Source organism: Bacillus rossius, chromosome 3 (assembly GCF_032445375.1).
Source record: "Bacillus rossius redtenbacheri isolate Brsri chromosome 3, Brsri_v3, whole genome shotgun sequence".
NCBI classification, from domain to species: Eukaryota; Metazoa; Arthropoda; class Insecta; order Phasmatodea; family Bacillidae; genus Bacillus; species Bacillus rossius.
The window spans coordinates 57,875,645-57,985,207 of record NC_086332.1 but is presented as its reverse complement, the minus strand read 5'-3'; the positions used below and the strand labels follow the sequence as shown (position 1 = coordinate 57,985,207).

At 37.0% G+C, this 109,563-nt stretch overlaps 3 protein-coding genes across 14 annotated transcripts; all 3 read right to left on the bottom strand.

Moving 5' to 3' along the window:
• Positions 1-27,021: 27,021 nt before the first annotated feature.
• LOC134530750 (protein transport protein Sec23A) lies at positions 27,022-104,039 on the bottom strand. 12 transcript variants are annotated; one of them, XM_063365876.1, is made up of 18 exons: positions 103,645-103,785; positions 95,044-95,192; positions 92,827-92,957; positions 90,607-90,693; positions 87,124-87,470; positions 74,850-74,994; positions 69,357-69,398; positions 65,511-65,785; positions 64,306-64,448; positions 59,512-59,663; positions 57,065-57,171; positions 54,762-54,915; positions 52,489-52,640; positions 47,518-47,692; positions 45,656-45,811; positions 42,431-42,496; positions 32,372-32,392; positions 27,022-27,353 (listed from the first exon to the last, which is right to left on the bottom strand). In XM_063365876.1, the coding sequence occupies exons 2-18, from the start codon at positions 95,189-95,191 to the stop codon at positions 27,264-27,266; spliced, it is 2,391 nt and encodes a 796-aa protein (XP_063221946.1). In that variant the 5' UTR covers position 95,192; positions 103,645-103,785; the 3' UTR covers positions 27,022-27,263. The 12 variants fall into 12 exon arrangements, with proteins under 12 accessions (XP_063221946.1, XP_063221948.1, XP_063221947.1 ...); XM_063365878.1 differs by having other exon boundaries at positions 69,363-69,398; XM_063365877.1 differs by having other exon boundaries at positions 103,649-103,785.
• On the bottom strand, positions 76,418-87,035 carry LOC134530751 (zinc finger MYM-type protein 1-like). The gene is made up of 2 exons (XM_063365888.1): positions 79,898-87,035; positions 76,418-79,144 (listed from the first exon to the last, which is right to left on the bottom strand). The coding sequence occupies exon 2, from the start codon at positions 78,917-78,919 to the stop codon at positions 77,561-77,563; it is 1,359 nt and encodes a 452-aa protein (XP_063221958.1). The 5' UTR covers positions 78,920-79,144; positions 79,898-87,035; the 3' UTR covers positions 76,418-77,560.
• Positions 104,040-104,603: 564 nt separating the features above from the next.
• LOC134530748 (uncharacterized) lies at positions 104,604-108,308 on the bottom strand. The gene is made up of 2 exons (XM_063365874.1): positions 108,030-108,308; positions 104,604-105,584 (listed from the first exon to the last, which is right to left on the bottom strand). The coding sequence occupies exons 1-2, from the start codon at positions 108,202-108,204 to the stop codon at positions 104,812-104,814; spliced, it is 948 nt and encodes a 315-aa protein (XP_063221944.1). The 5' UTR covers positions 108,205-108,308; the 3' UTR covers positions 104,604-104,811.
• Between the last annotated feature and the right edge of the window lie 1,255 nt (positions 108,309-109,563).

Genomic DNA, 109,563 nt, shown 5'->3' with positions numbered 1-109,563 from the left:
CAGTCATACACCGTCGGCGCAAAAGGCCAACAAACAGGAATGTGGGGGAAAAGGCCGGATTACTCACCAAACAGGGTGTAGAGTTCGGAGCTCACTAGGTGTCTCGCGCCGACATCAGGATGCCGCGGACCGAGAAGACGCGGATGCGCGAACGAAATCGAAAATTTAGAAAAAAAAATTTAAAAAAATACTAAAACTTAAAAATTAGAGACATGACTTGAACTAATTACTACTACTGACCGAATACTGAACAAATGGGATCACATCCCATAGAGCAACTGACTACATCTCTTCTGCACCCGAATTCGCAATTCCCGCGAAAAACCTCCTAGCGCAGAGGACGTCGAGAAGACGTGGTCAGTAGCCGCGATCAAAGGACTGAGTGCCACAATGGCGGATAAAGCTCCTAATTAAATCGGGCAGTGAGGCCCCGGGTCAAAGGAGGGGGAAGGTTTGGTTCTAGGCCGAAAATTTTCGAAGGTGCCCAAGTGGTTGTACGCACGACTTCAGTAGTTCGCGCCAAAGGGCGACTGCTGCGGTCTCTACCGGCAGGACCGGAAGCAACAAACAATCGACTTCTACAGGTCGGGAGGAAGAAGCATAGGGCCATAAGGCATAGCGGTGCTGCACTCTGGCGGCGTAAAGGGTAACTAACGGAGGCGGTGAACTGACTCGCTGCCAGGTGTCACGAGCGTAGTCTCAGCTCGCTGGCCACCATGGGTGAAGTTGCTTTTTTCTGCCGCTAGGTTTCGTGGAGGTCTCTTTAGGTCTCGTGGCTAAGTTCATGTCAGGTCACTGCTCCTGGATTTTTCAGAACTAAGGGGGAAGGGGGGGGGGGGGAAACAAAAGGTGCAACGAAGCTGGGAACAACCGTCCATGGGATACGCGTTCGTGACAAGACTTACTACTCTCAGCAGCTCTCTGAGAAGTAGCAGCTTGCCGCCCAGAAGCTGCTCTATGCAGTTTTGGTCATGCAGGGAATTAAAATTACAAACTCGGGACGTGACTGCAGGCGAGAGAAATTTCAACCGGGCTGACCATGTCCACATTAGACAGCAAAATATCAGATTGGCCCCCCCTGGGAAGGGGCTTCGGTCCACTGGCACAAAGTTTAAATCCGTGGCGTACACCGGCCTAACAAAAGTAAATCACCCCGATTAACAACCAGATAAATTTAAAAAATAAGAAACCCCAAAAAATTTTTAAATTATAGAAAAAATTAAAAAAGGCGACGAAATGCCTAATTTCCGGCACACTAGAGACAAGATTTTATGGTTTCAATTTTTTAAAAGCACTTTTTTAATACATACTCCTCCAAAATAGTGGTAAAATTTATATGCTGCATTTTTATAAATTAAATTTGTAATAAATTTGTCTAAAACACACTTTCAGAACAATAAAAATAAATAGCGAGCATTTGTGGTTTAAAAGTGATTCAATAAGAGATGCAAAATAAAACACGTTAAATTAATTTTCCTGATCTGTGTGCACTTTGGTGTAATTTCTTGTCTGGGAAAGACATTCCTTGAATTTCAAACATTAAAATTTTTTTGTGATTTGAATTAAGTTTAGGTTAAATACTACTTAATTCCATGTTATAACTTGAATTTGGGTGCTATTTGGTGTATTAACTTGCATTTTGGTGTTATGCAATGTTTTTACATTCTTTTTGGTGTTATTTCGGTTTTATCACAATTTGAATTTACCATATAATCTTGTCCCTAGTCCTTGCATACGACTTGCTAGTTGCTATTACTAAACATACCATAATGATTTAGAATCAAAACTAGTATCAGCCTGGAGTATGGAAAATGCCATTTACATTGTACCATGTGTCCAGACTAGCATTCTTACCCCTCCCCTCCCCCCCCCCCCCCAAAAAAAAACAAAAAAAAAGCCACATCCAGAATTTTTGAACCTAACACCCCTCCAGTAATTAATGCAATTTGGAGCTGATATTCAATATAGTAAAGTGCAAAATAGAAGTGACATCGAGCCTTTGTTTGAAACTAAAATAGTCAAAAAGAATTTATCAAACATACTTCATAAATTTTTGAATGAAATACTGATATGTCAAAGACAAAGTACAGTAAACTCTCGATTATCCGTGTTAATTGGGACCTTCCGATGCCCGGATAATTGAATGCCCATGAGAAAACCCGGATAATCCGTTTCACCACTTAAAAATTGTGTATTTACTGGCAAAAGAGTATCTCTTCAGTAGAATTCTATGAGTACAAGCAAAGGCTTTGTATACCGTGTCCCAGCTTATTGGACCGTAAACAATACTGGCACTGTGTTGCCGCCATCCTTCTCCTGTCCCCTTTATTGCTACGGGAGGGAGAGCGGCGGCAGTCTCAACTCAGCATCTCCCTCCACCCTTTTAACGACCAGTGGCGTCTCGTCAGGGCAAGCAAGGCAAGCAGTGCTTGCCCAGGCAGTTTCCAGACATTGTATTTTTTAAATAAATATTTTATTCAGAATAGTATTTTACTTTGGCTCGTGCAGTTAGGTGTATGTATTTTTTACACTATCTTCTTGGGACCCAATACTGTGCGCTGTGCGCTATAAAAAAAAGACACAAAAACATGCTGTTTTAGAAGCGTTGCTAGGTTTAGAAGCGCTGGTAGGATCGCTTTCAGCAGGAAGGCTGCCGCAGTAGTTTCCTTTCGGAAGGGGGGTGGCATGGTACAAAGGTTCAGAGAGGGGATTGGCTGGAAATTTTTTTTTTTTTTTTTTTTTTCCCTAGCCTAAGTTAATTCTAAGTGTGTAGGGGAGGGTCCAGGTTAGGGGAGGACCTAAGTGTGTCTCAGGCCGAAGCCTATACACTCTACCATGCGGGTTTTTAACCATGCAGGACAAGGGCGCGTGCATCGTGTGCTATTGGGGTTTACTGGCCAGCCATGGCTGCAATTGGCGCCATGACTGACGCCCCATTGGTCGCCTAGCTTAAAAGCTAGCTAATGTGACCCAGGTAAAACCTGCATAGACACAGGGAAAACCCTGGGCCGGTTCATGCGGGGATCAATTAACATGCATTAAGCAAGCAGGTAACTACTGGACAAGAGGAAGAAGGGTCCAGGTAAGAAGAGTTGGAGGGGCTGAAAAATCAACCATGCTGGAGTTGGGTGCTTGGGCCTTGCGGCCCGCATTTAAAGGTTGGGAACTCCTGGGTTATTATTAACCAGGGGCGCAAGCGCCCCCGGGGGCGGGCGACTTCACTCGTCAGCCCAGCCACAGCTGCCCAGGCAGCCACAGTTAAAACAGAAGTGGGCAGACGAGCCAGTAAACCGGCTCGAACTGCTGGCTCTCGGAGCGAAAGGCAGCCTGACATTGCACCATCTTCATCTTCCTTCTTCCAGTCAACAGCCAACGACCTTTCAAGCCAGGGTGGGGGTAAGTCGTTCAGGCGAATGAAGTATCTTGCGAGTCGGACCCTCTTGCCCCCCAAATTCCCGGGTCGGTTGAAGGTCGCGCCGCCCAGGCTACCACTGGCTCCAACAGGGCCCCAACTTGAAGGCGCCGCCATCTCTTCCTTCAGAATTCCGATGCTGTTCAGTTCCGTTGCGCGCGCGGCAGTCCACAGCTCCGCAAGTTCCAGCCCGCAGTTCGTCTACACTTCGCATCCAGGGCACATCGAGCTCCCCTGCGGTGCCTTCGCCGACGAAGCTGCTTTCTGCCGCGCGCCGAGCTACATTCAGGCTACCTTTCTCCCCGACAGCCGTTATAACGACTCCACAGGCCGGCCATTGGTCCGCGGACTGCTATTGGTTATTCACAGCCACCCCAGCGAGATTGCAACTCTCGGGCTGGGCTCCCGTATCCGCCACCCGCGGGACGCGGTCGGTAGCAGTTGGCGCTGCTAGGCCGCCCCCAGCACGCACACAAAACCAACACGCACTGCCAGCCTTCGGTTACCCAATAGGGCGCAGGGAACTCCCAGCCAACAGCCCGCGAGAGAGATGCGCACGCCCCGAGAGACGACCACCGACTTGGCTGGAAAAATACGCGGTAGAAGCTACGAAGGTAACGCTTTCTTGCCGAACTGGAGCGAACATGGCCGAAGCAGACGGTGGAATTTTTCCGCCGACTGTTTCGGCTATGTCCGGTACAGTTCGGCACGGCAGGTGGCGATGTCGCGTTTCAGTCGGCGGTCGTCTCTCGAGGCGCGCGCATCTCTCCCGCGGGCTGTTGGCTGGCAGTGCGTGGGAGATTTGTGGGCGTACGATGATACTACACTCCCACTTAGTATATAAGTAATGTAGAGTAGGTATTTTACTATCAGAATAATGTAAGTCATCATTATTTTTCAAAAATAATGTATTTAAAAAAATGTCAATTTTTCTACCTGTGGAATAGTCAATGTTCAGTTAAGAAAACTACTTAAGTAGCACCATTTTGTACCTTGAAATCCATATTTTCCCGGTGGAAGGCCCCCAGACCCCCCCCCCCCCCCCCCAATCTCATCATGTTTTGGTGTGAACGGAGTTATTGCTTCCCCTCATGTAAACCTCACGCCTCGCCACTGTTAACGACGTATTATCCGGGGTCACTACAAAATAAGTGTCTCAACCACAGCACAATATTATACACCTTTTTTTCCCCCTTCCAGCTATTGCATTTTATTTTTCTACCTCGCGTGGCAAGATATTGTTTCTTGTTAATTCCGCCTATTAAAATTAGGATGCACTTTACAGTCATAACTACGAGTATGGGATACTACGAGACCTTCGAAGTTACGAGAGTTTTGAAATGCACCGTCAGTTTGACTACGTAAATAGTAATCCTCAACTAATCTGGTTATTACGAGTGCTTCCTTGTTGGCTGTTTCGTAAGAAAGAGTGATTTAAATGGCATCTTCAAACAAGGAAAAATACCGTTAGTTGGAAGGAAAAAAAGGTTCACGCAATAAACAAAGGCTACAAAGAAAGAGCTATTAGCCCAGGAAACAAAGGTTTCAACCTGTGAAAAATTTGTCCAAAGCTGAATTTTTGCACAGTGGTAGAGTCAACTATGCTTAATAACATACCGAAAGTTTACCGCTGTAGACCTTGTGCGTATCACTGAAAATTTGCAGTTAAGTCCTAGATGACAGCGACTTGCAGCAGTTCAATAAAATGCTTCCCATTTTCGCACTTTTTACCGTGGACTCTCGATAGCTATATGAAAATAATCTTAAAGCACTACTACTCACATATGTAATGAATAAAGTTCTAAAAGTTAACATTAAAGGTAAGAAAAAAAATGTTAAATTAATGAAATAAGTTTTTTTACATTAGTCAAGGCAATAAAAAGACAATTCACTTAAAAATAAAGGGTCTTACGCAAATATTTATTTAACAAAAGTTGTTGTATAGTTCTTAAGCTTTACAGGGACATATCTCTCAAAAGTCTAGCTTAGTTTATAGGATCACTAGAGACTCCCGAGCTTATTAATGTCGTCTACGCACTGCGACAGAGCCACAGCCGCAAGCGCTGTGGCCACTCTCACTCCCACGAAATCGAAGATTTTTAATCTTTGTAAAATTTACTCCTATCTGAAATTTAAAACAGTGGTAACATTCAAGTTTTCTAGCAACATTTGAAATGTTTACCTCCGCAAACCTTGCGCGGAACACCGAAAACGAGAAGTTAAGTCCTAAATAATACTTTATTGACCACTCAACAATATGGCACTATAACGTAATTACTATAGTATACTTTCAGAATAGCAAACCAAAACTTACACAAAACATTATTCTCAATGATTAAATTTAAAAATCTTTCACTACGTTTGACTAAATATGATATTTATTCAATAATATTAGAAGAGAGGTGTTCTGAAAAAAAAAGGGCAGAAATGAAAATACGTATTACAAAAACACGTAGAGCCCGACGTGAAAACATTAAATAAAAGTAGTTGCAAAGTTCTTAAACTTTAAATTAGTTTATTTGTTTAGAGCTTGGTACAATGTGTCTGACCGTAAAGCTATCCGAGCCGCGTAGTGTATACTACTGCGAGGTTGTCGAAGTAGGCTCGATCGGGACGAATTTCGCCGTAAAGAAACAAAGGTTTTTAATACATGGAAAATTATCCCAAAGAAGAAACTTTGTACAGTTGTAGAGTGAACGTTTCTTAGTAACATATCAAAAGTTTACCGATGCAAACCTTGTGCGTCACGCAAAAAAGAGTAGTTAAGCCCAAAATGTAAATTTTTTGCAACGATCCACAATAATGGATATTGCAAATGCAGTTTATTGAGTAGACTGACAGTATGGAACCCAAAATTATCTAGAAACATTGCCCTATCTGAGGATAGTGATAAAAAGTACCAAGTTTAAACATCTTTCTATAAAATAGACAATTTAAATTATTAAAGTTAACGAATTCCCTTTCATTCAACTTTTAGGAAATATAAATACATTTTACATAAACTTAAAGAGCCCAACATGGAAATTGCTTAGAGTAAACGTTGTTGCATATTTATTTATCTTTAAATTGGTATATTTTTTAAGTGTCTCATACAATTAGTCTGACCGCAGAAGCGATCCGAGCCGCGTAGTGTATACTAATGCGATGTTGTCGAAGTAGGCTCGGGTCGGGACGAATTTCGCTGTAAAGAAACAAAGGTTTTTAATACATGGAAAATTATCCCAAAGAAGAAACTTTGTACAGTTGTAGAGTGAACGTTTCTTAGTAACATATCAAAAGTTTACCGATGCAAACCTTGTGCGTCACGCAAAAAAGAGTAGTTAAGCCCAAAATGTAAATTTTTTGCAACGATCCACAATAATGGATATTGCAAATGCAGTTTATTGAGTAGACTGACAGTATGGAACCCAAAATTATCTAGAAACATTGCCCTATCTGAGGATAGTGATAAAAAGTACCAAGTTTAAACATCTTTCTATAAAATAGACAATTTAAATTATTAAAGTTAACGAATTCCCTTTCATTCAACTTTTAGGAAATATAAATACATTTTACATAAACTTAAAGAGCCCAACATGGAAATTGCTTAGAGTGAACGTTGTTGCATATTTATTTATCTTTAAATTGGTATATTTTTTAAGTGTCTCATACAATTAGTCTGACCGCTGAAGCGATCCGAGCCGCGTAGTGTATATGCTACTACTGCGATGTTGTCGAAGTAGGCTCGGGTCGGGACGAATTTCGCTGTAAAGAAACAAAGGTTTTTAATACATGGAAAATTATCCCCAAGAAGAAACTTTGTACAGTTGTAGAAAGAAAGTTTCTTAGTAACATATCAAAAGTTTACCTTTGCGAACCTTGTGCGTCACGCAAAAAACGAGCAGTTAAGACCAAAATGACAATTTTTTGCAACGATCCACAATAATGGATATTGCAAATGCAGTTTATGGAGTAGACTGACAGTATGGAACCCAAAATTATCTAGAAACATTGCCCTATCTGAGGATAGTGATAAAAAGTACCAAGTTTAAACATCTTTCTATAAAATAGACAATTTAAATTATTAAAGTTAACGAATTCCCTTTCATTCAATTTTTAGGAAATATAAATACATTTTACATAAACTTAAAGAGCCCAACATGGAAATTGCTTAGAGTAAACGTTGTTGCATATTTATTTGTCTTTAAATTGGTATATTTTTAAAGTGTCTCATACAATTTGTCTGATCGCTGAAGCGATCCGAGCCGCGTAGTGTATACTAATGCGATGTTGTCGAAGTAGGCTCGGGTCGGGACGAATTTCGCTGTAAAGAAACAAAGGTTTTTAATACATGGAAAATTATCCCAAAGAAGAAACTTTGTACAGTTGTAGAGTGAACGTTTCTTAGTAACATATCAAAAGTTTACCGATGCAAACCTTGTGCGTCACGCAAAAAAGAGCAGTTAAGCCCAAAATGTAAATTTTTTGCAACGATCCACAATAATGGATATTGCAAATGCAGTTTATGGAGTAGACTGACAGTATGGAACCCAAAATAATCTAGAAACATTGTCCTATCTGAGAATGGTAATAAAAAGTACACAGTTTGAAGCGCCCGCCGCGCTTCTGTGACGTCATCTCCGTGCCGCAGCCTTCCTTTCCTTCTCCCCTCTTAACCCCTCTCCGCCTCAAGGTGCCAATTTCCCCTTCCCTTTCTTTCCCCCTAGCCTCTCCTCATTTGTAGCGACTGCAACGCCATCTAGCGAATAGTATAAATGAGCGCGTATAACTTTTAATTGTCTTTTTCGTGGGTCTCTCTTGGTGGAAGCAGGTCGTCTCTGGCCCGGTCGAGGGGCAGCTCGTCTAGGTAAAATTCTTCAGGAGACGGAGTTAGTGTGTGCACACGATGGCCGTGCGAGTAACGTAACTATTAAATATGCTTGCCAGCCTTGATTTTCATGTAGCCATCCCTTTTGACTTTGACCTTCACTTAATTTATTTTTTTTTGTGCTGGAAGCATTTGCTTACTCCCTCCTGCATGTGGTTTTGATTTTAGTTGCTGCGCGACTTGCATTGTCGGCAGTGGACTCTTAACTTATTTCAACGGCATCCAGACCACGCTTTGATTGCTTTTGGTTTAGAAGTAAGCACGTTAAGTGCCCGATGCCGCCCTGGTATTTGTTTTTTCATAAGAGCCTTCAGCTCCGTATGACGTAATTTTACGCATCGTTTCGCCTCGATTTTGCCCTCTTTCTTTTCCTCCCAGCTGTACCCCCGACCGGAGCCATTTGGTTAAGGCATACCCCCCGTGATCTAGCATATTTTGTTTGAGCACTTCTCTGTATTACGCTTACCTAGCCTTGGCAGTGAATGTCATCATGACGAGACCCACTGAAAATTGTAGCTGTAACAAACCATGTAACCGATCCCTCGCTTCTCTCTTGGGCTTGCATTTCTGTCCGCGGGACTACGCTCTTTATGAGTAATAGATATTTAATATGTTTTTTTCGAGGAGTGCACAATTAACGTTATATTAGGTGGTGGTTTATTTTGTAGTACATAATTCCTTGCCCCTACACGTGTTTGGACCGCTCGTATAGTCTGTATGTATATTGAGTCAGTTCCTAAAGTTGTTAACAGCAACGTACGTCTTGTGAATCACGTGTGTAATGACATAATGTTCACTATGATTTTGGTCTTCGCTCGCCTCCGGGCCGTAACGTAATGCGTACGCACGTATACTTGAATATTGGTTTCTCTCCTCTCTTATAGTGTGTGGTAACTGAGTCATAATTTCGCACAGAAAATGAGAAAATGTCTATCCCCATTGTCAGAGGCGACTGTTTTATACTGCATGATCCAGGGCATGCCTAGGAAATTCTACTTGTAACGGAGAGAGAGAAAGAATATTAACTTGTTGCTTGTTGCTTGTTGTTTCGTACGACTGTAAGAGATACGCAGTAGTAGTTTGTTTGTTGAATCAGAGTACCTTGGGCACAAGGTTCACCCTAGTTTTTTCCATAAGTAAGGACTCAGTAAAGACATAAGGAGTGAAAATCATTGTGAAGGGAATAAACTTCATTAAATGTATGCTAATTTGTATTTGCTACGCACATGCCTCTAGCTGGCATCGAATCCGTGGACAGTGTATGTATATGTGTTAAGTTTGCGAAATTATAACGTTGTTAAGTGCGACTCATGTTCTTTATTTGTATTTATGATTTATCACTTTCTGCTTAACTGTCTTTTCTAGCAAAGACCCCACACACGATTTTCTTGTGCCCCCATACACTTCGCTTGCATGAGTAGGATAATCAGTAGGAGTGTTTGGTGGCGCATGGATGCACCCTGGTGGTATGCTTAACTGGATACCCCCACGCTGCAAAACTGTGCTACTCTGCTTTTTAGGCAGATTATAGTGATAAATCCGTTTGTATTGTTTGTTTCGGTGCACCATGGCCGTCTCCGTGAGCTGGGTTTACCAGTTGCACAAGACCGATTTGGCGCTGCATCTCGAGGAAAATGGTCTGCCCTTGGCGGACACCGATACCGTCGCCGAGATGAGGGCGCGTTTGGTTGACTACCTGCGTAAATCCGCAGGAGCCGCATCTGAAGTCACGACCAGGCAGCCCCCAGCTGATGTGAGTCCTTCCTCGTCCTCATTTAACGTAAAACTTTTTTTTGCCGCCCTTAAAACCATCCCGTTCCTGGGTGGAAGTGATCCCAGGCAGATCTTAGATTTTGTGATTAAGGCTGAGAGCCTGCATAAATTAAATTTAGTTCCACTTGAGGCTTTTTTGAAAGCACTCTTAAGTAAAGTTACGGACATCCATGTACCTCTGTTAAATGAGGCCATTGCTCAGGGTACGAGCTTTGATAAGTTTAAAAAATCACTGGTATGTTCAGTGTGTCCGCCTAGGGTTCTAGATGCCTGTAAGAGGGAGCTAGTGTGGCGCTTCCAAAACCCAGATGAAACCATTATGGAATATGTCACGTCGGTTACCGCGTACGCGGGAGCCTTAGAGCTGGGTACCCCGGAAGAGGAGTTTGTCCAACTTATTTTGGGTAATTTGGCCCCCGTGGTGTGGCAGAACTGCTCGATGCTCGCTCCTCCCACCTCGCTCGCAAGCCTACGGACTTGGGCGGGCGAAGTGGAAAGTCGCCTTGTTTCTCTTGCTAAGTATCAAGCTGAGTTCCCGGCAAAGCGCCCCAGCTCGGTGAAAAATGACTCTCGTTTTGACGGACGTATTTTTACGTCGCAGTCCGCCCCCCCCGTTCTCACTCCCCGTAGCCCGAAACTCCGTGACGTGGCAGACACCTCCACGCCTCGTGCGTTTGACAGCCTGCCTCGCGGCGAGCGTTCTGCCCATTTCACGCCTGGGCCCGAGGCGCGGGCCGCAGCTCGCGCGGCCATGAGTTTACCGCCTGAGGTAACCGCGCCCGTGGGCTCGCGGTCCGCAACCTTGACCCAGTCACGGCAGCTAGTGACCTTGGACACCCGCCGCGGAGCCGGCAGGTGTGCCAATTGTAGCGCCTTTGGACACGTCACGTATGAGTGTACTGTTCCGCGGTTGGAAATAAATCAACGTAGATGTTTTCGGTGTAAGGCAGTGGGACATTATAGGAGCGACTGCATGGGAACTGAGAGACAGCCTCGTGCGGAAAACTAATCTGGACGGGACGGAAAAGAGGTCGTATCCGTCGGCTACTCAAAAAATCCTCTGAACCCACTCATTTACATTTCCTCCCAATTAAAATTCAGAAACATTTATTTCCAGCCTTAGTCGATACCGGTGCTACCCGGTCTGTTATTAGTGAAAAATGTTTCATCACATTAGTGCAGTTGTACCCTCAACTTTCACAACGAGTTGTATCGGATGATTCCGTAAGGAATATCGTTGTCGCTAACGGGCAAGGCATACGCACATGTAAATCTATTATAATTCATTTTAAAATCCATGGATTTTCCTGGAGTTGGCCGTTTGTCGTTGTCCCCGGGATTTTGCCGAATCTAATCCTTGGCTTAGATTTTTTGGGCAAATCACGCTGTCGACTCAGTCCCGCCAACCATGAATTGCAATTTGATTTCGCTCCTGCTGTAAAAATTCGTTTGCGTCATGAGGTCCGCGAACCCATAGTTATGAGTTGCAATGATTCCGATAACGCGATGCGCGATCAAGCCATCGCCGCTCTCGTGCGGGAGTTTCCTGACGTGATAACACGTAAGATCGGCAGATGTGACATCTTGCCTTTTCGTTTTCATGTTACCGACGAAGTGCCCGTTTTTGCCAAATATTTGAAGGTTTCTCCCCCTAAGCTGCAGGCCATGCGCGCCATTATCGACAGATTACTCGCTGCCGGCGTCGTTACCCCTTCGACATCCGAGTTTTGCACCCCTACTTTTTTGGTTGCTAAGAAGGGGGGCTCTGAGTGGCGCCTTGTGCATAACTTTAAACCTCTCAACAAGAAGGTAATTCATCCAGTTTGGCCAATACCGACGGTAGAGAGCGCCTTACAACACTTGGGTAAAGCAAAAATATTTTCCATCATCGACCTCAACGACAGTTACCATCAATGCTTGCTTGATCCCGCCTGTAGAAAATACACTGCCTTTTCAACCCCTTTTGGCCACTACGAATTCAACAGAATTCCGATGGGTGTAAGTTTCGGGAGCGAAGCCATGAGCCGTGTTCTGGACCATGTGCTAAGCGACCTTAAATACAAATTTGTTTTTAACTATATCGACGACATAATTGTATATAGTAATTCACTTTCAGAACATCTTGATCACCTTAAGCAAGTCTTGGCACGTCTGAGAAACGCGCATCTTACTGTTAATCCACATAAAATTTCCTTGGCACAAGACTCAGTAAAATTTTTAGGCTATGTAATTTCAGAAGGGAAACTTCACATGGATCCGGATAAGGTCGCCCCCGTGGCTACTTTTCCGCGTCCAAAGACTTTGAAGGGAATTCAAAAATTTCTCGGCATGCTGGGGTATTATGCGCGTTTTATCCCAGATTTTGCCACGATTTGCGTGCCGTTGAATCGGTTGCGAAAGAAAAACGCTGCTTTTGTTTGGGGTGAGGAACAGGAAACGGCCTTTCAATCTCTAAGAAAATGTTTGTGTTCCGCCCCCGTGTTAATTCTCCCCGACTTCAATAAACGTTTTGCCCTGCAGGTTGATGCTTCCTCAGTAGCCCTTGGAGCCGTCCTCGGACACATGGAGAACGGAAAATTGAGACCAATTGCTTTCGCAAGTCGAACCCTCTCAGAGTCAGAGCGCCGCTTGGGCACCTATGAGAAGGAGGCCCTTGCGTGCCTTTTCGGACTCGAAAAATTCGAGTGTTACTTGGATTGTAGAGAGTTCGACCTGTATACAGACAACCAGGCCTTAAGTTGGCTGTGCAATCATCCCTCGCAGCTCGGGAAGCTTGGGCGTTGGATACTGCGGTTGTCAAAATTCCGATTTGTAATCCATCACCTAAGAGGTGCGGAGAACGTTGTGGCCGACAGTTTATCTAGAATGTTCAACCCGGATGATTTTGAAATTGATAACCCTTCCCCCCCGGATGCGGTTGAGTTTATTTCGGTGTGCAAAATCTTCCCCGAATCCTTCATAAACCTGAAAGCCTGCCAGCAGGATGATCCTGCATGTATTCGAATCCGGAACGATTTGCAATGTGGAATGGCCTTACCCTTTGCCGAGAAGGATGGGTTGTTAGTGTATGCTGGCCCGTCAGGACGAGCTCAGAAAGTTGTCGTCCCTGAAAAACTTAAGGGTATGATTATCACATATTTCCATGCCTCACTTGTGGGTGGGCACATGGGAATAGATAAAACATACCGTAAAATTGCCCAACATTTTTTCTGGCCAGAAATGCGTCAAGACGCGCGCGATTTTGTACGCGCCTGTATTGACTGTCAGCTATCAAAGCCCCCACACAATGCTAAGGTAGGGCTTTACTGTGCCGACGCTCCCGTCGCCCCTTGGCAGGTTCTGCATATTGATATTTTCGGACCGCTGACGCGATCAAAAAAGGGCAACGTATGCTTATTAGTAATTCTAGATATTTTTACTAAATTTGTTGTTATAACCCCCCTTAAAAACATGAAGGCGTCGTCCATAGTAAAAGTTCTTAAGGAACAGGTGTTTAAAATCTTAGGCCCGCCGTGTATTGTAGTATCAGACAACGCTAAATACTTTCAGTCGAACTTATACAAAAATTTCTTGTTTGAATTTTCTGTAAAGCCGGTGTACAGTTCACCGTATTTTCCACAGGGAAATATGAGTGAGAGAACCAATAAGGTTCTCAAGGGAATTTTCACTTCGTTCTACCGCGCCGACCAGACTCTCTGGGACGCCGATCTTGAACTTTTAAATATTGGTTTGAACGCAGCTCATCACAGTTCTACAGGGCATCCCCCCTCCGTGCCTTTCCTGGGGAGGGAACTTACCTTACCCTTGCTCAACCAGTGGGGGTTGCCACCTGTCGACTCTAGTTTGTCAAGTGTAGAGTTAGATCGTGTCTTGGAAGACGTTACTAAGAATTTAGCTAAGGCTAGGGAAAACGTGGCACAAAATTATGATGCACAAAGGGCAGCCCATTCATTCGCTGTTGGCGACGTTGTGCTCTGCCGCTCTTACGTTTTGCCCTCATTAGCGGCTAGCCTAAACGTCAAACTTTTGCCGCCCTATGACGGGCCGTTTTTGATTACTAAGTTTTTAGCAGCTAACACTGTTCAGTTACAGCTAATGAGCAATAAACGTAAGTGGCGTAAGGCACACGTAACACAGCTAAAGCGTTTCATTCAGTGATTTAATGCAACGTTTTGGCGGCTAGTGGAAGCCTTAAGATACTTAAGTTTTTTTTTTTTTTTTGGTGTGTGTATTACTACTTTAGGTATGTTTTCTAATTAGATTGTAGAATTGTTAGTAACAGGATACAGTGTTCAGTCGCAGTTCAGTTGATGATTACAGTTTCCTTCAAGCGCGCGCGCCTCCTTTCTACCCCTCCCTTGGGCTGTGCGCGGACAACTCTACGAGAAGCCTGCTACGTCTCTGCTTTGCCGCTGCCCCTCCGCCCCCTACGCCGCCAGCCCTTGACTGCTGCGGGGTGAGGAGACTGTTGGACGGCGTGGAGATCTGGTGACAGACTCTCCGCTGTTCGGACGCCACCGCCGCCGCGGTTCAGCTCTAGAGGTATTCTCGGCCCGCCAGAAGACGTCGGCGGGAAGGATGCTGCAGAGTTCCGATGTCCGCCACTTAGCGCTGAGTGGCTGAGACGAGGAAAAGCGCCGAGCGCTGCCTGAACCCCTTGCAACCTTGTACCGCCAGAATAGGTCACCTGATACGGCGCTTATCGTTTCTCTCTTTCACTTCAGAAAAAATGGAGGGGGACCTGTCAGCGACACGTCGGACGCGAGTCGCCTGTATTCTACTTGTGCAGCACCAAGGAGATCGCGGTCCCCTGTTGGAGCTGCCACCCGTCGCACCGCTGAAACGAACACGTTGCTGCCCCCCTCCAGCGGCACGATCCGGCTAGTTTCAAGTCATTTCTACATCGTCTGAATCAAGGCGTTCGCAAGATATAAGAAGTTGGCTCATGTCACAAACACTGAACTTCAACACGACTTTAAGCTCGGGCTCACAGGGCAGAAGACTTCGTAAGGGGTGGGGGTTGAAGCGCCCGCCGCGCTTCTGTGACGTCATCTCCGTGCCGCAGCCTTCCTTTCCTTCTCCCCTCTTAACCCCTCTCCGCCTCAAGGTGCCAATTTCCCCTTCCCTTTCTTTCCCCCTAGCCTCTCCTCATTTGTAGCGACTGCAACGCCATCTAGCGAATAGTATAAATGAGCGCGTATAACTTTTAATTGTCTTTTTCGTGGGTCTCTCTTGGTGGAAGCAGGTCGTCTCTGGCCCGGTCGAGGGGCAGCTCGTCTAGGTAAAATTCTTCAGGAGACGGAGTTAGTGTGTGCACACGATGGCCGTGCGAGTAACGTAACTATTAAATATGCTTGCCAGCCTTGATTTTCATGTAGCCATCCCTTTTGACTTTGACCTTCACTTAATTTATTTTTCTTTGTGCTGGAAGCATTTGCTTACTCCCTCCTGCATGTGGTTTTGATTTTAGTTGCTGCGCGACTTGCATTGTCGGCAGTGGACTCTTAACTTATTTCAACGGCATCCAGACCACGCTTTGATTGCTTTTGGTTTAGAAGTAAGCACGTTAAGTGCCCGATGCCGCCCTGGTATTTGTTTTTTCATAAGAGCCTTCAGCTCCGTATGACGTAATTTTACGCATCGTTTCGCCTCGATTTTGCCCTCTTTCTTTTCCTCCCAGCTGTACCCCCGACCGGAGCCATTTGGTTAAGGCATACCCCCCGTGATCTAGCATATTTTGTTTGAGCACTTCTCTGTATTACGCTTACCTAGCCTTGGCAGTGAATGTCATCATGACGAGACCCACTGAAAATTGTAGCTGTAACAAACCATGTAACCGATCCCTCGCTTCTCTCTTGGGCTTGCATTTCTGTCCGCGGGACTACGCTCTTTATGAGTAATAGATATTTAATATGTTTTTTTCGAGGAGTGCACAATTAACGTTATATTAGGTGGTGGTTTATTTTGTAGTACATAATTCCTTGCCCCTACACGTGTTTGGACCGCTCGTATAGTCTGTATGTATATTGAGTCAGTTCCTAAAGTTGTTAACAGCAACGTACGTCTTGTGAATCACGTGTGTAATGACATAATGTTCACTATGATTTTGGTCTTCGCTCGCCTCCGGGCCGTAACGTAATGCGTACGCACGTATACTTGAATATTGGTTTCTCTCCTCTCTTATAGTGTGTGGTAACTGAGTCATAATTTCGCACAGAAAATGAGAAAATGTCTATCCCCATTGTCAGAGGCGACTGTTTTATACTGCATGATCCAGGGCATGCCTAGGAAATTCTACTTGTAACGGAGAGAGAGAAAGAATATTAACTTGTTGCTTGTTGCTTGTTGTTTCGTACGACTGTAAGAGATACGCAGTAGTAGTTTGTTTGTTGAATCAGAGTACCTTGGGCACAAGGTTCACCCTAGTTTTTTCCATAAGTAAGGACTCAGTAAAGACATAAGGAGTGAAAATCATTGTGAAGGGAATAAACTTCATTAAATGTATGCTAATTTGTATTTGCTACGCACATGCCTCTAGCTGGCATCGAATCCGTGGACAGTGTATGTATATGTGTTAAGTTTGCGAAATTATAACGTTGTTAAGTGCGACTCATGTTCTTTATTTGTATTTATGATTTATCACTTTCTGCTTAACTGTCTTTTCTAGCAAAGACCCCACACACGATTTTCTTGTGCCCCCATACACTTCGCTTGCATGAGTAGGATAATCAGTAGGAGTGTTTGGTGGCGCATGGATGCACCCTGGTGGTATGCTTAACTGGATACCCCCACGCTGCAAGTTTTAACATCTTTATATAAAATAGACAATTTAAATCATTAAAGTTGAGAAATTCATTTTCATTCAATTTTACGGAAAAGTTAATACACCTTACATAAATATAAAGAGCCCTACGTGAAAATAGCTTTTAATAAACGTTGTTCCATATTTATTCTTCTTTAAATGGGTATATTCGTTAAGGGTCTCATACAATTTGTTTGACCCCTGAAGCTATCCGAGCCGTGTAGTGTGTACTACTGTGAGGTTGCCGAAGTCGGCTTGGGGTCGGGACGAATTTCGCTGTTAAGAAACATGGAAAATTATCCCAAAGCAGAAACTTTGTACAGTTGTAGAATAAACGTTTCTTAGTAACGTGTCAAAAGTTTACCGATGATCCCTTGTGATCACACCAATAACGAGCTGTTAAGTCCTAAATGATAATTTCCCAAACGATCCACAAAATTGTGTTTCGTAAATAATTTAATAACTCTATAAATACTTGTTTTAAGTAGGCACCCAGTATACAGCAAACTTGGTTTGTCCTCAAACGCCATACTACTACGGTAATAGGAATATGAAATCACTACTGACAAGATTTTGTTCCGTTTACTATGGTGAAACGAGAGCTAACCGAGAAATGACCGAACGTCCCGGAAAGTTGTGATATTTGACGATATTGCGCGAGTAGCACACCCGTACGTGACTACAGAGAATTGATAGTTTCCTTACAGGATTTCTGGTACGAACACCCTCTCACAGCTAGGGTCATAAAATACGGTCAAACTCTTGCAAAAACATCCACCACCGCTCTTTGCCACTAGCAATCCAACGACGTCAGCTAGGCGCAGCACTCAAATACATTAACTTATTTAAAAAAAAACTGAATAAGTAATGCTACCTATACTTTTTACAACACAACTCGTGTTTTATTTATTTTCTGGGAAAAAAACCTATTATTATAGGAATTATGTTGTAAAAGTGAAAAAAAAAACTCAGAGTACATTTACGATGTATCGTTTTATTCAATTTTTATGTAGTAAACTGATTTTAAAGAAGTAAATATATAATTTTTCATTTTTTCAAATACAGGCTACATTAAAATTTTGCATTGTTCTGATCGAAAATAAAACGATGTATCAGAAATAAAAAAAATTGTTGCTAAAAAAATAACTTTTAATAATAAAATTTTTGAAACAGAATAAATTCATGCAGATATAAAACCAGAGGTCCTCTAGAGTTTTTCATTTACAAGTTCCAAGCAGAAATCGTTTATTGTTAATTTTATTGTATCAAAAAACATTCATATAAGAAAAAAAAAATGCATATCTCATTACATGTAACATACACCCTCTCATATGAATTAGCTATGTTTTAAGTAATCCCTAAATAAGACCCAGTTGAATGAGTGTCGCAGTACGCAGTGTGTCGCAATGCCGCGCTGGAACGGCGGTGGCCGTGAGAGATCAGTACGGCCGCAGTACACTGCAACGCTCGGGCCGCTTTAATGAGCCAACTAATTACGTTAGACTCTTTATAAATATACTGTCTTAAAGCTAAAGGTATAACCAAAAACATTTATTTGGACATTTTTCGCATTGGACTCTTCAAATTGGTGTAAATAGTATTTTTATGAGAGTGGCAAAGATAAAAAATAATATGTCATGAATTAATCGCTTAATATCAAATCTTTAATATTAAACATTTATGCTTTTTACAACATATATGGCTGTATTAGAGTCTCAAGATTATTTTGGTAGTTTTATGGACAGTCTAAATTAAAAACTGTACAAATGGGTAGCATTTTAATGGACTGATGTAAGTCGCTGTCATCTAGGACTTAAATGCAAATTTTCGGTGATACGCACAAGGTCTACAGCGGTAAACTTTCGGTATGTTATTAAGCATAGTCAAATCTACAACTGTGCAAAAATTCAGCTTTGGACAAATTTTTCACAGGTTTGTGCCTTTTTAAGTCTTGGTTTCCTGGACTATATCCTGGCGCTGGGGCTGTGGACCATGACTCGCACCTAGCTGTCCAGAAAGAATGATGGCTGTTGTTGGGTGGGGGTTTTTGGGAGAGGAAGGGGTGTCTGGTGGCGAACAACATGCTCCCTTTCTCTCTCTGTCTCTCTCTCGCTCGGCGTTTTCAAGAAGCCCTCCCCCTCCCATTGTGTTACTGGCTGCTTCGGCCCGTAGAGGGGAAATTCCTAAACCACCCCCCCCAAACCCCCCCCCCCCCCCCGGTGTGTGTACGTGTGTACGAGAGCCTTGTTCCTTTTGTGCGTGTGTGAGACCTCGTTGCGTGCGTGTGCGTGGGTAGATGTTTTCATGCTTTTACGTTTAGAAGGCCCTGCCACACTGTCTGATCTACTAGCAAACTGCAAAAGTTTTTCTTCACTTTTATTAATGTCTCGCACGGTTTGGATTACAATTTCATATTCCTGTGCTAATTTCGCGGCAGTTTCTCCTTTTCTTAACCTGTCCACAACTTCCAACTTCTCTGCTATTGTCAGCACTTTACGTTTCCTTTTACCAGACATGATTACAAAAACAAATGTGCCTGGGAGAACTGATGTAAATAACTGCGTGAAAAATGCCTCTTCCAGCCGTCAGGAGTGTGGGAAGGTAAAAGAGGTAGAGGAACCTTTTTTTTTTTTTTTTTTTAGCGTGGCGGGGCGCTTTGAAAAGAAAGCTTGAAAAGAAAATTTAAAAAAAAGGGGGGGGGGGGGGAGTTGAGCCGGAAGCAACAGTCAAGGCATTCCTTTTTGGTTTTAAGTGTGACAAATTGGCGGGTGAAGGTGGCGGGGGAACGAGGGTCTGAAGGGTCAGCAGTAAAAAAAAAAAAAAAAAAAACCCTCAGCGCAGTCGCGGCATAGCTACTCCCCGTCATTTTTTTTACAAATTCATAAAAAAAATCAAGCACGGATAACCCGAAAACCGGATAATCCAGGCCCGGATAATCGAGAGTTTACTGTACATTCAATTTGATTTGAATAATTACTTTTACATCAAACATACTAAAACAACTTTTTTCCTTATTCACGGATTCAAAATGACTTTATAAAGCTAAAATTATACTAGTGTCGCACGACTAAGGATTTTTTTTTAAATTTCAACTCTGAAATTGTTTAAATTGGGTAGGCCTAAAGCGATAAATATAAAAATCTCTGATTTTCTAATTTTTTGGGTAAACTGATTAATGTAATCTTTCAAATAGTATGGTTTCAGATCATTTGAACAATGACACATTCCTAATGGTCTAATTATATACGCTAATCACAAAAGCTAAAATTCACTCATTCACTTCATAATATGAGTTCATAGGTTAATATTAGATAATAGAGCAGCACTAAGAAAGGATATTTTGGTAGCCCTTCATCTATACAAACCCTCACTATTCCATGTGAATAATGCATATACTCTGTTTAAATAATAAAAGTCTGACAACTGCAAAATTCTTTACAGATGTTTGTCACATCATTTGTTAAAATTGTGAGAATTTATTTGTAGAATATTTCACTTTTATATTTTATTCCTTTCTTTAATGCAGTCTTGTGAGAGTTAACTATTTCAGTTTTTATCAAAGTTCATAATAAATTAATTGACATTTTAATACTTCCTTTGTGTTGTTATGGGTTTACCTATAATAATAGTGTTTGTTCCTGTGTCTGTCTGCCCGTCTGTATAATGAACAATGCAAGTGTTTTATGCCTGTAGACTTCTGTATTGAAGCAAGGGTAAGTCATTTAAATGAGAATATCAACATTTCTCAAGATAAATAAGTAAAATAAACCTTTGAAATTAAGTTACAGGTTGTCTTAAAGAGTTAAATTTTCAAATTTATTTTTTCTCTGGAAGTGATTCTATATCCATCAGGCTCACCCGATTTGACGTACTTCCAAAATATTAGGGTCCTGCAAAGTCTAGGCCCGCCACATGTTGCAGCATAACCTATATATATTCCAATTCCTGAAGATTGGGGGGACTCTCCAATTGTATTGGTATGCCAAAAAAAATTATAGTAGCAAAACTATTCTCTAATATATTTGTTAACTTAAATAGTCATAGCCAGGAGTACAACTTAAAAAATAAGTTTGAAATCTGGCATTATTATATTCATTACACACAATTGCATTGTATCTAACAGTGAGCTTCTATTGCGCAGTTGCAAATTATGCACATCCTAATCAAAAATAGTACTTTCTGATTTGGTTCTAATCCCATCACTGGGAAAAACCTTTTACATTTTTTCTTATATAAATGAATATTGCACTATACAAATTGTACTTAAAGAAAAGTTGTTTTATTAATTTTTTTGTGTATAATTGCCGTAAATACTTCTAAGGTATAGCTCAGTCTAGTCTGTTTAGTTATTTCATACTATGTAGTCTTAGTTTCTTAAAGTAAAAATCAATAATATGAACACAATAACCATTAACAAAAAAATAAACTATAACTGAACACGCCTATGTTGTATTCCATGTATGTATTATTTTTGGCTAAACACCCCTGCTAAATGGAAAAGCTAGCTGGTTTTATTTCACTAAGAAATTAAGAATGATGGGCATTACTGTTATGTTAAAATATGCTTAACCATTGTCTTGGTATTTTTTTTTTTTACAATTTCTCAAACTAGTTTAAACAGTAACTAATAAAAACACGGGTAGGGATGTGCAGCAGGCCTAATCGCAACCCCTTGTGTGTGTGTGTGTGTGTGTGTGTGTGTGTGCGTGCGTGTGTGCGTGCGTGCGTGCGTGGGGGCTTCGGTATCAATTGCAAAATTTATTTAAATGCACATATTCTGTAAACTGTACTTATGAAGTATGTTGGTATTTTTTTTACTGTACAAATGTTACTTTGTGTAATTAATTTTTGCATATGTGGGATAGGACGGAAGAATTAAGAATTAAATTGTGAAATAAGAAATCAATTAGTTTACATTTCAAAATATTTTTTTTTTGTAATGATCTTAAAACCATGAAGACATCGCTGTTGAAGTGTCCACTGTAATATTTCATTGATGATGGTCCATGTATATACCGTGTTTTATCGCATAATCGTTGCACCGTTATTTTAGGACATCAAAATTTGGAGAAAAAAAATTTCTCACATAAACGTTGCATGATTATTTACATTCTGAGCACTTTGTGTAGGTAGTTTTCCCCGTATAAAACAATGTATTATAAAGTTGAAATCTAATATTCATTCAGATATTGCCGCTTAATTACACAAGTCTACAACAAAAAATTTGATTTGATAAAAGTGGCTAATCTTTTATGTTTTTTGGTATGCTGAAACCGAAAATGATGTCCGTTTTTCTCCATCTCGTAGTTTTTTTTTCAAACCCATATAACATAGTAGCAGGTGTGTAGCATACCTATATCTATATGTATATAATAGACGTGGAAAGTGTAGTGTTTGTTATCCCTTGAACATTTGGTAAGATTTTAAACAAAAATACAATAACATAAAATACAATACAAATACAATATAAACTATACTAAAATAAACCATAACCATAAGTAATAAATTCTAATATCACTCACCCTCAGAAGGTTTTGTAGGCATTAAGCTCCAGGCACAATGTGTACAGACAGGAACTACGATAAAAGGACACTATCTGCTGACAGTTTTTAGGTTTTTCCATGTTGAACAATACCAAATATATAAGTCCATACACATATCAGAGTGGCTGAGTACACAATAATCATTTCACTAAAATAGTTTTCTTTTTTCTTGGAAAGTTCTGCGTGTGCACCTCTGTGTATAGGACACTTCAGATGATTAACGATGTAGCATCCAACAATAGTCTGCTAGCATATTCACGTTCCACCTACCTTGATATCTATGGTCCATCTCCTTGATGTCTTGGTGGAACCGTTGGTCTTGTTCTTCACTGACGTTCCCCAAGTTTTCCAGAAAATAGTTCACATGCGAGTGTAAGAAGTGAACCTTTAGACTCATCCTGCAACCTTGTTGTTCAAACGCATGCAACATGCGTTCCACGATACTTCTGTAGTTCGGATCCTTCACGTTACCGAGGAACTTCTCTACAACCTCCTTGACACAATTCCAGGCTTCCTTCTCCTTCTCATCCATGGTCAGAACAAATTGTGCATCTGCGAAAAGTTTTCTGATGTATGGATCTACAAAGATCCCTTTTTCAGCTTGGAGTCACTTAAACCAGGAAACACAGTGCATAAGTACTTGAAACATGCATCTATTTGATTGAGGGACTTAACAAATTGTTTCATCAACCCGAGCTCTATGTGTAGAGGAGGTAGCAGGATTTTGTCAGAAGGAACCAAACTGTCACTAATAACATTCTTTTCGCTTCATGGCCATTCTCTTTTTTTTTCCAGTGGGAATTTCTGTCAGCTATCCCATAAGCACAAAAACCAAGGAAACTTTGTGTACCCAGATAGATTGTTGACCTAACAGCATGGTGATTACTTTAAGTTTTCACAAATCAACCACTTATGCTCATTATAACGAATTCTGTCGAGAAGTAATGTAAAATTTTGTATGTTTCTTTTAAATGTACCGAATGGCCAACCGGCACTGAGGCATATGTATTGCCACTGGGTAATAAAACGGCCTTCAGACTTATTTTAAAAGAGTCAATGAATAAATGCCATTTATTTGAGTCATATTGTACACCAAATTGGCCCATCAGTCCAGGAATGTCTTTACAGTACACAAGATTCTCATCCTGTGCAAAGTAAGGTACAAAAACTGTTTCACGATGTTGATACCATGAAAAATATGTGCCTGGTTGTAATAAATTTTTGTTTTTTAAGGTGAAAGCCAAGTAACTGAGTAGCATCTTTCTAAAATCCAAAATCACGCACTACGTCATTCCACTCCTGTTGTGAAAAAAGCTGCGGTTCGTTATCTGAACTGTCTGGTTCGAAATCACTGTTTGATTCATACTTTTCTACGTTGGAAGCTTTCCCCTCTATTTCCCAATCAAGGTTGTCCAAGTCATCAGGAGGCTGAGGAACTGGAAATCCCGGACCGTGTGGTACCGGACGACTAGCATATTCTAGTTTAGGGTAGTTAATGAGCTTCCGGTTTTTGGAATTATAACCTTGAACATCACAGATACAAAAGTAACAGTCTTCCCCGTGGTTTTTTTGCTCCCTCCACATCATTGGGATAGCAAATCTAAAAGATTTTGCTTCCCGTTTGTATCAAGTTTTTCTATGCAGCATTGACATACTTTGTGAGGAGCCCACACTTTATCTTGATCACCTATTCTTAACCCAAAATATGCATAATACACCTTCTTGACGAAATTGTTTATATTTCGTTGGTATTTCTTGATTGCATACTCCAGAGATAAAAAAGTAGTAGTCTGGACTGGTAACACGACGACGATGAGACATCTTTGACAATTCCAGTTCTTAAACGCACAAACTTTTGTACCCGCTTGCACGCAACTATGTGTATTCACTTCACTAACACAACTCGACTGGCTGACTGTGAGAATGAGCAGCCACATGGGCTCTAAATGTCCATATATAACAAGTTTATACTGGTTTAGCTTCCAACACTTACTAATGGGACAGACAAGTAGTACGTTCCTGTCTGTACAGGTTGTGCCTGGAGCTTTATGCCTGCACCACCCACTGCGAGAGAGTAATGCAATATAGAAAACGTTTAATGAAAAACAAACACTAGCAGTTACAAGTGAAATAACTACAAATTTTTTTATGCTTTTTAATATATATATTTTTTTTGATTTTAACTAGCAGCATTTACGGAAAAACATATAATACTCGTTACAAGTCAACGAAATACACCATATTTTGTTTTATTTAATTAATTAGAATAATAAACAAACACAATCTGTTACAAGTGTAATTTATTCATGGATGGATGGATGCATGCATGCTACACACCTGCTATTATGTTATATGGTTTTGAATAAAACTGTACGTGATGGAGAAAAAATGACTTTATTTCGGTTTCAATTTCAACAAACCCAAAAACAAAGATGCCACTTTCATGAAATCAAAATTCAAAAAATTATTTTTGTGTAAATTTTCTGATGTTTTCAAATGTTATAACCTTTGTCCTTTTCCTATTCGTCACCACTGTGTACCGCTTATAAAAATGTAGCCAGCACTAGTTGGCATCATTCAAGTTTAGTTAGAGCGCACGCATGTAGTCTTATATCATAAGAGATATATCATCGATTGCATGCTACGTGCACGTTCTGTCTAGTGCCGAGTAAACTACATTTGATAGCTCACGCTTTCTCGTTGTGTGTACTACGATAGTTATGCGATCCGACTCAAATTCACGTCACAGTTTTGGTTTTTCTATTTAAAGTTGAACAAAATGTTTTTGTTGAATGATTTATTAATTAAATTGTTTGGCGTGCTTTTTTATACTCTACTTTTTAAATGAATGTACTTTCCTTGAATAGGTTTTTTTTATGAATACCTTTACCTAACAAAAATGCTTTTTTCACATAAATGTCACACCCCTATGTTTCAAACTTGATTTTAGTATAAAATGTGCGACGATAATGCGATAAAACAGGGTAGCTTCACAAGGATGAAGCTTGTTAACACTTGTTTTATATAAAATCAAATCTCACTTTTCACACAGCAATAATTATTTTACTTACACAAGCAAGTTAATATGTGGCCAAAGCAAGAAAACATTGTTTAATGTTAAAAATAATTATTTCCCCCCTTGGTAAATTTGATGATGTATACCGCTTTTATCTTGGTGGAAATAAAAATGCTACTTCCAATTAAACCAAATACTGAAAATACACAAAAAAAGATGTCTGCCATTAATTCTGAAAGAATGCTACCTGCAGAACTGATTTTTTAAAATTGTCCAACTTTCGACTAAATGATATGAAGTTTTCCTAGATGAGCCGATTTAGAAATGTAGTCATACAATATTATTTAAACAAGTATATTAGCATTTAATTTAACTAAGGATACTTGTGATATATATGTAATCATAAAATAACATGCATTTAATTCATCAAGATAGTCCAAAGTAGTAAATGTGTTCATCTTAATAGTACAAATTTCCAATAAGTCTTGCCTAGGTACATACAGTGTTTTATCGCATAATCATCACACATTTTATACTAAAATCAAGTTTGAAAAGTAGGGGAGAGATTTTTATGTGCAAAAAGCATTTTTTTGTTAGGTAAAGTTATTCATAAAAACAAATTTATTCATGGAAACTACGTTAATTTAAAAAGTAGAGTAAACAAAAGCACGCCAAACAATTTAAATTAATAAGTCATGCAATTAAAACATTTTGTTAAACTTTAAATAGAAAAATGAAAATCATGACCCGAACATGAGCAGGAACTAATGCATAAATATTGTAGTACACACCACGAAAAAGAGCAGGATATCAAATGTATTTAACTCTGCACTAGATGGAGTGCGTGCGTTGTATGCAATCGGCAGGCTATCAATATCTGACTACATGTATGCGCTCTATATGGGAATCAACATAACCAAAAATGAATGATACCATCTAGTGCTGGCTACATTTTTATAAGCGATATACATTGGTGGTGAAGAACAGACAAAGGATATATTGAAAATGTCATTAAAAGAAAATGTACAAATCGGGCAACATCACATTTATGTTAATTAAATAAGCGATAATATACGAATGAATATTAGATTTCAACTTAAAAATACATTGTTTTATACAGGAAAACTACTTACACAAATTGCTTGGAATCTAACAGCTAGTTTAATCACATATTCTTAAAGTTGTGATTATTTCATATCAAAATTATTTAAGTTTACAAAACATATAAATAATAAAATTAATTCCTATGAAGTTTCACTATGTCAAAGTTTCATTTGACACACCAATATTTTTGGTACATTTCCTAATGTCCACCTGCCCGTGTTTTTGAAATTTGAGAATATTGATATTGGTGGAAGGCAGGCAGTTGTGAGCGGAAGTTATGACAAGACAAGGCTTGTGCAGTTGAGAAAAGCCCCCCTGATTGCAAATGATGCTGGATAATTATGTAGGTACCTGTAATTTTAATTATACTATTTATACAGAAGAATTTAACACAACCAACTCTAGCAAAAATACAATCAGTTTAATTAAAAACATGAGAGATAAATTTAAGGGCAAACAATTACTCCAATTTCTTTGGATTGTAGAAAATAAAATCAAACACAATTTTACAATTGAAAATATATTTCTTTGTGTGTAAAGCTGCAAAAAGATAAAAACTTTACACAGCAATATAATTTCTACAAGACAAAACACTTTTCTCTTCACATGACTTTATTAAAGAAAAATTCTATGAACCACTATGGTGTACCATGTTATACTTAGTGTACTGAGCAGACAGCCCCGAGTGTCTCCGTTATATCAGCTGTGATCACTTTCTCTTGTGTCCTGGAGTTGCAGATGATTTATTATGCAGTTGAAGAAACTGCAAGCTTCTTGAGATGGTCCATGAAAACTTGCAGGCTGACATCATCTGTCAGAACAGGCGCTCCGCTCTCCTACAAAAAAAATTAGGTATGTTCAGATTGATGCTGCTGGACAACTGCATAATTTGTTCATGATCTCCATTACGTTATATCTTGGAACTTATTTTATGTTACTGACCATATTAATTAAAAATAACATGTCTTTGTTACGAATGTTCTTTAATGTATTTTAGAATATAAACAGGCAGCCAATCTAACATTAGGTTTAAAAAGTAAAAATTTTTGAATCACAAAAACATTTCTCTTTTTGTAATAAGATGATCACAAATTTAGCCTACAGCAAGGCCAAAATATAAAAACTGCAGTGTATCAATGGTTACCATGATAAAGATCAGTTTTACCACCTCCAATTAAATTCAGAAATGCTAACATCCAGCCACATTGACAGTGTTTTGCTTTTATTTGGAATCAACATAATTGCAGCTCATTGTGTGGATTTTGTTGACAAACATACTAAAATGATCACAATTTCCTATTGATTTGATTGTTACTGTTTACACAAAAAATACGACTAGATTTGTATCTAAATTTATAGACCGATGTGCGACTGACTGAATAATTGACGACTGACTCATCTTAACAAATTCTAACCCATTGTTCATTATATAGACAGGCAGACAGACACAGGTACAAATTTTGGATAGCTAGAAACTCTAAATTTGGCAGCAGGTAGATATTGGCCCATAACCAATGGGAAAACTCTGAAAAAATTGAAACCTGTAATTTTGAAACTCATAAAAAAAATCTTTGAAAAATCTACTAAGCCAAGCCATCGTAGCATTGCTATAGAATGACACCACCATTGTTAGAGATGATGAAAAATAGTTTAAACAATATAGCAATGAATAATTGCTGTAAACACATTTATTGATGAAAAAACACCACGAGGTTTGTCTGGAAAGTTCATATAAAAGTGGGGGGGAAAAAATATATTCTACTATTAATCAGGTAATTGAATATTGTCTCCAAAATACTCCCCCTGGGACACAATACACTTGCTCCATCTCCGTTTCCATTGCTGGAAGGTTCCTTGGAAATCCTCTGTTTTGAGGTTCTTCAGCTGCCTCATAATTTCTGTTTTGATGGCCTCCATGTCACCAAAATGCCATCCCCGAAGCACCATTTTTCATTTGGGAAACAAGAAAAAGTCACATGGTGCAAATCAGGTAAATAAGTCTTCCATCACAGTAATGGAGTTTGAGGCCAAAAACTCACGCACAACTAGCGAAGTGTGTGCAGGGGCATTGTAAAAAAAATCAGCATTGTCTTGGCATTCAAACTTGATTTCCTTGATTTTTTTGTCCTTGGCTTCCCCGCTTGTTTCCATTCCCTACTTTGGGATTGGAGTTCCACATCAAATTAGTAGAACCAAGACTCATCTCCTGTGATGATCCTGTTGAGAAAGTCACCACCCTCTTCATCTCCCAACCAGTCCTCACAGCATACCACTCTCCAAGCTTTTTGTTCTGGAGAAAAAAGCTTTGGAACGATTTTGGCACACATCATCTTCATTTTTAATTTTTCTGTTAAAATTCCATGAACATTTGTTTTGCTCAATGAAAGCTCTTCAGCGATCATTCTGACTGCTAAACGATGGTCCCGTAGGACACATGCATGAATTCTTTCCACATTTTCATCACAAACAGAAGTGGAAAGGCGTCCTGAATGAGTCTTCTTTGAAAGCTTCTAGGCCCTCCCGAAACTTGGCTCAAAGCCTCAAAAATTTCACTGCCATTCTTATCTAGATTCGCAAGAAATTTTATGTTGATTCGCTGCTCTTCAACAAGAGAAAGTTCCAAGCCGATGGCACGTGAAAAACAAGCAAGTATGACAACCCAAGTGACTTAGAGTGGCCGGGCTCAGGCTGAGTGTGGTGCAGATGGCCTTGAGTGGAAAGACCAATCTGATGCCCCTCCCCATCATCCTCAGGAATTTATAGGAATTATTAATACGAACTTTCCGGACAAACCTAGTATAAGATCACTAATAAAGAATTTTCACTACACCATTTTTCATGCTTGTTTTCATGATCGAACCAATTTTTGTTTATTTGTAAGCCATCGCTATTGACTACAATAACATGTGAACATAGTAAAAATGATGGTTACTTCTGTGAACAATATTTTGATTGCTGCAGAAAGATGAGGGTGTAAAAAAAAACATGGTATTGTCATTGATTAAATGTGGTCCAATTACATTTTATCATAACTCCACCTGTAAGAACTTATATATACAACCCCATGTAAGGGTTTGTGGGTGAAGTCCCCAATAAGTGCAAGCAAGTTTAGTAACTATCTGATGGAAACTTTTTTTTATACCAAAGAAGCTACACATAATTAGAAGCTAATAAATAACAAAGAATCTACACAGGATTAGAAGCTACACATTTAAAATGAATTTCGAACTGACATACTAATTTTATATCCTAGAAAATCACTGGGAAATTTGTTGTTTACATTTTCTAAACAGATAGCACATGTGCACTACCCAAAAAGCATGTACAAAAGAGTGCATTATTATTTCATGACAGAAAAGTTTTCTTACTATTTTTATAATTGGTAGACAAAAAATTCAGTATATATGACACTTGTTGCACAATCAGTAATATTTCTAATACACCTGTCAAAGCAGTACTTAAATATAAACTGGATGAAATAAAATCAATTATTTGTCCCTTTACTTTCTAGTCTGCACCATCTGTTTCTTGACTGCAAAAATGTATCATGCTACAGATAGCAGCACTCGCCCTTTCCTAAACAGATACTACTCAAAAAATGGCAATGCAGGTTCTCCTAAATAATGCTGCTACATTAATACTATAATTTTCAACGTTATATTAAAATGCAGCACACCATATGTATTTTATTAATCCTCATCAAATGAACATGCTCACAGAAGGTTTACAGTAAATATTTTTGTAGAGATAATCTTAATACAATGTGAGTTCTGAAGTATGATTCCATGTTTTTTCCTAAAATTCCTGTTACTGAATTAGCAGCTGAATGATTCACTGTGTACAATGTTATTTCCAGGTGTTCTGCGCTGCCAACATTTTTAGTTATTTCAGAGTTTATAGTTACTGCTGGTTTTCATTTAGATTCAGTGTTTCCTGTTTTCTCACGGGTTACATTTTACATTTGGCATTCCCATTAAAACTACATTGACTTTCAATAATCTAACAGGATTGTTAATCCAGCACGGCTGTGGTGCCAAAAACTATGGATTAAAACTACCTGTTATGAGATGCCACAAGTTGGTGGAACAAATTTCAGTTCTTCTCTGAGGTTAGTTTTTACCAGCAGGTATAACTGAAAGTTGTGAAACCAGCATCTAATTAAGTTTCTTTTAAACTTTATATTGGCTGTATATTGTTACATGCATGCAAACAAAAATATGAAATAAAACAGGACAATTGTAAGTAAGTTAAGTGTATAAATTATTTACAACAGAACTTGTTTAATGGGTCCAGATGGCCAAACGAATAAGTTCTTTGAAACAGATGAGAAAAATTACCAGTTAGACCAACTGAGTCATCCTGTTAAATGCATCATAAATGGAATGGAGGAAATTGGCGAAAACATTTATATTTTGTTTTAAAAAAGTTGCAACAAATTCTTCAGTTGACTGTTTAAATTGTAATAATCTCTAGTAAATGTTATTTTATATTTTTTAAATTATACTTAACAGATTTGGCAAGAATAATACAAATTAGATGGGTTTTGATGGTTGACATTTGGCCATCTTACGAATGTATCCACTTGCAAAACCTGCAAAATTTATATTTTCACAGTAATTAAAACCTAAAGCTTGTATTTTCTCAAAAGTTAATAAAGATGATTATGTGTGTTAGTTTCGAATCTAAGAGGATGGTATAAATAGAATAATTTACTACCTATGACAACAATTTATTGTAGTTTTTTTAACTCTACAAAAAGCACCTACATTTAAGTTGCTGCTCTAAATTTTTTGATACTGCATTCTTCACAGCTAGTTCTCATTGTAATTACTTTTTACCATACCATATTATGAAGTACAATTCCTTAAAATAATAATCAAAACACGACAAACAAGAATGTAAGCAACAAGGTGTCAGATAAAAAGATATACATAAGCCGCAATAATGTGAAAACATATGTGGAAAAGGCAAAAAGGCAACAGAAAGTACAGCAAAGCTTTTACATGAGAGACATCACTGACATGTGGAGCACATTCCATTTAAAGCTTTTAGTAACCATTCTGACAGTGAACTGCTCATTAGCAGCTCTACACAATGTAATCCCAACTATCCCTTTTTAGTATGTGTGCGAGCTTCATGACTCATCTTGCTAACCATCCACCGCCTCAAACTCACTCATTGTATGTAGAATATTAAATAGAGAATATAAACCATTTTTCTTTACCCAGAATACCATTACAAAACAGTTCAGAGAGTATGTTGTTAATGGTGAATAAAAACAATGAAGCCAGTGTAAATACAGTAAAACCCTCTGAAGAAAGTTTCCTGCATAATAAGTTTATAAAATGTTACCACATGGCCTTTAAAGTTTAGATACATTAACATTCTATTATAAATTTTATCTGTTAATAAAAAGTCTAAATTTCTCAGAACATTAAAAAAAAAAAAATTCTTAACAGGGGTTTAACTGTACAAATCCTTTCAATGAATTTTTTATATGTACTCAACAAAAGTAGAACTTTCCATTGTTTATAAAGAAGATATATCTGCCGTTTTTAAGTCCAAATCTCATTAACACAAACTGCTGAAATTGTGATCCCTTCAGACTCATACCGAATGAGGTTTCGGAGTAACTGTATTTCTCAATGAGCTAACATCCACTTGCCAAAATAGCAGCCAAGAAATATGAGCAAAGAGCAACTTCCAAAACTAAGCCAAAAGATGCAATTATAAAGCAAAAAGTGCAATATGAGAAATCTGAGCTACTATAGAGGAAAAAAAACCCCACAGAAATAAGCACCAGCATGACATGCCCACAACCAGAAAATAAATATAATTGATAAAATGACTCTACCGCATTGGGAATCGGCATCATCTGTTGGGAAAAAAAAATAAAAAAACTAGAGTTAGAAAACACAAACATAATAAATCTAATGCAAGCCATACACAAACATTAACAAACTTACTGATACACACATAACATGTTATAAAAAATGCTCTACCTATATAAAACTAAAATATCTTTATATCTTTTAACATTCACTCCAAAATTTTAATTTTTTTTAATTTTACATTTTATTTTGCTATTGCATCAGCTGTAAAAACTATATTCTATTAACTACTAAGCAAAATTTAGAACAAAGCAAAGGTGCTTAAATAAAAAAAAACTATTCACCACACATTTGCATCTACAGTGCATTCATGAGCATGCCACACACCCTTTACAAGCATTAAGAAATATTTAAAAAAAAAAAAAAGATTATTTTTATTCACACAAGTTTGCTAGTTTTCTGATGGTGCATTTTCAGTGAACTAAATAAGTTACGTTAATTTCATAAAAAGAAAAACTTTGTAGTAGAAATACTAACAGTATATATATTCAAAATATTCATTGTTACGACCTATTGTGGGGAGAACTGGGTTGGTAAAGGATAGCCCAATTAAGTTTTATTAGTTACTAATATTTACTAATAAATAATTGTACTTAAAAAAATAGACCAATCACTGGCACTTAAAAATATTTATTCGCAAGTCACTCAATGTCAGTCAAGTTCACCCTGTTCACTGATGTCGCACTTCCCTTCACTTGCAGAACTCTCGGAACTGTCATGGAACTCCCGCGAAAGCCAGTGTCGCTGCTTAAGTACCTGTGGCACCCTTCTCGAACCAACCAGAGCGGCTGTGATGTGTCACGCTATCCCGGGCTGACCCGACGCCCGAAACATCGAGAATCCCAACACTTATTCACGCCACTCCTTGCGGCGGCCTCTGTAAGCCCGGGATTCCCAGGCCGCTAAAGGTGATGATAGCCCGAGGCGGAATGATGCACGGGGAGCGGAAGGGGTAGTGAGGATCCTTGTAATCCTGCCATGCACGCATGGCATGTCTTACGTCAATGGACGGCGCATGACATCAGAGGTCGCCAGCCCGCTCCGAACCCAGCGTGCATCACGATCCCGTCTCTCACGTTCGTAACTATATATTTTAAGTGAACATTTAAATAATTTAAAATATAAAATACCATAAAATGATAAAAAAAGTTATGAAACGAAAAGGCTCGAAGATGACTCAGCCTCTTCAACAATAATGCAGTTGTCCATTTCGTGCTATGTCTTATGAACTTTCAACACACTGTAGAAAATTTCAGAGCATCTTTCTTGTGTGAGTCAAGCTACTTTCTTCTTGGTTTCTGATTGTTTCTTATGCTGCGTCGTGTTCTTTGTCTTCCTTCTACCGGCCAGTTAGTTTTAACTGTCGTGTATGTGCACAAGTTGAACTGCCCAGTTTTAGAGGTCTCTCTGAGTTTGTGCCCTTTCTCTTTTCATTTTGGTTTTCTTTTGAGTTCACTTGTCAGTGCAGTGTGTAGGTTGGAATGAGTGAGTTGTATTTGTGTGTTGCCACGAAAGTGAGTCTTTAACTCCTCCTTAAATGCATAATTGTTATTTTTCCCATCATTAAATTATATTTGGATTTGAAAGTAAATGTTAGTAAATTTTTAATGAGTTTGTTTCCCTCTTGTTTATCACTTTGATCGCCCTTGGTATATAGCACGACCGTGTACTCAGCATGATTTTAATTCCAAGTATATTTTGGCGCTTCATATTTTTTTTCTTATACTTTGGCATTTTAGTGTATTGCTTGTTCACGTTTCCATCCTGGTTGCCTTAACATTTCATTTATACAAAGTTTGCATTTATTATAAACCTCAAACAGTTCAGTGAACAGGATAAGAGTGAAACAAATGTTGTGTACATTGTTTGATGTAAGTGTAGCTGGTAAAATTAATCTAAGATCCGAACTAGAAACGACCTTCACCCATTTGTTTAATGGATGAAAAGTATTTTATATCAAATTTAATATATTAGAAAAGATATCTCGAGTGGGTTGTCTAAAAAAATTCCTGGCCAGACCCTAATTAATTAAAAATTGAAAAATGACTTTATTAAATATTGCACTGATAAGTTTAACAAATAAATGTAATACCAACTGAAAGTATGAAGCCTATAGAATATACAAATGTTGGGTTGTCTATTTTTTCCTGGCCTAACTACTGGGTTGGCAGGTATAAACAGGTAAATAGATAGTAGTTATTTTTATCAATCTGTTTAATAAATAAATCTTACATCAAAATGAGCGCTATTTAATTGTGAATACAATGATATAGGGTTGCCTGTAAAAAGTCTGGCCTAATGACGGTTGTCGAGTTTTGAAAGGTGAAATTTTTATGCGTGTGGAAACTTGTGACAAAGAGGTCCGAGCCAAATATCCCGTGCGATAGAAGAGGACACTACATTACAGCTGCGTGCTACGAGACAGCTGAATGAAAGAGAGCGCGTATGCTATTTATTCGTGCAACAGAGAAGGATAACGATACATTAGTAAATACTGAGCATTATTTTGGAGTAGTTACATAATAACCTAAAATATTGTGAACATGTGTTACTGCGTATAGTTATTTATTGACAATATATTGTGTTAAAAAATACCTTAAATGTGTTTTTTGTGCGACTTGGACGATTCTTGATTGAGTTTAGTTATGAAACTTTTAAAAATTGTGTTGTGGATGTTGTTGATCCTCTCCTCTCTTCTCGCACCGAGCCCTCTTGACAGAGAGCCAGCAGGGGTGGAGGAGGTCGAACTGCTGGTCTGGCCCCACGTTGGGCGCCAACTTATTGTTGTGTTGTCCTCTTCGCACTGATGTCTCTCTTGGGTGAGAGCCAGGTACCGGGTGGAGAAGGAGGTCCAGGCTGCTGGTCTTGCGGCAGGATTCGCAGTTGGCTGGTGAAGGCGAATAGCTAGTGGGGGTGAGGGATAGGGGCTAAGCTATTCATTGGAAATAATGTCGGTATTTTACACGGAACTTTTATTGACCTGAATTGTCCAAACAGTTCAATTGGTCGCCTGCGTCGGCTTTCACAACATACACTGGATTGATACACGGTACACCCTATCGTCAAGAAAAGGGGGGGGGGGGGGGGAAGGGAGACAAATTCCCTAGGCCGAGATAGGTCCTCGGCTGGCCTAACTCGCGAAGGAGGGGTGCGAGCAGCAGAAAAACGGATAGCCAGTCGTTCTGCTGCTCCCCCTATGATCGTCCTATGGCCAGTGGGCGGAATCCAGCCTCACTGGCCGTCGGGCCGATCAACTGACTCTCAGGTGGATGACCTCGCCTTTATATAGGGAGAAATGCGCGGGAACGAAGAAATGAAGGGAGGGGCGAACTAACTCCTCTTTGGAAGGGATGAGATGCGTGCGCATGAATCTCGCCGAAATTTCCTTCCCTGGTGGTGGAAGTATAAACTAGATATTAATAATTAAAAAGAAAAGATAAACTTGACATAAATAATTATATGTTCCTACATTAATATTCAATCCTATGTATTAAAAAGTATTTAAACTTTCTTTCACAACTTAATTAGTTAAATTTATACTTTTATAAAATATAAATACAGTTGGTAGATCGCCGTTCACAAGATGGCGTCACAATGTACATGTTCAGCTGTGGCAAGAGAAAAATATACATTTGTATACATAACTCGTTCATATTTACTATTATATTCTGAAGTGCATTAATATGTGTGGTTATAGCGACGTAAAAAAATAAAGGGCGAAGTAGGTTGGTTGCTTTAATGAATTATTCTATTGTTCGTCGCTTTGTTTATAACCTACGACGTCGCACAGATTCGTCGCCACATATTACATGTGTAGGCCTATTGCCGAAACATTTTTCCCTGAATTGCTTCTGAACTTATTTAAACTCGTTTTGAGTTTAATTATAACGTAAAGTAACGTGATATTTAATATAGGAAGGGCGGGCACGCGTCAATTGTTTATTGAAGTTAGCTTTTTGCAAAAAAAAAAAAAAATAATAATAATAATTTTAAATACAACGAAGTTGAGCTAACTGAAGCATCACTGGATTTTGTTGGTTACCATATCACATGTTATAAGAAGGTGACTGTTTTGGGAAATAAATATAATGAAGAATTTAGAATTTTTAGCACAGAGAATACAGTCATATATATGATTCTTCAAAATGATTATATAATATTAAATATTTCTTCTATATTTACTTTATAATGAAATAATAGAACAATGGAAAATGTGATATTTTTACGCTGATTAAATTACATTCAATTAAAGTAATTATTACCAAAATAATTATTTCTGCACCTACGGTTTGTTTAAATTTTCAGATTTTTTAATTTTTTTATAATTTCTTCAAAGAACTTTTGGTTATCAAATAAGGCACAGAAATTATAATTTTTGCGACTTTCTGGAACAGTATTAAAGACAATAATTTCATTTAACATTGTAAATGAAACATCTCATAAAAATTATGTCTTAAACATGTTTAATTCATAATAAAAAATTACTTCTAGGAGCACATCAAAACTTCTGTCGCTGATGAAGGAACAAAATGTCTAGAGTCTAGTATCCGTTCCCGTACAACAGTTATTGATAAGGGTGAACAAATTAATGTCAATGTCATTTCTCACACGTTTACGGATTTTGACTTCTGATGAATCATATACGAAATAATAATTATTGATTGTAACTATTTTCAATAATAAAATTGTTGTATTAATTGTTTACAATATTTTAGGTTATTAACTACTCCAAAATAATGCTCAGTATTTACTAATGTATCATTATCCTTCTCTGTTGCACGAATAAATAGCATACGCGCTCTCTTTCATTCAGCTGTCTCGTAGCACGCAGCTGTAATGTAGTGTCCTCTTCTATCGCACGGGATATTTGGCTCGGACCTCTTTGTCACAAGTTTCCACACGCATAAAAATTTCACCTTTCAAAACTCGACAACCGTCATTCAGGCCAGAATTTTTACAGGCAACCCTATATCATTGTATTCACAATTAAATAGCGCTCATTTTGATATAAGATTTATTTATTAAACAGATTGGTGAAAATAGCTATTATAGATTTACCTGTTTATACCTGCCAATCCAGTAGTTAAGCCAGGAAAAAAATAGACTACCCAACGTTTGTATATTCTATAGGCTTCATACTTTTGGTTGGTATTAAATTTATTCATTAAACTTATCAGTGCAATATTTAATAAAAAGTCATTTTTCAATTTTTAACTAATCATGGTCTGGCCAGGAATTTTTTAGACTTCCCACTCGAAATATATTTTCTAATACATATATTAAATTTGATATAAAAATACTTTTCATCCATTAAACAGATGGGTGAAGGTCGTTTCTAGTTCGGATCCTCTACTATATTAAGAAACTAAGATTTTGACATGTCTTTACAATTTGTGTGATGTCATTGTAATTGTAGATATACTCTTTAATTCTATTCAAATTTGGTAATTTATTATAATTAAACTTACGATAAAAGAAAAATTTTCAAAAGCATAATTTTTTACAAAAAAGTGGTATTTTCAATGTTTAACTATAAGTATTCTTGTAATCTCTATCAGCTCTCCATATTTTATTATGTAGCAGTAGCTCATCTGTATTAACCAACAGGTAGGTGCCCACTGCTAACCTAACCTCTAATGTGTGATATAAGATTTGTCAAATTTTTTACTTGGAAATGAAAACCAGCATAATAATTAATTTGTTTTGAAAAAAAATATAGAAAAGGCAGCCATGGGGACTGTTGACAGAAGTGAAAACTTAAAACTTTGTTTTTAAATGTGCAATATGACATATCTACGTCAAATGTACGTAAGAAAAGTAAATTGGCATTACATCAGAATTACGTCAGCATGATATCATTTATCCTTACATCATTTTTTATAGTCACAACAGATGTCAGTGGTATGTCAAAGTTACATAAAAATTCATTACCTAGCTATGACTTACCCGTGATGTCAGACCTAGGTCATGTGTTCACTGGGCAATGCACAGTATACACAAATTAAACTTTTCTCGTGGTCAATTTAACTTCACTTACTACTACTACTACAGCATGTCGGTGATGCAAACTCAATAAATTTTACCCATCCAAAAAGAGTCCAGCACGCACATGATACAGTCGAGTATATACAGCGTATTAGTGTATATAGCTGCGTATACATGTACGCAGGCCGCTGCGCATCGCCAGTCTGGCGCAACAAGTCACTAGCATGTCGGTGACACGAACCAATAAGTTTTGCCCCTACCAAAAATCGCTCAATGCGGCTAAAAATGTTTTCACTTCAAAACTAGTTAAAAATTTGTTTTTTCCTCACAAGTCATGTGATTTCCCAAACCTAATGTACGTTTTACAGTGAAAGCTCTTTCATCTGGCATTCTATAGTCCAGCACACACTGTTATAAAGCACCGTCTGTTTTCATCTCAGTACAGCATTTCCTGTTTTCATCTCAGTAAAGCATTTCCTGTTTTGTAGCCGGTTTTATTGCATGGGTACTTTTCCATTACAATTATTTGAAGAAGGGAATTGAATCACGGACGCAACGTTACAACAGACATTTTTCAACAGTAGTGATATCTGTATTTTTTATTTCTATAGAGTAGGTTCTTGTTTTAAATACAGTTAATCAGTTTCACAGTAAGGGCCACCCTATAATTTGGGTCGCACCATATATTTGTCTTCAGTAGAATTCTGAGCACAAGTGTAGTCTGTGTGTACTATGTCTGTGCTTAATAGAACACTTAAACAATATGGCACAGATGCTGTCTTTCTCCATCTGCTAGAGAGGCGGCAGTCACCCACTTTAGTATTTAATATTTCTACCCCTTGGCAGTAAGTTATTCTTTCTTATCAGTTCCTAGTCCTTTCATAAAACTAACACACAGAGGAAATTGTGCCATGATGGAGGAATATATAAGTAGCACTTCAATACACCAATTCTCTGAGGCGTGCTTTTCACAGACTTAACACAGGAAAGTTTCAATAAATCAAAGATGGATGCAGCAATACGTACGCATCTTGCGGAGCCATTGCTGCAGTGCTTACCATGAAATGTTGCAGTTACAAGCATAGGAAATAAATAGCACGAGGAAACAATATTGTTGGCATCATGAAAACCTGTCGTAATAGACGTGAAGATTGCCTTCACGTATGTATGTTGCTAGTTCTCAATCATTTATAATGGCTGAAGAAGACACGTTAACTCAAAACTGCTCAGGATAACATCACACATTCTGTGCACACACAAATTCTAGCTAGTTTTTTCCTCTAGATTTTTCCGGTGTCTCAAATGCCAGCCTGTCACGTCACTCACCGGGTGCCTGTTGGACCGATGGACGGGCAAAATGTGGCATAATGGCATGTAAAACAAACAAGACACAGAATGGAGACAAAGAGCAGTCAGGGCATCCCCCGCTGGTTTAAAGAGTGACAAGTGTGACAGCAGAGGGGGGAGGGCGACACAAAGAATCGGACCAAACAGCTTTCTGAAAATGTAACAGAATGATTAAAACTATATAACGACCAAGCGAAGGAATGCGTCGGAGCGATGTCATAGTATTTTTACAGTTTCAGAATGTAACAAACTAATATTTAAACTAAATTTAATCAAGGATATCCTGAAAACAGGCTAATCCAGGCCTGGATAATTGAAAGTTTACTGCACATTGTATAGTATATTCATTCTTCTTGATATTCACAATAAAACTATTGATGTTCAATATTCTGTCAAAATCGTTAATCCGGCATGGCCATGCTCCTGAATGTGCCGGGTTAAATGAAAATTTGGCACTATAGAATAAATATATATAGCACCAGTTTCAAAATTTATAGACAATACCTTATTTATGACATAGACAATAAAATTATTTTGTGGCAAAATGCATCATTAAAACTGCAAAGGTCCTTAAAATAAAACAGTGTTACGAACATCACAAAGCAAACCAGAACGAAAAATATTGTCATGCAGGTTGAAGGTCCAAGAAACTCACAAAATTTAACATTCCACTAGTAGGAGTTATATTTTACTTTAGATTTATCAATTGCTGTGTTATTTACTAAGGGCCGGTTTTATGACCTCCGGCTAAAGTTCCGGCTAAAATTTAACCGCAGGCTAGCTCTTATTTCGGTTTTATGACTTCCTGTTAACGTCTACCTTCCAGCTAAAGTTCCGGCTAACCTAGCGGGTGGATGAACCGGCCGCTAGCTGCTTAACCGGAGGCTAAGCAACAGAAAATAAAATGGCGATGTATCAGGCGAGGTTAGTTGTTGATAGTGATGATGACTATTTGAGGAATTCTATTGAATATTTACAGGATGCGATGGAATAATTTATTACTAAATGTAAAATGCTTCGCCGTATTCGTCAAAGTTTTATTAAAAATTACATGGCATGAAAGTGTAGTCACGCTTTTCTATTTTCGTCGAGTCGTGTATTATTATTTGACTTTAATTGATCACGAAGTACATAAACGTATGCTATGTATATAAACTTAAATGTTCCTGCTTAAGAATATGTGTAAATAAGTGAATTTTATAATTGCAAAACGAGGGTTATTATTACCTATAAAATGCGTGTTTTCGTGGAAGTTGTATCTGTGAATTTTTATTCGTAATACAGTGGACATATGCCGGGAATGAAATGCACTTCATACGACTTCAGACGTGGTTCTAATTCAATGAATACAATTGAATGTGAAAATAAATGTTACCCAATTATCCCTTCCCTATCTTACAAACCATTAGGTACTTATTATCTACCTGCCACGCAAGTGCAAAACGAAAACAGCACTGGAATTATTCTGTTTACCGTATCCAAGTTTATCCCTTGATCCTATCGGCATGACCCTTTATATGTTGGTCTTGTTTTACATTATACTTGCTGTTTTAATTTAGAATGTTGAAAAATCCTGTACATAACACAAAATACCTAACATATCACGATGCAAACAAATTATGTCAGGTCTTGTAAAAATATATTTCATTCGTATACATTTTACAATCATAATTATTTCCCCAGTGAATATATCTAGGATCTCTTGACCTACTAAATTAAAACAGCAAGCATCCTATACCACAAACTAATTCCATCAGGATCGGATTAATTTGGATATGTGATACGAAACTATTAGTACAAAAATGAAACCTACACCAGTGAAATGAAAATCGACAAGTATTTTCCCGAAACGGGGTCTATATTATTTGATTATGAAATAAATTTATGAAAGAAATAAGTGTTCTCTAGCAAAAATGTCATCCATATTTATTTGTTGGTATAGAATTACTTCGTTAGTTTTGGCTTAATATATAACCTAACAAAATCATGTGTTTCAATACAAGAGTAAAGTTGAAAACACACGGTTTTGAATCGTAAATTGTAATTTTATGGTTTAATACAAAGCAGGTTTGACGTCAAAGTAATTTTTGGTTAATTTAATTATATCTGTTGCAAGATAAAGTTCGCGGCATATTTCTTTACTGCAGCTGTAAACATTCCGAATCACAATACAAACAAACAGCTGACTAACATTCTACCAGAAAAAATAACTGTCTTGCAACAAAAGTTACCAAATTCTGTTTTATTTCATTACCAACACAACCATTATTACACCACACGCTTCGTCAGGTTCCGGTTAGCCAACCGCAGGCTAAGTATGGGTCATAATACACACCTCGTTCGTTAACCGGAGGCTAGCCTTACCTGGAGGCTAGCTAACCTGAGGATTTAGCCGGAGGTCATAATATCGGCCCTAAATGGTGTGCAATACATCACAAGTGTGACAAAAAAATCTAATGATGTGGAGCTTATTTTCTATACCACTAGTTCATATGGTTTGATATTGAAACCAAAAGTTAAAAAAAAAACTTAAAATAAATTGTACAATCAATGCTTTGCACATGTCTAATTGAATGTTGTAGTTACAAATGTGTGGTACTTTCAAATACATGCTTAGTTAACACACATTCAACCTCCACTGTTAAACACAGAGCAAAAGCATACAACCAATAGAAACATGACTCGCTTACCCCTGCATATGCATACATGTTGTTGTGTGTCTGTGAAGGATTGACTTTTGACAGCAAAAATCGGGCCTGTTAAAAAAAAAAAACATGAGCATAAACTTAATATCAAAAAATGTCACAAATACTAATTTAGAAACAATACCACTAATGTCCTCTTCCTTAAACTTTAACAAAACAAAATGAAAAATCTTTGTTAATGTACAACTCTAAATGAAATTTTTTTCATAATCGTGAATGGGCATTATTTTTGTATGGAATATGAATTAAAGTGTATAAGATAATGTAGTTTGACAAAAAAAAAGTTCAATACAAAATTAAATTTCACAAGATTGACATATTTGAGATACTCCTTTAATTCCCAATCAGTATCACAGTTTATGTTTTAAATTTCAGATTGAGATGATATATGAGTAACCTTACATACAAGGTCAACTAATACATTTAGGTTGTGTAACATTTGAAATTTGAAATTGTCTTAATTTTGAGGTCTAATACATTCGAGGTTGTGTTACATTCATTATCTTACATTTTAAATCACTAATAATAGAAAATGAAATTTTTCATGGTCGTCATATACCGTGTTTTCTTGCATAATTGTCGCCCATTTTATTCTAAAATCAAGTTTGAAAAGTAGGGGTGTGACGATTATGCGGAAAAAAATTTTTTTGTTAGGTAAAGTTATTCATAAAAAAACCCGTTCATGGAAAGTACGTTTATTTAAAAAAAAAAAAAAAAGGTGGAGTATACAAGAGCACGCCAAACAATTTATATTAATAATTCATTAAATTAAAACCTTTCTTCAACTTTAAATAGAAAACCCAAACTGTAACGCGAACGCAAGCCACTTGAATCTGCGACGTGAACTAACGTGTAACTATTGCCTTAGTACACATTTTCCATGAAAGAATGCGGGCCATCTAATGTAGTTAAATCGGCACTCGACAGAGAGCGAGCGCGCTGCATGCAATCGGCGAGATATCGATATTCGACTATGTGCACGTGCTCTATACGGGAAGCAACATAACCAAACATGAATGATGCCAACTCGCGCTGGCTACATGTTCATAAGCGGTACACCGCGGCGATGCTGACGATCAGATAAAGATAATAACGTTTAAAAACGTCTTTAAAAGAAAATTTACACGTCAGACAACTTCGTATTTCCGTTAATTAAAAAAGTAAGTGGTAATTTCGGAATAAATATTAGATTTATACTTTAAAATACATTGTTTTATATGGAAAAGATACCTATACAAAGCGCTCGGCATCTAATAGCGGGACCAAAAACATCATTCAACGTTTAAGTGAGAAGTTTTTTTTTTATCCCAATTTTGACGGCAAAAAATATAGGTGCGACGATTACGCACGTGCGACGATTACGCACGTGCGACGATTATGCGATAAAAGAGAGTATTAAAGATCATATTATAATTGAAGTCATATTATATTCAATGTCATCTTACATTTATTTATACAGTCCGAAAACTGACGAGTAATGATGCTAACATGGAAATTTTTTTATTTGAAGTGTAAACAATCATTTGCCGCTAAAATATTAATATAACATTTTTCCCCCATTGTTTCATGAAAAGAATTTCATTCTTTTATATATACTATATAATTACACTGCCAAATATTATTAACTAGTTCATAGTAGATATAAGACGAGACTTTAAACCTCAAGCCGAGTTAGCAAGTAGCTTAGTACAACACTACAGTTGAGTACATTGTACTTGACAGGATGAGTCTCGAAAATCTTTTGTTTATAACTCGATATATATGTGACATCTCGTACCATTATTTTACAAACACTTCACAGTTTAATCTCATGATTACATTGACCCAGTTTTCTTAAAGTACAGTTAATTTTACACAATTACACTGCCTGAAAAATGTAAAACGGTTATTCTGCTATTGAAGTTTCAGAACACTGAAAAATATGACATTTTGGAATATATTTTTAACATATAAAATAAATACTAAAAGAAAATACTGTCTGAAATAAATGTTTTTCTTCCCTAATACAAGGGCAATCCATAGATCACTGCTCGGCACGAACATGAAAGTGTTGTACTGTTTTATCTTCCTATCTTTGACTCTGTTAAAAATGATGGACCGCTTTATTTCTGCCTGTAACAGGAATTAATATTTCTTATACAGGTTAACGCAAAGTTTGAAAATGCCCAAGTACATATTGCCATTTTTGAAGTCAGGACTTTTCATACCAACAAGAAAATGGCAGAAGATAATAAAACTAATACTGGGTTAATTTTCTTTACTGGAATTAAAAAAAATGACAGGAACAGACAGACAGACAGATTTTTCAAGGGAAAAGTATTTTTTAAAATTCTGAAAAGTGTATTTTTGAGTATGTACTCCACTTAATACAAGTAGTTTACCATTTAAATAACTGGTTAGGCTCGGTACATAAAATTAACATTAAATTGTGTTAGGAACTACAATTTTAAAAGGTACCTATTTTACCCTGAACAACCATCCTTATAATTTTGTAGTATCTTATATATAAAAACGAATGTTTGAATGTTCGTCTTCCTAGTGTTCGCACATGGTTCATCCGATCTCAATGAATTTTTGCACGTTTGACCTTGAAACATGAGGAAGGTCACTGTATGGGTAAGACTTTGATAAAACTAACCTTTAAAACAGAATTTATGGTGGCCCGTGAGTTATATCTGATATCTACCAGTAAGTATTTCATGATTGTTCCTCTTTTCTATAATCCAAACAATAATTGAAAACAATTTAAAGATGTAAGCAAAATAAATATTTACCAGAAAGTATTTTATGACAGCGTCTTAGTATTTAGTACTCTTGACACAATTAACTAAACAAAACATTCAGGTTATGAACAAATGCCAGACACAGATATCAGATAATGTGAAGCATTTACCTATTTCGCAACAAAATTTGGAATAAAACATGATTATCAATATTATCTAGTATTGAAATGAATTCAGAAATTTCCCAAAAAAAAAAAAAAAAAAAAAAAAAAAAAAAAGTGAGTCCAATCCTAAAAAGTTGTGAAAGTGAGACTTCAACTGCTCTCAATACATTTATACAACAATTTTAAACAACAAAAAAAAAGTTTAACTCACTATAATCTGCTAAAAATTTAGCATATAAAAACCCATAAATTCCAACAAGAAAAAAACTATGACTGCTCCAAGACAAACAAGCATCGCTCGGCACGGCCCAAGGGCGACTGACCTGGGAGCCTCCCTGTTCCGTGTCGATGTAGCGCGGCATCGGGAACCTGGTCTGCAGTATCTCCTGCGCATCGTCCACGGGAGCCTGCAGCAGCTGCCGGAAGTTCTCGTACTCAGGCATGTCCTGGTACTTCTGGGCCCTCCACTGAGCTATCGTCTGCAACAGCCCAGCCCACTTATCAAGGCTGCGAAGAACAGCACACTACCATGCAGTTGTTTCTTTTTTTTTTCAAGTGTACATACTAACAAACCATATGTAGCACGCCTTAAGACATAGGAGGAATATAATGAAATAGATTAATTTACTAAACCGGCTATAATCTCAAACAATAATTGGAAGAATACTATGAAATAGTAGATTAAAAACTTACTCTAATGACAATTTATAACAAGAATAATGATAATTTAATATTATATATCATGCTAAATACAAACATACATTGCAGACATGTCATTTTTGAAGTGGAACTTCTTTGCTGCGGAGGCTACAATTTTTGAGCGTTACGACAATTCCAATCGCATGAGGGGAATAGTTAGGTACTTGCGGGGAATCCGGGGGAGGAGGGGAATAGTTAGGTACGTGGTGAGGGAACCAGTAGAGGAGGAGAGTGCCTCAGCAGCGACGACACCCCAACCAATGCATTAGTGATCGAATGGGAGGACAGCAAGAGGTGGGAGGGATAGGTATATAGCGGAGCATTCTATGTTTAAATTGTAACAACTGGAAGGGTAGATGGCAGGGGAGAAGTAGAAATGACACAGCAGTGCTGCTACTGAATTCTCGTAATGCTGCTTGTGTTTGTATACTTCTCAGTTTTTGTAATGGCTAACGATTGATGCTACCATATTTATTTTATTTAAAAAATCTACAATTTATTGATTCATATGGAAAAAGTTATTAATTTGTGCAATTAATTTTATAAGTATCATTAATTTTTATGTAAACAGTGTGACTGAAAATGTAAAAAAAGACGTATTGACTTAAGAGGTAGGTTAGCTTTAGAAGTGTAATTTATTTTTGATATGTGAACACCGATTTGAAATGTCAAAAGGTCTTATATAAGGGTAATTTATATTCAACTGGAGTGTTTTTTTTTTGTTCTTTCATTATTTTCAGTTGGATAGCATGATTTAACATCATGCCTAAAAATAATAAAAAGACAGAAGCAGATAAGAGGTATTATTAAAATATTTATATATATATATATATATATATATATATATATATATATATATATATATATAATAACATAAAAAACAGATTAACTGCAGCTGCTCACCCGCTATATATACTTTTAGTAACCTCACAGCATGTAAAGTGCATTCCAGTGAATATGAACACAATTCAATCTCTGCTAAATTTTATTCTTTCAAGAAATTAAAAGTTAAAATATAAAACTGCCTGTGCAATTATGCTTCCAGTTTGAATATGTGAAAGACTATGTTTTAAGTTAAATTTAGTGCATTTGTCGGATGATACATGTATGTTTGAACTCGGGTCCTCTAGATTGTCAAAGTTGCTAGAACATATTAGAATAAAAGAATCCTTATTTAAAACCACATTACTAATCAAATTTACAAATCTTTAAATAATTAAAACACTTTTTAAAGATTTCAAAAACCGGCAAGGACTAAATTAATTCATTCCCAGCAACCAAATTCTAGCAGTATAATAATTGAAAATACACATTTTCAGTAAAAATATTGAATCACTTTCCACAATGCAAAACAAAATAAACTGACCTTGAACTATTTAAGCAAAATCAGTTTTAATTTTTTGGCATTAAATTTATGCTAAAACTGTTTTACTCATGAGAATTCAGATGGAGTAATTATAATCCAAAGCAATGAACAGTGCTGTACCTCGCCATGGAAAATGAGAATCTGAAAGAAAGTATCCATGAGCAGTATACGGTCTGGCTGGATGCTGCTGGTGTCCAATAGCACAGGCTCTGGCGGGCCATTGAAGCTGTAGCTGTACAGGATTGGCTGGATCATGATGAGCGACTGAGTCAGGTCCTCCCTCATGAGCATGTGCCTGTGGCAAAAGAACATTACACACTTTTGACAAACATGTCAAATTCCCGAAACACATACATGTACTTTTTACTCCTACAAAATTAAATGTGCCCTAAATCAAGTACTCATAGAGAGATATTGAGGAATTAGCTTCTCCAAGACATCCACACATGCATCTTGAATTTGTGTTCACATAATATTTGAAAATTAATGTTGTCATAAAAACTTGTTAACTTAATTAATCATTAACTGGAAGGATGGGTAACTTAAGTGGGGGAGGTGGGAGAAGAAGTAAGAAAATGGCTAACTACTTCATTTAACTCCTGGCTTAGTACACATTGTTAGTTGTGACACTTCTTTAGAGTTTTATTTACCTGTATAGGTTGAACTGTCAAATACAGAGTTGTGCAGAGGATTTAAACTACAAGCATTGATTCAACACTGAATAGGATAAAATCAGCCCTAATATCAGACTAAATATCATGCATGAATGGATCCAACGAGGGGGTGAAAAGAGGAAATTTCCCTCCCCTCTCCAAACCAAATAATTTTTAAATTTATGGTAATCAGTCTGCACACTGTTAGTACAAATCTAATAGTAATGTGTTATTAAGTTATTATTGAATTGTTGATTATTTTACTGCCAATAAATGATTAAAACAAAAATAGTTAAGGCATAACAGCTTTAAATCTTATTTTATAAAGTTTACAAACAAATTATTTAATGTGAATGGAAATAAGGAACATTTAAACATTAAATAAATGTACTGTATTTACCAGCACATGGGTCATATTTTACGTAGATTTTTAGTTTCAAAAATGTAATGCGATCCTCATGCAAGTTTTCCACTTTGGGTGAAAAAAAAAAAAAATGTTGATAATTGCAGCGTGTCGATGAGTATGTGCGAAAATAACTCTCCTGTGTTGACTTTTAATATATATCTAAAATAAAATATACATATAAAAAAAAGGGGACTGTCTGTAAAGTCGGTTTACGGACGATAATTTTACGTGATAACGTCATAAGAAAACATTTATGAAAAATTGCATAGTTTTTAATTTTCAAATATTATTTACAGTTTTTCCAAATTTAATTTAAATAATTTGTTTAAATATATTCACAAACAATTAGTTATAGAAATAAACTGAAATCAAATCAATGTCAATAAATTGTTAATTTGAAATGACGAAATTGGACAAATAAATCAAATTTTTTAAATTGCTGCTTTTAAAAAGCCCGCCTTAACCTGTTTGATATTATAGAAGATTTTCTTGCACGGTGGTTGGCCAGTTCAACTTGTCATTGCCTCTATATTGCTTGTTCCGCGCTCTCGCTTGCACGCTCGGCTCAGGCGGAATGTGACAATGAGTTATCCTTTTTCGTGCATGCAACCTGCGTTCATCGATTTATAAGACGTTATCACATCAATATATATAAAATTATAAATATATATTAAAAATCAACACAGGAGTTATTTATGCACATACTCATGGACATATACATACATACATAAACTACACACACACACACACACACACACAGAGATATATATATATATATATATATAACATCACGAGTAGGGATGTACATGTTAATTCTTCAGTGCTTCGATTCAAAGGATTCTATCTGGAATCAAAACTGAAGATTCACAAGCTGTACGGAATCGTACCATATAAGGAATCGTATCATATTTAGAATGGTAGGTGGTAAGAACTGTCAATAATTTGGTTGTAAAATAGTCACGTAAATTAATTAATTCTAGTCACAATTGCCGTATTTTCCAGCCAGTAAGATGAAAATGTTTGTACAACTCACCTGCACTAATATACAAAAGACGTGGTACATTAATTGAAGGTTCGATCACAACCACAATTACGAATAATCCGTAACACTGTACTAACCAGTTAGATTTCTGTACTTGCAGGGAAAATACTGTAATCTCAATTCAATATAATAACTTTATTTCATAAATACAACATTAACCTAACTTTTCTCTTCACTCATAAACATATCTTAAACCTCCAATGTTGACAAGCAATCATGACACCATGTTGAAATAAATAATTTATAGCAGGCTAGCCAACTGTGTTGTTCATAAACATTTTAGTTTTATATTTTCCTAGTCATTCATATACTAAAGAAAATTCTAGTTATATTTTCGATACTTTTACAAAACATTTTTTTGCTTAAAAGAAGTTAATTTAAAATTGGATTTATACTTATATAAAGTCATTAAATTAAATACCTAAGATTTATTGTTTGCGCGTAACATGTTGCTTTTTGTACAATGCACTTTTGTTTTACCTTCGCATTGATGTTTCATTTTCAGTGACCCCGATTGCTAGCATTATTAAACCTATTGTGAATTTGAATCACGATAAACAGAAAATATCTCATGATCAGTTAAAGTTTTTCACGGACATAAATCAAGTGAAACAGAACAAACTGGACTTTTAGAATGTGAAAAACACTATGAATGGCACCATTGTGCAACACCTGACCAGCCGGTGCGGCACAGGAAAGTGATGTGACTTGCTAGGCTAGTATTAAACAGAAGGGGGAAATCTAAAAAAAACACCAGCAAGAGTTTGTATGTGTACATTCTGTGTGGTTGTAGCCATGTAATGGTGTTGATGGTTTACACTCCCTCCCTCCCTCCATTGTAAATGTAAGTGAACTGGCACTGTACACAATCTCCATGTGTCTTATTTCGACAGGTTTTTAAGTGCAACTGTGGCCCACATTGTTTTTTTTTGCGTTAGATTTCCCTGTTTTCAAATGCAATATTACATGAAAGAAATGCAGTCATCATTGATGCTTATTACACTTCACTTAATGAAATAAAAAGATTTTCTTTTTCATTTGAGAGTTTTTATTGTCTGAAAGACGAAACAACCGAATACAATCACTTTCATTATTTTTCGCACGTGTTCAACTCGTACATCCAAATGTCGATAATTGCTTTTTGCTCGGGCAATGAAAATTAAGCAGAAAAAAAAAGCGTAGATTAAGTCCTTCAGTAAAAAGTTACTTGAAGTACACAACTAGTGAGGCCCCAAACCTGGCTGCACCTGGCGAAACACAGTCGCCACGAGCCAAAATGCCGACGAAGATGGTCACAATTTCTAATTAAATGGCAGAATGAAAATAAAAATGTTAGGTTAACTTAAAAATCTGCATGGCTCTGACCACCAACGTTAAATTTTCTATTCCACAATTCTCCTACATATTTGGCGAGAAGCCACCGAACGCGCCCACGTTGTGCAGCGATCGACAGACGACTGACGAGATCATGGCACTGGTTCCTCCACGCAGGAAGGGCAGTCACATGACCTCATCGACCAATCACATACACTCTTCATTCACACTAACAATTACAAGCCAATCAGAACACAGAACATATACACTGAAAACCATTTTCACATATAGAAACAGGGGATTCACTTTCTTCTTCTCTCTCTAACACCGTGGGAGAGTAGATATCGTTACAGTCTCTCTCTTACTGGAGAATCACTGTTTCGTTCTCACTCGCACTTACAGGCCTCTTATGCCTCTCTCTTTCTACACATCACCCCAGACACAGTCCCTTGTTCTAGAACCATTATGCAACATCTGCATTCTAATAAAAACGTAATATATAATTATAATACAATATTAAAATTTAAATAAATAATAGAAAAAACTCATTACACATAATATTACGTAAATATAACTAGCAAAACAAAGTTGAAAGAATGACAGAAGAAACATGATTATTAAATAATTATAAATTCAGAATAAAATATACTGGCAACCTAGCCTGTTCTTAGTAACAATTTTATTAGTAGAAAAGGCATGTATACTGCAATGCTACATGCTTTGAAAGCCACACTTCAAAGCACCACATTTTACATTTCTCCAGCACTTTACCCCCCTCCTGCATAAATCTCTCTCTGACTGTAATGTGTGTGCTAGTTTTTATAAGAGGAACTGACAAGAAAAGGTAGCTTGTTACCTTTTTAATATTCGGGAAGAGGAGTAGTAAAAATAAAATACAATAGGCGGGGAAGGGATACACTGACATAAAAAAGTGTAGCCTTCTTGTTGATCTTTTTGTTTGTAGGAGGGGTCGTAAAGAAGTAAAATGAGAGGGAGAGGAGTGAGAGAGGGGCGGGCGCAAGAATGTCACCTCACCACCTACGGTAATAACCTAATAATGTAGCACGGAAAGCGACACGAAACAAAATCTTCACGTGTGTGCATGGAATTCTATTGACAGATATACGGTGCTACCCGTATTCGACGGCACCCTTACAGTGAAAATGTTGGATTTAACTACCCAATAGGTGCGATCCAATCTCAAGAGTGATCCTTCAGACAGTACTTCATACTGATCCTTTTAATAACATCTCAGTGGTTTCTTGATGCACCCCTGATATCATGTCAACTGAAGCTGTTCACTAATATGTTTGCACTAGACAGCCAGTTAACTTGTAAAAACCCTCTAAAACATATTGGTGTGCTCTGTACACATTTGGAACTCATCTGGTGATTCTAGTGACACTTATTTTTACCTACAGACTTTCTTGTTTCTGACTTAATTGGTATTGGTATTTTTTTTTTGTTGAACAAGAAAAATTAGTGCTTATGGTTATGGAGAAAATGCTAAAATATTTTTAAAAACAAAGATAAAGATTATCTTCTTTAGTCTCAACCAATATTTTATGGTGGGTTCTCGGTTTGCAATGATGTAAGCATACTGAAAATTAGTTTTCACATTAAAAAACTAACTTCATAATTTCTTATACCTAAAACATACAAAGTGCATGTCTTACCTGTAAAATGATGTTTCATCTGGGCTGTTGTTAAAAACCTGTAGGAACTGCGAGCGTCTCAGGTGGTACATAAACTGTGGGTAGAGGCTAAAGTTTTCTGGAAGTCGGAAGCTATTTGGGTCATCTTTTCCATACTCTCCAAACTTCTGACACTATAATGACAGAAAATATACATATATTTGAATACTGCACATGATATTAAGAACACATTAAAATTTTACTAACAATACTTAAGCATAAATTATTACAATAATCATACAAGGACTAAAATTACAGCTGCATTAACACTAAAAATATAACGGTTCGTTATATACAAAATAAACAGATGTTCAACGCTGATTGTAATTTTGTTTTTATTTTTTCAAACAGAATGCCCCGACGAATCCAAACACTTCCAATGGTTCATTCACTCGTTTCATTCATACATCTGCCCGTCGAAAAACTGCTGGTAGCTCGCATGATGAGAAATTACCGAAAAATAATAGCGTAGATTAAGTCCTTCATTAATGTTTTGCTGCAAACACATGAAGTCAGTGCGGCCTCAAACGTGGCCGCACCCAGCGAAACCGAATTTCGCCCCGAGCCAAAACGCCTACGAAGGTGGCCGTAATTTCTAATTATTGTCCGAAAGAAAATAAAACAAATTAGGTTGACTTAATATTCGGCCTGGCTCTGACCACCAACGTGAAATTATCCATTAGTAAATTACATTATAATTTAGCGAGAAGCCACCGAACGCGACCTACTCGTCCAGCGTTTGACAGACGACTGGTGAAATCCTGCCACAGTCTCCTCCACGCAGGGAGTAGACGTCACATGACCTCACCGACCAATCACACGCACGCTTCATTCACGCTTACAGATACAAGCCAATCACAGAACAAGTTACACTACATGAAAAAACATTGTACATACAGAACTCTGGGCTTCCCCTGATCAGTCTCTTTTCAATTTTACATCGAAATCGGGGACTTCCATTCTCGTTCTCTCTCCCACACCGTGAGAGAGCAGTTATCACTCAGTTCCCATGCAGGGGAGGAATTACCGTCTTTATCTCGGTTGGCGGGGAAGCACTGTTCCTTTCTCACTCCCACTTGCAGGCCTCTCATGCCTCTCTTTCTAACCATAACACCAGCCCAGACACAGTACCGTGTTCTAGAATCATCCAACACGTTAATGCACATTATAAACAGCAATTATAATACAAATTACTTTACCAAATTAAAATCATTTCGAAATAACCTGAAAAATTAGGCCTAAACAGGCAAAAATCTAGAACAGCGGCTTCTTTGTGAATAATTACATAAAAATTACTAATGATAGAAAATGTCTGTTAAAATACAAGGTACATTCTTAAAACACATAGCAAGTGAAAATAACATATATTAATAGCCATAACATCTGATTATACTGTCTTATAATATACACACCACTCTAAAAACATTGACTTATTTATATTTACCTATACAAAAAGAAGTTTAAAAGAAAATTATTTAATTAGGAGGGCAGGGTTCTGCAACATTACAAAATGTACACTAAAATTCCAATTTTACGAAGCCAGATTTAACGAAGCAACAATTTTACAAATACATTCTCAGGAACCAGCTAAATATAGGAAATTTGTCACCAAAATATACATAATCAGTAAAAATACTTATAAAAATGCTATTATTTAACACACAGAATATATTTTGTGTGGGTTAATATTCTAATTATTATGTTCTTATAAGAACAAAAAAAAAATTGGACAATCCATTTAAAAATACAGCGACTGTAGCTTCTGCAAAGTAAGTGGGTGCGAGCAAAACTCGTCTAGTGGCTAGTGTATGCTGGCAGCAGTAGCGGCATCATGACATCGTATGGCTTACCCCTCCCTCCCGATTTTAATTCTTCAAGGCTAAAGTTAATCCTGTATAAGTTATTACGGCATCAAACATTAAATTAAATAAAATAATAATCAGTGGACTAAGTACACTTTATTAGTCACACAGTAGTATTTCTGCAGGAAAATCACAAACTTTGAAATTTCTTGGATGGAAAAATTTAGCAGGCCCGTTTCCCCCACCAAGTGCATTTTGCCACTGCTATATCTCACCTCATCCATGACTGTCTATGCCCACAATAAGTTAAAACAATCAATTCATAGCAACCATATTATAATTAAAAATATACATATTAGTGAATACCATGCCATACAACCCGTTGGGTGATAGGAAAATTGATAACTACCAAATAAATTCACTGTCTGCACAGGAAAATCACGGGACACTTACTAATCTGATGAGCATACGATCGACCCATCGCAGAACGTCCGGGCCATCATCGGTCTCGGCGCGGAACACAGCCGTGCGAGCCATCAGCACGGCCGCTGCCTCCTGGTCGAAACCTGCGCTGATGTGGTGCAGGTTCGCCGACGCGTCAGCCCAACTGCAAGGAAGAGTGTCGGGGCGTTCAACCAGCCAACTCCCGAGCTGCAGGACCCACAGCTGGCTCACGGCCTGGCGCTAGTCCTTGTCACTGGGGATCCTGGTTCCATGCAAGGCTCAATTTCTCAAGTGTCCATCACCAGGTATTGTAGCACACCTCGTTCAGACTGAAGGCCAAACTTTTCAAACAAACTGATTCGAAACATGTTTAAAAAACATTTTCAATTTAAATTCACGTAACTGATTCCATTAACAATAAGATACTGCAACTACTTTAACATGCATTAGTCCAATGATTCAGCTGTCCAAGCTGTAGCATCGCATTACAAGTCGTTTTGCTGTATCCACACGTCCTTCCTTCTGCCAAGTGTTGCACTGCTTCACCAGTATATGAGGGGTGGGGGGGACTAGAGTTGTATGAAGGTGCGCATCCATACCAGTCACAAGGATTATGGGTGAAAAACAGATGACACTTCATTAGCCAAGTGTACACACCTGTCTAGTTTGTCAATCTGTTGCATTGAATGTAACTAACTTCAAGGTTGGTAAGAGTACAGAAAACATTAATCAAGTTAAATTCCATTTACTAAGTGAAAATAATAACTTTTTACAAGTAATACTCCTGAAATAAGTAATCAGTAAAATTACAAATGTAATTCTTTGCATTAAATACTAAGTTGGTAAATTTTTTTTTAATTTTGCAAATACATATAAGGAAAAACTTGTTTGTCATCATTAAAAAATGTCGTGTGTAGCCTGACATAGTCATTAGTAGAGACAAGATTTTATGGTTTTATTTTTAGGACAATTTAGTTTTTATAACGGTAGATTTCAGTATTATTGTTTTTATTTTTTATTATTATAAATGGTGGTTTTCTTTCCATAAAAATAGTGTATTATTCAGCAAATTTGACACTAAAATATTTCTTAATACTTATTTCACAAAAATGGTCTCATTTTGACTGATACTTAATTCACTTATACAATAAAATCATTAATAATAGGCATACCTAAAACATTACTCAGAAAAATTAAAATAAACAGAAATTTTTTGTGTGTATGAAACTGTGCAAATGTCATTAATGTAAAAATGTGTACTAATAAGAGATGCAAGACCAAACAATGTAATATTAATACACTTTTGTATCAATTTAAGATTAATTAATAACATTCAATGAATTTATGATATTAAAAGATAACCTTTTTGTAATTTTAGTTAAAATTTTGTACAATTCCTGAGTAATATAATGTTTTAAGTTACATTTTAAGTTGCATTTACGTGTAATATATACGTATATATATTGTATTGACATACGTTACAGTGTTATTACCATTTAATCGCAATTCACCTTATAATCATGTCCCTAGTCATTAGTATTTTTTTTTATTTTTTTATTTTTATTTTTTTTGCTAACCACAGTCAGATCGTAATGGCCATTTATTTGCACCCAATGGTCAATTAAAGGTTTTTCTTTAATAATAATTAAGCTTGAATCCAGTGTATTAAACTCTGCAGATTCATCATTAAAAAGCTCATAAGCACATGAGAATTTATATCACAAGCTATGTTCTTACACTACAATAGTGAAATAATTCAAAAGCTTGTTCATACGTAAAGCTACTTTAGCTTGAAAGAAATGATCATCTTGGCGGAGTATATAAAATTTTGCTGGAAGAAAGAACTGATTTACTTAATACCCTGGGCTCTATGTGACGGTGATTGCAAATGCATTACACTCATGTGGCAAGGGTCGTGGGTACAATCCAAACACTTCAGTACAACGCCAAGTGGTTGCACTGATGCCCGTATTGAGTGCACGCACGTAATCGAATATTGATATCTCGCATGCATTGCATGCAACGCGCACGCTCTGTCTATTGCCAAGTAAACTATATTTTATAGCCCACACTTTTTGTGGTTAGTATGTACTACAATAGTTATGCGTTAGTTCTGGTTCACGTTCAGGTCATGGTTTTCGTTTTTACGTTCAAAATTGAACAAAATACGTTTTTGAAGTTATTTGTTCACTCATTTGTCAATATTTTTTTAATCTTTTTTCTATAGTTGCTACCAATTACATAAGCAAAATACATAAAATAATTTAAGAAATATTTAACAAAGGTGAGTACAATACCAATGATGTACTTACTTCCTAGCAATTGTGGTGACTCGTATTCTCTTTTGTCCAGATGAATGTTGGTATTGAGTGATGAACTGAACACAACCTCTGCCGCCTTGAGGAATTGGAGCTGAATGCTGAAACCATCCATTGTATTACTAAACAAGTGTGAGATAAAAAACACACAAAACACACAAGATTTAATGATAATGTATGCCAAAGAACTACAAATTACAGTCATGGCTACTTAATGATATCTAGTACATCCTAAAACAAAATACTGTTGGCACACAATAAATTTTTTTTGCAACATTAACTAAATAAATTTAGATGATTGTCAACTAGTTAATTAATTAATTCAGAATTTAAACTCTTAGTGCAGGAGAAAAAATTGTAGGTAAAGAGATTTTCTCAATGGTTTCAAACACAAAGTGATTGTCATTATTGTACATAATGAACGAGACACAGTGGATCCAACCTTTAACATTTAAAAACAACCAAAAAAAGTATTTAAGAAATTTTGAAAATTTTTAAATATAAAAATTATATGTAAGTTCAGTGGGTGGCAGGGTCAACGCACATCAAGATTTAAACTTAGCACCAAGCCTCAAGGAGCTCGCCTGACGGACAGGACTTCCCCTTCCTTTCCTCTTTCCCTTACCGATGTGCATCTTTCACGATAAGATGAGTGCTTCCCCTTTCGTGCATGCACAAAATTGGTAGGCAAGTTATGCTTAGAACAACAGCTAGCATTGGTGACACTCTTCATCAAGGCTTTGGCAGCTGAGGCTTATGGGTGAACATCACTCTTAATACTTGTGGCATCATGTAAGTTTGAAAAGACATTGGAACATGATGCAAAGAGCGTAGGGCCTTGGAAGCAATTTAACGCAAATGTTACATTGTTGCCCTGTGAGCCGATGCCTAGGGAACTGGGGATGTTATCAAGAGGCATTCAAAAAAGTCAGTTTTTATGTTTAGTTCTGGCGGAATATTACATGCGGGACTGCTAAGCTCTTATTTCTGTTATGGGTATGGTACCACCTTAATGGTACATCATGAGCTGCGAACATTTCCGGAGCTGTGGGAATGCAAAAGTGTATGTCATGTTAGTTCTCAGTAAAGGTGCTATAGAGTGGTGTAGGGTCATTTGGCTATGCTCTTCTTACATGGTGGAATTGTGTGAATACACCTTAGTGAAGTTTGTGCACAGTAGGGGTGTGGTCAGTTTCTTTTGCTTTTTTTGTGAGACCACCTATGCACCTGCACACGCTGGATTGAGGGTGAAGGATATGTTACACAACATGGATGCTAGTTTTTAGAGTTGGGAGATAGGCTTCATGATTTGTAAATGCATTTACTGTTTATGTAATAAGATTGCCATGCATGACATACTGAAAGTTAAAGAACGATATGATTACTGGCAAGCCACAAAAGTTGGTGTAGTTTTTTTCATGTCTTGATATTACGTGGGTGCTTACTCTTATGTCTGTTGTGTAGCTATTCAGAATTGTGCCTATGCTTAACAGACAATATCTGAATAATTTGGCTCGCAGTTCATTTGTGCATCTGCACACGTAATTAAGTGAAACTGTTGGTGCACAAAGTTCGAAGTTTGCAAAGGAAGGCTTGCATGCATGTAGTAACAATAGTCAGAGCCTATGACTACGGACTTGATAGATAGATATTTTGTAACGGACTTTGTGTTTCTTTAACATGGTAAAACTTAAGTTTATCTTGTTGCGTGATGTACAATATCTGTTTAGTATTTCATGTAAGTGTGCATACGTGCAGAAAACTTAAAATAATGTTTGATATCTGTTAATAAATTTTTTATATGTCACCATCTTTAATTGGAGTTCACCCTGCCTCACGTAACATTTTGAGGTTTATAAATTATAATATAACTTATTAATTGATGTAAATTAATTTTTGGTGTCTGTTTGTAAGTTTAATACAACACAAGCTTTGATAGGAGTCTAACTTGCCTTCTGTATGTTGGTATCGATTTATGTAATGAAATTATATGTGATTGTAAGTTCTGAAGGATCTGGCCTTGATAATTGTAACGGATTCTTTGCCCGAGTTAATTGAAATGATTAAACATATTATCATTCCAGATTTAATGCTTTATGTTAAGAGGGTTCTTCCTCTCAACTTGCAACTGTAAGATGCACACAACTTGGAACATGCACTCAGGCCTACTAGAAGGATTGCCCTTGTGTCTTGAAAGAAATGCGTAGGGGATGTGGATAGTGACCATGGCTGGTAGGTTCAGTGTCAATATTAAAAAGTGCTTGTCAGCAAAGTATTAGGTAAGATAATTTCAGATGGATAGCTCAAGGACAAATTATCACTGGAAAGTTCTGAGCTAAGTCCAAATATTGCATGATAAACTCATTCTATAAACGAAAGTTGTATAGTTAAGTTATGATATTAACATTTTTAATGAGGGAAGTTTATATAATATACAATACCTGACTGACAACTTCAAAAAACATAGCACACGTTGTGTGTGGATTAAATCCACAGAACTTCCACTGGCAAGTTCCACCCATTCCAATTTCCACATCCGACACACTTGCGGCTTTCACATTCAGAGACACGCACGGTCCAATGGCACCAGACACTGTAAAATTTTTTTACAAAATTAAAATCTGTAAATACAGTACAATTAGTACAAGGTTATACATGATATTAATTCTAAAACTAAAACACAAGTAAAATGTGGGGGAGAACTGGGTTTGTAAGGGATAGCCCAATTAAGTTTTATTAGTCTTATTAATTACTAATATTTACAATACTAATAAATAATTGTACTTGAAAATGTCCACTCACAAATCACTGGCAGTTAAAAATGTTTATTTGCAAGTCATTCCTTGTTTGTCAAGTTCCACAGTTTTCACTCCTCACTGGAGCTACACTCAACAGTGGTTTGCCCCTTACCTCACGCTTGTCCACACAAACAGTCTCATGCCACTCAGTCACACTCTCTCAATCCCGTCGCTCCACATCACACCATTCTCGAGGGGGTCTCGCACCCTCTTCACCAATGTCGCACTTCCCATCACTTGAGGAACTCTACAAACTCTCGGAACTTCCGCAAAGGTCAGCATTGCTGGTTATATACCAGTGGCGCACTTCTCAAACTGACAAGGGGAGCTGTGACTAGTCGCATCATCCCGGGCCGACCTGACGCCCGAAAAGTTCAGAAAGGCAAGGCTTATTCATGTCACTTCTCGCAGCGGCCTCTGTAAGACTGCAATTCCCAGGCAGCTACAGCCCGTGGTGAAATGATGCGCGGGGAGCGGAGGGGGGGTGGGTAGCGAGGACCTTTATTATCCAGCCAGGCATACGTGGCATGCCTTACGTCAATGGACGGCGCGTGACGTCAGTGGCAGTGCAGGGCTGCCAGCCAGCTGCAAACTTGGCACGTCACGGATCTGTCTGCGTTTGTAACATTATAATATACGTAATGCTGAATTAAAGACCTTTTACAGTATTTATGAAAGGCACAAACGATGAGTTGTGCACAGTAACACACAACTTTTTGTATTTATATATAAAATTAACCTAATTTTAGTTAGACATGAGACATAAAAAAAATTTTTTTTAGTGGAAAAAAACTTTGCTTCCCAGAAAAAAAAAAGAAAAAAGAAAATAAAATAATGAATTGTATCATCTCATTTGTTTACATTTTTAGTTGTTTTATAATTGAGGACAAGACGTAACTGTTCATTGTTTGAAAATATGTCTTAGAATGTGTTTTATAGTTTTTTCATCCTTTCCCTTTGTTCACATTTAATATAGTTGATTTTATAACATCTAAAAATGTACAGATTGTGTGTTTCTGCCCTGTTTATACCAGATTATAGAATTTGGCATACTGCTTTATTTAGTACTTAACCATGAGTCTGCATGATTTAACAGTAACTTATCTTTAATTTGTTGGTTGAATTTTTGAAGGTTATAGATGTCACCTATACATGTAAACCTAATGTTTTCAAGAGATATCGGGTATAGTTTCAGTTACTTAACGCTGTTATTCCAAAATAAAATATTCTTAATTTTAAACGCATATGTAGGGTCATGATTACATGGTGTATTGCGATAAAACTTTGTCTTTGTCTTACATATTCAACACTGTTTATGGTAAGTTTTAGTTACCATTTTTCGGGTCCATATATATTTACAATTCACATCTGCACACATCATTTTACCAGAACATTCATATCTGTTTAAATATAAAGGTTTTATTTATACATATAAATATCTTATTTCATGGTAATTTAAAAAAAAAGTGTTGTCAATGCAAGTTAGGCCCAAATTCACAATACAGTTTTTTTCCCTGATTTTTATTCACTTACTGGAAGTATTATCTGAACAGTTAGAGATCATTTTGCCACAAACAAATAAACCTATAATACATATAAGTATTTAATTAAAAAAAATTTCCTTCCCCAGATGTGTAGACGTCACACTATTTTCAGCACCATTCTCGAAAGGGATCGTCCATTAATCACGTGAGGCTCGAAAAGGGGAGGAGGGGGGGGTCGGGAATAATCACGAAATATCACAAGGGGGAGGGGGGTGTAGAGAGATATCACATGTATTTATTTTTTCGCGCGATTTCTACTAAACCGAAAAGCGACGCGTGACCTAGACTCGCCGTAGCTAGGCAACAACATCCCCGCCCGCCGCAACATGAACCACCCGGCTCGGCTTGCCAGTCGCCAGTAAGACTGATTTTGGCGCCGAATACATGCGTAAATCACATATAAGCCTTTCCTTTATTATTTTTATGCCCGTGAGAATAAACCTGCAACCTTAATGTGTGTCTGGACATTTTTATCACTGTGCTTAATTTTCCAGAATTACATTTAGGGATGTGCGAAAGTGACTTTATCCACACGAAATGAAAGTGAAAGAAAATTTATCAAGTTTCGCGAAAGTGAAACGAAAATGAATTTTTCTATGAGATAAATATATTCTTAACGAAAGTTAAGCGAAATTTTTTAATTAACAAAGAAAAAAAGTGCCCCAAAATTTGCTCTTCAGTAATAAATTCTATTACATAAATCATTTTGGTACCTTTTGATGTATATATAAATATTACTATTTAATAAAATCAACATCCGCCCTAGACCACACAACACAGCCCCATGTCACTCGTAAATTTCAAGAATCAATCCAGATCTTTCAGCGCACAGACTATTTCCTTTACAGTCGTAATGTCGCAGTCTATGATAATATATTTATCACGTGCATGGTACTGATGAAAAAATACGTGAATACTGCGGAACGGCCGCCATCTTGCACCACTGTCACACATGGCTAGCTCAGGAAGCTGTAAACTAGGCAATGGACATGGTCAAAACAAAACATAACAAATGGTTGCTGCCAAGTGGTCATTACATGCAGTGACTTGTTGACCTTTTTGTCTAATTGGCTGTATATTATGAGGATTTTATATGCCAGTCAGAGTATGTAAAATTTAAATAAAGCAGACGACAATGTTTTTGTTTGGCTGTGCGCGAATAAAAGTAGTTACGTTCTTTGTTTATGTGTATACGGTAAATACTAAATAGTGTACTAACAGTTCTGGAATGTATGTTTTACGAATATAGTACCTACACTACTGTTTGAAAGCAAATGAATCAGGTAATTTTTCAAATATTGCATGATTTTGTTTTGATACCTAGGCCTACTGTAATCACGGTTGAATTTTGTTTACTTTATCTGCCATGTTTGTTCAAATTATGATTTTACCGTATTTTCATTAACGTGAGTTTTTTTCATCACCACGTAAATTAATCTTAATGGAAATCTTTTTTCTAATTAATGTCTTTATATGATTTGCATATGTTATTACATTATTAGTAATAACAAGCAAATCATATAAAGACATTACAGTAGAATCTCAGTGCTAAGTACTTACAGGTACCTCAAGTTTTTGTACTTAGCACTGAAACATGCATACATATCTTTACAAAGAGAAAAAAATATATAAAAAAATAGCTACAGGAGAGCCGCAATGCCATATGTATTCGCAACTGCGACTTGCTTTTTTCCCCGTGTCTAGTTCTCTGAGTATATCCACTTTTTCCTTAAGCGTGAATTGCTTTCGTTTCTTTTTATCTCCAGGATCATTCATATTGTAGCACAAATACAATGCGGTGTTTAAATAACGTAACCTGAAAATAAACTCAACAATAACAATAAACAATCCCGGCACAGACATCAAACAGTATTTTTAGCGTAGCGTAACACTTTTGTCTAAATAATTAATACTTCTCTCAAACCTCCGTCTTTCGATGTATCGAATGGTGTTGTGTTGCTCACGTCGCATACTACGTACGGTATAATCTATGGTTGTGCGCGCAACTGTTTGTTAACTTTGTTTTGAGAATTTAGAGGTTAGAAAATACGTTGCGTTGGTATTTGTGTATCTTTGTTCTACTACATTAATCATTTAGCTGGAAATTTATTTACCAGTTTAAGTAAATTTTGGTGAAGTAATGCCACGCTACTAGTAGAATTTATACGTTATAGTGAAAATGATACTTTAAACTGAAACCATTTTGCATGGCGAAGATACGATTTTTGGCGGGGACTTAAAAAAAATTTGTTAAGTGAAATATACTTTATAATAAGGAACGTTATTGTACCGGTATTATACTGTACATTTTTATTAAATTACGATTTCTTTTTCAACTAGAACAAACGAACTTCGGTAAGCTATTGAACTTTCGTTTGGCTCGAAATATTTCGCTAAAAACGAACTTCGACAGATGAAATTCTTACTGAAATCGAAAATGAAAGTAGCAAAATTTCGATTTCGGTATCGGTATACCGAACATTCGCACAACCCTAATTACATTAGATTATACCTATATTTAAAGATAATATTCTGAAAATTTTAAAAATATTTTGTTCCAAAATAATACACGTGATTTATTGGGGAGGGAGGGGGGGGGGGGGGGGGAAAGTCTAAAACCTCACCACAAATCACTAGTGTGAAGAAGGGTTAAAAATTTGCTAAAAAAACATCACGTGATTAGTGGACGACCCCAAAACCAGATTATTAAGATGAATACAAACAACAACAATTCATAAAGTTGGCAAAGGTTTCAACAATGGCTTGTGGTAAGGGGGACCATCTCAACACTTGCCTTAATGATTTCGAGAAAATATGGGCTACTTATATTAATCAAAAGTTTTAACACTGGAATACCTTCTTTGGCAACATGACTAAGTGTTGCAACACAAACCTTTTAATTCTCGGGAGAGTTTCACTTCCATAGTTCCATTAAAAGCCATCTTGAATTCTCCTTTCTGATCTCGTGAGAAAACTCTTTGGAATGTTTGCTTGAAAAGAGAAGAGTTGAAGGAGTCTCCCATGACCATATGACCCCTAAAAAGTGACATAAAATAGTTCATATTTGAAAAAGTAGTACTCAAAATAAAAGATAAATGGAAAATAAACACTGTACATACAATTTATTACATTATCAATTATCTTATCATTATCATTACCATTATAACATAAAGCTATAAATTCCAAATCCAATATGCAGAATACGGAAGTAATATGTTATAGTGTTATAGTACACACATAACTAAAACAAAGTAAATGACAATCTCTCCAATAAAGTATATTTGTACAACACTACAGATGCTAACGACAAAACATTTGAACGTTGCAGTTCTACAGTTGGATTTGTGGACTGTCAGTGGTCTGCAAATTTTTCAGGCTCTATAGTAGTGTTTCCTTTCTACTGCCAAACCATTACAAATTTATGTCACTGCATTCATTCTGGCAAATGTTAAGAGATGACAAGTCTGTATGTCTCCCTCCCATTGTATCAACTTTCTCATCTCATCCATTATTATTTTTAAATCAATTTTTGAAAATATCTTATGAATAATAAATAAATATGAATAAATTGACACACAACCAGTTTAAGTGTGGTGCATTCAGAAGCTCGTGAAAAGAGGAAGGGCTCAGCCTGTCAGACAGAACTGACATGTGGGGGATAGCCGATCCGTCGGCCGGTTTTTTATTTAGTTTACATATGTGCCAAGAAAGACATAGTCATAATGTGGACTGATGATCATGAACTGACAGTCCGAACTGTAGGTGTGTGGGGAGAAGCCAGGAAAGGTGGAACTGTATCAGTTCAGCCTGTCAGTCCGAAATAAAGACCAAACTGTGCGTTATGGGGCCCCTCAGTTAATACACTGTAGGTGACGAACACACGCTATCTATACTGTATTTCAGCTGTTCCCAATTTTTTTTTTGGCCAGGGTACTCTATGATTGACTTTTCTTTTGGCGAAACCCCAACTCTTTGAAAGAAAGTTATTTTACAATAACTGTGCCTGCTTTATATGACATTCGTCCTGACTCACGGAACCCCAAGGTTCTGCGGAACACCTTTTAGGAACCGCTACTGCAGTTGATTCATGCACTGTACCCAGTAGAGTTGCAGCACTGCTTCATCTCCATGAGTCCCGTTTGGTCCAGGGCGCACGAGTAGATGTCGATGGCGTGTCCGTTCGTGGCCGCGCGGAACGCGAGCGCCTCGTAGTGCTTGATGGCCTTCTTCATGTACTTGGCGTTGTCCTTGTGGATGTCGTGGTGGGACCTGATTGGCTCGCGCAGGTCGTCATTCACCACCTGGCCTGGGCCCTGGGAGCACGGCCCTCCCACGAACAGCATGATGCGCGCACCTGTGTTCGGGTAGGCAGACTGCCCGAGCAAAGCAGAACACCTATCATCAGGTCAAAATGCTTTCCATCCTAAAAAGGTGTGTTCAATTTACAGTGCCGACATTACAATACTATTAACACAGTTACAATACACCCATGTTTTCAACATTATATTTCAAAAAATTTAATTGGTAACTGTAATAGTAGACGCTAGCAATAAACACGTGTATTCACTCGAAAGAAATATTCAACACCCAAGTATTTCACTTTAGCCAATTGAAGAAACAGGTATACGACCGTTGCCACGTGGACAATAGAGTAAGCAGATGTTGCTCAAGGCCATGCGGGCAGAAGGGACTGGCTAAGGGACAGTTTCTTTTGAGTGTATATTCTCAGAATTGTATATTTTATACATATAAGAGACACAAATAGGCATTTTTACTTATATTAAGTGCCTAACTACGTATTTACGTGGCATTTGTGTGCATATCATGTAGAATCTAACTCCTTCAACTTTTAGAATGGCAATATCTTAGGAATGGTGATTCTTAGGAAAAAAAAGTATTCGGGCAAATTTTGTAGATAATTCTATAATCTACAATTTTTGTCTGGGCTATATTTTTGATAAAACTTAGTTTTTGAGGCAAATCCAAAAAAAAAAAAACAGAAATTTTTGACCTTTGACCTTAAATAACTTTTTTAGCACACATGGGATCTATGGGAACTTTTGGCACTTTATTTATAATGGTGTACCCAATGTCTTTACCAAAATTCAGCTCTGTCGGAATTTTTGTTATTTGATCACTATTTTTATGTCTATTTTGACCGGACTAATATGTACCCACTGCCTGGTGCAGAAGTTCGACTGCCAGCAATTCAGGGGAAAAAACTTGTAAGACCAAATATCACAAAAAGTGCTATATTTTAACTAACAGCCTATTAAATTTATTTAGTTTAGCTTTTCAACATGCTCGGAGCATGCTTACAAGTTACAGGCCCAAAGCCACATTATTTTTACATAACTGAGATACTTAAAGCAAAACTTAGCCAGGGCTCCTAAAAATGTTTTTTTAATGTGAACCAACTATACAGATATTCATTAAAACGTAACACTAATTCTGACACATCAAAATAACAGTACCATATTATCAGTGCATACTTAATTAAAAATTTTAAAAATGTAAAAACAATTGTCTCAACACATTTTGACATAATATGTAGTACGACTGCTAGGCCTGCAATAAATTTTAAAATAACTGTAAATGAGCTGCAGCAATTTATTGTTTGGCATATTTATTTGTTACTGATTTGCAAATTTTTATTATTTCTACTTATACTCAACAAAATAATAGGAAAGAAAATTCCACTAACAGTAAAAAAATTACAATTTAGCAGAAAATTAAAAAATATATATTAAAACATGTATAAAAATATATAACTAAGCACACAAAAGCACAACACAAGAAGCACACCAAGCAGACACTTAAAAAATAAATGTGCAAGTGATCACATCAAAACATGAAAGCCACAAAGTAAGGCACAGCAGGACACCACATAAACACTACACACATGAGCACAGAACAGCACATCCTGTAACCCCAAGTCTGCATTGATGTTAGTGTGTTGGCACTTTGTCACTGGGAGGTGGTGATCTAATTCCTTAAGGGGCCCGCCTACCTGGTCACACACACGGTGTGCAGAGCTTCAGGAAAAACAACGCGATTTCAAAACTACTCAAGATATCCGAGTGGGGTGTGTTTACGAAAAGCATTTAAGTATTCGCTGAGGCCCGAAAAGTACTTTTAATTTTGGATCATGTTTTTAAACTGTATTTCTAGAAGAGTTAAAATGGCTGAAACGCATGTTTTCAGAGTAATTTTTAGGTGTAAAACAAGTGGTACAGATTCTTGAAAGCACTTAAGGGGCTTGCATTACATCTTTATCTTCATTTCCCCGTAATATAAAAATACGGTCACCGCACAAATTTCACAGTTATCAATTGACGACGAGAAGACTGCGCGCCAGTTCAGAGCCTTGAGCTTAGAGGCGATACCGCGCTAGAAATACCATCGAGCGTCGCGCTTATCATTCCGCCTCACTAACACACATACACCCCTGACGAGGCGGGCCCCTTAAGGGTTTCCGCCTACCGGGCACACATACGGTGCGCAGAGCTTCAGGAAAAAGAATGCGATTTCAAAACTACTCAAGATATCCGAGTGGGATCTGCTTACGAAAAGCATTTAAGAGTTCGCTGAGGGCCAAAAAGTACATACTTTTGATTTCGGATTAAGTTTTTAAACTGTACTTTTAGAAGAGTTAAAATGGCTAGCTAAAACGCATGTTTTCAGAGTAATCTTTAGGCGTAAAACAACCGGCACAGATACTTGAAAGCACTAATTTTCAAGTTACATCATACTCAAAATATGTCGAATCTATTGCATCAAGTCGAATTGAATTGTGAATATTGTTCTCAGCAAGGTTGTACTACAATTATTTTGTAAATACTGGATTGAAGTAAAAAAATTATATCTTAACATTTGAAATGTTGAACTTAATAAGTGATTAACCAATTTTGCCCTATATATAACACCATTCAATAAAATTCCTAAACAAGCCATACATAATATTAATATTGAGCATTCACAAAAGCTAACCTGATTGTCACATTTGATTTTTTTTTAAGTAACCAACTTTATTCGTGTAAAACACATACAATCTTTGACTTACATGTTTTAAAGACTCACAACAAATGCCCAGCTTCACATCAGATGCAAAGCTTTGCATCACAACCTAAGCTTTAAATAAAACAAATAGCAAATTTCCTGGCAAAGTCAAACAGAATATTAAAAAGAATTTCAATGCATTCACTGAGTCGAAGCTTCGCACAGGCCTAATACCTATGCTGCTTACAACATATTTGTGTTTTATTGAAAATTTTGTTACCTCATTATCTACTTTTTTTTAAGTTATAAAATAATTTGTAACTAAAATTTTTTGTTTGACTAATTTTATTATAGTAATCACTTGTATGTTAAATTTCTGTGTTACACAACTGGGTAATGGATAGGACTAATTTCTATTGTCTCTTGTTGGGACGTTACTACACATAAACCTGGCCAGTTAGGTCTTAAAAACTAGTCATGCATTGCAAACCAACAAACATACATGAAAAGTCATGCAGCTTTCAAAATATTTTAGTTCTTAGTTCACACAAAAATTCCAATTTTGTCTCTATCCGTACATAAATATAATCTCACATTCATCTTAACTTTCCTCTAGTTCACCTAACTGCTACAATATCAAAAGCCTTTTCCTACATTTTTACTGCTTAATTATTTAAGGAGGTTGTACACCATTTAAAGAGTAAAGTTTTTTTCTTTCAAAATATAATAACAAAGAATTACTTGCAGACGTGCAATTGAAATTTTAAAAAAAAAATTGTAGCTTTAATGATTCTACAAGATGATGTTAGTGTATTAACATGTAGTAGGAAACACTGTACTGTAAATGTGTTGTGTATGCAGAGCACACAGTACTGAACAGAACTGGTACAGGGCCAACCCACGCCCACACCAGCAATCCCACACACAAAGTTACTGATCATTTACCCTTACTGCACTGTCTTTTGAAGAAACCAAGCCGAGAGAAACCTATATCAAAGAAATACAAGTTATACAACACACAAGAAATTAACACTGAGATTCTAAATACAAGCCAGAAGTAAATTACATACACGAAACTACGAATGCATGCAATCAGTTAAAACATAACTACCAAATTATAAAATGTTTACAGACGTATTAACAGAAATCACATACGTGCAATATTGAATAACTTCCAACACAAAAAGTTAACTAGAAATAATTTTTTTTTTCTTCAAAAATCATGAAATTTTTTCACACACAAATTTGATTTCAGTTGTGCAAAACTATATATATAAAAAAATCATACAGCTATTGTGAAAACTATGCAAATAATAATATTTGTAAATGAAAACATGAGAAAATTAAATTTTTATTTACTCAGCTGAGGCAACATTTTAAGAGATAGTAGTAAATATGCAATGCATTCAGTGGACAAAATTATTGTTTCAAGTGTTTGCACAAGGTGAACGTTCCTTCAATCAGCAGGAAGTGGACATCTCAATGATTAGTACAAGGTGGATATTATAGAGCTGGAAGAAAATGAACATTTTCAAATTCATTACAGTCATTAACTTTTCATGTCTGTGTTTTTTCTGGCTTTTATAAATATAAAGATAATTTTTAATGCCCTGTTATAGAGCTGATCACTGATATTCCCGTCCATCTTATATGATGACAACAGGTATCCCTTACAAAAATGTGAGTGGAATTGGAGAGTCAACAAGTTTGTGAAGAAAACAATGCCACAGGAAACATTTCTACCACTAAATTTTTTTAATTACTTGCATGTTTTTTTTTTTTTTTTTTTGTTCTGTAACTGAATCCTTTAACTGAATACTTCTGAACTGGATACTTCAAATTTAATTGATAAATGTGACAGTGTAGTTTTGCACAAAAATATCTATTAAGTCTACATATCATATTACACTATACCTGCTGCTGTACTTGTTTAAGTGTTAAGCCATCAGCTCTAAAAATATCTGCAATTTGGGCCGCTATACCAGCTGGTAGTGAATATTTATATTGTCGCGGTTCGAAATTTTGCAGGGTTGTTGAAATCAAATTTAGGGACTTTACTGACGGGACTCTGGGCTGGCTGCTCTGTTCACTCGTCAGCGCAAGTGGCGTGACCATGTAATTGGGGCACGGGGCCGGCGCGGCGCGCTGCGGGCTTGCAGATTTTTGTTTGTTGTTCGGCCGCGCCTGGCACAGCCACGGGCCGCAGTTACTGGGGCGCGCTGTCGAAACAAGCCGCGCGGTGTGGCCTGCACGTCGGGGTAGAGGGGGGTAGCCTTCCCAGATGTTCTAGTTAGTTGTTTAGTAAATTTGGCTTCAATAACAAGCGTTTGTTATTGCTAGGTGCGGCAGGGCGCACAAATTTAAGCGCAAGTGAGTGGTAGCTCGGGGCTCACTCAGGCGGAGGCTATGCGTCTCACCTGTGGCAACGAGTTGTTTAGTTAGTTCGTTCGTAATGTAGGAATTCAGGCTCACTCAGGCGGAGGCTATGGTCGTCGTCTGTGGAAACGAGTCGTTTAGTTCGTAATGTAGTTTAAGTTTAGATCGTCATGTAATCGTCTTCAAGCACTTGGGCGGAGGCTATGGCCCTCGTCACTAGTCGTTTAGTTCTAGTTTTTAAAATGTAATGTTCGTTCGGGATTTCAAGGGCAGGAGAGGCCCCTACGTTAGTCAATCAAGAGGTGCTTATTGGAAAATGTGAGTATTGCTTGATCTTTGTTTTAATTTTAAGTATAAATTATGATTTGATGTATTCGGAAGGATTAGGGAAGAGTTTAGTGAAGTTCTCTCTTTCTCTCTTGTAAGGTCGTTCAATAGTTAAGGAAGTAATGAAGAGATTGTTGTTGTAAATTGTGATCCCGCTATTTAAATGTTCTTTAAAATTATGCTGATTATTTGACTTTAAGAATAAAATCATTTTAATTTAGTATTATGTTATTTTGCAAAATCTCCTTAGTTCAGCTCTCACCAGACATCCTGTACGGGATGACGAACCTATTAACTTTGATCCTAGGTACAGTAAAGTATTTTATGAAGTTAAGACTAGTTGATGCCAAGCGAGTGACTTAAGAGTTACGATTCTCTCTCCCCCCGTAACATTTGGATGTTTACGACATTTTTGTACTTACGACTTTCTATCTTTTTTTTGTCCCCCCCAACATATGGTGGTGGCACCGGCTAGGTGCGCCGTTACAATATTACATGATACTAGCTGGGGTACCAGCACTATCAATGCAATGGGAAAACAGTAAATATCTAAATATGAGCCCTTCTTGCCAAAAGTATTTCAGGCTAGGGAAAGTTTATCGAAAAATATCTGGGCACACATACAGTGAGCAGAGCTTCAGAAGACTCTACGCGATTTGAAAACTTCTCAAAATATCCAAGTGATGCCTGTTCACAAAAAGCATTTAAGAATGTGCAGAGGGCGGATGGGTTGTTCTGTTTCCATATTTTGTTTTTAAACTGTACTTTTAGGAGAGTGAAAAGGGCTAAATGCATGTTTTCAGAATAATTTTTTTCAGAATAATTTTTAGATATGAAACTCCCAGTAAAAATTCTTGAAAGCACCCAAAGGCCTTCCATTACATCTTAATATTCATTTCTCTGCCATCTAATGATATTGTTACTGCTCAAATTTTATAGGCATGACAAGATGAGTGCACGCCAGTTCAGAGCCTTGCACTTAGAGAAGATACTGTGGGAGAAACACATTTTGTTGTATTAATGAATCAAAAAATTTGTATTTCAACAAGTGCAAGACACTACGGTAAAAATTAAAAGCATTTTAAATATATGGTTAGAATAAAAATTTTGGCACAAGTTTTGCTGAAATAATTATGATGTTTGGTATTGTAATATTATGTTCTAATTTTCTAACAATATGACATGCCTGTGAGTTAAAGCTTTCACTTGCCATTTCCACATAGCAAAACAAATATTTATTAACAGTAGTGCAGTTTCTCTAGATTCCGCAAAGAACGCCCCATGTTCTGAAACTACAATATGATTAGTCAGGTATGAAAGCTACTACAGAAAAACCTATCTACATACTAGAACAATGTTTGGGCTAGCAAATGAACCACTGACTAAAATTAGCAAGACTATTCCCTATCTCGGCACAGAGCTGCCATTTACCACAACTAACATCATGTTGTATGAGATGATGTGTCTGTTCACAGTATTGGCTGAACTTGACTGGTGGCCCTGCAGCATCACTGAGCCGCTGCCTAATAGACACCTCATTACACAAGACCAAATCCCGTAACCTACAGATTTGTGATAATTAGGATCAAACTAAATAACAAAGTTTACACTAAGATGATGCCTTCTAAACATTCAAATCCTCAGAGCACAAAAGCGAGAGCTGTGTGATTGGGGAAAGAATAAGAGAGATCTTAACTGCCGAAAACCCTGTAAAATGGCATTTTTGCATCAATACTGCAGATTTATTTTTACACATTATATCTTACCCCTTGGAATTATGGGTTTGAAACTATATAAATCACTAAGTGCTATAATTTCTGCAACATATGATGCAATTTCATTTGCTAAAATCAACTTCTATCAGTAAAATACAAATGTGTACATTCCAACATCGTAGTGAAGACAATTATAATACCGAAACGCACATGCATATATACAACATAAGTGCATCATTATCCAGGTGGAAAACCAAATACAATGTGTGTAGCACTGGTGTTTGTGTTCTAATTAAATATAAAACTACAGCTTGCCAGTTCAATGCAGGATAGTAGGAAAACACTCATATAACACATTTTATATTTTATATTTGGTAACAATACACGATTAAAGTAAATTCACTACCAGTATGGTAGAATGAAAGTATGTATGGTCTTGAGAACTGGGCCCTACAGTTCTATGAACAAGAATTGCTCAGGACAGACAGGCATACCTGAGAAATATACGGTTAGAGCACAGTAACCAATCAACTATTCTATGAACATTTACCATCATAATAACAGTATTGCATGCATAAAAAATATTATATTATAGTCAAGAGAGTTTCAACAAGTTCCAATAACATTAATGTTCTAATAATTTGACACATGCAACTCCCCTTGGTTTAAGCAACGCCACCGTTTTGATAAAAGGTTCTCAAACCATTAGTTGGCAAATAACCATGTACAATAAATAAATCATACTATTCTTCATTGTGGTACTCCGTGCATCCTCTACGTAAACTTTCATCCTCAGATCTTGTATTGCAAACGCATTGGTGTGAACTTTATTTCAGAATGCAGAATGCTTGATTCAAGCCAGCTAACACTTGTAATTTCTCTCAAACCCATCACTACAATTTATGCATGGTATAGATGGCTTCTTATGTGCACAATTACGTAATTACACATCTAATTGGAAATGAAAATCTACATGTAGTTTCCCGCCTGAGGCAGGGTCTTCAGGGATGGAATGGCGCTGGCACACACAGGAGCCGGCTGCCCCACCCCAAGGAAAAGACCTGTTGCTCCGGCCAGCATGGAGAATAAGTGAGGTGAGTTGAAATGGGGTGGAGCAACGACAGAATGAATTGGTAAGGGAAATGCGGAGTACCTCGAGAAACTCGCAGGCCTTGGCAATGTCATCCACATTTTCTGCATGCAAAATATCGTGAGTCGAACCCCAATCGCCTTGGTGGGAGACAAGTGCTCTAACCACTAAACCACCGCACCTCTTCATAATTATCTAATTAATGTTTAAAATTTGAATGCTGCTGGTTTTTAATTCTAATTGGAACCAAGCATAGATAAAGGAGATATACTATATCCGAAGTTGGTTTAATTAATTCCTAACAACCAGATTTTTAGCCCATATGAATAATCCGATCCCCCTGTAAGAAAGCCATTTCTTGAACCATTATGTACTTGCACTAAAAAATGTATTTCCCTTTCTTTCATTATTTCTGTACCTCATCCTATATTGCTTTTTCTATGCTTGTGCTCGGCTCCACTTCAGTTATGCACTAACAGTCAAAATCTTTACCACTGATGTGCAGTCCCTACTTTCCTTATTGTTCCACTAACCCCTCATGCTCTTCAACCCTACGTTAACAGCTAGTACGACAAACGAAACTTCATTTTTTTTTCTGATCACTGAATAAAACATGCTATGAAATTTTTTTTATTGGTTTAGGTTTAGAGTCTACGTATTAAGATGGGTACTTATGAAGCTTGGTGGCATAATTTTTTTAAAATTAATAAGTAACTGCTGAAGTCACTAGAACTACTAAACAATACTTTAAAAAAAAATCGGAAATTGTATAAAATGAAAGACAGTTTATGAACTGAAAATGTTGATCACATGATCAAGACCACGTGGTAGCATCAGGTTACAGTAACAGTCCCACCACTGTGCAATGTTAAATTACATCAAACAAAAAGAGAACAGCGACGAGTGTGTGAGGTGTCGACAGTAGCGCACCTCGAGCAGCCCCACGGCGATGGAGAGGGCGACTCCTGTGGACCGCAGGGAGCGCTTGCCCTGCGCCACGGGCCACGGGTCCCGTTGCAGCTCCCCCAGCAAGTCTGTCAGGCTCATGTCGCACTTGTGGACCGGCTGCAGGAACCTGCTCTCAGCATCATGCGCACTTAACCATAGCACATCTCCTCCACAGTCTGCAGTGAGCACTTACTCTTTCTTTCCAAAGGATCATTTCTGCCATTAGCAATAATGATTAATTAATAAAAAATATAAAACAATGTTGAAATACTCACACCATAAAAAAAAACTGCACATTACTGTTTCTTCAAACAATTCAGCCATTTAGATCCCTCCAAATCTCTGAACAAAATATGAAATTCATAACACGTTGCGCTATCTATGCAGGAAATGCAGGGACGGTCTCAACAGCTCTCTCTACGCTTCTGGTTAAACAAGGAGGAACGTGAGCGCGATGGTAGCAAATATAAAATTCAAGGCACTCACAGCTGACTGTATAGGATACCTTAATTGATTTTCTGAAACAAGCAAATACATACTCTCTCTGTCTTATTCTTTCTTTCATCCATCTCTCTGGATTTTTTTTTTTTTTGGATTGAAGATAAATCATTGCACAAAGAGGAGAACGAAAATGAGCCCAGCAATGTATATAGCATAGGGCTCTCTTTATATATCTCTATGGCCAAGTACCTTTTCTCTGTATTTTTCACATCAGAAACGTTTCAAAACATCATTTCACGAAAACATTGCATTAAAATTCAGCCTGAAAATTTACTTTCATCCTGCCCAAAGAAGTTTCACTTCAAAAAATTAAAAACTTTAACACCAATATCTCCTGTTCTTAAAACAAAATAGGCCTAAAAACCATATCTTGTCTCTAAAAATGACACAAAGAAGAAACTAACATAAATATAATGTCACTTTATTTATTTCATACCATTATAATCAATCGCTAGACGACAAAGAATTTTTTTTTAAATTATATTCTTGGTAAATTTTTAAGGATGGAACAAATCTATGATAACAAAAGAACATTTTTTTTGAATATCTTAGTTTTTAAAAATTTGAATTATGTAAAATTTTCTATTTAATATTTTAGTGATCTTTGCTTATAATCACCTCGAAATTAAAATATTTGGGTCATCAAGTATACCTCTATTGCATGAGCAAAATTTAGTCTGTTCCATATTTCTAACAATTCTTTTTTTTTTTTTGTGAATTTTAAACTATTATTAAAAACCTTCCTTCCTTACCATTTGCTTCTAAATTACAGTGCAAATGGATATCTTACAATCAAAAATCTTGAAACTTTCGTAGAATACATATGTGCCATTTGGCCTTTGTTTAAAATAAATTACGTCAAAAAATGTTTAACCAATAAATTTTTGAATGATAAGCTAAGTTTTGTCAACACAGTACATTCAATGTACTTTTGATTAATCTTTTTTTTTAATTCACACTTTCCAGGTTCAAAAGAGCTAAAGAGCTTAAATTTTGTGACAAGTTTATCTTAAACTAAGAAAAATTTTTTTTTAATTTCAGTTCTTAAATTGTTTAGTTGTTATTAAAACCAAAATATCATAATCTATGATTTTCAACCTTTTTTACTAATCTCATAGGTGGAATCTGGTATAGAAATGTAATTAGGATCAAATTAATCATAAAAAACATATTCTTAACAAAAATATGGCAGAAGGTCTACTTAGTATAAAGGGTATAAGGCTATGAGTCAGTGGCGTAGCGTGCCATCTCGGCGCCTGGGGCGGGAGACCCATTTTGCCGCCCCCATTCTATAGGTGCTTAATTAAAATTAAATTTCACATGCAATGAGATACCTTTTATTGAAGTTAAAATAGGATGAGCGGTTTTACAAGCGGATTCTACGGGCCTTATGAGCAGCGAAGTCAGAAATAACTTTGTCAAAATCAATATTAGCAGCCAATTCTTGTTCAATCGACAATATAGCCAAGTTTGATAGTCTAACGGAGCTCATAGAAGACCTGAGGTAATTTTTTATTAGCTTCAACTTCGAAAAACTTCTCTCACAACTTGCAACACTAATCGCCAAAGTCAAATATATACGAATCAAGATGACTATATTTGGAACCGAAATTCCGAGATTCAGTTTTTGAATGAACTGGAGGAGCTCCAGTGGTCCTTTACCACTTATATCTTCCTCTGATTCAGAACAGGCAACAACAACAAACTGCTGAAGACGCTTCCGCTCCATCTGAAACTCGTCCTTGTCGATGTCTTCTAATACATGGGAAAGATCACACTTGAACTTGCTGTCCAAAAGTTTCGCTGGCTGACTTGTCCGATATTTCTTGAATTTGCTGGAATCGAGTCGTCATTTCTTGAATGATCTTGTCGAATGATGCGATAATCTCTCGACGGATTTCCTGTTTGTGAGACAAAGCTGCATCTTCAGAAGATTCATCGCCATGCATGCGTTTTTTCCTGCGAATTCTTCTCGTTTTGAGTTCGATTCCGAGTTTTTCGCAGAGAGTCTTAGCAAAGTCAATTGCTTCTTGCACGAAACGATCTCTACTTTCCACTAAGAGGGTTTTCAAAGCGCAGAGTTTCTGAGCACACTTATCCACACTTAGTCCTCGTTGCTGCAGGTAAATCTGTGCGTCATTTACTTCAGGTAGCACTGCAGCCCAAAAGCCAAGAAAAGTTAGGAAGTTAAATTACTGCATGGCTGTCAGGAGAAGACTGGCTCCCGATCTTGTTTCGGAAGTTTGAGATGAATCTGTTAATTGTTCCAGTACCTCAAGAACTACCTCAAACTTATTTTTAAGCATCTTGACAGCTACATGTCTAGCGCTCCAGTGCGTTTCAGTGACTCGTTTTACTGCTTGACCTGTGACGGCAACCAAAGCGTTCCATCGAACAGTTGATGCGGAAAAGAAGGCAAACAGCTTCTCCAGAGGTCCAAAAAATGTCACGGAATCCACTGATTCAGAAGCAGCGTGTACCCCAGCCAATTTTAGTGAGTGGTTTGTGCATGCAACGAATATAGCTTTCGGATTCAGTGCTTTAATCCGGGCTTGAACTCCATTGTGGATCCCTGAAATTGTGTCAGCATTGTCATAAGCCTGTCCTCTCAGATTCTGTATGTCCAGTCCGTCTGATGTTATCTTCGCGATTATATCGTTGCTGAGATCTTCTGCATTTTTTCCTTTTGGTTCGAAGAAGTCAATGAAAGATTCTACCACGGCGACTTTTTCTCCTTCGATATGTATGTATCGCAGAACTTGGCTCATTTGGTCATTGTGGGAGATGTCTGGTGTACTGTCGAAGATTACGTAATAATATTTAGCTTCTTGAATACGACGGATGATGGTGGATCGAACTTGCTGTCCCAGTAAGTTTATAAATTCATTCTGGGTTTCTGGAGATAGATACGAAACTGAGACTCTTGCTCCCAGCTTTATCTTTGTCAGGTGTTCCATTAGAAGAGGGTCGTATTTAGCTAGGAGGTGCACTAACTCCAGAAAGTTCCCGCGATTGCCACTATCATCTCCTCGAATGTCTTCTCGATGTCCTCTGAAGGCCATATTCTGTTTGGCTAAGAACTGGATAATATTCAGCAACCTGTACAGTACATCCCTCCACTTCTTCTCCTCACTTTCGAAAACTTCTTGTTGTTTCTGATCGATGGTTGCTTTACAGTTCAGGTGAACTTCCAACTCCTTCCATTTCAAGAAGCTCTGTTCATGGCCCAGGCTATTTTCATGGTCTCCTATTCTAAGATTTAGCTTCCACCATTTGTTGAATCCTTCTTCAGATGCGAAGTTAGAGCCGGAATTGCCAAACAGCTTGCAAGAAAAACAATACAAGGATTGCTTCAAAGGCGAGTACACCATCCATGTTCGGAGAACCTTTTCACCGTTATATAATGGTTTGTAGAACCACTCTTTGGTTAGTTTTCGGGTACCGCCTTTCGTTGAAGTCCCTGAGCGAACAACATCGGCAAATTTGGAATCAATGTGCTGTACTGAGTCAGATCCGCGACGTACTAGAAGCGTTCTTACTTCGTCGGTCATAGGAGAAGGCCAGCAACCTACATCGTCGAGATTCACATCTTTGATTTCGGCAGGAGCAGAAGGCACGATTTCAATTATGTCTTCTTTGGCAACATTCACTTTTTCTGCAGGCTTATGACTAGATGCTTGAGGTACTTTTGATGAGTCGACTTGGTCTTGACCCTGCTCTGTGGTGGGACCAGAACTACTTCCAACTGCGACGGCAGGTACGTCTTCTTCTTGTACCTGTAAAATAAGTTATGTATTCCCATGAATATTGGCCGGAGGACACGTTCGAATTTCAAATAAGTATTTTATCTATCACAAAACAAAAGTGGTTTTGGTGACGGCGCGGTTTGCCGGGCTTATAGGAAAATTTACAAACAAAATTGATTTTGTATGGCAGCAACCTTTTTTAGAGTTTCCCGGTAAAAACTGACTGAGTAAGCCATGTTATAGATGTTATTAAAATATAAAATGACGAGAAATTTGAGAAAAATCGTTGGTGCCATTTTTGAGCTAAATGAAAAATTATGTTTTCTTTGTATGACAGGTACCATAAATAATCAAGTTATCCAAAAACAAAAAAAAAATATATATATATATATATATATATATATATATATATATATTCCTAGACTACTACTAGATTTATAAAACATCTCCTATTGAAGTTTTAAATTCAAGTAGCAGGACAAAATTCAGTCGTAAACTTAAAAAGATGTACCTTAACTCAATGTAATTTATGTTAATATACTCCATACTTTTTAAACAATAATCAATGTTCAAACAGCTATTAGAGCAATTTTAAGTGAATAAGATTTAATGAACGAGTGTGACTCCGTACTCGCAGACAAACCTAGGTGAATAGGTTTTGCGAGACTAATGTAAGAAATTTTTGTAACTTTTTGTAAACAATAAATAAATAATAATAATAAATAACTGGGGTAATTCTAGGCCATGCATGATTCTAGATGGAGGAATCATATACCTACTTACACTGGAATCACTTCCGCTGCTGCAGGATGCCACCGAAGACGTTAACGTGGCTTTCGAACCAGAACTGGAACTAAAATATTTCAGTAATGCACCTTGAGACTTCTTCGCATCTGCTTCTTTCTTAGCCTTTTTTTTTTTTTTTTGCGGAATTCCGCACCGCTTTCTTTGACTCTTTTCATTTTCAAAAACTAGTTCAAAGATTGGGTAAAGTTCTAAATGTTTAGTTTTAGCAGATTCAACAGTATTTAAAAGATCGAAACACAATCAAAATGACTTTCGTTCCGTATCCGAAACCCTCGCGAAACAAACATACGAGTAAAGCGTGATTGCGTAACGGTACTTCACGATGCACTAAAACAAACAAAGATCAGTACTGTAGCATGTGTGCTACAGCTGCTACCTTTGATAATGTTTATGTTGGCAGAAATGGTTAACGTATTTTATTAATCTTTCGGATGCCCTGGTAATACGAGAAATTTTGGATTTAAGTTTGTTATATGTTGTTTTAAAAAAGAAATTTGTAATTCTTGTTTAGTCTTATTATTTTAAAGTTTAAGATTTTAAGTTATTAAATTGGTCTGGAAAGTTCGAGGACAATACCGAATATGTTGGTAATCGCTGCGCTAGACGGCGCGCGAGCAGAACAGCTGATTGTGTGACGTCAGGTGAGACGGGCGAGCGGAGTCGCCTGGTAGGCCCAGGCGGGCGCGCACGTGAAGTAAAATGCGGGTTGGCCATGGTGATGGTTCCACATCGAAGTAACTGTATACGTGTGTTCCTTTTTGAATATGAACGGGGTTTATTTATATAATTTAGAACGCTTTGGTATGGTACGATGAACGCGAGTGGTTGGTGAGGCGTGTGTGAATATCGCGAGGATTTTCCAAGGATGAATTATGTGCGCCGAAATAAACTCCAAGATGGTATGGCGAAGAATTCGTCATATCCGTACAATTACCTGCAGCTACGGTAACGTATAATGGCAAGGGTTTGCCATTAAAAACACTCGTGAGCAAACTTGTGTATTTGGTGACCAGACATCACGACGTCAAAAAGCAAGTAAGTGCCAGCCGTGCCACTGCCCCGTTGACCCCTTTGACCCCTGGTGCGAAACTATAATTTGTGGATTTTTGGGATTTAAATTAACGGACTAATAAAACTGAAACTGGGATTTTACGTTCAGCGTGTTTCACCCAATCCCTGCCAGACCTAGAAGAAAAAAGGCGTCGACCGTTAGAAAATGACTTAACTGAGAAGGGCTTGTAAACCCATAATTTGTAATTTGCTAAATTTTTGGTATATTTATTTGCATGTTAAGGTGTGTCAATTTTTTGCTAGATTTCGCCTATGTTAATTGGTATTTACAGCGGTGATACGCCCGGTGCGTATCTATATTTGTATTTGTATTTGTATTAATATGTTCTTATATATTTTTAATGCCTTTTTATTATTATATAGCTATTTTTTTATAAGTAGTAATAGGGTATGTATTTTATGATGGATGCGCCGATTTGTGATGAAACGATTTTATTATATATATATATATATATATATATATATATTAAATGTTGTCATATAAATTTTGCGTCTTTTTAACTTGCTGCCTCCTCTCACTGTTCGCAAACTTATTAGTATTTTTTAAGCGTGCTATTAGTTTGGGTTTTAATATTTTTTTGGGTTTACCTGCGCTCGCGGTACGGGGCAATATAGGAGTTTTACTGTGTCCCGGTTTGCGGAAGTTGTTGGTTTGCCCTGGGTTAAGGTCAAACTTTACAGTACAATGCGTAGTACTAAATTCAATGAGTGCGAAAGAGAGGCATCGACACGGGCCGACGCGTGAAACAAAAGATTTTGTATGAGTAATGAACATAATAAGGAGTGCCGCTCAACTCGGCTCGCGCGCGCCGGGCGGCGCGGCGTGATGCGATGTTGCTGTTCGTATGTAAACAAACAAACGTTATAAAGAGCTCTGTCAGTGATTTCGCAGTTTTTCTTTTAAATAAATATTAAAAAATAGTTGGTGCGCAAAATTTTAGATAAAAATGGAACATTATAGTGTGTCTGACACATGTAATGAATGAATCATAGATCAGATCTCAACCCGCTTCACCGGCGACCCGCCCCCGCGGGCTGCCGTCCGGGGCGGGCCGCCCCCTCCGCCCCACCCACGCTACGCCACTGCTATGAGTCACATGTTTGTAGTATTTTTTATTATCTATGTGATAGCTTCACAGTTTTACTTCAAAATGTGCTAAGGTTTAACATGAAATTCTCTTTTACAATTGTAATTTATTTTCTTTGATTTGGTGAATAAACATTACATATATTATTTGCATTAAAAAATTTTTATTTTAACCTGGAGACCAATCAGATGTATGTATGTTTCAGTTTTTAATAGCTTTTTTTTTTTTTTTTTTTTTGTTATTTCAGTGGGAAACTGCTCAAAAATTTGTCTGCTAATTATATAAACATTAAACAATTAATAGAAGCTACACAAGATTTTAAAAATAAAAATGTGTTTTTATTTTTTATGTACCACTGCTTCCATTAAGCATTTTTAAAGGAAGTTAAGAATAATTTGGTTAAAAACTAATTACTAGAGACCTGAAACTGGCAGTGTTATTTTTGGCCAAAAGCGGTATTATTTTTGCCAAAAAGCGGTGTTATTTTTTTATCTGGATAATTAAATTAAATAGTTGTAACTGTATAGCCTTAATATTTGTTACGTAATTCATTTTCTTTGGCATAGCTTATAATTATCCTAATTTAAACACACTCTTTACATTTGCTTAAACCAAAAGTACATAACAATGAAAACATGAAATTTCCTGTTGTACATAAAAATTGCTCAGCACTGACTGTGAAACTTCCATAAAGAAATTTTTTAGTCACTTGTTAGCTTAATGCATTGTTCAGTACATAACATAAGAAATTAAAGTACTGTTCATCATATGAAGATACAACAGAAAAAATTTCATTTCACTAATAAAAACTATATGTTAAAAATTCCATTGTAAAAATTTTACACGCACATTAGCTTAACATAACTGTTGCATAAAATTCTTTAAAAAAAAAAAAATCAACCGTCAAAGGAGAGCATTGTAAACACTTCAATATTCTCTTCTTTTAAGTTCTGCCGTCTATCTGAAACAACAATATTGTAGTGACTCAACAACCTCTCACTCTCAACATTATTTGTAGGCATCCATATTGATTTAAGCACAGCAAACTGTTGACAGTCAGTTGTCAGTGTAGTGAGAATTTTCACGACATCAACAACTTCACCAGCTCTGCACAGTGACTCTGCTGCATCTTTTAGAGACTGGTACCCTTTAAAAAGGTCAACACTGTCTATCATCTTCAGATCAGCAATGGATTTTAGTTGTGTAACTATGTTTTCAGTTTTGTTAAGGAGAATGTTCTTAGGGTTGAAAAGCTGGTTCAATGACCTGTAAACATGTGCACAAGGATCACTGTTCATGAGTGTCTGCAGTTTGTTCATGCACAGTGTTGTGGCTTTTTGGCAGTTGTGCTTCACATGTGCAATGTCAGTGGTGTTCAAATTTTTGAGGACACTACTGTTTTCGAAAGTACTGGAAAATATACCCTTTGCTGCACAGTCCAAACCTTTTTGTATATTTTCCAGATCCCCATACAGAGTATGTGATGTAGGGTACATAGACCTTTCAAGTTTCGTTAGCAGATCCATTATTTCAGAAGCATGCTGCTGTACAAAAATACACTGTGCTAAAATTACGGATACATCTTTGTCTGAAAGCATGATCAGATACTTAATTCCTGCATTGTTAGTTTCCTGAAAGTCACTACGTATTTCTGAAAAAGTTAATGATTTCCAAAAAATATTCAGCCAGGTAGAACACTGCACAAAACCATGAATTCCAACGAGTATTGACTGGCATTGGAAACAGTTTATCTGGTTTCACAGTTTCTTCTTGCAAATATTGGTGTTTCCTGTTGCGAGTGTTTAAAAAGGCAGACTTTACCTTCACTACGACATCGTTTACCTCAACAAGTTCACATGACAACACATTTCCTACTAGGGCAACTTTGTGGGCCTAGCACTGAATATGGAGTACGTGATCTCCATACAGAACTTGCAAGCTGTTGACACACTTTGTCATGTAGCGAGCTGAGTCTGTAACCAAACCTCTGATGTTCTTGTATGAAATTTCATACTTATTTACACATTCTGAAATAACTTGTGCACATGTGGTCGCATCCGCTTTTGCAAGAAAATTAACTGAAGCTACTACTACCTGAGGTTTGCCTACTGGTTCTTGGAGCACTAGAAAGAGTACCACAAAAACACATCTTCCTTGACTGTCTGTAGTCTCATCCGAATAGATAAAAATTAGTTTATCTTTAACAATTTCCATCACATTTTAAAAGTGGTATTCAGCAAGTTTAGGAACATACTTTTCCCTCAGTGTTTTGACACAAGGCATGTCTCCAGAACCTGCCACAAATTCATTTAGCCATGCCCTTATGTTAGGATCATCCAATTTTTGAAGAGGTATGTTAGCTTTAGCGAAGGCCTCTGTTGTCCTCAGTGCCAAATGTTCGACGTCTGCTTTTTTACGTTTAGCACTACCAAAGCACTCTGCAACAGAGCTCTGAATTTTTTTATCAGCACACCCATCTTCATATTTTTTTCTTTTAGTTATGTATTTTTCGCTCTTAGTGTGCTTTATCACGGTGTCTTTTCTCTCAAATGCAAAATTTGCACATTAACGTCGCCATATCGGGTGCATATAGCCCGTCGCTTTTGAAATCGTCGGCACGTTGCCGCGCACTTGCAGCATTTTTCGGCATATTTTTTACACAAACTCAAGTTATTTTATTTTAATGTTCCCATGCAGCAGTAAAATACGATACATTAAACGAAATAAGTGGCAATGTACGGACATAACGGTGTTTATCTTATACTTCACCTGGAATCGCGTTACAAACACATAGCATTGATCCTTACGGCAGACGTGCGCACGACTGCCGAGTGCCGGTTGTTTGTGAAAAAAAAAGCTGATTCTTCCCAGCATGCAATCTTTTGTGGCGTCACAAATCGTTTATTCCCAAGGTTTATTCCATAACTGCGTTGTGTAAGAACAATATTTTATTTAGTTTATTTCGTAATTCTATTTCATGGCAAAATTAAATCACGAAGTCATTATTGTGCAATAGTTTTATTAATATAATCGTAAAAACATTCATGTACGGACCTGTATCGGGAAATACGGTCCAAATGACATTTTCATACGGACATTTCTTGCTGAAGGGTTGGCCACGCTGGTTCCGCTTGCTCACAACTTGCCGCCTCCTTCCAGCCATTACATCAACACTAACAGTATCGCTCACGTATGACGTGAAGTTGTGGTTGCGTACATTATGTTTATTTTGTGTTGTGGTCACATCTTAGCAGCAATATATTTCGTTCTTCCATACATACATGTAAAATATGTGATTTTCGAAACGTAAACAGTGGCAGGCTACCGCTAAGGTTGGTTAGTTTTAGTTCTGACAATGGCGATGCCGGCGAACTCAAGATGAAACCAAGTTTGTTACTGTACATTTCTTAAAATTTCGCGTGTATACAGAAAACTAAACGAAATCGTATTATTTCGCGATTATCAATGAAATTCGCGTTATTTTTCGCGTTATCGCGATCGCGAAAATTTCAGGTCTCTACCAATTACAGAAAGCTTCTTTTTTTTTTTTTTTGTTAAAATTCCTTAAATAGCTTAGTTCATAGTGATGAAAGCCACAACCAACGACCAAACATTTCAGTTAGATTAGGTTGGGTCAGTGAAATAAATAATAGTTCTTTATTTTTTTCCAGGGTAGATTATGTTAGATAAGATTATCGTAACTAAAAAAAAAGTTGGTTCAGTTAGGTTAGCATTATTTAAAATACTCTATGATCGTAAAATATATAAATCCTTGCAATATGGTGTTTCTTCGCAAGCGATCGGCGAACTTTAGAGAACTTCAGAACTGTTCGGGTGTAGCTCTTGTCTCTGTGAACTGTAGGTTGCCCAAATTTCTTAACATGATAATGACAATAATATTCCTCAAAGTCGTAAGTCATTACGTAATTTCCTTCACCTTACTAAACAAAGTTTTATACAACTCTCGTAAGGAACCACTAATATCCATGGTTTCCATAATTTTATATGTAAAACAGGCAGAGTGTCAGGTATTAAGTTCTATAGTATTTTCTGGAGGTTAAACAATGGAAAAAATGTATTTTGAGCATAGATAAAATATTATATTTATGTGGCTAATGAACAAATTAATTTTATTTACTTAACACAGACTGAAGGTTTGTAAATATAAATAATTCATAGTTAATGAGAAATGGTAAATATGTTACTTTAAAGACTACTATTCGGGACAAAAACAAAAGGATACAAATTAAATGCAACTTCTGCGAGTGGTTTTGGGACATTGAATTCCACAGAAATTTCATTTTTTTTTCCTTCCATATCATTACATACGTGTTATTCCTGTAAACTGCTTGTCATTTTTGTTCCAAAATTTCACCACCTACAATTTAAAGAAGTAGTTAAATAAAAGTGATGACAAGAAGAGGAAATAACCAACATGAAGTGAGAGAATGAGCCTCGATTATAAAAAAATTCTGCTTAGCAGACACTTTCTCCAGGAACATGACCTGTTAGTGAACATCAACCAATTTCTCTGCTTTTTTTTTTGTTTCCATCTAATAGTTTAGCTGTGTCTAATCGGCCTACCTGGCAAGATATCAGATGTACTACAATACAAATTGTTATCAAAACAAATTTCAAAAGAACGTGCACAAAATGACAAATTGCCATAAAATTATGTTTTCCTCTACAACATTCAGTTTGCACTCTTGTTTCCACCAATACAACGTAACTTAATAACTAGAGACCTGCAAAATTCGCGGATTCAGTGACCTCCAGGATAGACTCTACTACACTCTACACACTCGGGCAAATGCCACCTGTTCATTGGCTGCTGACTTGTGAGTCGTCTCAACTGAGTCTCTGTGATTCGACACTTCTTTGAGCGAGGGTATCTAATTGGCCCTCATTACTCCAGATTAACAGTGAACCAGTGGTAGAAGCAGCGCTAAGGTATAATTATTTGAATTCTAGCATATAACGAAATGAATCCGCGAATTTTGCAGGTCTCTATTAATAACCAAACCAGTAGAAACGCGAACGCACCTGTTGGCAGGGGAGGGCAGCTGACCCCCGGGGCCTCGAGGCTGCTGCTGCTGCTGCTGCTGCTGCTGAGGCTGCTGCGGGGCGCCGTACTTGCCGATGCCCAGCATGTCCTGTATCTGGCGGGCGGAGAGGTCCTTGGTGCCGCGGAACACGTAGCACTTGGAGCAGCCCTCGCAGCCCAGCTCGTGCACCTGCACCATCTTGCCGTACGTGACGAGCCCCACCAGCGCGCTGGGTGGCAGCAGGCTCAGCGACATCTGCAGGGAGTCCTTCAGGGCCCCCAGCTCCTCGTCGTCCACGCAGGTGTCCACCACCAGCAGGAATACGGGGGGCAGGCCCTGCGCGCGCTGCACACACACCCACGGCCCTTCTTCACGCCTACCGAATCATTCCTCTTTGTCTCTTTGTCGACCTTTTTGTATTCGTCTTGTAAATGTGTGTCGTGCCCACTGCTGAAGCCCTAGGCTGTTGGTGGGCAAGTGAAAAATTAAAATAAATAAATAATTAAATATGTATTTTTATCACAATAAACATCACATAACATAAACCCAGCCATCAGTTCGTACTGTTTTACAGTGTTTTAAATGTAGCTGACCAAGGTTAACCAGCCATCCGCAAGATTTTAAAGTATAACAGACGTTTTCAACAAATCAAAAGTTCCAAAGAACGATAACTCTCAAATCTCTAGAGGAATTGCTATCCCACCAGCAAAGAAGGTGGCGAAAAAATTTTCCAACAGTTTGTGATGTCATTTTGATACCTAATTCCGCTAGTGAAATGTTCAAGAATAAGGTTTAGCAATTCTCTGTTGGATTGAAGACATTTCTATAGCGGAATTATTCTGAAAGCATCAAGAATAGGGCCACAGAAGATGGAGAGGAGGGAGGAGAGGTGCACTGCATGTGCTGCCAATACACCCCAGCCCGGCTGTCACCACCTGGATTCCAATTTCAGGACATCCTGATTTCTGGTTTACACGCTTCTCCAACAAATAGGGAATGGTTCCCAACAAATGTCAAATCTCTCTTCCAACAACCCTGGTCGATGTCATGTACTTCCGTCTCTAATAACCTCCCTGTCGACGAGATGTTAAGGAGTCCACCTGGCTGGGAATACGAGGTATAAAAGCACGGAGCACTAAGGAGAATACAGGCATGGGCATCACACAGCTCTTCACCTCTCTGCACTAGGCACCAAAATACAAAATAATGTGCAGTCCTCACATCACATCATGCCTCTATGAGACTATCATTTTAAGGTAGAACATTACAGTTACAGGCACTCTGCACGTACCTATCCTATTTGCAATAATACTGCATACGAAACTTTCCTACATAAAAAGCCAATGGAAAAACATTTCATCGCTGTTCAAAATATACATTAAATGAAACTACCATTATAAAGTACAACGGCTCATGAATGATATTCATAATCTGACACCTTTAATAATTATTAACGGTTTGTAAATGTGTGAATGGCACATTAATGCCCTAAGCTCTACAAGTTGTTTAGCAGCCCAGCAGGATGCCACCTTAAGAGAAAATAAATTAACAAAAACTTTAAACATGTTTTATACTGATTAACTGTTGCCTTATGGGGGGACAAAAAAAAACATACTAAAGGCCTTCTGATTCCAGCTTCACTTTTCGGGTTTATAAAGATATACAGTATAAGAATTTTGAAATCTTACAAATATAATTGAAATGTATGCATGCACAAAATACGTAACTGAAAAAGACCAATACGTAATTCAGAACAATAGGAGAGTATGAAATCAATGAGAATTCGGGTAAACAAGATAACACAACAAACTTCTCCGTAAATGTATTCTTTACATGTTTTTCTCATTAGGAATTCAGGGTTGCAAAATCAGTAATGCTTGCGTCTCAATTCACAGTTAGTAAAAATACTTATTCGTGGATGTAAGTTGTTTTCATTAAGTATATGCTGTTGTGGACTTGAGTAATGATATAATTTAGAGTTGCAGTGGACAAAATTGTAATTCTCATGGATGGGTTATTGTGTTGTGGTTGTTAAGTTAATATAGGTAACCTTAAATAATGCTGCTTAAAATGGTTTTTGGTTTACATAGATAATTTTGGGAATCTTTTGGAGGAAGTATTTTTTAATTATTACTTTTTTTTTGTAAATCAAGAATTTATGCCTTATAATTATAACCCTTAAATTATTAGGTAACAACAATTGAATCCAGTTCCTGAAATAGCTACTTGCTTAAATGTCATTATATCAACTTTTTTTTTAATTTCAAAATATAATGAAACTTTGTACAATATGATGCTGACAATTATTGAATGTTTTAGAAATTTCTTCTTGGCAAATATTACACTAGAAATACTATGTTTTCTACCATTACCAATTAGTATTATTGCATCTCATAAACACCCTTTGCTCAGTAAAATGATCAATAGTATTTACTCAACATAGGTGTAGACCTAAAAATTTATTTTTTAAATGTTAGTTCTATAAATTAAATTTAATAAATTTGATGATATGCTTTTATAAATTATTATTTATATACATACTTATATATTTGATTTAAAATATTTTAAAAACATTAATTTGTTAATTATCTTTAATAACTGCTTGAATATTCCTACCTTTCAAACAATGCCCCATGGACATCTTTTTACACAAGTATGGCTCTCTATTGACTATGTTAATGCACCCACAGGAACGTTAGATATTACATTAGTTTGAATGCTAAAATATTGAATTATTTATCTCTACAAAAATTTTTGTACATTATACGTGTCATAAAAGAGTTGCAATGAGTTTACACTAGTTTAAAATTTTATACTTTTTTTTACAAATACATACCTACATGGTTACGAGCAGAATGAAAACCACATTCCTTAAAGCAGAGGTAACCAGTGAGCTCCGTTATGTAGCTATTGAGGAGTTCACAGAAATTAGCTTAGTAATCAATCACCTGGTGACAGTTATGTATATGGCAGGCAAAGTAAGGCTTAAAAAACAAGCACTACTTCATACTTCAAATATTTCACAATGTTGAATGGCAACTTTAACAAGTTTTTACTATTTCACAAAACATTTTGAATCACTCCATTAATTTGCTAGCAGTTTGATAACCTGTTACAGGTTACCTGTTACCTGTGAAAATTAACTCTTACATTTGTTTAACGTGAATAAGTATGATCCAGTAAGCTACGATTTTATTTTGGTACACCCTCAAAAACAGTAGTGCTATAAACTATATGTTATCACTGAACCTACATGTATTACTGGTTTTGTAATAGTAATTATAACTTATATTTTTGCCTTATTAATTCACCTATGTCACTGTTATGTGTATTACCTCAAGATATGTATTAAACTCATCTTTGTTTGTTGGCTTCACTTGGTGGAATAACTGCTTATAGTCATTCCAGGTCATAAAACTGTAATCTACAAGTTGATTAAAATTATTTTAATGATATGAAGAACTACTTGATTGCAACTTACCGTGATTGTATACTCAATGGTAGAAAACATTGGAATCAATTCAGCTGGCTGATGCTGCTCAGAGATTGCTGAATACTGAGGTGGGAACTGGAAAAGTTACCAATAAAATTAAAACTAGTTCCAAACTTTCTTATAGTGTACAATGTAAGAAGTACAATGAAAGATCTTTAATCCGGTCTTCAACAGTTCAGAACATTGTGTAGTCCGGCACCATCGAGCTTCCTGCGCTCAGCTTTTCCGGATGGACTCCATCTGTTGCCCTTAGCTGCATTACTGCGCTAATGGCGTAAGTTCACTCAGAGTTTATTGTTAGGTACCGTTTGTTTTTATTCCAGTACAGAGTTTCCTGTTTCTAGCAGATAACACTTCAATGTAACCTGCTAGAAATAGAAAAAGCTGTACTGAAATATATATTTTTTAAATATTCCCTACATCTACAGATATTGCAGCTATGTGTGTAATGTCCGAACACCAACCAATCCAGTGCGAAAGCAAACGAATCCTGTATATCCCCGACCAAATAGACAACAGCTTTTCTTGCAGGAGACAATCAATCACAAGAAAGTAAATCACTAAGAAATACAGACCTTTTTGAACTCTGAATTAGAAAACTGATTTCTACTGCGAAAAATACATAACTTTCCTTATTCCACATCTAAAGATACAAAAAATACCATGCATTTTAAAATAATGTTTTATTTACATCAACAGTATTTATATGACTCTATGCTATTTTTTTAAAATTATATTGCATATGTTGTTAACAACACTGCTATTTGGAAACAAGCATAACCTTGACACATTGAAGTTATATTACAACACCTAAAATTATCATTTAAAAAAAAATTGGTTGTCTGTAAAGTCGGTTTACGGACAATAGTTTAACGTGACAACGTCATGACAAAACATTGATGAAATGATTGATCCAGAAGAAAAGGAAATATATTCGGCCTGAGACTGAGCCGTAATAGGTTTTTGCAACCAAACCATTTAGGCATTAAAAATATTATATTCTTTGAGGAAGAATTTTTTTTTAAATTTTTCTATCTTTTGTATGATAAAATCTACCTCTGCATACTTTTATGAATAAAATTGAATCATTTTTATTGAATTATCACTATTTTGTATGGATACAAAAGAGTGAAATGAAATGTACAATTTAATTTGCATTCATTATTCAAATATATTTATTACTTTTGAAATGTTACGTGCGCCGTATTTATTTTTACAAGTACAAAAAAATTTCACACCTGCCGGGATTCGAACCGACAACCTTACAATTAGACGATAGCGCCGCTGATCGCTCACCCACGAGGCCACATTCAATAATTATTAGTTTCAGATGTCATATATACTTTAATAAAAATTTTGTTAACGGTAGGGGAATAATATTATTTTGTTTTTATAACTCGATTTTATAACAAATACGCATCCCAAATACACCAAACTTATTTATAATGTGTTACAATATTTTTTAAAACATTGTACAAAAGATCCCGGGTGTAATTTGAATTATTATGTGTAACTGTAAAACACCATTGTTGGTTCAAAACGTAATTGAATATTCAAAATTACTTTTAAATAACTGTACCAATTGTGCTGAAAATCGGTGGACAATCGTTAAATTACATAATATTAATAATTCAAACGACGAAAATATGATTGAAAAGTCAAATCGATGGTCGTTCCAATCGAGTGTAAGAGAGATGCCACGCATGCGTAGGCCCTACAATGAGCATGAAGAGAGATGCCACGCATGTGTAGGCCCTACAATGAGCATGAAGAGAGATGCCACGCATGCGTACAATGAGCAAATAGGACACATCCGTAGTGGGACATCCGTAGTGGGACACTTTTTCGTGTGTGCAGCGGGCGTTCATCGATTTATTAGACGTTGTCACGTCAAAAAAAAAAACTGTATACAAGTCCTAATGAAGTAATTTACAGTTGAGGAAAATACAATCATCAACAGCAAGTTATAACATGAGTTTAAAAACTCATATGGTTAAGAATTACATATATAATAAAAATAATAATTTTAATTCTTAACATAAAAAAATATATATATGAGTTGAAATATATGTAACATAAATATGTCATGCAAGTATTCATAGTAACCGGCTTGACTAGAAGACATTAGATAATCCATAAAATCTCTAATCCGGCAAGGCAGCGGTACCAAACGTGCAGAGGTGAAGCCAGACAGGTGGAAGTTCTTACTGGGTTCCTCTGGAGACAGAAGTTGCACACCCACAGTTTAGCTCTGTAGTCGACCTGACACAGCGGGTTGAGTATAGCACGACACGTGCTCCTCGTACACAACACAGGGTCATACTGAATTGGAGGCAGATCTGCAACAAACACAAACACCCACAAAACTGATAACACTTGCACTCTAAAATATAAGGCCATCATAACAGCAGTTTCAAACTTTATAAGCTGTACTACAATAAAACGCTCATACACACGTATAATAGCTGTTCCATAAACAACAGCAAACTCAAACTTTCACTGGCACCAATCATGAACAACTCCAGACACAATCATTTGTTGCATTTGGCCACAAAATTCAATGCATAGCTAATTTTCCCCTTCAGTAAAATCATCCATTATTAGACAAGCAAAAGTGACTGAAATGCAATAATTAAGTACTGTCTTTCACTTAATCTTAAGTAAGAATCTGCCCCATTCATCCCTCTTTCAGACCATCACTCGAAGGAGGAAGGAGGGGGGGGGGGGCACAATGATCCCCTTCTCACCCCTTCTTCACGTCCACCATGGTTCTCATTTGCAATGAATCCACTGGTGTTATCACTACACAGGACCTACGCTGCGCTTATTGGACACAAACAATTGTGTTTATACCAACATCAGTTGGGCTTCACATAAAAAGCTGATGTATAAATTTAATTTTTTAATAATGTGATTTGTAAGTAAAATGTAATGTTACTTTCTAAATATGATTAATATTTACTCTTAGAATGTTTTAGTGTCGAGGAAATAATCATACAAATGTTTTTAAATAAAGGTGCAAATCAACAAATGTTATACGTACCATTAGGTTGGTATATTTTTTAATTTAAATTGTGTTCATAAAAGATCATTAGGTTTAGCATACATCTGTCTCATGATTTTAAAATTATAAATAGGATGTATAACTATTCAATAATATCTCATATCTTAAATGTGAAGTATTCAAGTTAAAATACTACCACATATTTTCAAATACAAACATATAATTATGTTATTTTTTATGTGCTCATGTGTGTTTGAAAGTAACTGTTGATTCTTTAAAAATCCTACATCATACATATTTGTACACATTGCACATACATATTTGCAGTATTTATAGCCACCATTTTAAAATAAGCCAAATTGAATTAAATGTATTAGATGCTCACGTAAATAAATATTGTGATTTTAGAAGACAAAGAGAGTTGTTGTGGAAACAAATATGTTAACCTGGCATTCTTAGTTTTAACATCAACAAACAGAACCTTTACTATCTAATAAAACCTTATGAAAGCCTTAACTTTTTCCTCACTATAAAGAATTAGAAAAAATCAAACAATATTTTATCCAAAAGTATAAATTTACTATAGAGCCCTAGATCCTGAGCTTGATGAATTCTGTAGCATAACCTAGATTCTGATATTGTTTAGTGAAAAACTAAATTATTTTATTAGATTTATGTTACATGGCTGGTTAGCATACGAATCAATTGTGGCCGATTCCAGAGAGAGAGAGAGAAAAAAAAAAAGGAATTTTGTTTAGCCTTTGAGTAAAATCTGTTTACTTTACTGCTCCTTGATAAATACGAGAGGACTGAGCAAGAATCAAAATGGAATTGCCTTAGTGGGAGGCAAGTGAGCTGCTGCTGACTTTCCTGTTCTGGAAATATGAAATAATGGGGTACACCTATGGCTGGACAGCTTAAATTTTGGTCAACATCACCCGCATGAAAGAAGCTCTACAGTTACCATGCTCAGGGCCATTGAGGGGGAGGATCAGAGGGAGTAAAATCCCTGGGGCCCGGGCACCAGGGACACCATTGCTGATACAATTAACTGGAAACCTAACAAGTTATGCAAGACATGCAGATTGTGTTTATAGTTTTGGCCTCCATAATGTTTACAGTCTTTATACATTGTTTTAAATTGTTGGCTTTGAAAAGTTGTACGTTAAGTAATAGGAAGGGGGTCCGAAAAAATCATTTGTCCCCAGGCCCATTATTACTCTCGACGGCCTTAATCCCATGCTTTATGAATGAATCAACATAAAGATATACATACAACCGTATAAAATAAATTCATGCATACCGGTAGGCTACATTGAAATACAGTACTTTGATAATAACAACACACTTGTTAAACTCACTGCACGACAGAATAACTATTTGTGTAAAACTCAGTAAATACTTTCTGTAAGTCCTCTTACCAGGTCTCTCTTTCAAAGGCTGATACAGGCAGCCCAAGGGTACAACTAGTCGGGTGGCTTCCAATCTGCTAGAAGGCCACACATTCCATGTGAAGCGCACCCCATCGCGGTCCTCATTTTGCTGTATGAACTCTTCGTACGTAGTCATCCTAACAAAAAAAATACAGTGGCTTTATAATGATATCTGAGGCTTTTGAAATTAATGCATTTAGTCATTACAACACGATATGAACATAAGAGGCAACAAAATAAAAAAAAATATTATGACTTTTTGTTATTGAACATTACTAAATTCATAATATGTGATAATTTTCAAGACTAGCTGAATGCTGACGGGCAATTGCATACTTCACGCTTCCTATTTACTGAGGTATCGACCAGCATCTACACAGCTAAGTCCTAAATATTATAGTTCAACTTTTACACTGTGCATGGCCTTGTTTGAGTGCACAGTAAATTTCTCATTGTTGTGTTTGTTTCTGTGTTTGCATCACATGGTTATGCATATAGGCTTAAAGCTATGGGACCTCCCAATTAATAGTGGGCTTCGAATCAGTTGTAACCCCGTTCAAGGTTGAACAAAGGGGCTCCACAAAAATATATATAAAACTACCAGAAAAATTGTGTATTTTGGAGTACTAATAATTACACTTAATACTGTACAGGGGCACTGCAATATTAAAGGAAGTTCTTCACCCGTAAACCATGTTTCTACCAGTAGTTTTTTTTTATATTAGTGTATCATTAGTGTCATGATAAATACAGTAACTGACATTTACATCACTATCACTTGTCTCTTAGGAACAAGGGGAAAAAAATGTTCCAATCGTACCAACTGATTAGAAGTAAAAATTGAAATTGTATGCCTAATTAAAATTGTTAATTAGTCCAGTCATTTTGGTCAAAATTAGGTAAGTATCTCGGAATTTGAGATACCCAGTACCCAGCTACAATCTCGTATAAACTTGTATTTTGACATCCTAAAGTTGACTCAAAACCTACATATGGTAGGGTATATGTGACTATTAATATCTAAGGTCAAAAGTAAAAAAAAAATCAATTTTTTGCACATGTTTTGCAAATATCTCGTTTCCTACGGGTTTTTCGCTATTTATATTTATTATCAATATTGTAGAGGATTAAATTCTCTATAACTTTTGTTTAAAAAACTTGTTTATACGTTAAATCATTTTCGAGATAGAGGGCGGAAAGCGCGCGGTTAGAGCATCATTTAAGGTCAACCGGTAGTCCCGGCCAAAAACACTCCATATAAAGTTTATTAATTATTGATAAATACATAATTATTAATAATTTTAATTTCTTATTAATTATTATAAATATATTTAATTTTCTTCATTAATTAAATACCTATCTATTCAATAACATTTATAACCGATTCCTAAAATTAAAAAATAATTGCTCAACACAATATTCTGCAACTGCAAGAGTGGTTGTGGTTCGCGATGTGGATGCAGAAAATCGGGGTTGAAGTGCTCTTTAGCTTGTGGCCAGTGTAATGGGCAAGCTTGTCTCAATGCTTTACCATATCAGAGCGATGTCAATTAAGACAGAACCTTTGACCCCGAAATCATGGAAGACCTGGAGACAACTGTCGTTGAAGACGATAAAGAAGAGGACTTTAAAATACTACAGCTGTCGGAAGACGACGATGAAGAAGAAATAGATAATTAAAACTATAAAAACGAGATATTTGCAAAACATCTGCAAAAAATCGATTTTTGTGACCTTTGACCTTAGATTTTAATAGTCGTGTACACCCTACCATATGTAGGTTTTGAGACAACTTTTAGGATGTCAAAATACAAGTTTATACGAGTTTATAGCTGGGTATATCAAATTCCGAGGTGAACTTACTAAGATGACTGGACTAAATGGACGACTTGAGATACCCGCCCTCTGATGTCACTGTGTCACGTGACACACGAAGAGAGGGGAGGAACTGTGGGAAACAAAAGGGCAGTCGCTGCCTAATGCTGCTTATGGCTGCAAGGAAACATTTAATATTTTTCTGTTCAAGCATTTAAATAATGGTATGTTAAAATTAATTCAAATTTAGCGCCATCCATTGTATCGATTTCCCGTTTATGTTTGTTAGTATAAAATTGACGGTTTTTATTTTGTGTTGATAGAAAGAAAATGTTATTGTTTTGTCTATGGCAATAACAAGAACATGTATGTGTATAAGTATAAAATAAAATTGTGATTAATTACGTAAAGTTATCAGGTTATGGGCCCAGAGTGCTTAAAATATAAATTTTTGATCCACTGAATGTCAAAGTTGTGCTTCGTGAAAATTTTATCAGACTTAATAAGTTTTTTTTAAGATGTCTTTGTCGTCGAGTTTGATTAAACCTCTCACAAAGAAGAACTACGATACTTGGGCAATTACAATTGAAGCTGTGATGGTTAAAAATATAAAAATGGAACATGGGTATACGTAAATGGAAGAAAGCCAAGACCAGAACCAGTTGAAGGTAAGGACGCTTCATTACGAGATGTTGAAAAGTGGGAGGATGATGATGCTAAAGCGAAATCAGATCAAAAAATTGCAATAGATCCCAGTTTATTACGTATGGTAAAAGGTTTAAAAACTTCAAAACAAGTTTGGGATAAGTTAAAGTCAGAATATGCTTCCACAGGACCAGTAAAAGGGGCAAGTTTATTAAAACGCGTAACTTCGTACAAAATAATGGAAAATGATGATTTCCACACACAACTGATGGAGTTTTTCGATATAATTGCAAAACTGTCAGCTATGGGTGTTGAGATGCACAATGATTTACAATCAACGTTACTTATAAAATTATAAAATATAAAATGTTTAGATGTGCAATGGAGTCTCAAAACGAATTGCCAAAAACCGGATACCGTATTCTTCGAGAAAAAATTATTGAAAGGTATGAAGCTAAAAATCAACGAGATACAGACAATTCTGAGATTATGTGGGTAAGGAAAAATCAGAAAGGTTTCAAGCAATATCGAGGAAGTCCACGTAGATACAATAGTGATTTTAATAGGTCTTTCAAATACAACTGTTTTAAATGTAATAAAATAGGACATAAGGCAATTGATTGTCCCAGAAAATTAAGTGATGATAGTCAAGAATACTCGTCAAAAGTTGAATCTCAAGTTCAAGATGTGTTCCAAATCAAAGAGAAAATTACCAAGGAATCTTTACATACGAAGATTACATCAAGCGATGATCGATGGTGTCTAGATAGTGGTTGCACCTCTCACATGTGTTATAATGAAGCAGCGTTCCTAAATATGACATCAACAAATAGAAATGTTTTGTTAGCTAGCAGTGCGGAGACTGAAATTGTTGCAAAAGGAACTGCGCAAGTTACTACTACGGATGGGAAAGTAAACAGGTCAGTAAAACTAAATGATACACTGTTAGTAAAAGAATTGAGAACAAATCTGTTATCTGTTGCGAGAATCACGGATCACGAAAATACAGTCACTTATCAAAAAACTGTTGCCACTGTTTTTGCGAAAGATGGTAAGATAAAACTGTTAGCACAAAGAGTTGGAAATCTATACTATGTTTGCGGTAGTAGAGAACAAACAAATGTTGCAAGTGATAATTCCGCTAGTTTGAAGTTATGGCATCATCGTCTTGGTCATTTGAATGAAGAAGACTTGTTAAAGATTCCGCGAAAAGGATTAGCTGTTGGAATCAAGCTAAATGGAGAAAAGCAGTTGGGGACATGCGAGGTATGTTTACGAGGAAAAATGACAGCCTTGCCATTTCCCAAGAAATCTGAAAAATGTACAAAAATATTGGAATTAATACATACAGACATCTGGGGACCATCAAAAACAGAGTCAATAGGACACGCTAGGTATTTTGTCACATTCATTAACGACAGCACTCGTTGGTGTGAAGTTTGATTCATTAGAAATAAAAGTTATGTTTTCCGAGTTTTTAAGGAATACAAAGATCGTGTTGAAACACAAACCGGTCGTAAAATAAAATGTTTGATGTCAGACAAATGTAAAGAATATTGCAATAAGGAATATGATGATTTCTTAAAGAAAAATGGTATTCGTCGACGTCTGACAGTTCCTTATACACCACAACCAAATGGAATGGCAGAACGAAAAAATAGAACATTAGTTGAAACGGCACGATGTCTTTTGACAAGTTCTGGATTAGGTCATGGATTTTGGGCGAAGTGCCGGACTTGAGTAACTTGAAAGTGTTTGGCGCAAAAACATTTGTTTTGGAAAAATGATTAGGAAAATCTAAATTTGATTCACGATCACAAGGTGTGCTGGTAGGTTATTCTGAAGAATCGAAAGGCTACAGTGTATGGATTCCAGTCGAAAGGAAAGTTGTTGTAGCAATAGATGTACGAATACTGGAAAACCAATTTTTGAATAAAGAAAAGGGAAGTAAAACCATTGAGAGAAATAAAGATGATTTTGAATGTGTACATATGCAAAATAAAATTCAGGAAGAAAATGAATAAATAGGAAATGAGCAAATAAATAAAAAAGAACAGGCACAAGATGAAATTTTGCAGCCAATTTTGCATAAAATGCCCGGAAGACCACGATTGGAGAGATTAGGTAAGCGAAGAAGACAGCGTAAAATTTATAACAATGGACCAACAGCAAAAGTAAATGAAGATCAAGAAGAATATGAAAATTATAACCATACTGGAACGCAAGGAGTTCTGAGTGATGATTAAATATTTCTTGATGGTGCAGAAAATGAAATTGAAATAATCGAAGAAGCAAACTTGGTTAACATAACACTGTAAGAAGCTATGACTGGAAACGAAGCAGCTGAATGGATGAAAGCTATCTCCGAAGAAATTTGAGGTTTGATAAAATATAATACTTGGGAAATAGTTGAACGTCCTAAACATAGAGCAGTTATCACATGTAAAATTGTTCTTAAAAATAAATTAAAGCCCAATGGAACACTTGAGCGAAGAAAAGCAAGAGTTGTAGCTCGTGGTTTTACACAGCGACAAGGGATTGATTTTACTTATACATTTGCTCCTGTAACAAGATTAGATTCTGTTAGACTTTTGATGGCACTGGCTGCTCGTGAAAAACTGCCAGTTTTTCAATTGGACATTGTCGCAGCTTATTTAAATGGAAGTTTAGAAGAAGAAATATTTATGGAACCCACAGAGTACATTCAAGAAGCTTTACAAGAAATGATTAAAAATGATGGTATAAACAGCAAAATAGGAAAAGAAGCTCAAAAAATGCTCCTGACACTTGCACAAGGACATAAAGTTTGTAAGTTATGGAAAGCGTTATATGGTCTACGACAAGCTGGTCATCAGTGGCATAAAAGATTAAGTGAAGTGTTGCAAGGTATTGGACTTATTTCGGCCACAAGCGAAACTTGCTTATATTACAACATGAGTGAAGGTCAGTATATGATTTTAGTTGTCTACGTTGACGATATTTTGTACATATCAAAGAATGAAAAGAAGCTAAATGAAATTAAAACTGGTTGGAAAAAGAATTCGAAGTAAAAGATTTAGGATTAGCACGACACTGTTTAGGAGTTTACATTAATCAAGAAAATGGTGAAATTATATTGAGTCAACAAAAATATATAAACAATCTTTTAAAAAAATTTATAATGGAAGAATGTAATCCTGTAAACACTCCCTGTGAACATCAAGCAAAGTTACCACATGGAAATTCAAATCAAAAAGGGAGTGAAGAAAAACCATTCAGACAATTAATTGGATCATTGATGTATTTGGCAATCGCTACTCGTCCGGACATTACATTTATTGAAAACAAATTATCGCAGTTCAATGAAAAGTACCAAGATATTCATTGGTCAGCAGCTAAACGTGTATTACGTTATTTACGAGGTACCCAAAATTATGGCCTAGCATTTAAGAAGAACTCATATGGGATTCAAGAATATTCTGATGCAGATCATGCAAATGATATCTTCGATAGAATTTCATACACAGGATATGTATTTACATTAAGTGGACCTGCAATATCATGGCGTTCGAAGAAACAGAAATCAGTTGCAATTTCGTCCACTGAAGCTGAATATGTAGCCTTGTTAGAAACATCTCGCAAAGCTTTGTATTTACGAAATTTAATGTTGGAATTAAACTTGACTGATTTATCAAAAATAGATCTCGGAACAGACAACAGAGGAGCGAAATACATTGCAGAAAATGCTACTTGTCACTCACGCACTAAACACATTGCTACAAGATACCATTTTGTGCGTCAATTGTTGAAAAATGATGAAATAAGTTTGAAGTATATACCAACAGAAATAATGCCTGCTGATGCTCTCACAAAGCCGCTTCCAGGTCCTGCGCATCATCGTCATGCAGAAGCAATGGGATTAAAAGTCTGTAAAGACGCAAAAATTTGAGAGGGGCGTGTTAAAATGAATTCAAATTTAGCACCATCCATTGTATCGATTTCCAGTTTATGTTTGTTAATATAAAATTGACTATTTTTATTTTATGTTGATAGAAAGAAACTGTTATTGTTTTGTCTATGGAAATAACAAGAACATGTATGTGTATAAGTATAAAATAAAATTGTGATTAATTACGAAAAGTTATCATGGTACAATTTTGTTTCGTTCTTCATTGTAAGAGTTCATGTTTTACGCCTTAAATAGCATTTCACACTTTTTAAAAAAAAGAACGTTATAAATAATGAAAATTTATATTTGAAGGGATGAATGTGTGAGTACAATTCTCAGCGCACATGCGTGTGTGCTCTAAACACTTAATTGCTGCAGATTACAGAAAAGTTGATTGCTGCATTAGATTCTCCAAGAAGAATACCTTTCCCAGTACTTTTAAGTTCACATCACCTAGGAAACTAAATCCACCCACACAATAAACTTTGTTACAGTTCAAATGTAAGTAGACCTAGAACATGAAAAGAAAAGTGCTCATGTCCGAGAACTATTTACTGAACAAATATAGTTTCATGTTTATACGAGATATTAACATTTAGATCAATGAAAATTAAACACTATAAGTAACATTAAAACCATGTGTTTATTCGGACAGGATAAAGGGCCTGCCATATTTGCGCAGTCACATCTGTGCCTACTATCCAATTAGATATAACACAACTCAGTAATAGACAAAACTAGTGTAGCAAATAAGTTTGCAAGTTTTGTCGATATTCATTTTTTAGACCCTATAATTATATAGTGCATAAGCCCTATAAAAACACAGCAAAACTATGAAAATTGAATACGGCGACACCTGCAGCGCAGCTTAGGTCTGGTAATTATGGAGTGTAGCTGCTTTTCCGTGAAACTACAGATAAGTGGGAAAATAGTATTTCTGAGTTCAATGTTATAACGTTAATAATGATCATATTCTTTTTCAATATTTTTCTTGTTTTAATGTTTTTACCTCACCATTTCCCTAGACTTTATAGCCCTTCACACTATTAAGTATATCTGAATCGAGTAGGAATTTCGAAACGTAGTTTTTGGGGGAAATAAAAGAACATTAGAAGAACTCAAATATTCCTTCTTTTTTACTCTTTCCAAGGAAAGGCAGTGAAACAGGTTATTAAAGCTGTTATTATTATTGAGAAAACATGCTTAAAAATACCAACCATTTGAAATTATGAAACACTGTATAAATTATGAAACATTGTATAAATATGTAGTCAGTTTAGCCACAACCAAGTTCAACAAATATAAGGTGAACTTCAATTTCAAGTTCATTCATATTAAACATAAAGGTAGGTCAGTTTTGATTGGCTCTTGCACTAGTCATGTGGATGGAGCTGTAACATACCATAAAAGATTAAAAGGTTAAAAATATAAAAAATGAGAAAGAATTCCTAAAAAGTTCCTTGAGTTTCTGTTTGTTTGTTTCTCATATAAATCTACAGAGTAAATAGAGGTACGTTTTTTGTGTTCAAAATTTTGGGTTCCGAATTTTATATTTTTATTTATGGAAAAGCAACCATGTGAGAAATTTACCCATACACCATGCGATCATTTGCAAACTTTCTCGACCTTCCTCCAATATCATAATTATCGTGAATACCAGGGGGCCCCATGACACATCCATATAGCACTCCTGTCACTCCAGACCTGTCCCCTTCCACTCTTACTATTCGTCAGAAAAACATATCCAAGTTAATCTCTTGATCCCGATGGCATGATCCTGTTTACACTGATCCTGTAATACATTATGGTTTCTAATTTCATTTAGTACGTTGAAGGATCCTGACCCCAGAAAAACTTGTGATTAAACAATTATGATCGTAAATTAAAAAAAAAATAAAATTTCACAAAACTTCACATTATTTGTTTGTATTGTGATCTTTTAGTTATGTCCAAGATCTTTCTAATTACTAAATTAAAAACAGCAAGCATCATGTACCAATTATACAGGACCATGTCATCAGGATCAATGGATAAACTTGGATAAGTGATAAGGAACCTTTACACTGTATTTTATAAAACTTAATAAATACTTGAGGGTTAATAGTTTAGCATAAAAACGTAAACGTTTAAAAAACAGTTTAGAGAGTAAAACGTGGAAACTAATTAAACTTATTGCTGCATTAAATACATAATAAACTTACCTACTGCAATAGCACACAATGTATTACTTGGTCAGATAATATAATACCCAACAAAAACCTAATTTATCCATTCCTCATTTCTCCATCTGTCAAAACGTCAACATCCACGTCATTCACAAATCAAAGATTAAAAGTAAAGTTTACTTTTGTAAACAGACTGATTTAAAGGTTCGTTTTACTCGCAATCTCTTTTGCTCCGTAGAAGATATCATGTATTCGAAGAGAACGACATGAGGTATATTATTTTTATATATTTTATTTATCCGGCACAAAAGCAGAGGTTTGAAAAAAATAATGTGAATTATGTTTTGTCTGTCGGTGAAACTGCGTCGGCAATACCTATTAGGGCCCTGGCACACGAGCGTCTCGGTCGCGCGACTGAGACGCGCGACTGCAGTCGAGCGTCCAAGCGACCGAGTAGAGCGACTCAGCCGCGCGACCGAGACGCTCGTGTGCCAGGTTCACGCGACACACTCTTCACTGTGAATATGGACACCGACGAAGAAACAGTTCTTGGCATTGTCCTAAGGCGTCGTTGCCGTCGGCGCCGGCGTCGTCGCAGGCAACGTGTACTATGGATGCACCCAATAACTGCAGACCGCTTAGCAAGGGGCCAGTTTTATACGATTATGAGTGAGCTAAAAGAAGACAATTCGAAATATTTTAACTATTTCAGAATGTCTCGGAGTACTTTCTCGGATCTTCTGGATGTACTGAAAATTCACATTGAAAAAGTTGACACAAGTATGAGAAGAAGTATCCCTGCTGAAGAGAGACTTGCAATTACATTAAGGTGGGTACACTTGTATAAGCAGACAAATAGTTCATTTCATAGTTGTACAAGGAACACAGGAGTGAAATGTGTTTGGCTACGGCTGAAATTATAATTTAATTAGACAGTTACATGTATTTTAAGGGTATAGTTGAAGCATTTATTATCATATTATTAAAAAAAAACATTTTCTGAACATACCCCAAATAAGTAACATTTATTATTACGTGACACGATATTGTCTCAAAGATCCAACACATAAATGTTTATCGTTTTGCACACGAAAATAAATTCTTTCATAAATTTAGAAGAAAATTGTTAGATAACATATTTATTTGTTATTCACTGAAACTGCTCTTTCCATGAAGGTCACATGTCTTATAATTTATTAGGTATCAGTTAAAATAGTCTTCACAAATACTTGACGTATCAGACTGGAGAGATACTGATGAGGAAGCTGCTGGTGACATTGGTGATAAGGCGTGGCATTGCAGCGGCTGCTGGGGTTGACTCATTAACTGCGATGTTTCTGAAGTTGAATGAGACCCGTAGTTGTAAGACTGACTGATGGTGGGTGTAAATTGTTGGTTGCGTACTCCAGAGGTACTTGTATTACTACTAGGGTATGGAAGCGAAACAAATGATGGGCCTGTGATCACTGATGGAGAAGAATGAGGGTAGACAGAAGTCTGAGAAGGACATCGATGACCAGAAATTGACACCTGATTGTACCTTCTTAAGGTGTTTAAAAAGTCGCTTTGAACTTCAAGTTTCATATCGTCTGGCAGACGTTTGAAGTACGGCAAAAGACTCAACAAGAAATGCCTGTCACTGTCTTCTTCTTCTCTACCTGCATGTCGTTTTTCCATATTTCTTCTAAGCGACTGAAGTAGCTCAAGTTCTTCTGTTTCTGGTGACGGTTTTTTTCTTTTAAGAGAAGTAGGTGCCGTAGATGTAGCTGCTGCGGGTGTGGCTTGCGTGTGCAAGTCTGGAGATTCTTCTGTTGTAGGTTTGGTGTCGCATACTGGCAATAGGAAAGTTAACTGCTGGAAATATATATATTGTTTCCTGCCATCTGCTGCAGAACCTGATTTACAATTCCTCTGTTTAGCCAGTTCTCTTCTGAAACAGTCACGTAGATTCTTCCATTTCCGTTGCAGATCTGCAGCTGAAAAAAAAAAAACAATAATGTAAGGTGCATATTTTTAGTGTGTGTGTTTTTTTTTTTTTTTTTTTTTGCAGGTACCTTGCTACAGGATGTTCGTTCACAGAATTGCATTACACATTCCGTTGTGGAATTTCCACATGTCGCAAGATTGTTATTGAAGTGTGTGAAACAATATGGCGGCTTTTACATGAAGCATGTTTCCCGCAGTTAATGCAAGAGGACTGGCTGAAGATTGCTGACGGTTTTGGAACACGTGCAAATTTCCCAAACTGTTTAGGAGCAATAGATGGCAAGCATGTAAGGCTTATTCAACCTGCTAAAAGTGGGTCAACCTATTTTTCCTACAAGAAATATTTTTCCATGGTGTTGTTAGCATTATGCGACTCTAATTATAGGTTTTTATTTGTTGATGTTGGTTCTTATGGAAAATCATCAGACTCAGCAATATATAAAAACAGTGAGCTGTTTCAGAAGATGAAGGATAATACGTTGAACATCCCAAGTGATAGGCCAATAGTTGAAAATGGAGAGCCACTTCCCTTTACCTTCGTAGGTGACGAAGCATTTGCTCTTTCAACTCACATGCAGAGGCCTTATGGTGGGAAAAATCTTACTCAAAAAAAGAAAATATTTAACTACAGGCTGTCACGAGCCAGACGTTACATCGAATGCACTTTCGGCATACTTACAAATAAGTGGCGTATCTTTCACAGGCCATTGGACGTGAAAATTGAAAACGCAGAAACTATAGTGAAAGCATGTTGTATTTTACACAATTTTGTTAGAGAAAGAGATGGTGTTGAATTTGACAGCACTCTGAACGTCGTGGGACTAGATGAAGGGGAGCCGCTTACACGACCAGGAAATACACGATCAGCTTTAACAATCCGAGAAAAGTTTTCCGATTACTTTTCTAGTGAACAAGGGTCAGTGCCATGGCAATATTTTTTGCTTTGAAGAGTGAACAATACTAGTGAAATTTAACTTTTATAGAGGTGTCACATTCAACAACGTAATAGTTATAACCGTATAACCGTTACATTGGACAGTAGCCATGGTGAATTTTGTGGCATAAACAAAATATAGAGAAAACAAAATTTCCGTATGCGAAAATGTGTTCACTTTGGAATTATGTTAGTTGTTACGCTACTTTTAATTATATTGTTACGTGCAAGCCCAGTCGCAGTGGGGACGGAGCGATGCTCTTCTCGGAAACAGATTAGCGCCGCGCGTGCCTTATCTTTATCTTGATGACACGCGGCCTGCCTGCCCCCCCTTCACCCTCGCCCTGCCTGCGCTAATGACCTGGCTGCACCTGGTCGGTCAATGGAACGGTTCTTGAATGTTCTCCGACATCGTCGCCGGCCCCAGCACGTAATCCTGGACGTCCCTAGTTGCGCAATGTCAAAGAGCATCTCGAAGGTTCTAAATGTAAGGCCGACCTCTATATCAGCAGGGGGCGGTTGCATCAGAGCAGATAATTGTGTGGCGCGTCTGGCGCAGTGTGGAGAGGCGAAGACCTGTGCGACGAGGCGGCGAAGACCGGGCGACTTCTGGGAAGAGAGTGTATAACATCGGCGAAGCCAGCAAGTGCCCTGTGTGACATCGGCGGACACTTTACGGCGATCTGTGGCTGCGGTAAGACTGTGACGGACTGAGAGAGACTTTCTTTATTTCGAGCCTATATCAAGCCAGGATAACTTGTAAATAAAACTGTAAATAGTAGCACCAATAAAAATAGTGATAATTAATTAAAAAAAGGGGCTATCCTTTCGAACCCTATCGTTCCCACGTTCGTAACAATATTATATCGTATTTTACTTGTATTTCTATGTTTATCGTAAACATTAGACATAAGCGTAAGTTACAATGAATTCCGCGTAGAAGCAAAATACTGCAATGTAATTTGAAAACAAACCCTTCCATTAATAGCTAATTTATTTACATTAGCAATGACTCACATGCACGCACAGTGGTTTTGTATTTTATGAGGGAAGAATAACACGAACTGTTAAAATTTCACACCTGTTTGTTGTTAAGAGATATATTAACTATACAATATTTCACATGTGTTGTAATTATTGCCAATATCAGGTGGTTCGTGGTAATATGAATACTTAAACGGACGTTTGAAGAGAACACCCGATACGAAAATGCAGCGGGCACATCCAAACAGTTTCGACAATAATGTAAATATTTTGAACAGTAATCTTCACGATTGTAAATCATTTAAAAACGTAGTAACGTTTCTATAAAGGAATAATGAAAAAAAATATTATATTCGTTTTATAAGTTTTATAAAATTATTGCAATACTCTGTCTAGTAAATAGGCTTCACGTAGAACAATTATGTTTATAATACATTTGAAACAAATAAAGTGAATGCAGGGCTGCACGAAATATTCAGATCACCACTAACCACTTATATTTATAAATTACACTTACCTGCTTTATTTTTATGGACGCTATCCATGGCTTTGAAGTTCTCAACGAACATATCGCACACCTCTTCCCATGCCTTTCCCTTTTTGCATTTGTTAGCATACTCATCACATCTGGAATCCCAAATAGCTGGCCTTGATTCTATTTCGATTATAAAACGGTCACAATCGAACGCCATCTTCCTCGCCAGCACATACAACCAGATACTGACCGACAGTCGCTCGGACGCGCGGCTAAAAGTCGCCCGTGTGCAAGGCTCCCGCACGACTGGTCGCCGCGATCTGTCGCGGGGATTTGCGTCTGCTGGCGACAGACGCGCGATGGAGACGCGCTCAGTCGCCCGTGTGCCAGGTTCTCACCCACGCCCATGCTATCTTATGGCAAGCGATTTCCCGGCGACCGAGTCGCGCGTCTCAGTCGCGCGACTCGGTCGCTCGTGTGTCAGGGCCCATATTGTGTCACAATTGATGAGAGCTTAATATAATTTTGATGTAGGTATTTGTTTAATTGTAACAATGTCAATACGAATATATTCCACATAACCTGTAACAATTAAATAAATATAATGGCATTAATATAATTTGTAACATAATTCATTATTCTTAGTTCTAAAATACAAAATACACTGAACATTATGAACAACACAACATTAGATGATCACTCAAAAAAAAATTGGTTGTCCGTAAAGTAGTTTACGGACGATAGTTTGGGGACACGGATTTGTGTTGACGCCGTCTGAGAGCACAGGCCGTTATGTGTCCTCAACACCTGATCAGTGCCGTGCCTCGAACACGCCCGTGCGTGCAACGTAGTGCAGTGCCCTAACAGCGTGACGTCAGTCACGGCCTCCTACGTGTGCAAAGCGCCCGGCCGGGTGTGGCACTGCGCAACTAAATAATTTGTTCATGCATTCGATAAAACAAACAAAAACTAATACTTGTAAAATAACTAATAATTAATGTTAATTGACTAATCATTTTGTAAACTAGTATCATTCACAAAACTGGCCGAAATCATATTCCCGCGCTCCGCTGTTTCCCGCGGATTTTCCCCCCTCCCTGGCCAAGGTGGCCAGGGAGGCTAGTCAGTCGTCATCGGTGACTCGCCAGGGCCTGCAGCCCCGCGCACGGGAAGCACTCACCTCTCGCGCCAATTCATCATTAACTACAATCGGTAATTATAGTCAAAACGTTTCAACAGCTTCCCGGTCGGCCCTAACCGGCCGTATGAGATTTTGTACGGTCTTTAAATATAATGTGTGGCTCGCCACCGAGCCTTTCTTGTGATACGTAAGTTAAATAGGCGACCCACCGTGGCGCCTGCGCCTCACGCTATCAAAATCCCCACGGGGAATTAGTTCATCGCCCACGTGGGGCGGCACTGCGCCAAACGCGAGAATAAGTTTACGGACGATTCATCAACTGGGACGTGCGACGGTCACGGACGTGATATCCCGCCGGATTCCGCCGTGCCCGTGCCCAGCATAACGTGGCCCTCGCCACCACGCGGAGTATACGCCATTGTGTAACCCCCTGTG

Excerpts from the sequence above, each read along its gene's own strand:
- LOC134530751 (XM_063365888.1), bottom strand. The coding sequence starts at position 78,919 with ATGACCGACGAAGTAAGAACGCTTCTAGTACGTCGCGGATCTGACTCA.
- LOC134530748 (XM_063365874.1), bottom strand. The coding sequence starts at position 108,204 with ATGGCGTTCGATTGTGACCGTTTTATAATCGAAATAGAATCAAGGCCA. Across the intron at positions 105,585-108,029 it reads CGTCCATAAAAATAAAGCAG|CTGCAGATCTGCAACGGAAA; the intron begins GTAAGTGTAATT and ends TTTTTTTTTCAG.
- LOC134530750 (XM_063365875.1), bottom strand. The coding sequence starts at position 95,191 with ATGACTACGTACGAAGAGTTCATACAGCAAAATGAGGACCGCGATGGG. Across the intron at positions 54,916-57,064 it reads GTCACCACAATTGCTAGGAA|TTGGGCTGACGCGTCGGCGA; the intron begins GTAAGTACATCA and ends TCTTCCTTGCAG. Across the intron at positions 32,393-42,430 it reads ACATGTATGCATATGCAGGG|ATGATGCCGATTCCCAATGC; the intron begins GTAAGCGAGTCA and ends TTTTCCCAACAG.